At 38.7% G+C, this 144179-nt stretch overlaps 5 protein-coding genes across 6 annotated transcripts; 2 read left to right on the forward strand and 3 right to left on the reverse strand.

The window, feature by feature from the left end:
- The first annotated feature begins 62569 nt into the window (after window positions 1-62569).
- On the forward strand, window positions 62570-64572 carry LOC134624647 (tripartite motif-containing protein 16-like). The gene has a single exon (XM_063469671.1). The coding sequence runs from the start codon at window positions 62821-62823 to the stop codon at window positions 64492-64494; it is 1674 nt and encodes a 557-aa protein (XP_063325741.1). The 5' UTR covers window positions 62570-62820; the 3' UTR covers window positions 64495-64572.
- A 3429-nt stretch (window positions 64573-68001) lies between these two features.
- On the forward strand, window positions 68002-96455 carry LOC134624648 (RING finger protein 150-like). The gene is made up of 6 exons (XM_063469672.2): window positions 68002-68961; window positions 84155-84405; window positions 84741-84895; window positions 87016-87112; window positions 89681-89936; window positions 90885-96455. The coding sequence occupies exons 1-6, from the start codon at window positions 68505-68507 to the stop codon at window positions 91001-91003; spliced, it is 1335 nt and encodes a 444-aa protein (XP_063325742.1). The 5' UTR covers window positions 68002-68504; the 3' UTR covers window positions 91004-96455.
- Window positions 96456-97432: 977 nt separating this feature from the next.
- Window positions 97433-115228, reverse strand: LOC134623750 (toll-like receptor 13). Of its 2 annotated transcripts, none has more exons than XM_063468774.2 (3): window positions 102827-105315; window positions 102357-102474; window positions 97433-102267 (listed from the first exon to the last, which is right to left on the reverse strand). In XM_063468774.2, exons 1-3 carry the CDS (start codon window positions 105294-105296, stop codon window positions 102021-102023), a joined length of 2835 nt encoding a protein of 944 aa, XP_063324844.2. In that variant the 5' UTR covers window positions 105297-105315; the 3' UTR covers window positions 97433-102020. The 2 variants fall into 2 exon arrangements, with proteins under 2 accessions (XP_063324844.2, XP_065326392.1); XM_065470320.1 differs by lacking the exon at window positions 102827-105315 and adding an exon at window positions 115072-115228 and having other exon boundaries at window positions 97440-102267.
- Window positions 115229-118963: 3735 nt separating this feature from the next.
- Window positions 118964-122728, reverse strand: LOC135932655 (toll-like receptor 13). The gene is made up of 3 exons (XM_065470190.1): window positions 120262-122728; window positions 119292-119409; window positions 118964-119210 (listed from the first exon to the last, which is right to left on the reverse strand). Exons 1-3 carry the CDS (start codon window positions 122726-122728, stop codon window positions 118964-118966), a joined length of 2832 nt encoding a protein of 943 aa, XP_065326262.1.
- Window positions 122729-132641: 9913 nt separating this feature from the next.
- LOC134623751 (toll-like receptor 13) lies at window positions 132642-140534 on the reverse strand. The gene is made up of 5 exons (XM_063468775.1): window positions 140419-140534; window positions 134119-136658; window positions 133168-133285; window positions 132828-133086; window positions 132642-132708 (listed from the first exon to the last, which is right to left on the reverse strand). Exons 1-4 carry the CDS (start codon window positions 140532-140534, stop codon window positions 132840-132842), a joined length of 3021 nt encoding a protein of 1006 aa, XP_063324845.1. The 3' UTR covers window positions 132642-132708; window positions 132828-132839.
- Window positions 140535-144179: the final 3645 nt, after the last annotated feature.

Here is a 144179-nt window from a genome sequence, read left to right on the forward strand (position 1 = left end):
AAAAATACCATGATTTGGCACAAATACGATGATATGGCAGAAATACTATGATTAGGTACAAATACTATGATTTGGCACAAGTACTATGACTTAGCAGAAATACTATGTTTTAACATAAATAATATATTTTGACAGAAATTTCTGCTAAAAGGTACTATTTCTGCTTTTTAGCAGAAATACTGCAATTTTGCATAAATATTATGATTTGGGATAAATACTATGATTTGGCAGATACACTATATTCAGCGCATATACTATAACATAACAGAAATACCTCCACCTAGTAGTAATACTATAACATATCAGAAATGTCATGATTTGACACAAAAACCATGATTTGGCACAAATACCATGATTTGGCAAAAATACTATGATTTCCCAGAATTAATATGATTGAGCAGAAGTACTAAGATGTAGTAGAAGTACTTTGATTTAGCACAAATACTATTATGGAGGGGTAATACTTTAACATGGGAGAAATATTGATACACACACATATACACAGAGAGTAAAGGGAGCAGTGGCTGTTAAGAGTCTGGGCTTGGTATATCTAGGTCAGCTAAATTGGCTGCACCTGCTGTAATCAGCCCTTACACACACAGACACAGAGAGAAGTATGAGTCTTCTTCAGTGTATTTCTCACATTCAGGACTCCCCTCGAACAAATGGCCATAATTTCCTAACCGTAGGGGCTAGAATACTCATTCTGACACCGTTTTGTTCAGAAGAGATGGGGGAATCTGCAGGTCTTCATAATTCAGAGATAAAATATAAATTATTGAAGATATATGACTTGTAATACACTGTAACTGAGTAGAGGCAAAGCAAAACTGCCTTGACTTGCCCTCAAACAACGTTTTGTAACTCTAAATTTATATGGAGCATCAAAATCATTCTTTCACTGTAAGAAACAGCAGGCTTTGGTGAACAGTCATGGAAATTTTCAGGTCTCTGTGGAAATCCATCAAAAAGATATGACGAGAGAAAAAAGTGCCTCATTTCCAGAGTTTTAAATCTGAAGAAATCTGAGCGAATGACAAATTTCCTACCCTCAAACAAGTGTAACTCATCTCAGAACGGTAATAGGTGAGAAAAAACTTCTTGAATTGTGAGCATCAGGAGTGTCTGAAGATATATTGGCACAAGCCTCATGTCTCCACTTTGTTTTGTTAAGGAGATATAACAATTTGAAAATGCCTCTCATTAGAGAAATCCAGCGCTGATTTTGACCAAACTCTCCATTGACTTTCTATGGAGAGTTTTCAAACTTTGTGTTGCTCTGAAGAGATTTGCAAAGAATCTGTAAATTCCACAAGAATGATACTGACATTTTCTGAAAGCCAACAAAAATACCTACGTTTTGATGTATAATTTTTGGGAGTTGAGTGGAAATTTAGCGAGTAGCAAGAAGTTGTTCAGACATGAAGAGAAAATTCAGAAAGGACAAGTGCACACTCTGAGTTAATTGCATAGCAACCATAGAAACGCATGAATTTTCTGAAAAATCACAATTTTGCAACTGAAAACTTAAAGAGGTATAAAATTAAAACGGTGGAAGATCTGGAAAAGCTGAATCACACAGGAATAGCCCAATAATCTGAGAACATTTTAAAGTTTGAATGGAGTTTCTAGGTGAAAGTATGAGGAAGCAGTTAAGTTTCAAAACCAAGCAAGTTTTAGCAGAATTGTGGAAGTTTTCCATTCATTTCAATGGGACAAATTAAAGGAAAAAAGTGTAATATTTTAAAAAGTATAATAGTAATAAACACCAAAAGTCATAGCAGGAATTAGCAGAAAGAGCAGAACAGTTTAGAGTTTGAACTGAGAAAATCGGCTGAAAACTGAGGGAGTAGTTAAGTGCCAAAAAAACTGGAAGCAACCAGAATAAAGTAAAGATAAAGAATAAAGAGAAACAGGAACTCAATAGTGTGGATGCTTCCAGCATCCACACAACTAGAAAAATTTGCATTTCCTGCGAAAATGCTGTGTGGATGCCTTAACGCTGAAGCTGTCTGCTTAAAATGACTGAAAAAGATGAAAAGCTGCGAAAATTGTATGGCAGTAAAGAAACTGAAAAATTCTGCTGAAAACAGGTGAAGAAGCCGAATCTTTTGCTGAAAAGAGGTGAAAAAGCAAAGATTCTGCTTCAAAGGGGTAAAGAAGTTCAAATTTGTACTGAAAAGAGGTGAAAAAGTTTCTTCTGAAATGAGCAGAAGATACTGAGATTTGTACTGATAAGAGGTGAAAGGCTGAAAATTCTGCTTAAAATAGGTGAATCAGCAGAATTTCTACTGAAAAGAGCTAAAGAAGTAGAACGTTGCACTGAAAACAGGTGAATCAGCAGAATTTCTGCTAAAAAAGAGATTTCTGTTGAAAACACTTTAAAAAGCTGGGATTTGTGCTGAAAAGGGGTGAAAAAACTCACAATTCTGCTGAAACGGTGAAGAAAGTTGTTGGGCTGTTGAGAAGAGTTAAATAAGTTGAACTAATATGTTTGGGTACAAATACTATGATTTGGCAATAATACTGCGTTTTAGCACAACTCCTGAGATTTGATTGAAATACTATGATTTAGAAGACATACTACGACTTTGTACAAATACAATGTTTTGGCACAAGTACTATGATTTGGTTCAGATGCTATGATTTGAAACAAATACTATGATTAGGCAGAAATACTATTATTTAGTAGTAATACTATAATTAACCAGAAATACTATGTTTCTGCAAAAATACTATGATTTTGCAGAAATACTATGCCATAGCAGTAATACTATAACATAACAGATGTATGATGATTTTGCAGACATTCTGGTTTTACACAAATACTATAATGTGGCAGAAATACTATGTTTTAGCACAAATACTATGATTTGCTTTAAATACTATGATTTGGCACATATACTATGTTCAGCAGATATACTATATTAAAATAGAAAGTCTATGACTTAGTAGTAATACTATAACAAAATAGATATACTATGATTTTGCAGACAGTCTATGTTTTTGCAGAACTATGCACAATATGGCAAAATACCATGATTTGGCATAAGCACTATGATTTAGTACAAATACTATGATTGGGCAGAAATACTATGTTTCAGTACAAATACTATGATTTGGCAATAATACTGCGTTTTAGCACAACTACTGAGATTTTATTGAAATACTATGATTTAGAAGACATACTATGACTGCGTACAAATACTATGTTTTGGTTCGAATACTATGATTTGCAAAAAATACTATGATTTGGCACAAGTACCACGATTTAGTACAAATACTACGAATTGGCAGAAATACTGTGACTTAGTAGTAATACTTTAACATAACAGATATACTGTCATTTTGCAGACATAGTATGTTTTTGCACAAATACTACGATTTCACTCAAATACTATGAAATTGCAGTAATACTACGATTTTGAAGGAATACTGTGATTTGGTAGAAATACCATGCCTTAGTAGTAATACTATAACATAACAGATATACTGTGATTTTGCAGACATAGTATGTTTTTGCATGAATACTACGATTTCACTCAAATACTATGAAATTGCAGTAATAATATGATTTTGAAGGAATACTTTGATTTGGTAGAAATACTATGCCTTAGTAGTAATTCTATAACATAACAGATATACTGTGATTTTGCAGACATAGTATGTTTTTGCATGAATACTACGATTTCGCTCAAATACTATGAAATTGCAGTAATACTATGATTTTGAAGGAATACTATGATTTGGTAGAAATACTATGCCTTAGTAGTAATACTATAACATAACAGATATACTGTGATTTTGCAGACATGGTATGTTTTAACACAAATACTACGATTTCGTTCAAATACTATGAAATTGCAGTAATACTATGTTTTTGAAGGAATACTATGATGTGGTAGACATACTATGCCTTAATAGTAATACTATAACATAACGGAAATTTTAATTTGGCACAAATACCATAACTTGGCACAAATACCATGATTTGGCAGAAATACTTTGATTGAGCAGGAGTACTAAGATGTAGTAGAAGTACTTTGATTTAACAGAAATACTATTATGGAGGAGTAATACTTTCTGCAGAAAAGACGGAGAGAAGCAATTACAGTAGCTGCTCATCTCACTGAGCCAAAGCAGTTCTTGTTCCAACAAGAGATATGATGAGAGAAAAAATATGCAGGGGGCCGAAGAAGCTGAATTGTTGTAAAAAGAGGGGAAGAAGCAGAACTGTATGCTCGAAACAGGTGAAAATGCTGAAATAGTGTTGAAAAGAGGTGGAAAAGCTGAAATTCTTCTGAAAGAGCAGAACAGGCTGAAAATTTTCAGATACTCATTGAGCCAAACTGGAAAAGAGGTGAATCAGCAGAATTTCTGCAGAAAAGAGGCATAGAAGCAGAAACTTGCGCTGAAAAGAGATGAATCAGCAGAGTTTCTGCTGAAAAGAGTTTTTTTTTTCTGAAAACAGCCAAAAAAGCTGGAATTTGTGCTGAAAAGGGGTGAAAAAAATTAAAATTTTGCTGAAAAGGGGTGAAGAAGCTAAAGTATACCAAATCAAAGTATTTGTGCCAAAACATAGTATTTCTGCCATATTGTGGTAATTGTGCCACAAAGGTAACTACATTACAACATGAATACGGATTAAAGATGAAAGAAACTGGCAACAAATTCCTCCACTACAAACCAGTCTGATACCACTTATTTGCAGTGTTGACGTTTACTAAGGCACTACCCAAAAGGCGCCACAAGAGGGCACTCCAACACAAGAGATGACCTATGAACACTGATGCACTTAGTAACAGTCAGCCTCCGGCAGAAATACTATGATTTAGTAGTAATACTATAACATAACAGATATACTGTGATGTTGCAGACATAGTATGTTTTTGCACTACTCATTTACAGTGAAAAAAAATAGCAATATAAATTACAGGTCTGTGATAGTGTATAAATTTGTAGTGAAAAAGAAATGTTGACTAAGGTGGGATTGAACCCACGACCTTTGAGCTGCAGAGCCGAGTCATTACTGATTGCGCCACCTGGGAGGGGGGCAAGTGGCTGAAAAACTAAGAGATCAGGAATCAGAAATAGATCGCGGTGAGAGGCGAAAAGCGCCGTTTTTTGGAGTTACAAAACGTCGTGTAACTCATAAACTAGGAGGGATAGAAGCATAATTCTTCTACTGGGTGAATCAGCGGACTTTGGTGTACTTTGACTGCGATTTTCATAGCTCTTTGTACCTCCGTCGCGGAGATATGACGAGAGAAGAAACGGCTTCATTTTCAGAGTTTGAAGACTGAGAGAAGGACAGATTTCCATTAGGAAAGCTGCTAAAATCATCAAAGTTTGCAGAATTGTAATAAATAAACAAAATATGAATTACTTGTCTGTGATAGTGCATTAGTTTGTAGGGGGGGAAAAAACGATGACCAAGGTGGAGTTGAACCGGCGATCTTCGGTCTGCCGACCGGTGTCATTACCAACTGCGCCACTGGGAAGCATAGCAGTGGCTTAGAAAACGGGGACATGAACTGTCAGAATTAGATCGCGGTGAGGCGTAAAACGCCGATTTTTGGAGTTACAAAACGTCGTGTAACTCAAAAACTAGGAGGGCTAGCAGCATAATTCTTCTACTGGGTGAATCAGCGGACTTTGGTGTACTTTGACTGCGATTTTCATTGCTCTTTGTACCTCCGTCGCGGAGATATGGCGAGGGAAGGAACGGCTTCATTTTCAGAGTTTGAAAAGTGAAAGGGAGGACAGATTTCCACCCTTCAAACAAACATAATTTATGGCTCAACAGTAAGATGACTGTAAAAACTTCTCCACTTTGATTCAACAGAAATACTATTATGGAGGAGTAATACTTTAACATGGGAGAAGTATTGATACAGACACACAAACATACATAAACACAGAGCCTAAAGGGAGCAGTGGCTGTTAAGAGTCTGGGCTTGGTATATCTAGGTCAGCTAAATTGGCTGCACCTGCTGTAATCAGCCCTTACAGACACAGACACACAGAGAGGTATAAGTTTTCTGCAGTGTATTTCTCACATTCAGGATTCCCCTCGAACAAATGGCCATAATTTCCTAACCGTAGGGGCTACAATGCTCATTGTGACACCGTTTTGTTCAGAAGAGATGGGGGAATCTGCAGGTCTTCTTAATTCAGAGATAGAATATACATTTTTGAAGATATATGACTTGTAATACACTGTAACTGAGTAGAGGCAAAGCAAAACTGCCTTGACTTGCCCTCAAACAACGTTTTGTAACTCTAAATCTATATGGAGCATCAAAATGATTCTTTCACCGTAAGAAACAGCAGGCTTTGGTGAACAGTCATGGGAATTTTCAGGTCTCTGTGGAAATCCATCAAAAAGATCTGACGAGAGAAAAAAGTTGCTCATTTCCAGAGTTTGAAATCTGAAGAGATCTGAGCAAGGCACGAATTTCCTACCCTCAAACAAATGTAATTCATGGCCAAACGGTAATAGGTGAGAAAAAAATTCTTGAATTGTGAGCATCAGGGGTGTCTGAAGATATATTGGCACAAGCGTCATGTGTCAACTTTGTTTCATTAAGGAGATATGACGATTTGAAAATGCCTGTCATTAGAGAAATCCAGCGCTGATTTTGAACAAACTCTCCATTGACTCTCTAAGGAGACTTTACAGACTTTGTGTTGCTCTGAGGAGATGTGCCAAAATTCTGTAAGTCCCACAACAATGATAGTGACAATTTCTGAAAGCCAGCAAAAATACCTACGTTTTGATGTATACTTTGTGGGAGTTGAGTGGTAATTGAGCGAGTTGCAAGAAGTTGTTCAGACAAGAAGAGAAAATTCAGAAATTTCCACTGTCCACTCTGAGTTAATTGCATAGCAACCATAACAACGCATGTATTTTCTGAAAAATCACAATTTTGCAACTGAAAACTTAAAGAGGTATAAAATTAAAATGGTAGAAGATCTGAAAAAGCTGAATCATACAGGAATAGCCCAATAATCTGAGAACATTTTAAAGTTTGAATGGAGTTTCTGGGTGAAAGTATGAGGAAGTAGTTAAGTTTCAAAAACAAGCAAGTTTTAGCAGAATTTCTGAAGATTTCCATTCATTTCAATGGGACAAATTAAAGGAAAAAAGTGTAATATTTTAAAAAGTATAAAAGTAATAAACACCAAAAATCATTGCCGGAAAGAGCAGAAAGAGCAGAACAGTATAGAGTTTGAACTGAGAAAATCGGCTGAAAACTGAGGAAGTAGTTAAGTGCCAAAAAGTGTACGGAAGCAACTAGAAGAATAACTAGAAAATTTGCATTTCCTGCGAAAATGCTGTGTGGATGCCTTAACGCTGAAGCTGTCTGCTGAAAAGCTGAAAAAGATGAAAAGTTGCAAAAAGTTTATGGTGGTGTGAAAAAAAAATGCCTCCCTGAGGAGGATTTGAACCTGGCCCTCCTGGGCTCAAGGTAGAGACTCATCTCACTGTGCCAAACTCACTCTCACAAGGAAAGAGATGGAAAGACTGACAGTTATGGTGGAATGAGCAAAAGCGGCTGAGAATTGTGCTGATAAGAGGTGAAAAGCCTGAAAATTTTGCAGAAAAGAGGTGAATCAGCAGAATTTCTGCATAAAAGAGGCAAAGAAGCAGAAACTTGCGCTGAAAAGAGATGAATCAGCAGAGTTTCTGCTGAAAAGAGTTTTTTTTTTTCTGAAAACAGCCAAAAAAGCTGGAATTTGTGCTAAAAAAGGGGTGAAGAAGCTAAAGTATACCAAATCAAAGTATTTGTGCCAAAACATAGTGTTTCTACCATATTGTGGTACTACTACATTACAACATGAATACGGATTAAAGATGAAAGAAACTGGCAACAAATTCCTCCACTACAAACCAGTCTGATACCACTTCTTTGCAGTGTTCACATTTTCACATTTAGTAAGGCACTACCCAAAAGGCGCCACAAGAGGGCACTCCAACACAAGAGATGACCTATGTACACTGATGCACTTAGCCTCCTACTTTGCCACTACGTAATACAGCGGAAATACAGTAGCAGAAATACAATGTTTTTGCAGAAACACTGTAATTTCACTCAAATACTGTGAAATAGCAGTAATACTATGATTTGGCAGAAATACAATGTTTCAGTACAAATACTATGACAAAGCAGAAATACTATGACTTAGAAGTAATACTATAACAAAAGGGATTCCTCAAAATACTATGAAATTGCAGTAATTCTATGATTTGGCAGAAATACTGTACTCCGTACAAATACAATGCTTTGGTAAAAATACTATATTTTGATTTGAACTCTATGATTTGAAAAAGATGAAAGCATTGAAAAAGGTGAAAAGGCTGAAATGAGCAGAAAAGAGATGAATCAGCAGAATTTCTGCAGAAAAGAGGCAAAGAAGCAGAACGTTGCGCTGAAAAGAGGTGAATGAGCAGAATTTCTGCTGAAAAGAGGCAAAGAAGCAGAACGTTGCGCTGAAAAGAGGTGAATGAGCAGAATTTCTGCTGAAAAGAGGCAGAATTTGTGCTGAAAAGAGGCAGAAGGTTCTGTATGTAGAAAAAGAAACACGATGAACCATGTGTGAAATAAATAAAGAAATGAAATGAAAGAACAACCTGATTCTGCTCAAATTCACCAATCAGAGCTACTGCCTCTGTTTGCTTCATTAGGCTGGGTACTTGTATGTATTTCGGTCCATATTAGAAAAGCTGCTAAAATGATAAAACTTTGCAGAATTGTAATAAATGATCAATATAAATGACAGATCTGTGATAGTGTTTAAATTTGTAATGAAAAAAAAATGTTGAAGCAAGGTGGGATTGAACCCAGGACCTTTGAGGTGCAGAGCCGTGTCATTACTGATTGCGCCACCTGGGAAGGGGGCGGGCGGCTGAAAAACAAATAGATCAGCAATCAGAAATAGATCGCGGTGAGAGGCGAAAAGCGCCGTTTTTTGGAGTTACAAAACGTCGTGTAACTCAAAAACTAGGAGGGCTAGCAGCACAATCTTTGTACTGGGTGAATCAACGGACTTTGCTGTATTTTGACTGCTATTTTCATAGCTCTTTGTACCTCCGTTGCGGAGATATGACGAGAGAAGAAACGGCTTCATTTTCAGAGTGTGAGAACTGAGAGGAGGACAGATTTCCACCCCTCAAACAAACGTAATTTATGGCTCAACGGTAAGATGAATGTAAAAACTGCTTCCACTGTGAGTGTCAGCAGTGTCTGAAGATATATTGGCACAAGCCTCATGTCCTAACTTTGCTTTGTTAAGGAGATATGGCGATTTGAAAATGCCTCCCGTTACAGAATTTCAGCTCTGAATTTCAAAACTTCCCTATAGACTTTGAATGGGAAGTAACCAGACTATGTGTCACTTCGAGGCAAATTGCGAAAAAACGGTAAATCTCACGATAAAGAGAGTAACATTGTCTGAAAGCCAGCAAAAATACCTACGTTTTGATGTATAATTTGTGGGGGTTGAGTGGAAATTGAGCGAGTAGCAAGAAGTTGTTCGGACATGAAGAGAAACTTCAGAACAGACCAGCACACACTCTGAGTTAATTGCATAGCAACCATAGCAACGCATGTATTTTCTGAAAAATCACAATTTTGGAACTGAAAACTTAAAGAGAGATAAAATTAAAACGGTAGAAGATCTGAAAAAGCTGAATCACACAGGAATAGCCCAATAATCTGAGAACATTTTAAAGTTTGAATGGAGTTTCTAGGTGAAAGTATGAGGAAGAAGTTAAGTTTCAAAACCAAGCAAGTTTTAGCAGAATTGTGGAAGTTTTCCATTCATTTCAATGGGACAAATTAAAGGAAAAAAGTGTAATATTTTAGAAAGTATAATAGTAATAAACACCAAAAGTCATAGCCGGAATTAGCAGAAAGAGCAGAACAGTTTAGAGTTTGAACTGAGAAAATCGGCTGAAAACTGAGGGAGTAGTTAAGTGCCGAAAAACGTACGGAAGCAACTAGATTATGGTGGAATAAAGAATAAAGAGAAACAGGAACTCAATAGTGTGGATGCTTCCAGCATCCACACAATAATAAAGAATAAAGAGAAACAGGAACTCAATAGTGTGGAAGCCCTTTTAGGGCATCCACACAACTAGAAAAATTTGCATTTCCTGCGAAAATGCTGTGTGGATGCCTTAACGCTGAAGCTGTCTGCTGAAAATGAGTGAAAAAGATGAAAAGCTGCAAAAACTGTATGGCATTAAAGAAACTGAAAAATTATGCTGAAAACAAGTGAAAAAACAGAACCTTTTGCTGAAAAGAGTTGAAAAGGCAAAGATTCTGCTTCAAAGGGGTACAGAAGTTCAAATTTGTACTGAAAAGAGGAGAGGTGAAAAGGTTTCTTCTGAAATGAGCAGAAGATACTGAGATTTGTATTGATAAGAGGTGAAAGGCTGAAAATTCTGCTTAAAATAGGTGAATCAGCAGAATTTCTACTGAAAAGAGGTAAAGAAGTAGAACGTTGCACTGAAAACAGGTGAATCAGCAGAATGTCTGCTAAAAAAGAGATTTCTGTTGAAAACATCTGAAAAAAATGGGATTTGTGCTGAAAAGGGGTGAAAAAACTCAATTCTGCTGAAACGGGGTGAAGAAGAGGTGTTGGACTGTTGAGAAGAGTTAAATAAGTTGAACAGATATGTTTGGGTACAAATACTATGATTTGGTAATAATACTGTGTTTTAGCACAACTCCTGAGATTTGATTGAAATAACATGATTTAGAAGAAATATTATGACTTTGTACAAATACAATATTTTGGCACAAATACTATGATTTGGCAGAAATACTATTATTTAGTAGAAATACTATGATTTACCAGAAGTACAATGTTTCTGCAAAAATACTATGATGTGGCAGAAATACTATGCCTTAGTAGTAATACTATAACATAACAGATATATGATGATTTTGCAGACATTCTGGTTTTACACAAATACTATAATGTGGCAGTATACTATGTTTTAGCAGAAATACTATGATTTGCTATAAATACTATGATTTGGCACATATACTATATTCAGCACATATACTATAACAAAACAGAAAGTCTATGACTTAGTAGTAATACTATAACATAATAAATATACTATGATTTTGCAGACAGTCTATGTTTATGCACAACTAGCACAATATGGCAGAAATACTATGATTTGGCACAAGTACTATGATTTAGTACAAATACTCTTATTGGCAGAAATACTATGCCTTAGTAGTAATACTATAACATAACAGATATACTGTGATTTTGCAGACATAGTATGTTTTTGCACATATACTACAATTTCGCTCAAATACTGTGAAATTGCAGTAATACTATGATTTTGCAGACATAGTATGTTTTTGCACAAATACTACGATTTTGCTCAAATACTATGAAATTGCAGTAATACTATGATTTTGAAGGAATACTATGATTAGGTAGAAATACTGTGCCTTAGTAGTAATACTATAACATAACAGACATATTGTGATTTGCAGACATAGTATGTTTTTGCACAAATACTACGATTTTGCTCAAATACTGTAAAGTTGCAGTAATACTATGATTTTGAAGGAATACCATGATTAGGTAGAAATACTATGCCTTAGTAGTAATACTATGACATAACAGATATACTGTAATTTAACAGACAATATGTTTTTGCACCAATACTACGATTTCGCTCAAATACTATGAAATTGCAGTAATACTATGATTTTGAAGGAATACTATGATTTGGTAGAAATACTAAGCCTTAGTAGTAATACTATAACATAACAGATATACTGTGATTTAGCAGACATAGTATGTTTTTGCACAAATACTACGATTTTGCTCAAATACTATGAAATTGCAGTAATACTATGATTTTGAAGGAATACTATTGGTAGAAATACTATGCCTTAGTAGTAATACTGGAACATAACAGATAAGCTGTGAGTTTCCAGACATAGTATGTTTTTGCACTAATACTACGAGTTCGCTTAAATACTATGAAATTGCAGTAATACTATGATTTTGAAGGAATACTATGATTTGGTAGAAATGCTTTGCCTTGGTAATACTATAACACAACAGATATACTATGAAACATAGTATGTTTTTGTACTAGTCATTTGTAGTGAAAAAAATTAGCAACATAAATTAGAGGTCTGTGATAGTGTATAAATTTGTAGAGAAAAAAAAAGTTGACCAAGGTGGGATTGAACCCACGACCTTTGAGCTGCAGAGCCGTGTCATTACTGATTGCGCCACCTGGAAAGGGGGCAGGCGGCTGAAAAACAAAGACATCAGCAATCAGAAATAAAAGAGATTTCTGTTGAAAACACCTGAAAAAGCTGGAATTTGTGCTGAAAAGGGGTGAAAAAAATGAAAATTTTGCTGAAAAGGGGTGAAGAAGCTAAAGTATACCAAATCAAAGTATTTGTGCCAAAACATAGTGTTTCTGCCATATTGTGGTACTACTACATTACAACATGAATACGGATTAAAGATGAAAGAAACTGGCAACAAATTCCTCCACTACAAACCAGTCTGATACCACGTCTTTGCAGTGTTCACGTTTACTAAGGCACTACCCAAAAGGTGCCACAAGAGGGCACTCCAACACAAGAGATGACCTATGTACACTGATGCACTTAGTAACAGCCAGCCTCCTTGAATTGGCAGAAATACTGTGTCTTAAATATTATGGTTCTGCTCCAAAACCATGATTTGGCACAAATACCATGATTTTTCAAAAATACCATGATTTAGCAGAAATACTATGATTGAGCAGAAGTACTAAGATGTAGTAGAAGTACATTGATTTAGCAGAAATACTATTATGGAGGAGTAATACTTTAACATGGGAGAAATATTGATATACACACACACATACACAGAGAGCAAAGTGTACAGGGCTGTTAAGAGTCTGGGCTTGGTATATCTAGGTCAGCTAAATTGGCTGCACCTGCTGTAATCAGCACTTACACACAATTTAGCACAACTACTGAGATTTGGGTGAAATACTATGATTTAGAAGAAATACTATGACTTCGTCCAAATACAGTGTTTTGGTTCAAATAATATGATTTGCAAAAAATACTATGATTTGGCACAAGTACCATGATTTAGTACAAATACTACGATTTCGCTCAAATACTATGAAATTGCAGTAATGCTATGATTTTGAAGGAATACTATGATTTGGCAGAAATACTATGCCTTAGTAGTAATACTATAACATAGCAGATATAATGTGATTTTGCAGACATAGTATGTTTTTGCACAAATACTACGATGTCGCTCAAATACTATGAAATTGCAGTAATACTATGATTTTGAAGGAATACTATGATTTGGTAGAAATACTATGCCTTAGTAGTAATACTACAACATAACAGATATACTGTGATTTTGCAGACATAGTATGTTTTTGCACAAATACTAAGATTTCACTCAAATACTATGAAATTGCAGTAATACTATGATTTTGAGGGAATACTATGGTTTGGTAGAAACACTATGCCTTAGTAGTAATACTATAACATAACAGATATACTGTGATTTTGCAGACATAGTATGTTTTTGCACAAATACCACGATTTCACTCAAATACTATGAAATTGCAATAATAGTATGATTTTGAAGGAAAACTTTGATTTGGTAGAAATACTATGCCTTAGTACTAATACTATAACATAACAGATATACTATGATTTTGCACACATTCTATGTTTTTGCACAAATACTACAATTTGGCAGAAATACTATGTTTTAGCACAAATACTATGGTTTGCTATAAATACTATGATTTGGCACATATACTGTATTCAGCAGATATACTTTAACAAAATACAGAGTCTACGACTTAGTAGTAAAACTATAACATAATAGATATACTATGATTTTGCAGAGAGTCTATGTTTTTGCACAACTAGCACAATGTGGCAGAAATAATATGATTTGGCACAAGTACTATGATTTAGTAGAAATACTCTTAATGGCAGAAATACTATGTTTCAGTACAAATACTATGACTTGGCAATAATACTGCATTTCAGCACAACTATTGAGATTTGATTGAAATACTATGATTTAGAAGAAATACTATGACTTCGTAAAAATACTATGTTTTGGTTCGAATACTATGAATTGCAAAAAATACTATGATTTGGCACAAGTACCATGATTTAGTACAAATACTACGAATTGGCAGAAATACTGTGACTTAGTACTAATACTTTAACATAACAGATATACTGTGATTTTGCAGACATAGTATGTTTTTGCACAAATACTATGATTTCACTCAAATACTATGAAATTGCAGTAATACTATGATTTTGAAGGAATACTATGATTTGGTAGAAATACTATGCCTTAGTAGTAATACTATAACATAACAGATATACTGTGATTTTGCAGACATAGTATGTTTTTGCACAAATACTACGATGTCGCTCAAATACTGTAAAATTGCAGTAATACTATGATTTTGAAGGAATACTATGATTTGGTAGAAATACTATGCCTTACTAGTAATACTATAACATAACAGATATACTGTGATTTTGCAGACATAGTATGTTTTTGCACAAATACTATGATTTCACTCAAATACTATGAAATTGCAGTAATACTATGATTTTGAAGGAATACTATGATTTGGTAGAAATACTATGCCTTACTAGTAATACTATAACATAACAGATATACTGTGATTTTGCAGACATAGTATGTTTTTGCACAAATACTATGATTTCACTCAAATACTATGAAATTGCAGTAATACTATGATTTTGAAGGAATACTATGATTTGGTAGAAATACTATGCCTTAGTAGTAATACTATAGCATAACAGAAATTTTAATTGGGCACAAATAACATGATTTAGCAAAAAAAATACTATGATATGGCAGAAATACTATGATTGGGTACAAATACTATGATTTGGCACAAGTATTATGATTTAGCAGAAATACTGTGTTTTAACATAAATAATATCTTTTGACAGAAATTTCTGCTAAAATGTACTATTTCTACTTTTTAGCAGAAATACTGTAATTTTGCATAAATTCTATGATTTGGGATAAATACTATGATTTGGCAGATATACTCTATTCAGCAAATATACTATAACATAACAGACATTCCTCCACTTAGTAGTAATACTATAACATGAAATAAATATTATGGTTTTGCCCAAAACCATGATTTGGCACAAATACTACATTTCAGTACAAATACTATGATTAGAAGTAATACTACAACAAAAGGGATTCCTCAAAATACTATGAAATTGCAGTAATTCTATGATTTGGCAGAAATACTGTACTTTGTACAAATACAATGCTTTGGTACAAATACAATGCTTTGGTACAAATACTATATTTTGATTTGAATACTATGACTTGCAACAAATACTATGATTTGGCACGAGTAGTATGATTTAGTACAAATACTACGAATTGGCAAAAATACTGTGACTTAGTAGTAATACTATAACATAACAGATATAGTGTGATGTTGCAGACATAGTATGTTTTTGCACATATGCTACGATTTCGCTCAAATACTATGAAATTGCAGTAATACTATGGTTTTAAAGGAATACTATGATTTGGTAGAAATACTATGCCTTACTAGTAATACTATAACATACATAACACACATATACTGTGATTTAACAGACAGTATGTTTTTGCACGAATAATACGATTTCGCTCAAATACTATGAAATTGCAGTAATACTATGATTTTGAAGGAATACTATGATTTGGCACAAGTACTATGATTTAGTACAAATACTCTTATTGGCAGAAATACTATGCCTTTGTAGTAATACTATAACATAACAGATATACTGTGATTTTGCAGACATAGTATGTTTTTTTCACAAATACTACGATTTTGCTCAAATACTATGAAATTGCAGTAATACTATGATTTTGAAGGAATACTATGATTTGGTAGAAATACTATGCCTTAGTAGTAATACTATAACATAACAGATATACTGTGATTTTGCAGACATAGTATATTTTTGCACATATATTAGGATTTTGCTCAAATACTTTGAAATTGCAGTAATACTATGATTTTGAAGGATTTCTATGATTTGGTAGAAATACTATGCCTTAGTAGTAATACAATAACATAACAGATATGCTGTGATTTAGCAGACATAGTATGTTTTTGCACATATACTACGATTTTGCTCAAATACTACAAAATTGCAGTAATACTATGATTTTGAAGGAATACTATGATTAGGTAGAAATACTATGCCTTAGTAGTAATACTATAACAGAACAGAAATTTTAATTGGGCACAAATAACATGATTTGGCACAAATACCATGATTTGGCAAAAAAATACCATAATTTGGCACAAATACGATGATATGGCAGAAATACTATGATTGGGTACAAATACTATGATTTGGCACAAGTACTATGACTTAGTACAAATACTATGATTTGGCACAAATAGTATGATTTAGCAGAAATACTATGTTTTAATATAAATGATATCTTTTGACAGAAATTTCTGCTAAAAGGTACTATTTCTGATTTTTAGCAGAAATACAGTAATTTTGCATAAATACTATGATTTGGGATAAATACTATGATTTGGCAGATATACTATATTCAGCACATATACTATAACATAACAGACATTCCTCCACTTAGTAGTAATCTCATCACATGAAATAAATATTATTGGTTTGGCCCCAAAACCATGATTTGGCACAAATACCATGATTTTTCAAAAATACTATGATTTAGCAGAAATAATGTGATTGAGCAGAAGTACTAAGATGTAGTAGAAGTACTTTGATTTAGCACAAATAATATTATGGAGGAGTAATACTTTAACATGGGAGAAATATTGATACTCACACACACATACACAGAGTCTAAAGGGAGCAGTGGCTGTTAAGAGTCTGGGCTTGGTATATCTAGGTCAGTTAAATTGGCTGCACCTGCTGTAATCAGCACTTACACACACAGACACAGAGAGAGCTATGGGTTTTCTGCAGTGTATTTCTCACATTCAGGATTCCCCTCGAACAAATGGCCATAATTTCCTAACCGTAGGGGATAGAATGCTCATTCTAACACTGTTCTGTTCAGAAGAGATGGGGGAATCAGCAGGTCTTCATAATTCAGAGATAAATTATAAATTATTGAAGTTATATGACTTGTAATACACTGTAACTGAGTAGAGGCGAAGCAAAACTGCCTTGACTTGCCCTCAAACAACGTTTTGTAACTCTAAATCTATATGGAGCATCAAAACCCTTCTTTCACCGTAAGAAAAAGCAGGCTTTGGTGAACAGTCATGGAAAATTTCAGGTCTCTGTGGAAATCCATCAAAAAGATATGACGAGAGAAAAAAGTGCCTCATTTCCAGAGTTTGAAATCTGAAGAAATCTGAGCGAGGGACAAATTTCCTACCCTCAAACAAGTGTAATTCATCTCAGAACGGTAATAGGTGAGGAACAAATTCTTGAATTGTGAGCATCAGGGATGCCTGAAGATATATTGGCACAAGCGTCATGTCTCAACTTTGTTTTGTTAAGGAGATATGACGATTTGAAAATGCCTCTCATTAGAGAAATCCAGCGGTGATTTTGAAGAAACTCTCCATTGAGTTTCTATGGAGAGTTTTCAAACTTCATGTTACTCTGAGGAGATTTGCAAAAAATGTATAAGTCCCACAACAATGATAGTGACATTTTCTGAAAGCCAGCAAAAATACCTACATTTTGATGTATAATTTGTGGGGGTTGAGTGGAAATTGAGCGAGTAGCAAGAAGTTGTTCAGACATGAAGAGAAAATTCAGAAAGGACAAGTGCACACTCTGAGTTAATTGCATAGCAACCATAACAACGCATGTATTTTCTGAAAAATCACAATTTTGCAACTGAAAACTTAAAGAGGTATAAGATTAAAACGGTAGAAGATCTGAAAAAGCTGAATCATACAGAAATAGCCCAATAATCTGAGAACATTTTAAAGTTTGAATGGAGTTTCTAGGTGAAAGTATGAGGAAGTAGTTAAGTTTCAAAAACAAGCAAGTTTTAGCAGAATTGTGGAAGTTTTCCATTCATTTCAATAGGACAAATTAAAGGAAAAAAGTGTAATATTTTAAAAAGTATAATAGTAATAAATACCAAAAGTCATAGCTGGAATTAGCAGAAAGAGTAAAACAGTTTAGAGTTTGAACGGTGAAAATCGGCTGAAAACTGAGGGAGTAGTTAAGTGCCGAAAAACGTACGGAAGCAACTTGCAGATGAAGAATAATAAAGATAAAGAATAAAGAGAAACAGGAACTCAATAGTGTGGAAGCCCTTGAGGGCATCCACACAACTAGAAAAAGTTTGCATTTCCTGCGAAAATGCTGTGTGGATGCCGGAATGCTGAAGCTGTCTGCTGAAAATGACTGAAAAAGATGAAAAGCTGCAAAAATTGTATGGCATTAAAGAAACTGAAAAATTATGCTGAAAACAAGTGAAAAAACAGAAACTTTTGCTGAAAAGAGGTGAAAAGGCAAAGATTCTGCTTCAAAGGGGTACAGAAGTTCAAATTTGTACTGAAAAGAGGTGAAAGCGTTTCCTCTGAAATGAGCAGAAGATACTGAGATTTGTATTGATAAGAGGTGAAAGGCTGAAAATTCTGCTTAAAATAGGTGAATCAGCAGAATTTCTACTGAAAAGAGGTAAAGAAGTAGTTGCGATGAAAACAGGTGAAAAAGCAGAATGTCTGTAAAAAAGAGATTTCTGTTGAAAACACCTGAAAAATCTGGGATTTGTGCTGAAAAGGGGTGAAAAAATTCACAATTCTGCTGAAACGGGGTGAAGAAGAGGTGTTGAGCTGTTGAGAAGAGTTAAATAAGTTGAACTGACAAATGCGATGATTTGAAACAAATACTATGATTTGGCAGAAATACTATTATTTAGTAGAAATACTATGATTTACCAGAGGTACAATGTTTCTGCAAAAATACTATGATTTTGCAGAAATACTATGCCGGGGTATTATTTCTATAACATAACAGATACATGATGATTTTGCAGACATGTTTTAGCACAAATACTATGATTTGCTATAAATACTATGATTTGGCACATATACTGTATTCAGCAGATATACTATAACAAAATAGAGAGTCTACGACTTACTAATAATACTATAACGTAATAGATATACTATGATTTTGCAGAGAGTCTATGTTTTTGCACAACTAGCACAATGTGGCAGGAATACTATGATTTGGCACAAGTACTATGATTTAGTAGAAATACTCTTTGGGCACAAATACTATGTTTCGGTATAAATACTATGATTTGGCAATAATACTGCGTTTCAGCACAACTACTGAGATTCGATTGAAATACTATGATTTAGAAGAAATACTATGACTTCGTAGAAATACTATGTTTTGGTTCGAATATTATGATTTGCAAAAAATACTATGATTTGGCACAAGTACCATGATTTAGTACAAATACTATGAATTGGCAGAAATACTGTGACTTAGTAGTAATACTATAACATAACAGATACTATGTCTGCAAAATGACAGCATATGTTTTAGTACAATACTACAATGTCGGTCAAATACTATGAAACTGCAGTAATACTAAGATTTTGAAGGAATACTATGGTTTGGTAGAAACACTATGCCTTAGTAGTAATACTATAACATAACAGATATACTGTGATTTTGCAGACATAGTATGTTTTTGCACAAATACCACGATTTCACTCAAATACAATGAAATTGCAATAATACTATGATTTTGAAGGAAAACTTTGATTTGGTAGAAATACTATGCCTTAGTAGTAATACTATAACATAACAGATATACTATGATTTTGCACACATTCTATGTTTTTGCACAAATACTACAATTGGGCAGAAATACTATGTTTTAGCACAAATACTATGGTTTGCTATAAATACTATGATTTGGCACATATACTGTATTCAGCAGATATACTTTAACAAAATACAGAGTCTACGACTTAGTAGTAATACTATAACATAATAGATATACTGTGATTTTGCAGACATAGTATGTTTTTGCACGAATAATACGATTTCGCTCAAATACTATGAAATTGCAGTAATACTATGATTTTGAAGGAATACTATGATTTGGCACAAGTACTATGATTTAGTACAAATAGTCTTATTGGCAGAAATACTATGCCTTTGTAGTAATACTATAACATAACAGATATACTGTGATTTTGCAGACATAGTATGTTTTTTTCACAAATACTACGATTTTGCTCAAATACTATGAAATTGCAGTAATACTATGATTTTGAAGGAATACTATGATTAGGTAGAAATACTATGCCTTAGTAATACTATAACATAACAGAAATTTTAATTGGGCACAAATAACATGATTTGGCACAAATACCATGATTTGGCAAAAAAATACCATAATTTGGCACAAATACGATGATATGGCAGAAATACTATGATTGGGTACAAATACTATGATTTGGCACAAGTACTATGACTTAGTACAAATACTATGATTTGGCACAAATAGTATGATTTAGCAGAAATACTATGTTTTAATATAAATAATATCTTTTGACAGAAATTTCTGCTAAAAGGTACTATTTCTGATTTTTAGCAGAAATACAGTAATTTTGCATAAATACTATGATTTGGGATAAATACTATGATTTGGCAGATATACTATATTCACCACATATACTATAACATAACAGACATTCCTCCACTTAGTAGTAATCTCATAACATGAAATAAATATTATTGGTTTTGCCCCAAAACCATGATTTGGTACAAATACCATGATTTTTCAAAAATACTATGATTTAGCAGAAATACTGTGATTAAGCAGAAGTACTAAGATGTAGTAGAAGTACTTTGATTTAGCACAAATACTATTATGGAGGAGTAATACTTTAACATGGGAGAAATATTGATACTCACATACACATACACAGAGCCTAAAGGGAGCAGTGGCTGTTGAGAGTCTGGGCTTGGCATATCTAGGTCAGCTAAATTGGCTGCACCTGCTGTAATCAGCCCTTACACACACAGACACAGAGAGAGCTATGGGTTTTCTTCAGTGTATTTCTCACATTCAGAATTCCCCTCGAATAAATGGCCATAATTTCCTAACCGTAGGGGATAGAATGCTCATTCTAACACCGTTCTGTTCAGAAGAGATGGGGGAATCAGCAGGTCTTCATAATTCAGCGATAGAATATAAATTATTGAAGATATATGACTTGTAATACACTGTAACTGAGTAGAGGCAAAGCAAAACTGCTTTGACTTGCCCTCAAACAACGTTTTGTAACTGTAAATCTATATGGAGCATCTAAATCATTCTTTCACCGTAAGAAACAGCAGGCTTTGGTGAATAGTCATAGGAATTTTCAGGTATCTGTGGAAATCCATCAAAAAGATATGACGAGAGAAAAAAGTGCCTCATTTCCAGAGTTTGAAATCTGAAGAAATCTGAGCGAGGGACAAATTTCCTATCCTCAAACAAGTGTAATTCATGGCCAAACGGTAATAGGTGAGCAAAAAATTATTGAATTGTGAGCATCAGGGATGTCTGAAGATATATTGGCACAAGCCTCATGCCTCAACTTTGTTTCGTTAAGGAGATATGACGATTTGAAAATGCCTGTCATTAGAGAAATCCAGCGCTGATTTTGAACAAACTCTCCATTGAGTTTCTATGGAGAGTTTTCAAACTTTGTGTTGGTCTGAGGAGATTTGCCAAAATTCTATAAATCCCACAACAATGATAGTGACATATTCTGAAAGCCAGCAAAAATATCTACGTTTTGATGTATATTTTGTGGGGGTTCAGTGGAAATTGAGCGAGTAGCAAGAAGTTGTTCAGACATGAAGAGAAAATTCAGAAAGGACAAGTGCACACTCTTGAGTTAATTGCATAGCAACCATAACAACGCATGTATTTTCTGAAAAATCACAATTTTGCAACTGAAAACTTAAAGAGGTATAAGATTAAAATGGTAGAAGATCTGAAAAAGCTGAATCATACAGGAATAGCTTAATAATCTGAGAACATTTTAAAGTTTGAATGGAGTTTCTAGGTGAAAGTATGAGGAAGTAGTTAAGTTTCAAAAACAAGCAAGTTTTAGCAGAATTTCTGAAGATTTCCATTCATTTCAATGGGACAAATTAAAGGAAAAAAGTGTAATATTTTAAAAAGTATAATAGTAATAAACACCAAAAGTCATAGCCGGAAAGAGCAGAAAGAGCAGAACAGTATAGAGTTTGAACTGAGAAAATCGGCTGAAAACTGAGGAAGTAGTTAAGTGCCGAAAAACGTACGGAAGCAACTAGTAAATAGTGGAATAAAGAATAAAGAGAAACAGGAACTCAATAGTGTGGAAGCCCTTTTAGGGCATCCACACAACTAGAAAAATTTGCATTTCCTGCGAAAATGCAGTGTGGATGCTGTAACGCTGAAGCTGTCTGCTAAAAATAGCTGAAAAAGCTGAAAAGTAGCAAAAAATTGTAATAACTTTGCAGAAGCATAAGAACTTAGCAAAAATGTTAATTACTTGGCAGAAATACAATAACATAGCAGAACTTAGCAGAAATATTGTAACTTAGCAGAAACATGATAACTTCTCACAAATACAGGAATTTAGCAAACATGGTACAAGATTACAGATACTTTTTTTTAAACAAAAATACCTAAACATTGCAGAAATACTGTGATTTAGGACAAATATTACAACATAGCAGAAATGCTGTGATTCAGCAAATATATTATGCTATGGCACAAATAGAATGAAAATGCTCAAATACTATGATTTTGCTCAAATACCATGATCATGCAATAATACTAATATTTGGCAGGAATACTATGCTTTGACAGTAATACTATGATTTGGTAGAAATACTGTAATTACGCAGAAATACTATATTTACCTCAAATCCTATAAAATAGTAGAAATAGTATGATTTAGCAGAAATACTATATTTAGCACAAATACCGAAAAGTAGCAGAAATACTATAATTTAGCATAATAGTAATAACTTACACAATTACAAATATGGACACATATGGAAACACACATGCACAGAGACACACAGCAGCAGCAGCAGCAGCAGCAGCAAGTGAACAAACAGGGGCTGTACATACAGTGTTTCCTGTATGTTTCTAGGTGGGTCAAAAAGCCTGGAGCTGCTAAATTTGAATCCACAAAATCAGAGAGGCTGTGTACTTTTTCCCGCCAAAGCAGGTGCACTACATGCAGGAACACAGAGGGAGACTGGATTTTTGCAGTCTACTTCTCATAGTGAGGACTTCCCTCAAACAAATGACCATAATTTCCTAACCGTAGGGGCTAGAGCGGTCATTCTTACAACGTTTTGTTCAGAAGAGATGGGGGAATCTTCAAGTGTTATCTATTTAAAATAAAAATATGAATTTTTAGAGATATATGACATAGACGGAAAGGTTGGCTTACAAGCCATGTAGGCCCCAATATGCAAATTTGAATGCCTCAGCCCTCACACATGATTGGCTGGCTGGGAAACTGAGCAGGCCCTGATTTGTAAATTTGAATGTCTCAGACCTCAGATATGATTGGCTGGCTTAGAAGCCATAAAGGCCTCAAGTATGCAAATTTGTATGTCTCAGCCCTCAGATGTGATTGGCTGGCTGGGAAGCCATGCAGGCCCTGATATGTAAATTTAAATGTCTCAGTCCTCACAGAGGATTGGCTGCCTGGGGACCTGGCAGAAATATATAGAAATACTATGATTAAGCACAAATACGACATTTAGTAGAAATAATATATTTAGCACAAATCTTATAAAAGAGCAGAAATAGTATGATTTAGCAGAAATGCTGTATATAGCACAAATCTTATAAAATAGCAGAAATAGTATGATTTAGCAGAAATGCTGTATTTAGCACAAATCTTATAAAATAGCAGAAATAGTATGATTTAGCAGAAATGCTGTATTTAGCACAAATCTCATAAAATAGAAGAAATAGTATGATTTAGCAGAAATGCTGTATTTAGCACAAATCTCATAAAAAAGCAGAAATAGTATGATTTAACAGAAATGCTGTATTTAGCACAAATCTTATAAAATAGCAGAAATAGTATGATTTAGCAGAAATGCAGTATTTAGCACAAATCTCATAAAATAGAAGAAATAGTATGATTTAGCAGAAATGCTGTATTTAGCACAAATCTCATAAAAAAGCAGAAATAGTATGATTTAGTAGAAATGCTGTATTTAGCACAAATCTTATAAAATAGCAGAAATAGTATGATTTAGCAGAAATGCAGTATTTAGCACAAATCTCATAAAATAGAAGAAATAGTATGATTTAGCAGAAATGCTGAAAAGCAGCAGAAATTCTATGACTTAGCACAATAGTAATAACAAAATGAACAGCTGAAAAAATCCTGAATATGATAAGGGTCCCTCAAATGTAATTGTTCAATGAAAAAAATCAGCAAAAAAAGTATAACAGTCACACAATCACAAATATGTACACATATGGAAACACACATGCACAGACAGACACACACAGGATTAAATTCAGTCAACCAGTTTAAATATATTGAATTTAAATCATACATTAAGATGCTCCCATAAAAACTCTCTCTCGCCCTCTCTTTCTCTCTCTCTCTTACACACACACACACACACACACACACACACAGACACACACACACACACACACAATCACAAATATGTACACATACGGAAACACATATGCACAGAGAGACACACACAGGACCAAATTCAGAGAGAAATCAAGTTTCAAGGTCAGTCAAGCAGCCTGGGAGCTGCTAAATTTGAATCTACCAATCAGAGAGGTGTGTACTTTTTCCCGCCAAAACAGGTGCAGCCGTTTTTACACACGCTGCACAGAGAGGCATGATTTTTGAAGTGTATTTCTCATAGTGAGGATTCCCCTCAAACAAATGGCCATAATTTCCTAACCGTAGGGGCTAGAACGGTCATTCTTACACCGTTTTGTTCAGAAGAGATGGGGGAATCTTAATGTGTTGACAATTTATCATTAAAATATGAATTATTAAAGATATTTGACTTCTAATGCACCATAACTGAGTAGAGGCAAAGCGAAAACTGCCTTGACTTGCCCTCAAACAACGCTTTCTAACTCAAAATCTATTTGGAGTATCGATATCATTCTTTCACCGTAAGAGACAGCAGGCTTTGGTGAACAATCCTGGAAATTTTCAGGTCTCTGTGTAAATCCAAAAAAAAGATATGACGAGAGAAAAAAGTGCCTCATTTCCAGAGTTTGAAATCTGAAGAAATCTGAGCGAGGGACAAATTTCCTACCCTCAAACAAACCCAATTCATGGCCAAATGGTAATAGATGAGAAAAAAATTCTTGAATTGTGAGCGTCAGGAGTGTCTGAAGATATACTGGGACAAGCCTCATGTTTTAACTTCGCTTCGTTAAGGAGATATGACGATTCGAATATGCCTCTCATTACAGAAATCAAGCGGTGATTTTTAACAAACTCTCCATTGACTTTGTATGGAGACTTTTCCGACCTTGTGTTGCTCTGAGGAGATTTGGCAAAATTCTATAAATCCCACAACAATGATAGTGCCATTTTCTGAAAGCCAGCAAAAATACCTACGTTTTGATGTATAATTTGTGTGGGTTGAGTGAAAATTGAGCGAGTAGCAAGAAGTTGTTCGGACATGAAGAGAAGACTGCGAAACCTACAGTGGCTCACTGAAAGCCAAGTGCATAGCAACCATAACAACGCATGTATTTTGTGAAAAATCACAAAAATGAAACTCAAAACTTAAAGAGGGATAAGATGAAAATGGTAACAGATATGAAAAAGCTGAATCATACAAGAATAGCAGAAAAATTTGTGAACATTTTAAAGTTTGAATGGTTGTTCTAGGCAAAAGTATGAGGAAGTAGTTAAGTTTCAAAAACAAGCAAGTTTTAGCAGAATTGTGGAAGTTTCCCATTCATTTCAATGGGACAAATTAAAGGAAAAAAGCTTAATATTTTAAAAAGTATAATAGCAAAAAATACCAAAAGTCATAGCCGGAAAGAGCAAAAATAGCAGAATAGTTTAAAATTTGAACGGTGAAAATAGCACAAAAATTGTGGAAGTAGTTAAACAGCAAAAAACGTACGGAAGCAACTTGAAGAATAACTAGAAAAATTTGCATTTCCTGCGAAAATGCAGTGTGGATGCTGTAACGCTGAAGCTGTCTGCTAAAAATAGCTGAAAAAGCTGAAAAGTATCAAAAAATTGTAATAACTTTGCAGAAGCATAAGAACTTAGCAAAAATGTTAATTACTTGGCAGAAATACAATAACATAGCAGAACTTAGCAGAAATATTGTAACTTAGCAGAAACATGATAACTTCTCACAAATACAGGAATTTAGCAAACATGGTACAAGATTACAGATACTTTTTTTTAAACAAAAATACCTAAACATTGCAGAAATACTGTGATTTAGGACAAATATTACAACATAGCAGAAATGCTGTGATTCAGCAAATATATTATGCTATGGCACAAATAGAATGAAAATGCTCAAATACTATGATTTTGCTCAAATACCATGATCATGCAATAATACTAATATTTGGCAGGAATACTATGCTTTGACAGTAATACTATGATTTGGTAGAAATACTGTAATTACCCAGAAATACTATATTTACCTCAAATCCTATAAAATAGTAGAAATAGTATGATTTAGCAGAAATACTATATTTAGCACAAATACCGAAAAGTAGCAGAAATACTATAATTTAGCATAATAGTAATAACTTACACAATTACAAATATGGACACATATGGAAACACACATGCACAGAGACACACAGCAGCAGCAGCAGCAGCAGCAAGTGAACAAACAGGGGCTGTACATACAGTGTTTCCTGTATGTTTCTAGGTGGGTCAAAAAGCCTGGAGCTGCTAAATTTGAATCCACAAAATCAGAGAGGCTGTGTACTTTTTCCCGCCAAAGCAGGTGCACTACATGCAGGAACACAGAGGGAGACTGGATTTTTCCAGTCTACTTCTCATAGTGAGGACTTCCCTCAAACAAATGACCATAATTTCCTAACCGTAGGGGCTAGAGCGGTCATTCTTACAACGTTTTGTTCAGAAGAGATGGGGGAATCTTCAAGTGTTATCTATTTAAAATAAAAATATGAATTTTTAGAGATATATGACATAGACGGAAAGGTTGGCTTACAAGCCATGTAGGCCCCAATATGCAAATTTGAATGCCTCAGCCCTCACACATGATTGGCTGGCTGGGAAACTGAGCAGGCCCTGATTTGTAAATTTGAATGTCTCAGACCTCAGATATGATTGGCTGGCTTAGAAGCCATAAAGGCCTCAAGTATGCAAATTTGTATGTCTCAGCCCTCAGATGTGATTGGCTGGCTGGGAAGCCATGCAGGCCCTGATATGTAAATTTAAATGTCTCAGTCCTCACAGAGGATTGGCTGCCTGGGGACCTGGCAGAAATATATAGAAATACTATGATTAAGCACAAATACGACATTTAGTAGAAATAATATATTTAGCACAAATCTTATAAAAGAGCAGAAATAGTATGATTTAGCAGAAATGCTGTATATAGCACAAATCTTATAAAATAGCAGAAATAGTATGATTTAGCAGAAATGCTGTATTTAGCACAAATCTTATAAAATAGCAGAAATAGTATGATTTAGCAGAAATGCTGTATTTAGCACAAATCTCATAAAATAGAAGAAATAGTATGATTTAGCAGAAATGCTGTATTTAGCACAAATCTCATAAAAAAGCAGAAATAGTATGATTTAGCAGAAATGCTGTATTTAGCACAAATCTTATAAAATAGCAGAAATAGTATGATTTAGCAGAAATGCAGTATTTAGCACAAATCTCATAAAATAGAAGAAATAGTATGATTTAGCAGAAATGCTGTATTTAGCACAAATCTCATAAAAAAGCAGAAATAGTATGATTTAGCAGAAATGCAGTATTTAGCACAAATCTCATAAAATAGAAGAAATAGTATGATTTAGCAGAAATGCTGAAAAGCAGCAGAAATTCTATGACTTAGCACAATAGTAATAACAAAATGAACAGCTGAAAAAATCCTGAATATGATAAGGGTCCCTCAAATGTAATTGTTCAATGAAAAAAATCAGCAAAAAAAGTATAACAGTCACACAATCACAAATATGTACACATATGGAAACACACATGCACAGACAGACACACACAGGATTAAATTCAGTCAACCAGTTTAAATATATTGAATTTAAATCATACATTAAGATGCTCCCATAAAAACTCTCTCTCGCCCTCTCTTTCTCTCTCTCTCTTACACACACACACACACACACACACACAGACACACACACACACACACACACACAATCACAAATATGTACACATACGGAAACACATATGCACAGAGAGACACACACAGGACCAAATTCAGAGAGAAATCAAGTTTCAAGGTCAGTCAAGCAGCCTGGGAGCTGCTAAATTTGAATCTACCAATCAGAGAGGCTGTGTACTTTTTCCCGCCAAAACAGGTGCAGCCGTTTTTACACACGCTGCACAGAGAGGCATGATTTTTGCAGTGTATTTCTCATAGTGAGGATTCCCCTCAAACAAATGGCCATAATTTCCTAACCGTAGGGGCTAGAACGGTCATTCTTACACCGTTTTGTTCAGAAGAGATGGGGGAATCTTAATGTGTTGACAATTTATCATTAAAATATGAATTAGTAAAGATATTTGACTTCTAATGCACCATAACTGAGTAGAGGCAAAGCGAAAACTGCCTTGACTTGCCCTCAAACAACGCTTTCTAACTCAAAATCTATTTGGAGTATCGATATCATTCTTTCACCGTAAGAGACAGCAGGCTTTGGTGAACAATCCTGGAAATTTTCAGGTCTCTGTGTAAATCCAAAAAAAAGATATGACGAGAGAAAAAAGTGCCTCATTTCCAGAGTTTGAAATCTGAAGAAATCTGAGCGAGGGACAAATTTCCTACCCTCAAACAAACCCAATTCATGGCCAAATGGTAATAGATGAGAAAAAAATTCTTGAATTGTGAGCGTCAGGAGTGTCTGAAGATATACTGGGACAAGCCTCATGTTTTAACTTCGCTTCGTTAAGGAGATATGACGATTCGAATATGCCTCTCATTACAGAAATCAAGCGGTGATTTTTAACAAACTCTCCATTGACTTTGTATGGAGACTTTTCCGACCTTGTGTTGGTCTGAGGAGATTTGGCAAAATTCTATAAATCCCACAACAATGATAGTGCCATTTTCTGAAAGCCAGCAAAAATACCTACGTTTTGATGTATAATTTGTGTGGGTTGAGTGAAAATTGAGCGAGTAGCAAGAAGTTGTTCGGACATGAAGAGAAGACTGCGAAACCTACAGTGGCTCACTGAAAGCCAAGTGCATAGCAACCATAACAACGCATGTATTTTGTGAAAAATCACAAAAATGAAACTCAAAACTTAAAGAGGGATAAGATGAAAATGGTAACAGATATGAAAAAGCTGAATCATACAAGAATAGCAGAAAAATTTGTGAACATTTTAAAGTTTGAATGGTTGTTCTAGGCAAAAGTATGAGGAAGTAGTTAAGTTTCAAAAACAAGCAAGTTTTAGCAGAATTGTGGAAGTTTCCCATTCATTTCAATGGGACAAATTAAAGGAAAAAAGCTTAATATTTTAAAAAGTATAATAGCAAAAAATACCAAAAGTCATAGCCGGAAAGAGCAAAAATAGCAGAATAGTTTAAAATTTGAACGGTGAAAATAGCACAAAAATTGTGGAAGTAGTTAAACAGCAAAAAACGTACGGAAGCAACTTGAAGAATAATAATAACTAGAAAAAATTGCATTTCCTGCGGAAATGCTGTGTGGATGCCTTAACGCTGAAGCTGTCTGCTGAAAAGCTGAAAAAGATGAAAAGTAGCAAAAGTTGTATGGTTGTGAAAAAAAAAATGTTGTCCTAAGCAGGATTTGTACCTGGCCCTGCTGGGTTCAAGGCAGCAACTCATCTCACTGTGCCAAACCCACTCTGACAAAGGAAGAGATGGAGAGACTGACAATTATGGTGGAATGAGCAGAAGCTGCTGAGAATTGTCAATCGTAAAAGGGTTGAAAATTTTGCAGAAAAGAGGTAAATCAGCAGAATTTCTGCAGAAAAGATGCAAAGAAGCAGAACATTGCGCTGAAAAGAGGTGAATCAGCACAATTTCTGCTGAAAAGAGGCAGAACAACCTGGTTCTGCTCAAATTCACCAATCAGAGGTACTGCTTCTGTCTGCTTCATCAGGCTGTGTACTTGTATATATTTCTGCAAGTTTTTTGTGCTGATAAGAGGTGAAAAGGCTGAAAATTTTGCAGAAAAGAGGTGAATCAGCAGAGTTTCTGCTGAAAAGAGGTTTTTTTTCTGAAAACAGCCAAAAAAGCTGTAATTTGTGCTGAAAAGGTGAAAAAAAATGAAAATTTTGCTGAAAAGGGGTGAAGAAGCTAAAGTATACCAAATCAAAATATTTGTGCCAAAACATAGTGTTTCTGCCATATTGTGGTAGTACTACATTACAACATGAATACGGATTAAAGATGAAAGAAACTGGCAACAAATTCCTCCACTACAAACCAGTCTGATACTACTACTTTGCAGTGTCCATGTTTACTAAGGCACTACCCAAAAGGTGCCACAAGAGGGCACTCCAACACAAGAGATGACGTATGTACACTGATGCACTTAGTAACAGTCAGCCTCCTACTTTGCCACTACGTAATACAGCGGAAATACAGTAGCAGAAATACAATGTTTTTGCAGAAACACTGTAATTTCACTCAAATACTATGAAATAGCAGTAATACTATGATTTGGCAGAAATACTATGTTTCAGTACAAATACTATGACAAAGCAGAAATACTATGACTTAGAAGTAATACTATGAAAAAAAGGGATTCCTCAAAATACTATGAAATTGCAGTAATTCTATGATTTGGCAGAAATACTGTACTTCGTACAAATACAATGCTTTGGTAAAAATACTATATTTTGATTTTAACTCTATGATTTGAAAAAGATGAAAGCATTGAAAAAGGTGAAAAGGTTGAAAATTTTGCAGAAAAAGATGAATGAGCAGAATTTCTGCAGAAAAGAGGCAAAGAAGCAGAACGTTGCGCTGAAAAGAGGTGAATGAGCAGAATTTCTGCTGAAAAGAGGCAGAATTTCTGCTGAAAAGAGGCAGAAGGTTCTGTATGTAGAAAAAGAAACACGATGAACCATGTGTGAAATAAATAAAGAAATGAAATGAAAGAACAACCTGATTCTGCTCAAATTCACCAATCAGAGCTACTGCCTCTGTCTGCTTCATTAGGCTGGGTACTTGTATGTATTTCGGTCCATATTAGAAAAGCTGCTAAAATGATAAAACTTTGCAGAGTTGTAATAAATGATCAATATAAATTACAGGTCTGTGATAGTGTATTAATTTGTAGTGAAAAAACAAATGTTGAAGCAAGGTGGGATTGAACCCACGACCTTTGAGGTGCAGAGCCGTGTCATTACTGATTGCGCCACCTGGCAAGGGGGCGGGCGGCTGAAAGACAGACATTTGGGCAGTCAGAAAATAGATCGCGGTGAGCGGCGAAAAGCGCCGTTTTTTGGAGTTACAAAACGTCGTGTAACTCAAAAACTAGGAGCGCTAGCAGCATAATTCTTGTACTGGGTGAATCAGCGGACTTCGGTGTATTTTGACTGCGATTTTCATAGCTCTTTGTACCTCCGTCGCGGAGATATGACGAGAGAAGAAACGGCTTCATTTTCAGAGTGTGAGAACTGAGAGAAGGACAGATTTCCACCCCTCAAACAAACGTAATTTATGGCTCAACGGTAAGATGAATGTAAAAACTGCTTCCACTGTGAGTGTCAGGAGTGTCTGAAGATATATTGGCACAAGCCTCATGTCCTAACTTTGCTTTGTTAAGGAGATATGGCGATCTAAAAATGCCTGCCGTTACAGAATTTCAGCTCTGAATTTCAAAACCTCCACATAGACTTTGAATGGGAAGCAACCAGACTATGTGTCACTTCGAGACAAATTGCGAAAAAACGGTAAATCTCACAATAAAGATAGTAACATTGTCTGAAAGCCAGCAAAAATACCTACGTTTTGATGTATAATTTATGGAGGTTGAGTGGAAATTGAGCGAGTAGCAAGAAGTTGTTCAGACATGAAGAGAAAATTCAGAACAGACCAGCACACACTCTGAGTTAATTGCATAGCAACCATAGCAACGCATGTATTTTCTGAAAAATCACAATTTTGCAACTGAAAACTTAAAGAGGTATAAAATGAAAACCGTAGAAGATCTGAAAAAGCTGAATCACACAGGAATAGCCCAATAATCTGAGAACATTTTAAAATTTGAATGGAGTTTCTAGGTGAAAGTATGAGGAAGCAGTTAAGTTTCAAAACCAAGCAAGTTTTAGAAGAATTGTGGAGGTTTTCCATTCATTTCAATGGGACAAATTAAAGGAAAAAAGTGTAATATTTTAAAAAGTATAATAGTAATAAACACCAAAAGTCATAGCAGTCGTTAGCAGAAAGAGCAGAACAGTTTAGAGTTTGAACTGAGAAAATCGGCTGAAAACTGAGGGAGTAGTTAAGTGCCGAAAAACGTACGGAAGCAACTTTAAGAATACTAGAAAAATTTGCATTTCCTGCGAAAATGCTGTGTGGATGCCTGAACGCTGAAGCTGTCTGCTGAAAATGACTGAAAAAGATGAAAAGCTGCAAAAATTGTATGGCAGTAAAGAAACTGAAAAATTTTGCTGAAAACAGGTGAAAAAACAGAAACTTTTGCTGAAAAGAGGTGAAAAGGCAAAGATTCTGCTTAAAAGAGGTAAAGAAGTCCACATTTGTACTGAAAAGAGGTGAAGAGGTTTCTTCTGAAATGAGCAGAAGATACTGCGATTTGTACTGATAAGAGGTGAAAGGCTGAAAATTCTGCTTAAAATAGGTGAATCAGCAGAATTTCTACTGAAAAGAGGTAAAGAAGTAGAACGTTGCACTGAAAACAGGTGAATCAGCAGAATGTCTGCTAAAAAAGAGATTTCTGTTGAAAACACCTGAAAAAGCTGGGATTTGTGCTGAAAAGGAGTGAAAAAACTCACAATTCTGTTGAAACGGGGTGAAGAAGAGGTGTTGGGCTGTTGAGAAGAGTTAAATAAGTTGAACTGACAAATGCGATGATATGGCACAAATACTATGATTGGGTACAAATACTATAATTTGGCAGAAATACTATGATTTGGCAATAATACTGCGTTTTAGCACAACTACTGAGATTTGATTGAAATACTATGATTTAGAAAAGATATTATGACTTTGTACAAATACAATGTTTTGGCACAAATACTATGATTTGGTTCAGATGCCATGATTTGAAACAAATACTATGATTTGGCAGAAATACTGTTATTTAGTTGAAATACTATGATTTTCCAGAAATATTATGCCTTAGTAGTAATACTATAACATAACAGATATATGATGATTTTGCAGACATTCTGGTTTTACACAAATACTATAATGTGGCAGAAATACTATGTTTTAGCACAAATACTATGATTTGCTATAAATACTATGATTTGGCACATACACTGTATTCAGCAGATATACTATAACAAAATAGAGAGTCTACGACTTAGTAATAATACTATAACATAATAGATATACTATGATTTTGCAGACAGTCTATGTTTTTGCACAACTAGCACAATGTGGCAGAAATACTGTGATTTGGCACAAGTACCATGATTTAGTAGAAATACTACTAATTGGCAGAAATACTGTGACTTAGTAGTAATACTTTAACATAACAGATATACTGTGATTTTGCAGAAATAGTATGTTTTTGCACATATACTACGGTTTTGCTCAAATACTATGAAATTGCAGTAATACTATGATTTTGAAGGAATACTATGATTAGGTAGAAATGCTATGCCTTATTAGTAATACTATAACATAACACATATACTGTGATTTAACAGACAATATGTTTTTCCACAAATACTACAATTTTGCTCAAATACTATGAAATTGCAGTAATACTATGATTTTGAAGGAATACTACAATTTGGCAGAAATACTATGTTTGGGCACAAATACTATGATTTGCTATAAATACTATGATTTGGCACATATACTATAATCAGGAGATATACTATAACATAACAGAAATTCTACGACTTAGTAGTAATACTATAACATAACAGAAATTTTAATTGGGCACAAATAACATGATCTGGCACAAATACCATGATTTGGCAAAAAAACTACCATGACTTGGCACAAATATGATGATATGGCAGAAATTCTATGATTGGGTACAAATACTATGATATGGCACAAGTACTATGACTTAGTACAAATACTATGATTTGGCAGAAATACTATGATTTAGCAGAAATACTATGTTTTAACATAAATAATATCTTTTAACAAAAATTTCTGCTAAAACGTACTATTTCTGCTTTTTAGCAGAAATACTGCAATTTTGCATAAATACTATGATTTGGGATAAATACTATGATTTGGCAGATATACTGTATTCAGCAAATATGCAATAACATAACAGACATTCCTCCACTTAGTAGTAATACTATAACATAAAATAAATATTATGGTTTTGCCCCAAAACCATGATTTGGCACAAACACCATGAATTTTCAAAAATACTATGATTTAGCAGAAGTACTGAGATGTAGTAGAAGTACTTTGATTTAGCAGAAATACTATTATGGAGGAGTAATACTTTAACATTGGAGAAATATTGATACACACACACATACACAGAGAGCAAAGTGTACAGGGGCTGTTGAGAGTCTGGGCTTGGTATATCTAGGACAGCTAAATTGGCTGCACCTGCTGTAATCAGCACTTACACACACAGACACAGAGAGAGCTATGGGTTTTCTTCAGTGTATTTCTGACATTCAGGATTCCCCTCGAACAAATGGCCATAATTTCCTAACCGTAGGGGCTACAATGCTCATTCTGACACCGTTTTGTTCAGAAGAGATGGGGGAATCTGCAGGTCTTCATAATTCAGAGATAAAATATAAATTATTAAAGATATATGACTTGTAATACACTGTAACTGAGTAGAGGCGAAGCAAAACTGCCTTGACTTGCCCCCAAACAACGTTTTGTAACTCTAAATCTATATGGAGCATCAAAATCATTCTTTCACCGTAAGAAACAGCAGGCTTTGGTGAACAGTCATGGGAATTTTCAGGTCTCTGTTGAAATCCATCAAAAAGATATGACGAGAGAAAAAAGTGCCGCATTTCCAGATTTTGAAACCTGAAGAAATCTGAGCGAGGGACAAAATTCCTACACTCAAACAAGTGTAATTCATGGCCAAACGGTAATAGGTGAGGAAAAAATTCTTGAATTGTGAGCATCAGGGATGTCTGAAGATATATTGGCACAAGCCTCATGTCTCAACTTTGTTTCATTAAGGAGATATAACGATTTGAAAATGCCTCTCATTAGAGAAATCCAGTGCTGATTTTGAACAAACTCTCCTATGACTTTCTATAGAGAGTTTTGAGACTTTATGTTACTCTGAGGAGATTTGCAAAGAATCTATAAGTCCCACAACAATGATAGTGACATTGTCTGAAAGCCAGCAAAAATACCTACGTTTTAATGTAAAATTTGTGGGGGTTGAGTGGAAATTGAGCGAGTAGCAAGAAGTTGTTCAGACATGAAGAGAAAATTCAGAAAGGACAAGTGCACACTCTGAGTTAATTGCATAGCAACCATAACAACGCATGTATTTTCTGAAAAATCACAATTTTGCAACTGAAAACTTAAAGAGGTATAAAATTAAAATGGTAGAAGATCTGAAAAAGCTGAATCATACAGGAATAGCCCAATAATCTGAGAACATTTTAAAGTTTGAATGGAGTTTCTGGGTGAAAGTATGAGGAAGTAGTTAAGTTTCAAAAACAAGCAAGTTTTAGCAGAATTTCTGAAGATTTCCATTCATTTCAATGGGACAAATTAAAGGAAAAAAGTGTAATATTTTAAAAAGTATAAAAGTAATAAACACCAAAAATCATTGCCGGAAAGAGCAGAAAGAGCAGAACAGTATAGAGTTTGAACTGAGAAAATCGGCTGAAAACTGAGGAAGTAGTTAAGTGCCAAAAAGTGTACGGAAGCAACTAGAAGAATAATAATAAAGAACTAGAAAATTTGCATTTCCTGCGAAAATGCTGTGTGGATGCCTTAACGCTGAAGCTGTCTGCTGAAAAGCTGAAAAAGATCAAAACTTGCAAAAAGTTGTATGGTTGTGAAAAATAAACATTGCCCTGAGCAGGATTCGAACCTGGCCCTCCTGGTCTCAAGGGAGCCATCCATCTCACTGAGCCAAACTCACTCTGATAAAGAATAGATGGTGGGACTGACAATTTTGCTGAAATTAGCAGAAGCTGCTGAGAATTGTGCTGATAAGAGGTGAAAAGGCTGAAAATTTTGCAGAAAAGAGGTGAATCAGCAGAGTTTCTGCTGAAAAGAGGTTTTTTTTCTGAAAACAGCCAAAAAAGCTGGAATTTGTGTTGAAAAGGGGTGAAAAAATGAAAATTTTGCTGAAAAGGGGTAAAGAAGCTAAAGTATACCAAATGAAAGTATTTGTGCCAAAACATAGTATTTCTGCCATATTGTGGTATTTGTGCCACAAAAGTTACTACATTACAACATGAATACGGATTAAAGATGAAAGAAACTGGCAACAAATTCCTCCACTACAAACCAGTCTGATACCACTTCTTTGCAGTGTTCACGTTTACTAAGGCACTACCCAAAAGGCGCCACAAGAGGGCACTCCAACACAAGAGATGACCTATGTACACTGATGCACTTAGTAACAGTCAGCCTCCTTGAATTGGCAGAAATACTGTGATTTAGTAGAAATACTATAACATAACAGATATACTGTGATGTTGCAGACATAGTATGTTTTTGTACTACTCGTTTGTAGTGAAAAAAATTAGCACTATAAATTACAGGTCTGTGATAGTGTATAAATTTGTAGTGAAAAAGAAATGTCGACCAAGGTGGTCGTCATATCTCGTCATATCTCCGCGACCTCCGTCGCGGAGATATGACGAGAGAAGAAACGGCTTCATTTTCAGAGTTTGAAGACTGAGAGAAGGACAGATTTGCATTAGAAAAGCTGCTAAAATCATAAACTTTGCAGAATTGTAATAAATGATCAATGTGAATTAGTGGTCCATGATGGTGTATTAATTTGTAGGGGAAAAAAAACATGCTGACCAAGGTGGAATTGAACCCGCGATGTTTGGGCTGCTGACCGGCGTCATTACCAACTGCGCCACTGGGAAAGAACATGGCAGCAGCTTGGAAAACAGGCAGATGACCTGTCAGATTTAGATCGCAGTGAGATGCAAAAGACGCCGTTTTTTGGAGTTACAAAACGTCGTGTAACTCAAACACTAGGTGGAATAGAAGCATCATTCTTCAACTGGGTGAATCAGCGGACTTTGGTGTACTTTGACTGCTATTTTCATTGCTCTTTGTACCTCCGTCGCGGAGATATGACGAGAGAAGAAACGGCTTCATTTTCAGAGTTTGTAAAGTGAGAGGAGGACAGATTTCCACCCCCAAACAAACGTAATTTATGGCTCAACAGTAAGATGACTGTAAAAACTTCTCCACTTTGATTCAACAGAAATACTATTATGGAGGAGTAATACTTTAACATGGGAGAAATATTGATACAGACACACAAACATACACATACACAGAGCCTAAAGGGAGCAGTGGCTGTTGAGAGTCTCGGCTTGGTATATCTAGGTCAGCTAAATTGGCTGCACCTGCTGTAATCAGCCCTTACACACACAGACACAGAGAGAGGTATAAGTTTTCTTCAGTGTATTTCTCACATTCAGGATTCCCCTCGAACAAATGGCCATAATTTCCTAACCGTAGGGGCTACAACGCTCATTCTGACATCGTTCTGTTCAGAAGAGATGGGGGAATCTGCAGGTCTTCTTAATTCAGAGATAGAATATAGATTTTTGAAGATATATGACTTGTAATACACTGTAACTGAGTAGAGGTAAAGCAAAACTGCATTGACTTGCCCTAAAACAACATTTTGTAACTCTAAATCTGTATGGAGCATCAAAATCATTCTTTCACCGTAAGAAACAGCAGGCTTTGGTGAACAGTCATGGAAATTTTCAGGTCTCTGTGGAAATCCATCAAAAAGATATGACGAGAGAAAAAAGTGCCGCATTTCCAGAGTTTGAAATCTGAAGAGATCTGAGCAAGGCACAAATTTCCTACCCTCAAACAAATGTAATTCATGGCCAAACGGTAATAGGTGAGAAAAAAATTCTTGAATTGTGAGCATCAGGGGTGTCTGAAGATATATTGGCACAAGCGTCATGTCTCAACTTTGTTTCATTAAGGAGATATGACGATTTGAAAATGCCTCTCATTAGAGAAATCCAGCCCTGATTTTGAACAAACTCTCCTTTGACTTTCGATAGAGAGTTTTGAGACTTTGTGTTGCTCTGAGGAGATTTGCAAAATATGTGTAAATCCCACAAGAATGATAGTGACATTTTCTGAAAGCCAGCAAAAATACCTACGTTTTGATGTATAATTTGTGGGGGTTGAGTGGAAATTGAGCGAGTTGCAAGAAGTTGTTCAGACATGAAGAGAAAATTCAGAATGGATGAGTGTACACTGTAAGTTAATTGCATAGCAACCATAACAACGCATGTATTTTCTGAAAAATTAAAATTTTGCAACTGAAAACTTAAAGAGGTATAAAATTAAAACGGTAGAAGATCTGAAAAAGCTGAATCATACAGGAATAGCCCAATAATCTGAGAACATTTCAAAGTTTGAATGGAGTTTCTAGGTGAAAGTATGAGGAAGCAGTTAAGTTTCAAAAACAAGCAAGTTTTAGCAGAATTGTGGAAGTTTTCCATTCATTTCAATGGGACAAATTAAAGGAAAAAAGTGTAATATTTTAAAAAGTATAAAAGTAATAAACACCAAAAATCATTGCCGGAAAGAGCAGAAAGAGCAGAACAGTATAGAGTTTGAACTGAGAAAATCGGCTGAAAACTGAGGAAGTAGTTAAGTGCCAAAAAGTGTACGGAAGCAACTAGAAGAATAATAATAAAGAATAAAGAGAAACAGGAACTCAATAGTGTGGAAGCCCTTTTAGGGCATCCACACAACTAGAAAAATTTGCATTTCCTGCGAAAATGCTGTGTGGATGCCTTAACGCCGAAGCTGTCTGCTTAAAATGACTGAAAAAGATGAAAAGCTGCGAAAATTGTATGGCAGTAAAGAAACTGAAAAATTCTGCTGAAAACAGGTGAAGATGCAGAATCTTTTGCTGAAAAGAGGTGAAAAAGCAAAGATTCTGCTTCAAAGGGGTAAAGAAGTTCAAATTTGTACTGAAAAGAGGTGAAAAAGTTTCTTCTGAAATGAGCAGAAGATACTGAGATTTGTACTGATAAGAGGTGAAAGGCTGAAAATTCTGCTTAAAATAGGTGAATCAGCAGAATCTCTACTGAAAAGAGCTAAAGAAGTAGAATGTTGCACTGAAAACAGGTGAATCAGCAGAATTTCTGCTAAAAAAGAGATTTCTGTTGAAAACACTTTAAAAAGCTGGGATTTGTGCTGAAAAGGGGTGAAAAAACTCAATTCTGCTGAAACGGTGAAGAAGAGGTGTTGGGCTGTTGAGAAGAGTTAAATAAGTTGAACTAATATGTTTGGGTACAAATACTATGATTTGGCAATAATACTGCGTTTTAGCACAACTCCTGAGATTTGATTGAAATACTATGATTTAGAAGACATACTACGACTTTGTACAAATACAATGTTTTGGCACAAGTACTATGATTTGGTTCAGATGCTATGATTTGAAACAAATACTATGATTAGGCAGAAATACTATTATTTAGTAGTAATACTATAATTAACCAGAAATACTATGTTTCTGCAAAAATACTATGATTTTGCAGAAATACTATGCCTTAGCAGTAATACTATAACATAACAGATGTATGATGATTTTGCAGACATTCTGGTTTTACACAAATACTATAATGTGGCAGAAATACTATGTTTTAGCACAAATACTATGATTTGCTTTAAATACTATGATTTGGCACATATACTATGTTCAGCAGATATACTATATTAAAATAGAAAGTCTACGACTTAGTAGTAATACTATAACAAAATAGATATACTATGATTTTGCAGACAGTCTATGTTTTTGCAGAACTATGCACAATATGGCAAAATACCATGATTTGGCATAAGTACTATGATTTAGTACAAATACTATGATTGGGCAGAAATACTATGTTTCAGTACAAATACTATGATTTGGCAATAATACTGCGTTTTAGCACAACTACTGAGATTTTATTGAAATACTATGATTTAGAAGACATACTATGACTGCGTACAAATACTATGTTTTGGTTCGAATACTATGATTTGCAAAAAATACTATGATTTGGCACAAGTACCATGATTTAGTACAAATACTACGAATTGGCAGAAATACTGTGACTTAGTAGTAATACTTTAACATAACAGATATACTGTCATTTTGCAGACATAGTATGTTTTTGCACAAATACTACGATTTCGCTCAAATACTATGAAATTGCAGTAATACTACGATTTTGAAGGAATACTGTGATTTGGTAGAAATACCATGCCTTAGTAGTAATACTATAACATAACAGATATACTGTGATTTTGCAGACATAGTATGTTTTTGCACAAATACTACGATTTTGCTCAAATACTATGAAATTGCAGTAATACTATGATTTTGAAGGAATACTATGATTTGGTAGAAATACCATGCCTTAGTAGTAATACTATAACATAACAGATATACTGTGATTTTGCAGACATAGTATGTTTTTGCACAAATACTACGATTTCACTCAAATACTATGAAATTGCAGTAATAATATGATTTTGAAGGAATACTTTGATTTGGTAGAAATACTATGCCTTAGTAGTAATTCTATAACATAACAGATATACTGTGATTTTGCAGACATAGTATGTTTTTGCATGAACACTACGATTTCGCTCAAATACTATGAAATTGCAGTAATACTATGATTTTGAAGGAATACTATGATTTGGTAGAAATACTATGCCTTAGTAGTAATACTATAACATAACAGATATACTGTGATTTTGCAGACATAGTATGTTTTTGCATGAACACTACGATTTCGCTCAAATACTATGAAATTGCAGTAATACTATGATTTTGAAGGAATACTATGATTTGGTAGAAATACTATGCCTTAATAGTAATACTATAACATAACGGAAATTTTAATTTGGCACAAATACCATAACTTGGCACAAATACCATGATTTGGCAGAAATACTTTGATTGAGCAGGAGTACTAAGATGTAGTAGAAGTACTTTGATTTAACAGAAATACTATTATGGAGGAGTAATACTTTCTGCAGAAAAGACGGAGAGAAGCAATCACAGTAGCTGCTCATCTCACTGAGCCAAAGCAGTTCTTGTTCCAACAAGAGATATGATGAGAGAAAAAATATGCAGGGGGGCCGAAGAAGCTGAATTGTTGTGAAAAGAGGGGAAGAAGCAGAACTGTATGCTCGAAACAGGTGAAAATGCTGAAATAGTGTTGAAAAGAGGTGGAAAAGCTGAAATTCTTCTGAAAGAGCAGAACAGGCTGAAAATTTTCAGATACTCATTGAGCCAAACTGGAAAAGAGGTGAATCAGCAGAATTTCTGCAGAAAAGAGGCAAAGAAGCAGAAACTTGCGCTGAAAAGAGATGAATCAGCAGAGTTTCTGCTGAAAGGAGTTTTTTTTTTCTGAAAACAGCCAAAAAAGCTGGAATTTGTGATGAAAAGGGGTGAAAAAAAAATGAAAATTTTGCTGAAAAGGGGTGAAGAAGCTAAAGTATACCAAATCAAAGTATTTGTGCCAAAACATAGTGTTTCTGCCATATTGTGGTACTACTACATTACAACATGAATACAGATTAAAGATGAAAGAAACTGGCAACAAATTCCTCCACTACAAAACCAGTCTGATACCACTTCTTTGCAGTGTTCACGTTTACTAAGGCACTACCCAAAAGGCACCACAAGAGGGCACTCCAACACAAGAGATGACCTATGTACACTGATGCACTTAGTAACAGTCAGCCTCCGGCAGAAATACTGTGATTTAGTAGTAATACTATAACATAACAGATATACTGTGATGTTGCAGACATAGTATGTTTTTGCACTACTCATTTATAGTGAAAAAAAATAGCAATATAAATTACAGGTCTGTGATAGTGTATAAATTTGTAGTGAAAAAGAAATGTTGACTAAGGTGGGATTGAACCCACGACCTTTGAGCTGCAGAGCCGAGTCATTACTGATTGCGCCACCTGAGAGGGGTGCAAGCGGCTGAAAAACTAAGAGATCAGGAATCAGAAATAGATCGCGGTGAGAGGCGAAAAGCGCCGTTTTTTGGAGTTACAAAACGTCGTGTAACTCATAAACTAGGAGGGATAGAAGCATAATTCTTGTACTGGGTCAATCAGCGGACTTTGGCGTACTTTGACTGCGATTTTCAAAGCTCTTTGTACCTCCGTCGCGGAGATATGACGAGAGAAGAAACGGCTTCATTTTCAGAGTTTGAAGACTGAGAGAAGGACAGATTTCCATTAGGAAAGCTGCTAAAATCATAAAAGTTTGCAGAATTGTAATAAATAAACAAAATATGAATTACTTGTCTGTGATAGTGCATTAATTTGTAGGGGGGAAAAAAACGATGACCAAGGTGGTGTTGAACCGGCGATCTTCGGCCTGCAGACCGGTGTCATTACCAACTGCGCCACTGGGAAGCATAGCAGTGGCTTAGAAAAGGGGAAGATGAACTGTCAGAATTAGATCGCGGTGAGGCGTAAAACGCCGATTTTTGGAGTTACAAAACGTCGTGTAACTCAAAAACTAGGAGGGCTAGCAGCATAATTCTTCTACTGGGTGAATCAGCGGACTTTGGTGTACTTTGACTGCGATTTTCATTGCTCTTTGTACCTCCGTCGCGGAGATATGACGAGGGAAGGAACGGCTTCATTTTCAGAGTTTGAAAAGTGAAAGGGAGGACAGATTTCCACCCTTCAAACAAACATAATATATGGCTCAACAGTAAGATGACTGTAAAAACTTCTCCACTTTGATTTAACAGAAATACTATTATGGAGGAGTAATACTTTAACATGGGAGAAATATTGATACAGACACACAAACATACATATACACAGAGCCTAAAGGGAGCAGTGGCTGTTAAGACTCTGGGCTTGGTATATCTAGGTCAGCTAAATTGGCTGCACCTGCTGTAATCAGCCCTTACACACACAGACACACAGAGAGGTATAAGTTTTCTGCAGTGTATTTCTCACATTCAGGATTCCCCTCGAACAAATGGCCATAATTTCCTAACCGTAGGGGCTACAATGCTCATTGTGACACCGTTTTGTTCAGAAGAGATGGGGGAATCTGCAGGTCTTCTTAATTCAGAGATAGAATATACTTTTTTGAAGATATATGACTTGTAATACATTGTAACTGAGTAGAGGCAAAGCAAAACTGCCTTGACTTGCCCTCAAACAACGTTTTGTAACTCTAAATCTATATGGACCATCAAAATCATTCTTTCACAGTAAGAAACAGCAGGCTTTGGTGAACAGTCATGGGAATTTTCAGGTCTCTGTGGAAATCCATCAAAAAGATCTGACGAGAGAAAAAAGTTGCTCATTTCCAGAGTTTGAAATCTGAAGAGATCTGAGCAAGGCACGAATTTCCTACCCTCAAACAAATGTAATTCATGGCCAAACGGTAATAGGTGAGAAAACAATTCTTGAATTGTGAGCATCAGGGGTGTCTGAAGATATATTGGCACAAGCGTCATGTGTCAACTTTGTTTCATTAAGGAGATATGACGATTTGAAAATGCCTGTCATTAGAGAAATCCAGCGCTGATTTTGAACAAACTCTCCATTGACTCTCTAAGGAGACTTTACAGACTTTGTGTTGCTCTGAGGAGATGTGCCAAAATTCTGTAAGTCCCACAACAATGATAGTGACAATTTCTGAAAGCCAGCAAAAATACCTACGTTTTGATGTATACTTTGTGGGGGTTGAGTGTAAATTGTGCGAGTTGCAAGAAGTTGTTCAGACAAGAAGAGAAAATTCAGAAATTTCCACTGTCCACTCTGAGTTAATTGCATAGCAACCATAACAACGCATGTATTTTCTGAAAAATCACAATTTTGCAACTGAAAACTTAAAGAGGTATAAAATTAAAATGGTAGAAGATCTGAAAAAGCTGAATCATACAGGAATAGCCCAATAATCTGAGAACATTTTAAAGTTTGAATGGAGTTTCTGGGTGAAAGTATGAGGAAGTAGTTAAGTTTCAAAAACAAGCAAGTTTTAGCAGAATTTCTGAAGATTTCCATTCATTTCAATGGGACAAATTAAAGGAAAAAAGTGTAATATTTTAAAAAGTATAAAAGTAATAAACACCAAAAATCATTGCCGGAAAGAGCAGAAAGAGCAGAACAGTATACAGTTTGAACTGAGAAAATCGGCTGAAAACTGAGGAAGTAGTTAAGTGCCAAAAAGTGTACGGAAGCAACTAGAAGAATAATAATAAAGAACTAGAAAAAATTGCATTTCCTGCGAAAATGCTGTGTGGATGCCTTAACGCTGAAGCTGTCTGCTGAAAAGCTGAAAAAGCTGAAAAGTTGTAAAAAGTTGTATGTTGGTGAAAAAAAAAAATGTCACCCTGAGCAGGATTCGAACCTGGCCCTGTCAGACTCAAAGCAGGTACTCATCTCACTGACCCAAACTCATTTACACAAAGAAGAGGTGGACAGACGGACAATTCTGCTGAAATGAGCAGAAGCTGCTGAGAATTGTGCTGATAAGAGGTGAAAAGGCTGAAAATTTTGCAGAAAAGAGATGAATCAGCAGAATTTCTGCAGAAAAGAGGCAAAGAAGCAGAAACTTGCGCTGAAAAGAGATGAATCAGCAGAGTTTCTGCTGAAAATAGTTTTTTTTTTTCTGAAAACAGCCAAAAAAGCTGGAACTTGTGCTGAAAAGGGTTGAAAAAAATGAAAATTTTGCTGAAAAGGGGTGAAGAAGCTAAAGTATACCAAATCAAAGTATTTGTGCCAAAACATAGTATTTCTGCCATATTGTGGTACTACTACATTACAACATGAATACGGATTAAAGATGAAAGAAACTGTCAAAAAAATTCCTCCACTACAAACCAGTCTGATACCACTTCTTTGCAGTGTTCACATTTACTAAGGCACTACCCAAAAGGCGCCACAAGAGGGCACTCCAACACAAGAGATGACCTATGTACACTGATGCACTTAGTAACAGTCAGCCTCCTACTTAGCCACTACGTAATACAACGATATTACAGTGTACAAATTCACATAAATTTGCAGGGGGAACAAACAAAGCAGGAACAAGCCCAAAACAATAAAATAACTGGGCTGCCATAGCTATCACTAACTAGCACATACGCTAAAGGTAACTAAAACCAGTACACACAAGGAGCAGGGTAAACATCTTAAGCATGGAACATTAACTCACGTTTATGTGATACACTCCATCCCCAACAAATACAGGATGGGCTATTTGCTCCCCTTCCCAGCAGCTCTCTCCTCAATCGTTAGCCCAGGAACGAAGGAAGACCATCTATGAATCCCATGAATTCCCTCACTGCTCAGAGGCTGCTGGGTAATGTAGCTCACAATAACACAGGTTTTTCTACAAGCACAAATACTATAACATAGCAGAAATACTGTGATTTTGTTGAAATACTATGCTTTAGGACAAATACTATGATTTGGCAGTAATACTATGTTTTAGGACATATACTATGATTTGGCTCAAATACTATGATATAGCAGCAATACTATGTTTTGGTACAAATGCTGCGCTTAGGCACAAATATTATGATTTGGCAGACACTATGATTTAGCAGACATAATATGATTTGGCAGAAATACTAAACTTTGGCACAAATACTATAATTGAGTACTTTAAGATGAGAGAAATACTATGATTTAGCAGAAATACAATGTTTTTGCAGAAACACTGTAATTTCACTCAAATACTATGAAATAGTATTTCTGCCAAATGATAGTATTACTGCTATGTTTCAGTACAAATACTATGACTTAGAAGTGATACTATAACAAAAGGGATTCCTCAAAATACTATGAAATTGCAGTAATTCTATGATTTTGAAGGAATATTATGATTTGGCACAAGTACTATGATTTAGTACAAATACTCTTATTGGCAGAAATACTATGCCTTTGTAGTAATACTATAACATAACAGATGTACTGTGATTTTGCAGACATAGTATGTTTTTTTTCACAAATACTACAATTTTGCTCAAATACTATGAAATTGCAGTAATACTATGATTTTGAATGATTTCTATGATTTGGTAGAAATACTATGCCTTAGTAGTAATACTATAATGTAACAGAAATTTTAATTGGGCACAAATAACATGATTTGGCACAAATACCACGATTTGGCAAAAAAATACCATGATTTGGCACAAATATGATGATATGGCAGAAATACTATGACTTAGTACAAATACTATGATTTGGCACAAATGGTATGATTTAGCAGAGATACTATGTTTTAATATAAATAATATCTTTTGACAGAAATTTCTGCTAAAAGGTACTCTTTCTGCTTTTTAGCAGAAGTACTGTAATTTTGCATAAATACTATGATTTGGGATAAATACTATGATTTGGCAGATATACTATATTCAGCACATATACTGTAACATAACAGACATTCCTCCACTTAGTAGTAACCTCATAACATGAAATAAATATTATTGGTTTGGCCCCAAAACCATGATTTTTCACAAATACCATGATTTTTCAAAAATACTATGATTTAGCAGAAATACTGTGATTGAGCAGAAGTACTAAGATGTAGTAGAAGTACTTTGATTTAGCACAAATACTATTATGGAGGAGTAATACTTTAACATGGGAGAAATATTGATACACACACACACATACACAGAGCCTACAGGGAACAGTGGCTGTTAAGACTCTGGGCTTGGTATATCTAGGTCAGCTAAAATGGCTGCACCTGCTGTAATCAGCACTTACACACACAGACAAAGAGAGAGCTATGGGTTTTCTTCAGTGTATTTCTCACATTCAGGATTCCCCTGAATGTGCAGTACGCAGTATTATTGATTTGGCAATAATACTGCGTTTTAGCACAACTACTGAGATTTGATTGAAATACTATGATTTGCAAAAAATACTATGATTTGGCACAAGTACCATGATTTAGTACAAATACTACGAATTGGCAGAAATACTGTGACTTACTAGTAATACTTTAACATAACAGATATACTGTGATTTAGCAGACATAGTATGTTTTTGCACATATACTAAGATTTTGCTCAAATACTATGAAATTGTAGTAATACTATGATTTTGAAGGAATACCATGATTAGGTAGAAATACTATGCCTTAGTAGTAATACTATGACATAACAGATATACTGTGATTCAACAGACAATATGTTTTTGCACGAATACTACGATTTCGCTCAAATACTATGAAATTGCAGTAATACTATGATTTTGAAGGAATACTATGATTTGGTAGAAATACTATGCCTTAGTACTAATACTATAACATAACAGATATACTGTGATTTTGCAGAGATAGTATGTTTTTGCAAAAATACTACAATTTGGCAAGAAATACTATGTTTGGGCACAAATACTATGATTTGCTATAAATACTATGATTTGGCACATATACTATAATCAGCAGATATACTATAACATAACAAAAATTCTACGACTTAGTAGTAATACTATAACATAACAGAAATTTCAATTGGGCACAAATATCATGATCTGGCACAAATACCATGATTTGGCACAAATACAATGATATGGCAGAAATACTAAGATTGGGTACAAATACTGTGATTTGGCACAAGTACTATGACTTAGTACAAATACTATGATTTGGCACAAATACTATGATTTAGCAGAAATAATATCTTTTGACAGAAATTTCTGCTAATAGGTACTATTTCTGCTTTTTAGCAGAAATACTGCAATTTTGCATAAACACTATGATTTGGCAGATATACTATATTCAGCACATATACTATAACATAACAGAAATACCTCCACCTACTAGTAATACTATACCATATCAGAAATGTCATGATTTGACCCCAAAACCATGATTTGGCACAAATACCATGATTTGGCAAAAATACTATGATTACCCAGAATTACTATGATTGAGCAGAAGTACTAAGATGTAGTAGAAGTACTTTGATTTAGTAGAAATACTATTATGGAGGAGTAATACTTTAACATGGGAGAAATATTGATACACACATACATAGCGCCTAAAGGGAGCACTGGCTGTTAAGAGTCTGGGCTTGGTATATCTAGGTCAGTTAAATTGGCTGCACCTGCTGTAATCAGCCCTTACACACACAGACACAGAGAGAGCTATGGGTTTTCTTCAGTGTATTTCTCACATTCAGGATTCCCCTCGAACAAATGGCCATAATTTCCTAACCGTAGGGGCTAGAACGCTCATTCTGACACCGTTTTGTTCAGAAGAGATTGGGGAATCTGCAGGTCTTCATAATTCAGTGATAAAATATAAATTATTGAAGATATATGACTTGTAATACACTGTAACTGAGTAGAGGCAAAGCAAAACTGCCTTGACTTGCCCTCAAACAACGTTTTGTAACTCTAAATCTATATGGAGCATCAAAATGATTCTTTCACCATAAGGAACAGCAGGCTTTGGTGAACAGTCATGGAAATTTTCAGGTCTCTGTGGAAATCCATCAAAAAGATATGACGAGAGAAAAAAGTGCCACATTTCCAAAGTTGGAAATCTGAACAGATCTGAGCGAATGACGAATTTCCTACCTTCAAACAAATGTAATTCATGGCCAAACGGTAATAGGTGAGAAAGAAATTCTTGAATTGTGAGCATCAGGAGTGTCTGAAGATATATTGGCACAAGCGTCATGTCTCAACTTTGTTTCATTAAGGAGATATGACGATTTGAAAATGCCTGTCATTAGAGAAATCCAGCGCTGATTTGAAACAAACTCTCCATTGACTCTCTAAGGAGACTTTACAGACTTTGTGTTGCTCTGAGGAGATTTGCCAAAATTCTGTAACTCCCACAACAATGATAGTGACAATTTCTGAAAGCCAGCAAAAATACCTACGTTTTGATGTATAATTTGTGGGGGTTGAGTGGAAATTGAGCGAGTTGCAAGAAGTTGTTCAGACATGAAGAGAAAATTCAGAAATTTCCACTGTCCACTCTGAGTTAATTGCATAGCAACCATAACAACGCATGTATTTTCTGAAAAATCACAATTTTGCAACTGAAAACTTAAAGAGGTATAAAATTAAAATGGTAGAAGATCTGAAAAAGCTGAATCATACAGGAATAGCCCAATAATCTGAGAACATTTTAAAGTTTGAATGGAGTTTCTGGGTGAAAGTATGAGGAAGTAGTTAAGTTTCAAAAACAAGCAAGTTTTAGCAGAATTTCTTAAGATTTCCATTCATTTCAATGGGACAAATTAAAGGAAAAAAGTGTAATATTTTAAAAAGTATAATAGTAATAAACACCAAAAGTCATAGCCGGCATTAGCAGAAATAGCAGAACAGTTTAGAGTTTGAACTGAGAAAATCGGCTGAAAACTGAGGGAGTAGTTAAGTGCCAAAAAGTGTACGGAAGCAACTAGTAAATAGTGGAATAAAGAATAAAGAGAAACAGGAACTCAATAGTGTGGAAGCCCTTTAGGGCATCCACACAATAAAGAGAAACAGGAACTCAATAGTGTGGAAGCCCTTTTAGGGCATCCACACAATAAAGAATAAAGAGAAACAGGAACTCAATAGTGTGGATGCCTAAAGCATCCACACAACTAGAAAAATTTGCATTTCCTGCGAAAATGCAGTGTGGATGCTGGAACGCTGAAGCTGTCTGCTGAAACTAGCTGAAAAAGCTGAAAATAAACAGATATTGTAAAAACTTTGCAGAAGCAAAGGAACTTTCCTAAAATGTAGTAACTTAGAAGAACTGTAATATCTTAGAGGAAACATAATTGATTATGATTTAGCAGAAATGCTGTATTTAGCATAAATCTCATAAAATAGCAGAAAACGTATGATTTAGCAGAAATGCTGTATTTAGCACAAATCACATAAAATAGAAGAAAAAGTATGATTTAGCAGAAATGCTGTATCTAGCACAAATCTCATAAAATAGCAGAAAAAGTATAATGTAGCAGAAATGCAGTATTTAGCACAAATCTCATAAAATAGCAGAAAAAGTACGATTTAGCAGAAATGCTGTATTTAGCACAAATCTCATATTATAGCAGAAAAAGTATAATTTAGCAGAAATGCTGTGTTTAGCACAAATCTCATAAAATAGCAGAAAAAGTATATTTTAGCAGAAATGCTGTATTTAGCACAAATCTCATAAAATAGCAGAAAAAGTATGATTTAGCAGAAATGCTGTATTTAGCACAAATCTCATGAAATAGCAGAAAAAGTATGATTTAGCAGAAATGCTGTATTTAGCACAAATCTCATAAAAAAGCAGAAAAAGTATGATTTAGCAGAAATGCTGTATTTAGCACAAATACTGTAAATCAGCAGAAATGCTATGACTTAGCACAATAGTAATAAGTTAAATACAAAAATTGGAAAAGCAAAATGGACAGCTGAAAAAATCCTGAACATGCTAAGGGTCCCTCAAATGTAATTGTTAAATGAAAAAAAATCAGCAAAAAAAAAAAGTAACAGTCACACAATCACAAATATGTACACATATGGAGACACACATGCACAGAGAGACACACAGGATCAAATTCAGTCAACAAGTCTAAATATATTAAATTAAAATCATACAATAAGATGCTTCAATAGAAATTCTCTCTCGCCCACTCTATCGCTCTGTCTTTGTCACACACACACACACACACACACACACACACACACACACGCACGCACACAGGGAGAGAACAGCAAGTTTGTAGGTCATTCAAGCAGCCTGGGAGCTGCTAAATTTGAATCCACCAATCAGAGAGGCTGTTTACTTTTTCCCGCCAAAACAGGTGCAACTGCTTACACATACGCAGCATAGAGAGAGCCAAACACACAGGGTCTATGTCAGTCAACCAGTCTGAATATATTACATTTCTATCCACCAATGAGATGCTGCCCTAAAAAAGGTCTTTGTGTGTGTCTTTCTTTCTCTCTCTCTCTCTCTCTCTGTCTCTCTCTCTCTCTCTCTCTCTCTCACACACACACACACACACACACACACACACAGCAGCAGCAAGTGAACAGTGTGTTTCTAGGTCAGTCAAACAGCTGTGAGCTTCTCAATTTGAATCCACCAATCAGAGAGGCTGTGTGCTTTTTCCCGCCAAAACTGGTGCACCAAGTGCAGGATTTTACACATGCAGCACAGAGAGAGACAGGATTTTTGCAGTGTATTTCTCATAGTGAGGACTCCCCTCAAACAAACAGCCATAAATTCCTAACCGTAGGGGCTAAAACAGTCATTCTTAGACCGTTTTGCTCAGAAGACATGGGGGAATCTTGAAATGTTGACCATTTAAAATACAAATATGAAATATTAAAGATATATGACATAGATGATTGGTTGGCTTAGAAGCCATGAATGCTCCAATATGCAAATTTGAATGTGCCAGGGCTCAGATATGATTGGTTGTCTTAGAAGCCATGAAGGCCCCAATATGCAAATTTGAATGTGCCAGGGCTCAGATATGATTGGCTGGCTGGGAAGCCGTCCAGGTCCTGATAGGTAAGTTTGAATATTACAGTCCTTACAGAGGACTGACTCCCTGGGGACCTGGCAGAAACATGTAGAAATACAATGATTACCCAGAAATACTGCATTTAGTAGAAATACTATGTTTTAGCACAAATACTATAAAATGGCAGAAATACTATAATTAAGCAGAAATATTATATTAAGTACAAATCCTATAAAATAGCAGAAATAGTATGATTTTGCAGAAATGCTGTATTTAGCACAAATACTGTAAATCAGCAGAAATGCTATGACTTAGCACAATAGTAATAAGTTAAATAGAAAAATTGGAAAAGCAAAATGGACAGCTGAAAAAATCCTGAACATACTAAGGGTCCCTCAAATGTAATTGTTAAATGAAAAAAGAATCAGCAAAAAAAAGTATAACAGTCACACAATCACAAATATGAACACATATGGAAACACACAAGCACAGAGAGACACACAGGATCAAATTCAGTCAACCAGTCTAAATATATTGAATTTGAATCATACAATAAGATGCTGCCATAAAAAGTCTCTCTCTCTCTCTCTCTCTCTCTCTCTCTCTCTCTCTGTGCGTGTCACACACACACACACACACACACACACACACACACACAGGGAGAGAAAATCAAGTTTCTAGGTCAGTCAAGCAGCCTGGGAGCTGCTAAATTTGAATCCACCAATCAGAGAGGCTGTGCACTTTTTCCCGCCAAAACAGGTGCACCTGTTTTTACACACACGCAGCACAGAGACAGGATTTCTGCAGTCTATTTCTCATAGTCAGGATTCCCCTCAAACAAATGGCCATAATTTCCTAACCGTAGGGGCTAGAACAGTCATTCTTACACCGTTTTGTTCAGAAGACATGGGGGAATCTTGAAATGTTGACCATTTAAAATACAAATATGACATATTAAAGATATATGACATAGATGATTGGTTGGCTTAGAAGCCATGAATGACCCAATATGCAAATTTGAATGTGCCAGGGCTCAGATATGATTGGTTGTCTTAGTAGCCATGAAGGCCCCAATATGCAAATTTGAATGTGCCAGGGCTCAGATATGATTGGCTGGCTGGGAAGCCGTCCAGGTCCTGATAGGTAAGTTTGAATATTACAGTCCTTACAGAGGACTGACTCCCTGGGGACCTGGCAGAAACATGTAGAAATACAATGATTACCCAGAAATACTGCATTTAGTAGAAATACTATGTTTTAGCACAAATACTATAAAATGGCAGAAATACTATAATTAAGCAGAAATATTATATTAAGTACAAATCCTATAAAATAGCAGAAATAGTATGATTTAGCACAAATGCTGTATTTAGCACAAATACTGTAAATCAGCAGAAATGCTATGACTTAGCACAATAGTAATAAGTTAAATAGAAAAATTGGAAAAGCAAAATGGACAGCTGAAAAAATCCTGAACATACTAAGGGTCCCTCAAATGTAATTGTTAAATGAAAAAAGAATCAGCAAAAAAAAGTATAACAGTCACACAATCACAAATATGAACACATATGGAAACACACAAGCACAGAGAGACACACAGGATCAAATTCAGTCAACCAGTCTAAATATATTGAATTTGAATCATACAATAAGATGCTGCCATAAAAAGTCTCTCTCTCTCTCTCTCTCTCTCTCTCTCTCTCTCTCTCTCTCTCTCTCTGTGTGTCACACACACACACACACACACACACACTCAGGGAGAGAAAATCAAGTTTTTAGGTCAGTCAAGCAGCCTGGGAGCTGCTAAATTTGAATCCACCAATCAGAGAGGCTGTGTGCTTTTTCCCGCCAAAACAGGTGCACCTGTTTTTACACACACGCAGCACAGTGACAGGATTTGTGCTGTCTATTTCTCATAGTCAGGACTCCCCTCAAACAAATGGCTTTAATTTCCAAACCGTAGGGGCTAGAACAGTCATTCTTACACCGTTTTGTTCAGAAGAGATGCGGGAATCTTAAGGTGTTGACGATTTATCATTAAAATATGAATTATTAAAGATATTTGACTTCTAATGCACCATAACTGAGTAGAGGCGAAGCAAAAACTGCCTTGACCTTCCCTCAAACAACGCTTCCTAACTCTAAATCTATTTGGAGTATCGATATCATTCTTTCACCGTAAGAGACAGCAGGCTTTGGTGAACAGTCATGGAAATTTTCAGGTCTCTGTGGAAATCCCAAAAAAAGATATGACGAGAGAAGAGAGTGGTTCAATGTGTCAAACCTCAGATATGATTGGCTGGTTGGGAAGTCGTGCAGGCTCTGATATGTGAATTTGAATATTACAGTCCTCACAGAGGATTAACTCCCTGGGGAGTTGGCAGAAATATATAGAAATACTATGATTACCCAGAAATACTGCATTTAGCAGAAATACTATGTTTTAGCACAAATACTATAAAATGGCAGAAATACTATATATAAGCAGAAATACTACATGAAGTAAAAATCCTATAAAAAAAACAGAAATACTGTACTATGATTTGGTAGAAAAACTATAATTAATCAAAAATAGTATATTATTTAGCAGAAATACTAATTTCTGCACAAATCTCATAAAATAGCAGAAAAAGTATGATTTAGCAGAAATGCTGTATTTAGCACAAATCTCATAAAATAGCAGAAATAGTATGATTTAGCAGAAATGCTGTATTTATCACAAATGCTGAAAAGCAGCAGAAATGCTATGACTTAGCACAATATTAATAAGTTAAATAGAAAAATTGGAAAAGCAAAATGGACAGCTGAAAAAATCCTGAACATGCTAAGGGTCCCTCAAATGTAATTGTTAAATGAAAAAAGAATCAGCAAAAAAAAGTATAACAGTCACACAATCACAAATATGGACACATATGGAAACACACATGTACAGAGAGACACACACAGGACCAAATTCAGTCAACCAGTCTAAATATATTGAATTTAAATCATACAATAAGATGCTCCCAGAGATAGAGGCTCACTCTCTCTCTCTCTGTGTCACAGACACACACACACACACACACACACACACACACACACACACACACACACACACACACACACACACACACACACACTCAGGGAGAGAAAATCAAGTTTCTAGGTCAGTCAAGCAGCCTGGGAGCTGCTAAATTTGAATCCACCAATCAGAGAGGCTCTGTGCTTTTTCCCGCCAAAACAGGTGCACCTGTTTTTACACACACGCAGCACAGAGACAGGATTTGTGCTGTCTATTTCTCATAGTCAGGACTCCCCTCAAACAAATGGCCATAATTTCCTAACCGTAGGGGCTAGAACGGTCATTCTCACAGTGTTTTGTTCAGAAGACATGGGGGAATCTTCAAGTGTTGACAATTTATCATTAAAATATGAATTATTAAAGATATTTGACTCCTAATGCACCATAACTGAGTAGAGGCAAAGAGAAAACTGCCCTGACTTGCCCTCGAACAAAGCTTTGTAACTCTAAATCTATTTGGAGTATCGATATCATTCTTTCACCGTAAGAGACAGCAGGCTTTGGTGAACAGTCATGGAAAGTTTCAGGTCTCTGTGGAAATCCAACAAAAAGTTATGACGAGAGAAATAAGTGGTTCATTTCCAGAGTTTGAAATCTGAAGAAATCTGAGCGAGGGACAAATTTCCTACCCTCAAACAAACCCAATTCATGGCCAAATGGTAATATTTGAGAAAACAATTCTTGAATTGTGAGCGTCAGGAGTGTCTGAAGATATACTGGGACAAGCCTCATGTTTTAACTTCGCTTCGTTAGGGAGATATGACGATTCGAATATGACTCTCATGACAGAAATCAAGCTGTGATTTTGAACAAACTCTCCATTGACTTTGTATGGAGACTTTTCCGACCTTGTGTTGGTCTGAGGAGATTTGGCAACATTCTATAAATCCCACAACAATGACAGTGACATTTTCTGAAAGCCAGCAAAAATACCTACGTTTTGATGTATAATTTGTGTGAGTTAAGTGAAAATTGAGCGAGTAGCAAGAAGTTGTTCGGACATGAAGAGAAGACTGCAAAACCTTCAGTGGCACACTGGAAGCCAAGACCATAGCAACCATAACAACGCGTGTATTTTGTGAAAAATCACAAAAATGAAACTCAAAACTTTAAGAGGCATAAAAGTAAAACGGTAAAAGATTTGAAAAAGCTGACTTATACCTGAATAGCCCAATAATTTGTGAACATTTTAAAGTTTGAATGGTTATTCTAGGCTAAAGTATGAGAAAGTAGTTAAGTCTCAAAAACAAGAAAGTTTTAGCAGAATTGCAGAAGTTTCCCATTCATTTCCAATGGGACAAATTAAAGGAAAAAGCTTAATATTTTAAAAAGTATAATAGCATAAAATACCAAAAGATATAGCCGGAAAGGGAAAAATTAGCAGAATAGTTTAAAATTTGAACGGTGAAAATCGGCTGAAAATTGTGGAAGTAGATCCACGGCGAAAAACGTACGGAAACACCAAGAATAATAAAGAATAAAGAGAAACAGGAACTCAATAGTGTGGATGCATAAAGCATCCACACAATAATAATAAAGAATAAAGAGAAACAGGAACTCAATAGTGTGGATGCCTAAAGCATCCACACAATAAAGAGAAACAGGAACTCAATAGTGTGGATGCTTAATCAGCATCCACACAATTAATAGCAACAGAAACAATGTTAAAACAACAGTGTACTTGATTTTGAAACCTTATGAGATCTCATTTTATTTAGAAACAAGAAATAACTATTTTGTTTGTTGCTCTGTAGTGTATGTGCAGACTGGTTTTTCTGGGATCCTGGATCTGATCCCGAAGATGGTTCTGGATACTGATGGCAAGCCAGACCCTGTGAAAAATCCAAAAGCAGTGTGGCCAGCTGTTCTGGATGCAGGAGTAGATCTACACATTGAATTACTTCAAATCGCAGGATTTCAGATAAGCAAGAGCAAAACCACTTACTCCATACTTACTTTACATCATATCCTGTTCCTCAGAAGTCAGGTTTAAAGAGACTACTCATTTTATTTTATTGTATTTTATTTTGTTGTTTATTTTCAAAAGAGCGCTCTTCTCTGTTAATTTTCTGTGCTGTTTACATTGGGTTATTGCACCATTGTAAAGTTGTAATAAACCTGCCGGCTGTTCAACATTCACTTTTCTCCAATTTTATTGTATTCCTCTCGAATCTAGTCTATAAGCCTAGCCTAAATATACTAAGCAGGTGTTACATCTCTCAAGAAAATGAACAAGGTCTCAGAATAAATCTATACTGTGATTGTGATCTTCATCCTCAAATGGATCAAAAGTGTGCTGAAGTTTCCTTTAACATCTGTTGTGTCCAGAATATCCTGCAGTTTCTGCATCTCACTATCTGAAATACACAACATAAACATCACTTTAATACTTTTTTAATACAATGGGCACCTCTGCAGTAGACTCTGAATGGAAGCACTCACCACCACTCACAGAAACAACTGAAAGGACAGAGAGGAAAGAGAAAAATGTGTATTTATTACAGAAATAACACAGAATGGCCTCCTCATGATTTAAGGCCATGCTACATTCCTGCGACAGATGTTTTTAAATTGTCTTTTGGTATAAAAGTTATTACATGAACAGAAAATGATTTTTGAAAGAATCACCATGTCTAACAAGTCTCAATCAAAGCAGTGAGAATAAGACGAGACTTTGTTAAGTGGAGTTTTTGTAAAGCAGGTTTAATGGACAAAGAAGATTTTGAGCGTAAAGTTCAATCACTTTAAAAATAATGACGGGAACTTTGCTGCTTCACTCTCAGTTTCTACTTGATATCTTTTGATTGTCGGAGCACTAAAGTTGCTGAGATTCAAGTGAACATCTCATGATGTGTTTTCAGTGCTCTAGTCTGAGAGTAAAAGTATATTTCAAACACATGAAGTCAATCACTTATGTAACAGATTCATCCACCAGTCCTAACAGCATCATTTAAAACATTTCAATAGAAAATGTTTTAAAAACAGAGAATGTTATTTTCAACACAGAGCAGAATACAGGAGGGATATGCACTATAAGCCCAACCCAGTGTGAGGGTCCATGTTTCCACAGTGAGTAAATAAATACAGTACTATATGCTGCTCAGCTAATAGAAACTGAATTTAGTTTAAAATACACTTATTGACAAAAGATACTTGACTGTTGATTTGGTTTAGCATTAATAATCTTGGAAGTTAGACGACCTCTGGAAGATGGACTAGCTTTAGATGAAAACCGTTTTCGTGTCTCTCTGCTTCTTTTTAACAGCGGACGTCCTTCAGGATCTCTCTCCAGCCAACCAACACGGAGTCTACTGCCTTTAGCAGATGCTGCTCTGCATTTAGTTTCCTTTGCCTTTCATGATAAAAAGTGAGCGCTGCATGAGAACCATGAAATACTCTTTAGACTATTACACAAATTTCACTCTGGAATTCACAATGTTTAGTTTCATAAGTATTATATGTCTAAATTATATAACACAGATATTCACTTTTTCTTGAGCCACAAGCAAGTCTGCAAGAAAAATGTCATCTTCTGCTCTCGCTTTATCTCACTGAGCAGCCATTTCAACTCTACTACATTAGGAACATAAACAAAAACACCAAACAATAGATCTAGAGCGGGCAAAGGCACTTCCATGCTCACAAACAATTAGAGTATTTTTGACAGTGAGAGACAGTAAAGTGAAGATAATAATTACCTGAAATCGGCAAGACTTGGCAAAGAGAGGTTGAGAGAGAAAGTGTGTGTTTGTTTGTTAGTGTATATGTTTTGAGTTATTAACTTTTTGCAGGAATATATGTAATTATACAGGGCTCTAGACTAACTTTTTGCCACAGTTGCACTGGTGCGCCTAACCACTAGCCAATTTTGGGGTCCTTATACACACACAATATGAGATTATTATGTTGAAGCACAGTACGTATTACTCTGCGAGGCTTCTGACTACGGTAGCTGTAATGCTCCAACAATCCATCAAGCGGTGCAGCTTCTTAGCTTACCAAAGTCGTACTAAAACATTTTGACAGACTTTTGAGCGCCGTGTACCACATAAAATCAGTTCGCTGTCAGTAAGCACAACCAGAATTCATACATAAGGCGCACTTTTGAGAAAATTAAAGGATTTGAAGTGTGCCTTATAGCCCGAAAAATGCGGTACTGAAAAAGTTCTTGTGCATAAAGTGCTGCACTGAGCGGAAATTTAAACTTAAAATATCTCAAGATATATCAAATAAAAAGAAAGTCAAAATGAAAAATGCCTCAAAGGCTTCAAACTGAACATCTCAATATCTGAACATCTTACTTTGGGCATGGGCATCTGAGAGTCTCTGTCCTTGACTCTGATTCTCTCATTGGTTTAGACCACAATATGGGCATAATGTGTGTCTGTTGTTGACCACATGGAGACTTTCAGAGTTGCGGAGACTTTTTTTTTTCACTCGAACAGCTGATCGCACCGGTGCAACCTAGGATTTTATTGGCGGAACATTGGTGCATTAGCGGAATGTGCAGGTGACGCCGTGCGTCCACAATATTGGATTATTGTGGGAATTCCCTACTTCATTTCCCCTTTCTGCACATCTGTGTAGAGATTCGCGCGTGACACACAAATCAATTGAATGGCAGCAGTGCGGAGTCAGTGCTGCAGCTCTTCAGCGGCGCGTTCAGCTACTCTAAGCAGCACCTTCGTGATTGGTTTAGGCCACGATATGGGCATAATGTTGTCTGTTTTTGACCACACTGAAACTTTCAGAGTTGTTGAGATTTTCTTTTTCTAACTCGAATGGCTTGTCGCACCGGTGCTACCTTGGATTTTTTTTTTGTCGCACCATTGAGAAATGAGGTCACATTCTACAGCCCTGTTATATGTGCAGACTGCTGATATTAGGCTGTTCAAAGCAATGCAGTGGCATTTACCTAGCTCTCATCTTGTTACAGCAACATTTCTTAGGCTACATTACAAATCAAATCCGACTTTTTTGACCCTATGTGACCCATATCCGATCATGGTATGACAGTTTGAACAGCACAAATCCGATATTTTCAAATCCGACGTATGTAGTACTGAGTCCGATACATATCTGATGTTTTAGAAAGTGACTGCTGTTTGAATGGTCATGTCGTATTAAATCCGTCTTTTACGTCACTGACACAAGACAGACGCCAATTATCAGAGCCGGAGAAGACAAACGAGAAAGCATGGTGGCGGAAACTGGAGACGGAGCGAGTCAATTGACAGTGTCAATACCCGATCGGTACCGGAAACCCGATCGGTACCACGCATGCGCAAATCTTACGTCACTTCCTCTCTTTGCCAACATTGCGACAGTTAATGTATTTGAGTGACACGGTTAGCTCATAGCATTTCTCAACAGCTCTGCCTCCTTTTCGACTGCCCGGGACATTTAAACAATGGATAATCTGTATACAAACAAATTCACGCTTTTCTCCTCAACAGAGTGCGTCCCCCGACTGAACAACAGCGGCGTAAAATAAGAAGAATTGCACCTAATTACAGACTTAATAATACTGACTTAGTAATGTGTCACGTGAAGATTCATCAGCCAGATTAAGTGTTTACTGACAATTGGCAGTGATAGCGGACATCATCATTACTATTCCAACAATCCTCTCCACACAGAGGAGTATAAACACACTCGACTATCACTAAATCAAATTTAACACGCGTTTGTAATGATGCTAGTTCATTTTACAATAGGGCTCATTCGCTCAGTCAGCAGGTGGCGGTATCCTTGTACACTGGGGAGTAAACTTCCATTAAACGAAACAGAAGAAGAAGAATACATCTGCACATGCAAATCAAATCACTTTTATTGTCACATCATCATATGTACAATATAAGAGTGTATGCATATTACTGAATGTGTCTACTAAATATGTGTGTATATATGTGTGTGTGTGTGTGTGTGTGTGTGTGTACGGGTTCGTACTATCCTGGTGGGGACCAAAATCTGACTTTTACTATCCTGGTGGGGACTTTCTGCACCGTGGGGACCAAAATCCAGGTCCCCTCGGGGTTGAAAGCAATTTTCACACTCAAAATGCGGTTTTACTGTCAGGGTTACAATTAGGTTATGGTTAGGTTTATGGTAAGGGTTAGGGTTAGGCATTCATTTTTAATGGTTAGGGTTAGGGTAAGGGGCTAGGGAAAGCATTATGTCAATGGGATGTCCCCACGAGGATAGCAAACCAGACATGTGTGTGTGTGTGTGTGTGTATACATATTTTACAAATTAAATAGAGTAAACAATAAAATAAAATATATAAAATATACAGAGGTTGGTAGTTGGATATATTGCAAAAATATTGTGCGCTGTACGGATCAGGTGGACCCAATTTGTGTGGTTCGACTTTGCACATGCGCAGTAAGGATCGGGGAGTCCTGATCTGTAACTATTGTTATATTTTTCGTTTTTGTCTACATTATATTGAAATGTTTCATTACTGCAAACAATTTAAGCGATACTTATTATTCTTAACATCTTAACAGATACTCTGACCCGTAACTATCGTAAAATGCTTCAGCCGGAAGTAGACACCTTTCGCACATGCGTGAAACCGATTGGGTTTCCGATACGGATCGGGTAGTGACAGACAGAAACTGAGGTTTTGGACTTGATTAGCATATGGGGAGACAATTCTATTCAAGCTAAACTTGAAGGGTCGTATCTTAACCTGTGTTCGAGTGCATTGCCAAAGAAATGGTTGAACGACGGCTCAAGCGAACGTGGCTACAGTGTCAGAGAAAAACTGAAGAGCCTCAGAGCCAAGTTTAAAGAAGCTAAAGATATAAACAAATGAAGCTGACGTGGTCGAGTCACCTGCCCGTTTTATGATGAGCTCGACTGTGTTTTGGGCGACAAATCCAGCTGCCAGCCAGCTGTGACGTCTTCTTTTGCGCATGCGAGCCGCTTTGAGGGCCGTGAACCGCTCACACTAGAGCGTGTTTGCTGTCACATTTTATTTGTAGTGTGAACAACCAGACAAAAAAAATTGGATTTGATCAAAAAATCGGAATTGAGCATTAAGACCTGCAGTGTGAACGTAGCCTTACTGACTATTAAAGGAAAAAAGAAAGTTTGGACAACCAGCAATAAAACAGGGTTATATTAGCCAGCATATGTCTGCTAACATAACCCTACTGAATATATGCTTTAATTAATGCAGCAGCCTCTGCTGTTCTGACAGTTACAGGTTTATAATCTGGTCATGTGACTATAACCATGAGACATTTATGTCCAGAGTTCACTAATGTTGGACTTTTCATTTATTTATATAGAAGAAAGGGTTAACAAGTTTAAACATTGAGGTGAGCAGTAAATAAAAGTGTTAAATACACAGTATTGCTCTCAAACTGCTCCTCTTCCTGGAGTGAAGCACAGCCTGATGACCCTCCCTCTTCTTCCTGCTCTTAAACACAGCACCTCCTCTCTGTCCACATGTTTCCTCGTTCCCTCCCCTTCAGATCTGCACTTTGAAGATGGGTGTAACCAACATGTGGTGACATGTAAGAGCTGACAGGCTCCATTCACTGCAGAAACACATGTTGTTGAGATCAGAGCTCAGACTAGTTTCAGTTATAAGGAAGAGGAACTCACACAGTCACTGACACTGAGAGGAGAAATGGCACAGAAAGGAGCTCAGCTGGACCGAGAAACCTTCTCTTGTTCCATCTGTTTGGATCTACTGAAGGATCCGGTGACTACAACCTGTGGACACAGCTACTGCAGGAACTGTATTAAAACCCACTTTGATGAAGAGGACAGGAAGGGAATCCACAGCTGCCCTCAGTGCAGGAAGACTTTCACACCGAGGACTGTCCTGGAGAAAAACGTCATGTTTGCAGCTTTAGTGGAGCAGCTGAAGAAGACTGGACTCCAAGCTGCTCCAGCTGATCACTGCTATGCTGGACCTGAAGATGTGGCCTGTGATGTCTGCACTGGGAGGAAGCTGAAAGCCATCAAGTCCTGTTTATTCTGTCCAGCCTCTTACTGTGAGAAACACCTCCAACCTCACTATGATGCAGCTCCATTAAAGAAACACAAGCTGGTGGCCCCCTCCAAGAAGCTCCAGGAGAACATCTGCTCTCGTCATGATGAGGTGATGAAGATTTTCTGTCGTACTGATCAGCAGAGTATCTGTCATCTCTGCTTGATGGATGAACATAAAGGCCATGAAATAGTCCCAGCTGCAGCAGAAAGGACTGAGAAGCAGAAGGAGCTCGAGGTGAGACGACTAAACATCCAGCAGAGAATCCAGGAGCGAGAGAAAGATGTGAAGCTGCTTCAACAGGAGGTGGAGGCCATCAATGGCTCTGCTGATAAAGCAGTGGAGGACAGTGAGAAGATGTTCACTGAGCTGATCCGTCTCATCCAGAAAAGAAGCTCTGATGTGAAGCAGCAGGTCAGATCCCAGCAGGAAACTGAAGTGAGTCGAGTCAAAAAGCTTCAGGAGAAGCTGGAGCAGGAGATCGCTGAGCTGAAGAGGAAAGACAGCGAGCTGGAGCAGCTCTCACACACAGAGGATCACAACCAGTTTCTACACAACTACCCCTCACTGTCAGCACTCAGTGAGTCTACACACTCATCCAGCATCAATATTCGTCCTCTGAGCTACTTTGAGGACGTGACAGCAGCTGTGTCAGAGACCAGAGATAAACTACAGGACATTCTGAGAGAGGAATGGACAAACATCTCACTGACAGTCACTGAAGAGGATGTTTTACTGTCACCACCAGAGCCAAAGACCAGAGCTGGATTCTTAAAATATTCACAGGAAATCACACTGGATCCAAACACAGCAAACAAATATCTGTTATTATCTGAAGGGAACAGAAAAGTAACATTTATGAAACAACAACAGTCTTATTCTGATCATCCAGACAGATTCACTGGATGGTTTCAGGTCCTGAGTAGAGAGAGTCTGACTGGACGTTGTTACTGGGAGGTGGAGTGGAGAGGGGGAGAAGTTTATGTAGCAGTCGCATACAAGAATATCAGCAGAGCAGGGAGCCTCAATAAATGTTTATTTGGAAACAATGACAAATCTTGGTCATTATATTGCTGCACTTCCAATTTTCAATTTCTGCACAACAATGTCCACACTGTCCTCTCAGGTCCTCGGTCCTCCAGAGTAGGAGTGTACCTGGATCACAGAGCAGGTATTCTGTCTTTCTACAGCGTCTCTGAAACCATGACTCTCCTCCACAGAGTCCAGACCACATTCACTCAGCCGCTCTATGCTGGACTTTATCTTTATGGACATGGAGTCACTGCAGAATTGATTAAGATCAAATAGACAGAGAAGATAGGTTCATGTTGATCCCTGACCATTATATGTGCTTGCAGGAACAACAATTAAGCCTGCAGTGTGAGAGCGATGTGTACTACTTTAACCCTGGAGAACCCATGGGGTCAAATTTGACCGCATGGTTTCCCTAGAAAACCAATGGGGTCGGATCTGACCCCATGGGTTCTCCAGGGTTAAGGTCATAAAAATAACATGGGGCCTGATTTTGTAAGACTTTGTACGTGAGGAGCATGAGTCTGAATTCAATTCTGGATTCAACAGCTGATCAAGCTTAAACGTGAATGGAAGCCAATATAGAAGCCATATATATACTGAGCTCTGAGAGGCATTGTCACTTAAGGATTTGCACATTTCACGAAGGGTGGGAGCAGCTTGAGCACCTGAGACCTCCTCATCAGACTCATTAGATGTACCTGTGTCCTCCAATTGATGCTCTATACCATTGTCCTTCTCAGAAACTGGATCATCCTCTGCCTCATTAGGAAAGTTATGGTCGAGAACTTGGCTCATTGTGTCTTCATTTTCTCATGCTGAAATCTGGAGTGTGTCCTCTGTAAGTCACCATCTAAACTGAGTTGGCCTGTACATGCCTTACATGTCTGCATATTTCTATCTGGGTGATCTTTTCAGTCTTTGGAAGCAGAATATGAGTGACCAGGGCTGGACTGGGACAAAAAATTGGCCCGGGCATTTTGACTAGAGACCGGCCCACCAAGTATTATAGGAAAAACCATAAAGCCTTTGAATGAAAACAAACGCTGTTGTCACAGTGATGTACAGTGTCTTGTTGGTAAATATGTATCAGTCTAATAAACTTAAACCTACAACATCCTCCCTATTCTGGTATTCTAAACAGCACCCGAAAGTAGACTGCTTGGTCGAGTTAACCTCCTGAACTACAACACATGGTGAAAACCTGAAATTAAGACAAAGACTAGAGGTGAGACATGATCATTACTGATTACTGATGACAGATTTAGATATATTTTCATAAACAATTAATTTGCCACATCAATAAACAACATGACAGGGCAAAATATTTTTTCTAACATGGCAACCTTTAAAAAGTGAAAGGAGATAGAAAGACGGGTGAGAAAGAAAAACTTAATTGACTTTTTGATGGCATTTTACACACAGTACTGGTACAGAATCTAGAAAATGTGGGAAAAATAGTGGCATCATATACAGTACTTAGCTACTTCTAAAGAAATTATGATGGGACCCTAAAAAAATTACTATGTACAATAATGGATTTCTATACATTTTACATCAGATGAAAACGTTTTTTGTAAGATTCAGTTAATTATTTATTAAAAGCTAGACATTTTAAATAAGAATAAGAAAGAAAAGTATTTCTTTGTGTCCCCCTTTCCCTGTTAATGCCTTGCCTGGGCCGCTGGCAAAACTTTGCTAGACCCGCCCCTGCAGTTACCAGCTGTCAGCTACTTAGAAAAAGATCCTGGTGTTATTTGTCTCTCAGAAACAGTTCATAACTTCCCTTCAACTCATTCATGTCACCTAAAAGGTAAACCTGTTTCTCCATCACCTGCTCAGCTCTGATGATTCAGTAAGGACATCTCCTGGTTTCATCTTCATGTTTCCCTCTCACCAGATAACCAAACCGATATCATGACCAGCAGCTTTACAGCTGTGGCTCCAGCAAACATCAGCTGATACTAGAAATTAATATTAAATACATTCTAACAACAGCTGATCAAGCTTAAATGTGCTGCTGTTGTTTAGCGCGACATCTGCTGGTTTCTTCTTTCTGGCGCAAAGTGGGCGATAAACAAACAAGAGAGAAAAGCCGATCAGCTGATCATTGATCAGTTTCATGATTGAAGTAGAAACAGGAGAGGGAGGGGAGAGAATGAGAGAAGAAGAGGCAGCTGTGCAGCAAAGACAGAATAACTCCAGCTTTGCGTCTTTTTCATTGTAGCTGAAGTCCGGGACAAACTGTGTTCCTTTTCACCTCAATACGAAATGGCAATATTTTCTCTGAATATGAGACCATTCTGTTTTTTACGGGACGGTTGGCAAGTCTAATAACTAACCTTATAAATAAAATAAGATAAAACAAGTTCAACATCAATAATATCACAGCACCCGCCCAGCAGTATATGAACTCCGTCATGCTAGCTAGTACGCAGTACGAATTATTGTAACTGACTGTAAAAAGTCAGCATAACGAAAAAAACTACACCTATACTTGGTTTATATCTGACCCAGATAGACTGCAGGTCATAACTTCTTACCTGAAGTTCAGTTCACCCTCTCGGGTCTCTCTGCTCCTCCTGCCTTTCTGTCATCCACCTGCCAGCTTGTTGCATCTGCTGGCCTCCACCACTTGCTAATGTTACTGAATCTGTGGAAGCTCCGCAATAGCCACCACCAAACAATTGAGTTATTTTTACACATCTCCCAGCATCTGGCCAATCCACCACCTTTCAGTGTTTATACCTTTACGGAAAATAAACGAAAAAAAAAAAACCAAAACATCGGCCCATAAAAACTAAAAATTACCATCGGTCCACCGGGCAAATGCCCGATGGCCAGTCCAGCTATGTGAGTGACTATCAATATATAAACAGGTAAAGAGAGAAGGTCCTAAATAAATTCTCTCTCTCTGTGTTAGTGAGCTTACAGTGTGTTTATGATTTCAATTTGGGCAGTACTTGTTGTTTTATAGTAACAACAAAGATCATTATTTTTGTCAGAGTATTTTATTATGTTGTAAAATGTATTTATTTTTCATTTTGTTTTCCTTAAATAGAAGTTCCGCTCTAGAGCCATTTCCCAGTGCTCATATGTAAAACCATTAAAATACTAAATTTTTCACCAGACCTGGCATGTGTGGAAAATTTCATGAGTTTTTGAGCATGTTAAAGCCCTCAAAAAGGCAATTCATTTCGGTAAAAAAAATAAAAAATAAAAAATAAAATAATAATAATAATAATAATAAACAGAGCAGATACAATAGGGCCTTCGCACTCTCGGTGCTCGGGCCCTAATTAAATTTAGCTTTATATAATGACAAACATGAACAAGTTATTTGGTGAATTTGGTGCAAAAGACAAAAAGTTAAAAACAAAACAAAACAAAACAAAAAAAACCCATAAAAATAGTGTACAGTTAATTTGCTATTAATGTGCCCTCTTCAGAAATAATAATAAAGTCATTAAAACTACGACCCAGATTTGTAACTATAATGACATTGTAGATTTTGCTCGTGTCGCTTGGTGGCGCTGTTTAGAATTAATTTCTTCAAATCCATCCGAGCGCTTTAAGTCCTTCAGATAAACAACGTCTGGTGACCTTCAAAATAAAATACCTTAGATTTTCTTTTGTAAATGTTGACTGTCAGAACACCTGATGGACATTGTTTCATAAAAATATAGAAATTGTTTTGTAATCTGACGAACAATTAAAGCTTTATTCGAGCATCATAGACTCATAATCAAAGAAAAAGAAATGCTTTTATTTTGCAGACTAATAACCGGAGCTAGCAGTCCACATTTCCGTGACTTTACCAGCGGACCGTGGCCCAGTCAAAACAATGCAGCCGCGCTGGCCTGGTGCTGCAGCTGCACTTAGCTTTAAATCTCCAACAAATTGTTAACGTCTGTGCGCACTCAGCCCTCCGCCTGGTGCTTCACCTCGGCGGGGTCACGTCGCGTCACTGCTGCGGTGATTTCTCCTTTAGTTGTGCGCATTTAGGAGTTTTTTCGTGGGTGTTTCTCATCGAGTTAACGGCGACGGCTGGAAATGGAAACTGCTAACAGGCGTCTGCTGCTAGGTAGCCTGAGAGTAGTGGAGGGGAGCGGCTAAAAACAGCCTTTTTTTTCTTTCTTGTGAAAAAAGGGGAGTATAAGCGAGTTAAACACGCTCCTGGTGGTTTTGCCTTTTAGCATGGTGGAGTAGGAGGCTCCAGCGTTGAAGCTACCGGGCTCATCCGACCTACCGACTCACAGCTCGCTCTCACCCCGGGGAGGCTCGTGATGGCCCCGGGCTCGCTGGTGGCGGCCTGCCGCAGCCTGGCCCTCTCTACGTGGCTGCTCTCCTTCTGCTTCGTCCACCTGCTGTGCCTGGACTTCACCGTGGCCGAGCGGGAGGAGTGGTACACCGCCTTCGTCAACATCACCTACGTGGACCCGGCCACCTCGGAGCTGCGCACCGATAAGACGGAGTGCGGGCGATATGGCGAGCACTCTCCGAAGCGGGACGCCAAGGGGGTGTTGGTCCTACCCGCAGCACCGCTCGACCGCCAGGCCTGCGACCCCAACACCCGCTTTGCGGTGCCCGCTCAGGCCGGGGCCTGGGTGGCGCTGATAGCCCGGGGCAACTGCACCTACAAGGACAAGATCCGCCACGCTGCAGCCCACAACGCCTCTGCGGTGGTCATCTTTAATGTGGGCTCCACCAATACTAACGACACCATCACCATGCCTCACCTAGGTAGGATGATGTTCTGCTTTATTCACTCCAATAAATGTGCATTTAACTCGATTTCCTCCCTCTGTGAAGTGGCTTTGTTTAGCTTTTCTGAGTTGGGTAGTTTGCTGCCGGGGTGAACTATGGGGATTAAAGGTGACGTCTACAATGTTTATCTTAATTTCTTAATACAAATGTCATGGAAAGAGTCCAACTCACGAAGTATTTCTGTTATACGGGATGTGTTGGATCTTTCAGAGTAATTTAGTTTTATGTCAAGTCCAAGGAGGTGTGCACTCACTGGGGACTGCTTTACTATGGACACTGAGAAATAGTTGAGTGTAAAATGTAGATGTATGTACAGGTTAAGTTAGTGTCAGGTATAGATTAAACGTAGAACTTAGCCACAATGACACCACCCATTGGTTTGACTCATTTTTATATGTTGTGGTTGGTGTTTTGGTCTCACCTGTTGGTGTGTTGGGGCAAGAAATTGCCTCATTTAGATTAGACCAGGCCTCTGGCCAACTCCAGGCCTCAAGGGCCAGTGTCCTGCATGTTTTAGATAACACCCTGGGTCAACACACCTGAATCAAATGATTAGTTCATTCCCAGGCCTCTGGAGAACTCCAAGACATGTTGAGGAGGTAATTTAGCCGTTTAAATTAGCTGTGTTGGATCAAGGACACATCTAAAACCTGCAGGACACCGGCCCTCGTGGACTGAGATTGCCCATCCCTGGGCTAGAACACTTAACAAGTTAAGTGTGAAGTAAACACACTCATGAAATATCACGGTTGCACCCAACAAACCACCCGTCCGTCCATTTTCTGCTGCTTTTCTAGGCAGCGGCAGCCTGAGTAGAGAAGCCCTTCTTCTCCTCAGCCACCTCCTCTAGCTCTCTCAGCTTTCTCAGGCCAGTTGAGAGACATAATCTCTCTGTCATGTCAGGACATGACATGAGCCTACCCAGGGCCTCCTCTTGTGAGGGCATACCCGAAACACCTCACCCAGGAGGCATCTTAATCAAATGGCTGAACCACCTCAGCTGGCTCCTTTTATTGTGGAGGGATAGCCGACCCTGAAGCAGGAAACTTGTCAGTTCACCCATAAAAGCTGTTCTTAAAAAGAAAGTACTCTTTCAGTCTCTTGAAAACTTCGAGTCATGCTATCCTTTCCTGGTGACAAGGAATAACATAGACTCTGAGTTTCTCAGACTCAAGACTCCACAGCATTGAACTGAAGCTTGCAGTTCTTGTTCTGCTCCTCGGCCTTTGTGAGCTCAGCCTGCTGACACATGAACCAGTTCTCCACCTGCTGCACGTTCTGGTTAGAGTGTGTCTCTTGCTCACAGAGGTCTTCACATCTGAACAAGGTCCAGCATCTTCAAGGCGGTGGAGTTGGAGAATTACACAGTCTGATCAGCGTACTGGCAGGAAGCACAGGCGCTAAATGATTATCGGTGTTTGACCTTTTAAAATAGTCCCGCGAGGATTTTTTGGGTCGTAAATTGGAAAAAATAAATAAATAAATCACAAAATACACACCATATAAACCAAAGTATGGGACCTTTCCTCTTAATATTTGAGTTCAGTCTTATTGCCACAGACGTATGAAATCAGGCACCTGGCCATGCAGTCTGCTTTACAGAGTGGCTCTTTTTAAAGACCTCGCTGAATTATGAGCGTGGTGCTGTAATCGGATGCCACCACTGCAAGAAGTCTGCTCAGTAAAAGTTTGAGTTGGCTACACGGGTAGCAACACCCCAGTTCAGGACAGAGTGTAGTTATTTGAGTTCATTTATATCATGGTTGTGACTCTCTATATATTCATATTGTATATCTATGAATATTAACATTTTCCTCATGAACTGATGTGGGCGGGCATGCATTTGAATATCTAAAAAGTGAGTTGCACAGCAGATTCAGGCAGGAAATCCAAGATTTTCTAGCAGAAAATGCAGGTTTGTTATAAAGAAATCCATCATGTCTAAAAACATTAGTGGATTTTAATGTTCCTCAGCACCCGTTTTATTTCTGTTCAGTGCGTGACTCTACCCGTGCTGAATCGGATTCAATTTGGCGAACTATGCTCTTTGTCTGATAACTTCATTAAAATGCTCCACACTCACTTACCGTGTCTTTCAGCTCGAGTCATAAAGAGTTTTGGGCAATAAACTCTTATCTTGTGGAAGTTAAGCTGAACAAATGTCTGTAGATGACCTGTATGTAGAAGGATCATTAATGTTGCAGTCATCTTTGTCTCCAGGTCTTTGATGCTCAGATTTGTACCATAAACACACCAGGATACATCTGCCTTACATCTCCTTTGACATATGAGGTGCTCATTCTGTTAGTGCTGTACAGACTCCACCCCCTCATTTCTTTATATTTTGCTAGGAAAATGGGAAATACCTGCCTTACATACTGTATTTCCATGTATTGAAATACAGTATGTAACAGGTTGTACAAATTAACTGAAAATGAAAGTCAGTTTTTGATATGATGACCTTAGTTCAGGTTGTGTTGACGAATTATCTTAGGCAACTTTCTTGTAATTTCTTTAAGTCGTCTTCAGGAATGGTTCTCCAGGCTTCGTGTTTTGGTCCTTTTAGTTCTGTTCTTTATCCCGTTGATCCCAAACGACAATGCTGAGGTCTGGGCTCTGGGGCAGTCCATGACCAATAGTTGTCATCTGTGTGTGTGGTGTTTTTTTTTTTGTTTTGTTTTTTGTTGTTTTTTTTTTTCCTCCCCCTCCCTATTTTTCTATCTGTGTATGCTTTTACTGGCTGTGTGTTAGGTAAAATTGGCATGCTGAAAAATGAAGCTGTCATCAATCAAATGCGTTCCTGGCAGTACTGCATGGTGGCTTATAATCTGACAGCACTTCTCTGTGCTCATAATTCCATCAGTTTTGAGAAGATGCCCAACACCACTGGTTGAAATGTAGCGCCAAACTGTGGCAAAGCCTCCAACCTGAGATCAACTAAAGGGTCAGATGCATCTCGGTTTTTGCTGCTTATTTTATTTTGTTTTGATGCCGGCTACTTCATCTTTTGTCCGCCACTTGTATAGTTTCCAAAAAATGTTTTAGGACTGAGAGATGCTGATTTTTCAGCTAATAACTCTTTAGGAATCACCTCGTTGGTGCAAAAATTATTTAACGTCTGTCAGACTGTACTTTTCAAACGAAGGAATTGGGAACAAATTATGTACTTTTGTAACAGGCTACTAGTAACAAAGTGCCTAAATACAGAATTTAAGATAGGTTCTTTGATAAGTTGTGTTATTTATTGACACAACACTGGTCCCTTGAGTTAGGTGGGTGTTTTATGCTTAAATGATTCATAGGTCAGTGTTAACAAACAACAAAACATTCCTGTGAAAAATGGTCTGTTACAAGGACTGATCTGAAAATGGGTGAAAAGGCAGCCAAAGTCATAAGAAAAATGTTGAAAGACCTTCAGAGAGCCTGCAGAGCTGTTGCTCAAGACCAGTGTAAACAAATAAAAGGGAAGTCTGACTCAAAATGTAAAGAAATGAGGGCAGGCTTGGGACTTTTGCACAGTGCTGTATGTGTAGCACAGTTGTACTTACAGGCATAGTCGCCCATCGAACAGACCATTTTGAGTCAGAAGATCCCCTCTATGTAGTAGCAGTCACAAATGCAGACTCGTTACAGGTTGAATGGGCTCATTGCTGCAGACTCAACCACCAAGGGCCCTTTCTGTGAAGCTGTATTTTGTAAAGTTTTGTCAAGTTTTTGTAGTTTTAATTTTTCTTTTGTTTGAGATTTGAGTTTCAGGATATGGCTCATGTAAAAAAGAACAATTTGGAGACTTCTTAACAAGAAAGTAGTAATTTTTGGACCTTTCATTTGCATCCACTGGGTTGGAAGAGATAGCACTCTGAGACAGTCTCTGATTTTTGACTGAAGGTCTGCGATGCTTCTTTATCAATTTATTTCCATTTGTTAAACGATGCTGTCAGTGGCCGTCATCCACACACTGCCTCTCTGACAGAAACAGTTGTGCAGATCAGGGATTCCCAGCTCTGCTGCATCCACAGTGACTGATTATGGAAAGCAGGCTCCTCTCATTCGATTATGTCCAGAGAAACTCCATGTGACGTTTGATGTTGGTCACGATTTAGCGCTGAGTTACATAACAGGGCTGACTGCTCTGTACCACCGTAAGTGGTGTTCTTTTGAGTCGCTCTGCTGCTGAGTGAAGTAACAGCTGTTTCTCTGACAGCTGGAAACTCCTTCAGGGATCCCTGGCAGGCCTACGCACCCAAATTTAGATGCCATGAATTCAGGAAGGAAAAAAAAGCCCTGGGTGGTTGGTTTGCTTTAAATCCAGTTTCTCATGATGTTTTTCTGTGTCCGGGTTATTTTCTGCAAATCAGTCTTTGCACAGTTGAGCGCCGGTTAAATAATTTTTCCAGAAGTTCAACAGCTGGCCGGTCATCCACAAGTTCAACGACGCTGTGTGTTGTTTGGACATGTAATCATTTGGCTTCTTATTAAATGCTGACTCATGTACTTAGTGAGGGCCATCACATAGCTTTTTCTTTAGTTTTTGCCAGAAAGTCAGATTCAGTTAGAGCATTGCTGCTGAGACTTCACAGGGTGCCGGTTTATCTCGCAGGTTGAGCAGGCGACCATATGCCACAAAGGCTAAATGCAGCAACCTGGTTTTGACTCTGACCTGAGGCCCTGCTTGGCTTCCTCCACTCGTTCTCTCCTCCTGCTTTCCTGCCTCTTCACCACATTATATAACGACACAGTAACATTTTTGACTGGAAACTGACTTCACTGATCAGCAGAAAGCTGCAGATTAAATACTCGCAGTAGGTGAGGATGAATCATGATTAATCTGCTGATTAGGTTTATCATGAATCATTTGCAGAAGGCAGGCAACTGTGCAAAATGTTTTTGTTTAGAGTGTGGTCTTGAACCTTTGTCCCTTTATCAAACAGTCTGTCCTAAACCAAAAGATGCTGTTTACTGTCCAATCAGCTGCGACCAACAATTATTTGCAGGGTTTTTGCTGCACAATAAGGAAAAATTAACTTTCTCCAAAGGAAAATCATGAGAATTGCAGTTGAACTGATTTCAACTAAACTTTTCTAAGGGGCATTTCTTTGGATAATTGAGCAAAAAACTTTGGTTCTGTTTTGTGTTTTATTAAATGGATTGAAACAAGCAGGAAAACGATTTGCTTGCTGTTAATAATTCCAGTATAGTGCTGACATATTTTAACTGATTCCTGCACACTATTAGAGCAGCACTGCATCGATGTGCAGCCTGGACAGCACCAGCAGCTCTCTACCTCTCCAGGCTTCTGCTGCTGTTTCAGGAAGTCTAGCAAACACAAACAGGCCTCAAAAATGTGAAGTTGAAGGTATGCAAACACGGGCAGCCAACTAAAAATATGAGTGTAAATAAGCTGAAGAGGATCCTGTTCAGCATGCTGAAATGACAAACAGTGAAGTTAATGTTAGAAACATGAGTCCTGAGGCTCTGCAGAGAGGTAATGCAAACATTAGTAAAGTGAAGCAGCGGTCCAAAGACAAGTTTAACTGACTGGCTCATAATGTGTGGATGGCTCAAACTTACAGTGGTCAAGTTTGTTTATAAGCACATTTAAAAATAACAAGTGTTAACCAAATAAAAGAGTAGCACAATAGGAGCCATAAAGAAACATAATACAGAAAACAGACTGATCAGGCCATCAGGTTTAAATACGAAGGAGTAAAAATGAATTTTCAGACAGATTTTGAAGATGTTGTAAGTTGAAGGGCCAGACTGTAAAGGCTGTAAACTGCTTCATGGTACAACCAGAAGCATCTGGTCAGCTGACCTTAGTGATCTTTTAGAAGATCAGAAAGGTATGAAGGCGCTAACACAATTTAATGACTTAAAAACAAAGTCTTCAGATCGTTTCTAAAATGCAGTGTTAAGAAGCCAAAACGGGAAGTGTGGTCTAATTTGCGGGCGCCTGTCAGGCGTCGAGCCATCGTATTTTGAATAAAACAACTGTAGACGAGAAATGAGTGTGATTTGTGAAATACTCCGTAATGAGGTGCTGATGTGACAGAAGAGGCAAGAGAAAAGGGAAGAATTTGCTCCAGTTTTGAAATGTGATTTTGAAACTCTACTGTAAGCAGTAACTGTTTTAATTAATTTTTAAATAGTTCAACCAGCAGAAGGACGGATGGCTTCATGCCTCTGTCCAGAATGGTACACAGTGATCACGTAACAGGTCCTCTCCTACATTTTGCCCAAAGCAGAGCTCACATTTGTCCTTTTCCAGGCAATTTTTTTAAAGGCATGTTTACTACTGAGCCTGTAGTCATAATACTCCTCAGTACAAACACTTTGTTTTTGGTGATTCGATTAATTTGTCCTGGATGTGGTTGCTTGTAGCCATTCTTGGCTTCTCAGTGGGTTTTTGTTTTTTATTAGTTCGTGCAGCACAGCCAACCAGTAAGAACAAAACTTTCTATCTGTACATCACCCATTACTATAACCTGTGAACTGTGTCATGAGCCACTGTGTCCCTGACATTCTGTTTCTCGCCTAAATAATGAAGTTCCTCTTATAAACATGAGGAAATCCCAGTCACAAGGCCTTACTGTTTTCTCCTGCTTTCTGTCTCTTCTTTTCTGTCACACCACAACCGGCAACCAACCTCTTTGAGCCTGGTTCTTTGAGGTCTCTTCTTGGTAACAGGGTAAAAGGGTTTCTTCCTGCCCACGGTCGCCAAGTTCTGATCACAGGGGATAGTCTGATCATTGGGGTTTTCCTGTAATATTGTTGGGTCTTTACAATTTAATGTATTTAGAAATTAAATTGAATTGATTGATGTGGACTAATCAACATTAGTTTAACTCTTTACCTCTTGAAAGCCTACAAGGAGAACCCTGTTGAGAGGTTTCTGTCATATTTCTGACCTGCTGATAGAAGAAAACGAGGTGTGGGTGGTCTTTGCCTGTGCAGCCACCCTTGGAAAAACCCAGAAACTATTCCAGTAGTCATGATTGGATGGATGAATACTTTATTGGTCCATAAGGCAAATTGTTGTTGCAGCAGCATGATAAAGAGTAAAAATAACACAGCCTACAAAAAACGACAAATAACGCAGTTGAAATAAAAGTGACTCTAGCACTCTGGAAAACTGAGACTTTATTTAGCTTTTTGGTCAGTTTATGGCAAAATAAGTTGATGTGACAGGGCTTTAAAAATCTCTGATATCAGATGGAAATCAGTACTGTCAGAGTGAAAAATCAAGTTGGTGAATTCCCCGGTTGGTTAGGAATTCACTCTGTGAAGCACTAATGCTAATCCACCTGGAAAAAAAGGACTATGTGGAATCAGCTGTTTTATCGTCCCACCGTTTATCCGGCAGATTAGTTCGGAGCTGCTGATGACTGCGAGCTGAATCAGTCTCATTGCGTTCTAAAGTTAGAAAAATGACATAACACCTGAAATACAGAAACATTTGCGGAGGAGCTTGAAGCCTCACAGATCTGAAGCTTGTCTGCTATTGGCTCCACGCAGAGATTTACTTGAGTTTTTAAAACAAACAAAAAAAAACCTTACTAAAGAGACTGACCAAATTGCAGTTATTTATCATGTAGTTTGTAGGTTTAACTGGAAAATAAAAAGCTCATCATAACATAACTGAAGCCTTGAAGTTTGCAGCATGGAGGACAAGCGTGATTGAGCCACTTTTTTCTTCGTGCAACATTTTAGTTAGTTGTCAATAGTTATAATTTATAAGCAGAAAGAAACAAATCTAAAAACTTTTTTTGGGTCCAATCCAATAAAAACTTCATTTGAAATTCTGTTTTTGTGTTAAAGGGTTGGGATTGTGTAACTTCCGAGAGAGATCTCACAACAAGTATAGAAATACAAATTTGTGTGGGGGAGAGAGGCACATCGATCCCAGGGGATTATTTTTAGGGCAAGACTAATCAATTTTTGTGTTCGTGTGTTGGTTGGGGTCATGTGAGTTCAGTGCAGGCCTCAGGGGAATTTTTCCTAAACTGTGGTCAGCTAGACTGTGCTTACTGAGCAAATATACTGATCTTTGAGTAAACAGTAAAGTTCAGCCTCAGCTTCCTTAAGATTATAATCTGAAGTATCTGCCATCTGTGTTTATCCAGGTCAAAGTCGATGGACGTTGGTCTTTGACGTTGGAAGATTCCACATTAACGTAAACAGTTTCTCCATCATTTAATCTATAATAAAAACCCTAAAACCTTCAAGTTACACAATAAAATAAACAAAAATTAAATTGAACAGATATTCCTGTTTTAATGAACCAGGAGGCAAAATGCTTGAAATGCATTTATAAAATGGTCGCAGTCTGAAGTAATTGATCCCTTCATCTTTAGTAATTATGCTGCTACTTTACAGTTTTTAACAAGTTAAAAATCCTTTTTTTTTTCTTTTTTTTTTTAAGCAATGTGTAAACAGATCTGATCAGAACCATCAGTTCTTACAATATCTCCAACAACACTGTCTGCAGTATAGCCCCAAACCATGACAGTTTTTACAGATGGTTACAGACCTCTCTCCTCACCTCCTCTGTACATACTGAAAATGATTTTTAAAGGAGAAATTTAAATTTGTATTCATCACTCCATCAGACCTGTTACTGCTGATTTTTCAGTCCCGTTGTGTAATTTGGCTTCTTGAGAGCCACTTTTTCACTGACAGCAGCTGGATCAGCTGAAGGGTCTGATGCATGTCTCAGCTCCAGTGTCAGATCTTTGTTGGATTTTTTTTCTCCCCCTTTTTCCCCCCATGACTTTCAGGTGCCCCTCTCCCCATATCTGACCAATCTCATATCTGAGAATGTGGGTAGCTGTCTGTTCGTAGTAGGGCTGTTCGATATAACGATATGTATCGGATGACGATATAAAAACGTCTATCGTTTCATTTTACGCTATCGTTTGTTTCGTGGTGTTGCAAAATAAACTGTTTACGGCAATATTTTTTTCATCGTTTTGATGGTCACTGTAGTGGCTATATTAATTTCTTAAAGTTCTCTCTTTCTCTTGTATTTAATATAACCACACTACGGACGGACAAGCGCCTGTTTTTATGCATTATCGTTAGCAACAACGACGGTAAAACCATCCTGTGTCCGCTTGTTTATTTTCCACATAAACCTTTCAGAATAAAGCTCAAGATCCTGTTGAGACTTTTCAAAATAAACAACTTATGTCTACAAATGTATCGTTTCATGCATCGGTTAAAATATGCGACTCCAGGTACACGACACCCAGCTGGAAACACTTCATGCAAGTCGAGCTGCCCGAGATTCACAGAATTTTCAGAAAATGTAAAATTTTTGTGATTTATATCGTCATTGGGATGATAGCTGTCTTATGTCGGGATATGAGATTTTGGTCATATCGCACAGCCCTAGTTCGTAGTGTGCTAATTTTAATGCTAGCAAACTCATACTGGAGTTGCTGATGTGATTTGTGTTGCAAAAGTCAAACAAGCTTTTACCAGTCGGTAAGTCCTGTAATGGCACAGAGCAAAAATGTTTAAGTAAACATGTTTTTGTTCTCTACAGTAAAAACCGATTGGTCTCCTGTTAGGAGTTCTGAGGTTCTAGATTCAAATCGTAAATATATCTGTATAAATCAGCCTTATGCTTCTGATGGTTTTGATCTGCGTGTAAATGAAGAAGAGTGTGGACTAAGCCTTGAGGAACTCCTTAAGCACACTTTAAAATAAAATAAAAAAACGTGCCTTTATGATGGCCACACAGGAATTTCTTGAAGAGAAGTTAGGAGAAATATAACACTGTAGCGGATTTACTGCAACTTGCATATCCATTTGCATGTCATGAGGAAGAGAAAATATTTCTGTTGCCATGCTCAGGATGGTTTGTTTCCATTATTTTTGAATAAGGTTACTGTACAAACTCTGACACCAGCCTTTGTTCCCAGTTTCTCCTGCAGTTAATCCCCAGCTTGTTGTGAAACGTTTGCCTAAATGTGCCAATCTCTGGCCATAAACTTGTAGTGAGACATTCTTGTGCCACCTGTGAAAGAGTTTTTCCTTTGAGTGCATTTTTGTAGTTAAACACTTCAACATTGCAGATGAACTTGTTTTTACTTGTCAAATCTTTATTGTGAAATTGAACTTTTTCTTCAAAGCTGCAGATAAGTCTTAATCTGGTAACAAACCTTCCTCTGGGATATTTTTCTGTGCGTTCAGGGTGACGCAAGGGTGCGTTTGTACTGAGTCAGGCCTCAGTCACAAGGATGGCCTCAACTCTAAATCAAAACAGCCAAAATGACAGGCAAACACAAATTAAATTTTCTCCTCAGTTGTGCAGAACTGAACTTGCTGTGTTCGTGAGTCTTTGTGCATTTGTGTATTTTCAGCTTCAGAATAAGCAGCTGTTGAAGCTCGGTGTTGTGGTTTGGCTCGGAGGTGCAGCTCACAATCCAGCGCCATGAGCATCCTTTAGCAACACACCGAATCATTACCAGCTGCACACCCTGACCTGACCTCGGATTTCAAAAATGTAACTTTTTTTTTTTTTTTTTTTTTTTTTTTTAAGTCTCCTTCGAGCCCACAAAAGTGCCAAAGATTTGTCCTAGATCAACACTTCAGGTTGTAGGTTTAACAAAGTTGGACAGTAGTGCAGATCATTGGATATTTGTGATCCACTAACATTATAAAATGTTTTGGCCTGATGTTTGTTTCTGTTGTTTTGCCAGTTGTGTGGTCTGCCTTCTCGAGAAGTCAGCTAAATTGGAAATGGAAACATTATGTAAAGAGGAGACATGGTGCTCAAATGAAGACAATTAACAAAGAGTGCATGTGCATAATAGTTTCACAACATTTCAGCCTTGTGGTGGCAAGTATGCCTGCTGGGCGTGGAAGTAAAATGTCAGATATTTGTTTTCTTCCCATTCGTTAAGATAGAGGCTTCGAAAGAATGTTGGAAGCATTTCAAAGGAAGCTGCTAAGGGCATGACTTCTGGAAGAACTTTGGCGTGAACCAATGAAAGCTAGAGTCTGATTGGTTATCCTGCACCATGCATTTAGATATTAACACCTTCTAATGTGAGTGGTAAATGGACAGGTTTTTGTTTTTCTTCTTGAGCACTCAAATGCATTAGACCACTTGTTTTTCCTACGCCAAAACGCTTTCTAACATTCACACGTGATGAACAGATCAGAGAGCAACTCAGGGTTTAGTGTCTTGCACAAAGTATGCAGTCAGGGATCAAACTACCAACCTTCTGATTAGAAGTTGACCCTGCTCTATGTCCTGAGCTATAGCCATCCCATTCCTTTGCTTAATCAACCAAACCTTCCCTTTTCCTTTTAAAGAGGTTTTCCCTACTGAAAAGTCAGTTTAGTTAAGCTCAAGCCAACAAGAATCTTTGATCAACAAGTTTGATCTAGAACTACTTTTAGGAGTTGAATGTTTCTACCTCCAAACATCTGACAAGGTCACTTACAGCTGTCTGTAGCTGCCTACACCCACAGATATCTCCACGGCTGTCCTTTCATGAGATGGTCTTTTTGGTGAGAAACGCCCCACCTTCCGGGCTTAACTTCCTATCAACAACCCTGGGTGTCCAACCATTTCCACTTTTTATTTCTTTTTTTTAAATCTATTTCAAGAAAAACCTCTGTAACCACACACTTAAAAAATTCTATTAAATGCATGATGATTAAGTTGAATAATCACGTAAAATAAATTTTGATCAGATATATCTAACTATACCGTTTGATATCAGTATCACAGTAATCTGGTCCTCTGGACACATTTGAGTACACTGGAAACAGGAGCTTTCTAAACCTGCACCTTTCACAGACCCGAACAGGGTCACAGAGGTCTGTGCTCTTCTGTTCTCTTTACCTTCACTCCCCCAGTCATTGCTGATTGATGCCCTCCCTGAGCCAGTTTCAAATGGAGCGCTCTTCATCTTAAAAAGGAGCGTGTCCCACCCATAGCTTCCGGGTTCTTGCTTATCAGGAATCATCTGTTTTATTTGTGGTTCTCTCTCTGTACGGTCTTTACCCTGCAGTATAAACAGCCTCCAGATGACTTTTGTTATGAACTGGTGCTAAAATAAAAACTGATAACAGGCTCAACCAGCTTTCCTGCTTTTCACTGCATTTTATTGGGGACCAAGTACACTCCTGTTACTGTGAACATTTCTGTCAAACTCGCAACCATTGGTTATCAAACACTTTGGTTTGACACTGAGAGACTTTGTAATTGTACGAAATCTTCTCTGTGTGTACTTCGAAGCCGCCATTTTGAACAACCAAAATCTGTGTTGGTGTGCTGTGGTTTAAAAAAAACTAACAAAAAATAAAAAAATCTCTGATAAGAGAAGCTGACTGTGATTAAGAGGTTTCAGATCTGCCGTAGGATTATAGAAATCCTGCAATAATCCTATAGTAGTCGCAGAGTCACTTATATAATCTTGTGTTCATCCCAATGCTGAATATGCAGTGCATCACAGATCGCGTATTCGGAGTATTTTTAGAGAGGCAGTCCCTTGTGCGTGGGAGAGGAGCTGGTCTCCATAGTGATGGGGGAATTTGTTGAGCAGAAGCTGTTATTGGATCAATAAACAGGCTACTAGTGCGGGTGTGTTTGTGTCGAGTACAAACTCTGAGGTTACCTCCACAACAAGGAGGTCGAGTGAACACGGTCAGTTTTCTGGACACTGAAAAGGTAAATAAATAAAAAGCAGATCAACACTTCTATATCCATAAACTGTGTTAAATAAATATTAAAGTCTGGCTGAACTCATTACATAACATGCAAGTAAGGTCATTTAAACACTGATATTCGATTAGTTGATTGGAAGTTATTATTTCTGCACAGAAAAACTGAATGGTCTGCAGCTTAGCCTTAAATGTGTTGTAAATGACTGGAAAGAATATATTTGAGTTTTAGATGCTGTTCTGGTAAAACGATTGCTTTTGAAGGACTTTTCTGACAAAAACTAAAGTTTTAGCTCTTAGCTCAGGTTTAGCTTTGAGTGGAATTAAGCCACTTATTTTTAATGACGCATAAAATCCAAACTTGAAATCAATGTGAGAAACACTGAGCTAAAGTCGGCACATCATCTTTGGCTTCTGTTCATTATTTCAACGGTCCCCAACCTTTTTTGCACCACGGACCGGTTTATGTCTGACAATATTTTCACAGACCGGCTTTAAGGTGTCATGGATAAATACAACAAAATAAAACCAGTACCAAAAAAAGACATTTTATTCATAGCACACGGGAAAAGACCCAGAGAAACAGAGTTGAGGATAAAAATGATTTAAAAACAAAAAAAATAACACTAAAAGCCAATTTAAAAACCCTGAAAACCATAAATTCCACACACCGGTACCGGGGTGGGGGCCACTGCATTATTTAGTCTGTTCAACATTTAATGCCTGTTAAATTAATTTAACCAGTTTTGTTCTGATTAGCTGCCCCTCATAAACTGAGAGTTTGAACAGCAGGTGGGCGGAGCTTCTATTTTTATAGCCATGTCATGCCAGGAGTAGGGGGGAAAAAACTTTATCAAACTGAGCGTTTAGAGCAGTCTAAAGCTTTGTGCTGATAACTGAGCTCATTATTTGAGCGGGTACTTAAGATTCCCAGTTTAAATGTTTGTTAGACCTGAAAAGGAAACGCTTAATTTTTTGGGGGAAGTTTTCTCACAGGGAGTGGAAGTAAAGTTGGCCTGATGCTAATGAAAACTCTTCCTTCCTTCATTTATACTAAGGCACAGTTAAAACAAACGATAGTACGACATTGTCTGATGCATAAATAGGATAAAACTAATTGGAGGAAGTGGCAACTGTGAGTAACAGATAAAGTAGGACTTGCTGGTCTCAGGTTTATCCTACAGCGAGCTGAAGGTTTAGGAGAAAATGGTCAAACCATGTTAGTGAAGAGTGAAACCCCTTTTGGTTTGGGATGAGTTAGAAGTTTTAGAGCAAACGAAAAAGTGTAGCACATTTGTGTTAGGTTGTGCAACCCTGTTGGGACAAAGTTTCCAAGCAATGTTTTATTTGTTTTTTGAGAAGAATGCTTGGAGTTACAAACTCTTGGCTCCTGAGCAGCAGGAGTCAAGAGTTTGTAACTTTTATAAGACTTAAAAATGCACTTGTTCATAAGAAGGATCTGCATAAGAAGTTAGTGAGGGTGATCTCTGCCTTGGAAAAATCAAACATATATTCTAATGGTCATCAAAACCACGTCTTTATTGATTATATGTACTAAGGGGTAGGGCAGGGCAATGTGGCCAAAAATATTTCTCACGATGTACATTTGAAAATTTGTGATAACGATATAACTGACAATATAATTGACGCGAGACAAAATGCTTTACAACTCCACAACTTTATTAGTGCAAAAAAAACCCACATCAATGTATTTTCACTTAAACAAGCAGCTGTTTTTTATGTGCATTAAAGATATAAAATTTTAACAGTGCAAATGCAAATTCCTTGCTGACAGTTTAACCAAAAGGCATTTCCAGTGGAAATGGGCTGACATATTATGACCATAACCATGTATAATATCCACAAAACTTAGAGGTTATACACACACAATGCAGCACAGTACGTATCACTCCGCGAGGCTCCTGACTACGGTAGCCGTAATGCTCCAACAATCCATCAAGCAGTGCGTCTTCGTAGCTTAGCAAAGTCTTACTAAAACATTTTTGACAGATTTTTAAGTGCCGTGTACCACATAAAATTGGTTTGGTAATAACAGTAATAACGACCCGCCTGCATGCTCTACCAAATAATGTGCTTTGGTGTGTATCTGACGGACGAAAGCCAAACCAGTTCCACACCACTGAAGTTGCACCATTTTTACAAACCAGTTCTGGTTTATCCGTTTCATTCAACAATCCACTTTCGCCCTTCTCATTTTCCGTTGCTGCCATACTTTTTCTGCCATGTGCATATGAAAATAAAGGCACTGCGCATGTGCGTTTTACCCGTACTCTATCGCGTTATTTCCTTTTATCGTTGCCTAACATTATACCAGCATTACTGTGATCGGTATGATATGGCCCAGCTCTACTAAGGGGCGTTAAAGTTTCATTGCAGGTTCATCGACCGAAGGAGTAAAATTTAAATACTTGAATGCCTTTATATTTGTCACTGACTTAAAGTGCTTCTCACCTGTCCTCATCTTCAGGTGCGAGCGAGGTCGTCGCCATCATGATCCCGGAGCCAAAAGGCCGCGAGATCGTATCGCTGTTGGAACGAAATGTGACGGTCACCATGACGATCACCATCGGGACAAGGAACCTGCAGAAGTACGTGAGCAGGACGTCGGTGGTGTTCGTATCGATCTCCTTCATCGTGCTGATGATCATCTCCCTCGCCTGGCTCGTCTTCTACTACATCCAGAGGTTCAGATACGCCAACGCGCGGGACCGGAACCAGGTGTGAACACGGGTCTGCGTCTCCTGCTGTTCTGCTTAGTTTATGAAGACAGAAGGAACAGCATCATATAACTAGAACCTATGTTAATGAGGTGGTTCAGAAGAAGAGGTTTATCCTTTACAGTATAAGCTTAAGAGTAAATACCTAAATTTTTAGCACTTTGTCAGTTGAAGCAACATTTTTTTTTTAAACTTATGTTTGAAAATGTGTCGTCAGTAATGTAGTTAATCTCTGCTGAATAATAAGCCCATTATTGGAAAGTGTTCTGTTTTCAGCTTGTAAAACATGAATCACATTTTACAAGCTCAAAGTAAAGACTCACTGTGTCTCTCCAGCGGCGTCTTGGTGACGCAGCGAAGAAGGCCATCAGTAAGCTGCAGCTTCGCACCATCAGGAAGGGCGACCAGGAGACTGAGCCCGATTTTGACAACTGTGCCGTCTGCATCGAGGGCTATAAGGCCAACGACGTGGTCCGCATCCTGCCCTGCAGGTAACCACAGCCTCAGAAACACCTCACCCAAATGTGGAAGTTAGGACTGAAAGATGGGGATCGTATTATGTTTGAGGACTGAGTTTGAATGAAGACTATCAGTGCCAATTATTCTTTTTTTCTTTTTGGTGGGGGCTCTTTAGCTAATTTAGTATTTTCGTGGTGTTTTTGAGTCAGTTGGTGTTCGTCAGGCCTGCAGGAGCATTGCTGCCACAGAAGAAACAGTCATCAAGACTGAAAAAGACCTCGGAGAGTCTCCTGACGTCTTCACGCTGTAGCTGTCGCAGGTTATGAGCTCAAAGTGTTAGAGTCTGTGCAGGGAAATGACTCAGAGCTGGCACGACTGTTAGACAGGGATAGTGTGTTTGGGTTACTGAAAACAGCTGATTTTTAATGCTTTATTTGCTGGTGGGTTGCGCTGTCTATAAGAATATACCATGTTTTAATTAGCAGTGATGTGAATAATCTATATCAGTGAAATAATAAGTAATTACTTAGTGCTTTGAAATAAATGTAGTGCTGCAGGTGTCAGTGCTAGAAAGAGGAGGACAAAGATTAGAAGACGTTTAATAGTAATGGAAACTAAATAAGACAGCTGTGGTTTTAACTTGTTCTCATTTCAGTTGGGCTGTTTCTGCAACACATAGTGGGCTTGGCTTCATGTTTAAGCTTGCTGATCGGTGGTTTGATAATTTACTGGTTTGTGCTGCTGCTGTCGACTACAGGAAAAACATGTTGGCTCCACTGCGAGTCACTGACTCTGTTTTTTCTGCTTGTGTCACAGACTAGACAGGCTGCAGTCCCACCAGAAACTGTGACCGTATCCGTCTTTGTTGTGATGTTAACCTTTTTTCTTGACAACAGCTGAGCCTGCGGGGGCTACACTTTAGCCCTTAGGCTGGTCAGCAACCATCTGGCAACCTACGGTGACAAGAGGAAAGAGGGATTTCTGGTGATATTCAGATGAATTCAGTTGCACCAAAACTCTGCTTTTGAATGCTTTAATCACAAGCAGATTGCCACAGTCGTCTGTAGTGTCCTTGTCTACAAACACTCTGCATTTCACTATTTGAGCTGTAATGAAACTTGAAAAACTTGGACTTCAACGTAAAAGTTGTGCCTTACTGTTAAAACCAACACTTTTAAAAGGGTCAGCTTTTACTTTGAACGCCAATGGCATCTTATCCGTTTTTGCATTGCACTTCTGACTTTTTCACTATCACTCGATGAGTAGTTGCTGGATGTTTGCATCCAAATCAGCAATCTGCAACAGTCGGCGACATGTACTGCTAAATGCATTTTACAGTCCTTGTACAAAGAAGAATACCTGTTTTATGTTATGAGGGTCACTATGAACAGTCTGTTAACCTACAGTAGCCTCATGTGATTGATTCTAATGTGAAAATACTTTAAAAATATAAATAAAATAAATTATTGCGGGTTCAGCCTCTTTTAGTTGCTTCACAAGTAAAGCTGTTGTGGACTCTGATGGAAACCCCGTCACTGACCAAGGTGGACTTTAACTTGACCATCAGGCTGTCGTCTGTGCTGAACCCTGGCATGTAGAATTTTATATCTTTCTTTGTGAAAATGAGGGAAAACTGAGAGAAGAACGACAAGCATCATTTAAAAACAATGATGACCATCACTGGTAAACTCTGTTCAAATACCAGCCAGAAAACGCCCCGTTGAGTGTTTATTGTTCAGCCCTACTCGAAACTTGTTGAATGGAAGCCGTGATCGTTGCGGGCAGAGTCGACCTTTTTATTAAATTGTTGCCCGTCTTGTTTTCATGTGATCACAAAACCACTTTGTGCCGATGGAAGCTGCTGAGTTGAGCTCAGGGCAGATTGTTTTCTTGTGATCAGAGGAAATGTATTTTTGGTTGTGACTACAATGACTATTTGTTTTGACCTCACAACACTCTGGCTGTGCGGCGCACTGTTTGAGATTACGAACCAAGTTTCATGGGATAATAAAGCATGTTTGCGCAGATTCTTGTGTGCCGGCGCTAAGTGAAAGCAGCTGTTATGTTTGTCTTTCCTCACAGCATTTTTCTAATGTTTTCAGATCCACAGTAGAACGACTGATTTACCATATTTTATTGTTTTTCTTTGCAGACATTTGTTTCATAAGAGCTGCGTAGATCCGTGGCTGCTGGACCACCGCACATGTCCCATGTGCAAGATGAACATCCTGAAAGCTCTGGGCATCGCTGTGAGTGTGAAACTGGGTTTTATGTTTCCTAGAGTGAGTACAGAGCAGGATATGCAGCCCTGAAAGGAAGTGATTTTATAGTTTAGGACTGTACAATAAAATTATGACGTGTTTACGGCTGGTTAAATAACAGGTGATGATAATATCCTTCCTGGATCTTTTCATATATTTTCGCTGATCTATCGTAGCAGCCCCGAGTCATGCATCCTCTGATCCGTAATGGTAGCTGAAGATAAGACACGGGCGTCAAACATTGGGCTCGGGGGGCAGAATGAAGGCCGCAGTCCTACCCACTTCTCAGAGTGTGAAAATTGCAAAGAAGGAAATGAACTTTTTAGTGAGTTTTGTCCTTAAGAAGGGATCACGTCACAAAACTCCAAACTGTTAATTTAATCTAAGCCAGACGTCTGAATCATTCTCAGTTTTTACAGCTGTCTTACCGACAGAGACGTAACCCACTGTCTGTCTGCGCAAGTGATACATAAACACACCAGAATGTGAGGTGTTTTCCATGAAAGTGTTCATCATCAGTTTTGGAAATGCATAATTCATTAAATTAATGTTTTCTGAGTCTGTTTAAACGTTCTCACTTCTAAAGAAAGACCAACGACTTGCAATTCTTTGAGACACTCATCAGATAATATCCACTTTAGACCAGAAGTTGGGAAACTCCTCAAGCTGCAAGAAACAGTTGCAAAACAGAAAGTGTTCCTTTGTTCAAAAACTGAAGGGAGAAAACATACAATCCTGTATTCGATGACTGCGATTGAAATGATCCTTTACGAGCTTTACTAGAATTATTTCTTTTAAGATTGTGTAAATGTTTTGAAGCTCTTCTCTGAACCGAGTGGTTTCTGCCATGTTTCAGGTCTGCTTAGAAACAAAATGACTAGGTTTGCATCAGGGGTTAGTGAGGGTGGTCTCTGCCTATGAAGCTACCCCTGGAGAAACCCAGAGCCTTTTCTAATGGTCATCAAACCATTAGACCATGTCTTTATTGAGATATTGTCAGTTGTCAAAAGTCGACTTTAAGGGTAAAAGCAAGGTCATCATCAAAGAGAGGAAAATACTTGATGCAAATGACAGGCTCTTTCTTTCTTCTCCTTTTTTAAAAAAATATACTGGAGTAGCTTTGAATGATTCACTCCAAATAATCCTCGTTAGGGATGGGTACCGGTATCCGGTGCCATGATGGCACCGGTTCTAACATAAACGGTAGTAACCAGACCGAAAAGCAGCGCACATTTCGGTGCTTTTTTTTTTTCTGAGATGTGATACACTTTAGATTCTAGCCAATCATTTTACGCTTCCGACGATAGTAGGCGGGCCCAGGTACGTACGTTCTTTTAGAGCAGAGCTACAGATTAAAAATGCCCAAGGCGAAGCGGTCAAAAGTCTGGCTGTACTTCACAGCAAAAGATGCAAACTCAGCAGCCTGCAACAAGTGCTTTAAGGTGATACTGTGATACTGTCAAAGGAGGTAACACCTTGAATCTGATGAAACCTGGCGACACATAGCGTTTTTTTAAAAGCCGAGAAATGCGCCGTATTTGATAGCTTGCTGCGAGACCGAGCACGTCTACTGCGGGTTGGTTTCCTGTTATCAGACCTGGAGTTAGCAACATCCCCCAAAAACTCGAAGAGGAGAGTCCTGGCCGCTAGCCCTGCCAGTGTAGCAGAAATGATGAGGATGATGATGGCAGCAGCAGCCGTTCTTCTCTGCGTGAGTAGCTTAATGTTGTTCGTGTGTAATTTACGTTGAGTAGGCTAACCACGTTATTAAATTAATGCATGTAAGGTGAACTAACAAACACCGTCGTAGTTACATGCGGCTGTCTTCTTGTTTGATGGCAGATGCTCTCTTCACCCTGGCCAAAAAGGCTAAAATGACCAAAGAAAAAGTGGAAAACAGCTAAACATGAGAGGTTTTTGGGCAAAGTTTGTGTTGTTTCCATTGTTTAAGCACTGCTTCCAGCCAAGAGTGATACCATATATGTCCTATAGCTGCAGAAAAGGCTAACATTGTTATCTTTTTACAAAAAAAAACAGCTGAACATGAGAGGTTTTAGGACCAATTGTGTGTTCTCCATTCTTTAAGCACCAGTTTCAGCACCGTTTAAGCACCGGCACCGTTTCAAAAGTACCGGTTTGGTACTGGTATCGGATAAAACCTAAACGATACCCATCCCTAATCCTCGTTTATCTTATACTGGGCTCTGGGCAGCTCCTCGGTCTCAAAGATCCACTTAGCTCAGCACCCTTCATGGACACGTCCCCCTCTTAGTTTTAATGACTGATTGCCGATCCCATTACCCAACCTATGAGTGAGGGCCACAAAAAAATTGATGCCGTTTATCATATTTCCCTTCAGACTGGTGTTTTTTACTATTATTTGTGTACTGGTTTTTTGTATTTTCTAACTATTATTGAGGCGTATTTCTCAAAATGAAGAAGCTTTAGCTTTAGCTTTAGACCCTCACTGTATCTTAGGTAGAGTGATATGATGTCAGTCGGCTCTTGGAGCTGGACAATCACACTGTGGCGTTCTTTCATGTCGCTCTGCTACAGCTGAACGCAGACTGTCTGGACGACCTGCCTCTGGACTACGACCTGGACCTGGGCCGTGTAAGTGGGGTGGGCGGCGTTGGGGTTCTGGCCCTAGAGGCTGTGGTGTCCGGGGCATCCAGCGACGGCACGCTGAGCGAGGGTGGCTCCTCTGTGGTGCTGGACCCCGGCGTGCGGCGGGTCGGGCTCCCACAGGACTACCAGGACCCTGACACCCTGAGGGACAGCCCTGTGACCGCCACCACGGACACCCACACAGGTGACTCTCACACTCCATCTGATAAGTTCTCGTACACTGACACCCAGTGGTGTCTGTGCCCCATAACTCGCTTCAGTCATAGTTACTGCAGTCACACTGACAGAGCTATGTGATGCATCTTTACCCTGATCACATTAAACTTTCTCTTTATTTCATAATCAGCACTCTATTTGAGTGACTGCAAAAGAGGAAGCAGAAATACAATTTTAGCTTAATTTTATTGAATGAAAGGGTCCCATACCAACCATACTACAAACTATTATAGAAACATAAAGCTAATGTGACACTTTTGGCAGGTGCTTGGGGATGTTTTCATTTCTCTGTAGAACAACGTTCTCTTGTCTTGTCCTGGCAGTATTACTACCATGTCTGTGTCATGCTTTAATGTCATCCTTTCTAACATTCTTTCGACTGGTTCTTATATAGCACTATTCTGCTCTACTTGAGCACTCAAAGCAGTCTATACACAACATATCCCATTCACCTACTCACACATACAGTTATGTAAGCAGTTTTTTCTACTTCTAAGTGCTTTCTAACATTCATACTCCAATGAACACATCAGGGGCAACTTGGTTTTCAGTGTCTTGCCCAAGGATACTTTAGCATCCAGACTGGAGCAGGGCTCAAACCACCAACCTGCCAATTAGATGACCTGCCTGAAGTCCTGAGCCACAGACATTAACACAGTCTTAATTCTAGGTTCTGTTTAGCAAAACCGAGATTAGATTGCTCTCAAATGTCTTTGCATTGTTATTGTAGACCAGAACAGCTGGCTTTACCTGGCCAAGTTTGAATTGAACTTATCATTATTTTTGGAAGGAGTTTCACACAAGACTTTCAGACGACCGTGAAACTGAAAAGAGCGAACCCTCTCTGTAATCTGAATTAAAAACAAAAGTTAAGTCTCCAGAAACTCAGGAATAGCCCTCTGTTTCTCTCTTTCAGGTGAGCTTCAGCCAATGGCGAGCAGCGCCTCAGTGGCATCATTTGTCATCGCTGTGGAAACGGGTCTGTCAGACGAGGAAGTGTCCTTGGAGCAACCTCAGTTGGTGGACAAGTCCTGAGAGCAGCACAGCACAACCTAACCAGAACCGGCCCAAACCAGGCTCTAATCAGGTTCAGATTAGATAAATAACAGACCTGACTGTTATATTAAAAAAAACAAAATGATGAAAAAGAAAAAAATGTATCTGAACCAAACCTGACTGCATTCGACTGAGCAAAACCTGAGCTAGGCCTAGGATCTGGTTCTGGTTTTCTCTGGTTCCAAGTGGATGATAAAACCCAGATCCAGCACCAGGGTTCTTCTTGGCTCTTCTACATGGATACGTGATACAAGATTTTGCCAAACCAACTTGTCTGGACCAGACATATTGAAACTAAGTTAAGTGGGTCTTTTCCAGTGTGTTCACCTCAGTCCTTTCCTTGGTTCTTGAGTTAACCAGGTTTTTTTCTCCAGTGCAACTCAGTCTGCAGATGTCTTGGTTAAATCCAGTTCTGCCTCACTTTCTAAAAACAGTCAGACTCGCATCTTGATATCCTTACGAACCTTTCGTTGACGCTGACAAGCTTCCGCAGTATAGATCGAGTCCTTCATTTCAAGACTTTTTTTTGTCTCCTAACTTTGAGGACTTTCAAGCAGCAGTAGGCTGTATTTCTGTATGCAGTCCGTGAATATAGATTAAGGTTTTGTTCGGTAACGTTTCTCTGGATCTCCTGGAATATTCTCTTTTACCTGGTTTTCCCGAATAGGGAAGCACAACAGCAAAAACCAATCATGATGGACTGCTCGCTTCCTCTCCAGGTCCGCATTATTGGAAAACTCTGTTAAATAAGCTTATTTTAATTTGCCTGCCAAAAGGCCAGGCAGGGCCTGTTTCTTGATGTGCGTGTGTGTGTGTGAGTATCTGCGGTGGATGATTTAAATTTTGCAAAGGTGGACATTTATTTTGAAAGGACACAAGCTACTTTGAGCGGTGGCTTTCTTCAGTCTGTAGTTTATGTAAAGAGGTAGCTTTGTCCTGAAATAATTACTACCACAGTTTGACTGCAGTATTGAGAAGGAATTACACGCAGTATTGTTTTATTTTAATCCCCCCCCTCTTTTTCCCTGCCTGTGTTATTCTAGGCTTTGTTATCTTAACAATACTCTGACAGTATTTAGTTTGGATACTTTCTGTCCACAGTTGGGTTTCCAAACAGGGTTCCTATGTTTGTCTGCAAGAGCAATGACATTTAAACCACTTTTTTTCCCGTTTTTTTTGTTTGTAGATTACAGGGCTCCACAGAAAATTAGAGGATTGATATGGTCTGGCGTTTCTGTACAAGAAGTGCATATGGAGGCAATAAATCCTGCACCTTGGGTAATCGGGTCAATAGACATCCCGTATCAATCATCTTTCGAAATATTTAAGACGCTTCCAATGCTGAGCAGAAACATTTCTGTCAATCCTTTATGTTGTGTTAACCCGAGATAACCGTTTAAACCATCTGCATGGCCTACACGTGCAACTTTTATTCTCAGCAAAACAATCAATGTGTGCACATGTCAGCTCTGGTCTGTTCTGATAAAGTGGACAGAAAGAATGAAGAGGAGTCAGTTTAGTTCAGGCTGTATTTTTGTCCACATGTCAAATTCCATTTTCTTGATACGAGTTATGCAGATAATTGCAATAAATTAATTAAGAGGGATCCAGTCAGACCTTAGAAGCTGAAAACAATTTCAGAAAATGGGATGAAAATGTGACATTTTTGAGATTCAAACCCATAATCACAAAATAAAAGTGCAATAAAGATAGCTGTCGAGTCCATACTTCGGCCAGTGCCAGGTCAGATAATGTTTTTTTTTTTTTTCTTTTCGCATAAGCCATTTGGAAAATTTCTATCACCAAAGTGCACGAGAAGGGAATAAGTTTAAAAACTCCAACGCTTGCAGTTGCTGTGCTATGTTACTTTAACATCGGATGTTCGAGTTGGGATCCAAGTTTAGAGTTGACCGCGCTGTAGTAGTCTGAATGACAGGCTTATTTTGTTCCCTAGCAAGGTAGAGTCATTTGGCCATAAACAGTGAATTTGCAATCTCCGACTTCCCTGAGGTGGTCTAACTGAGGTGTGAACTTGAGATTTTCATTTTCAGCTTCAGGTGGAACACAGCACGGGGCCGGTTTGTTGTGGTTTGTGGCCTCTGACGAACTCGTTGGTCTAAAACGGTTGTTGGAGATTCCTACTTTTTGGATCAACTCGAGCTAAGAGAAGTATTTTGTTGCAATTTTTGCACTGATCATTTGTGCAATTAATGTAGAACTGATTTTAATTAGGAACACGATATCAAAGTCTGCCCACCCTTTAAGGTACACAGTGGACACACTTCCCTTGTCATTCTTCCGTCACGTTAACCTTAGCTAAGCAAACTTTCTGTGGCAGTCATACATCCAAATGCCACGTAGGAACCCTGTCTATAGCGTTGCCTTGTTTTGTTGTTTGACTGTCCAGCCGTCTGTCTGTCTGCCTGACCACACGCGTCTGTTACCATGGCCTCATGCTGCCTTTTTTTTTTTTTTTTAAAGACACATTTACCTTTAAACCCTGACAATCAAGGATTGGGTCCTTTGCTTGCTAGTCAGGGATCCTCTCTCTGAACCTTAGGAAACCTAAGAAGCGCTTTCAAATCTGCAGTCAGCACACCACACGGTAGAGGTTAGATACTATTACTACTTCCACAGATCAAGAAATCCTCACCACCTCCTGTGAATTAAAGTACCTGGGATAGAGAAATCCTTTTAGAGCTTTAGAGACAGATTTGTGGAAACGCGTTTCATCAGGATGTGTTCGTCAGCTCGAAGCCGAACATGTAAATAAATAAAGTGTATAACACAAGTCCACTTTGCCACGTGGCATCACTGTCAGTTTGTCAAATTGGTACGCAGACTGTGTAGGGCTGCGGTCGCATTGTGGTGTCGGTGGCACCACAAGGTTCCCGAAAATGAGAAAGATGAAAGATTGTCGTCTATTTTGATACCAGAGGAGACATTTATTTTTGTAAAAAAGACTGATTTCCTTCCCACTCTCCCGAGTCTACCTGTTGCCTGGATGATTCTCAATGTGATTGAGCATTGACCAATTATTAATGATTATTTGTATAATTGTACATACACACAGTTTGCAAAGGACCGTGATGCTATGAGCCTAAACTGTTGTTGTTATGCTTCTCTGTAAAAGGTTTTGGATCTTGGGTTTTGTTTTTTGTTTTTTTCTTTCCTCTCTCCTCTTTGCTGTAACCTGATGAAAAATGAGAGAAATGAGACCAAAGGGCAGACTGGAAAACCAGCGCTATACTGGTCCACCAGGCAAACTGGATCTTATGAGAACTTCCAATGCTCAAATAAGAAGACATAATAAATATAAATGTTGTGCAATGAAAAAATAAAATAAAATATTCTCCTAACAAGGCTAAATTTAAGTGTTGTGTTTACTGTTTACTTGTACTTTAAAACTAATTAAAAGAAAATGTAATTTGGAGTTTTCTGATGAACAGACTGATATTTGGACATTCGAGCTGGTACAAATTTGCAGGAATCAAAGACACAATGGTTGTGTTGCTGTCTTCAGTCCTCCCAGTGGCTTCTTTTTCTCTCAGATTCTCAACGAAACCGAATTTATGTTGTGAAATTCTCCGACTTTGCTTCCAAAACTTCACCTTTCCTGTGTCTTCATGGTTCAGCTTCAAACCTGAGAATTAGTCCACACTAAGATCCACCAGTCACCAAGTATCCTGTTAACATTAGCTGACTGAATCTAGAACGGTCGAGGGCTGATAACACATGAAGACGATTGATTTGTATGCCTTGTCCTCCTGGCCTGTTTTCAGTGAGTAATGTTTTAATTAAAGTTGCTTTGTGTTATAAGCTTGAACTGCGCATCGACATTTGCACTTTGATCCTCTTCCTGTGTGACTGCTGCCATACAGTGGAAGTGAACTGAACTCGAGCCTACTTTGAATCAGCTTCTCTTCTTTTCTTCTTCTAGTAGAGACTGATGCTGCTGTGGCGTGATGTTCGCCCACAGAACATATAATGGAGGATAGACCTCAGGTTTCATAAGGGGCTGTGGGGAAGGACTCAAGATGGTCCAGAATGAACGTGGTCCAATGGAGCTACAACAAAAAAAATTACATTTTCTAGAAAAAAAAAGCTCTTTTTATTTTCAATAGATACAGCATAGGTTGGGTTTTTTTTTTTTTTTTAATATCTTTTATGGGTGTCAGTTGTAATGAAATAACTTTAAAGCACCATGAGCTGTTTTAAAACTTCCAAAATTGAGATTTTTAGGGATGGAAGAGCAGCAGCAGAATTTCTGGCAGCACCATATTAATAGCCTCTTAAAGGCCCTGTCGTCATGTACCCAAATGTTTAGAGAAATATCTATTCATTTTATGTAAATGACATTTTAGGTCAGAAAACTGAAACTTTTATTAACTGAACTTTTATTAAATAAATAAATAAATAAAAGCAGGATTTCTGCTTTTAGGTGTTGAGAAGAAAAACTGAGACTTTGTCTTTTGGCATCATCATGTACTTCTGATTTCCTGTTTCGACGTCAGATCGGCCAACCTTTTTATAAAATTCGGGTAATATCACCACAGGTTACTTTGGCATGCTCTCGACAGCAGCTCGGCCTTTTCATAGGAAGGAAAGTATTTTTTTTAGATTAATAGATTAAAAAAATAAATAACTGTGTATGCAGACCCTTACATTTTGTTTTTTCTTTTGCATTATCACTGGAGTCAAAGTATTTTAAATGATACCCACCTTTCATTTCCCATTAATACATTATTTCAAATTAAGAAATATTTGGGAAAGTTAAGATTTCTTGCTCACATTAAATTTAATATGAATGCTTTAATAAAGATTATTTCCTCATTAAAAATGATGAATTGATTCATCAACAGACAGGGAACAAAACCCACAAACATCTGGAGCTTTGACCTTTCCTGCTGTTGAAGACATGGACAGAAAATTGCAACCCTCGTTTTGGACCTACGTTTTTAATAATAATAAATAAATTTTGTAATCAGCTTCATGTAATTGAAATGAGAATACAAAAGAAACAATGTAATCTCAATAAACTTGCTTTTTGTGATCACAAAGGTTTAATTTAGAGGTAATCATCTAAACATGGAAATGTTGAACATTAATGTGAAATGGTGAAGACTACAAACCATAAATGAGATTAGGAGGCTGTGATTCCACGATACAAACCTTGTGATTGGCAGTAATTATACGTATGACACGGGGAAGATGAGGTCCTTTAGAAGACTGAGGGGGGAAAAGGAGTTTTTCAAAAATTCAAAGGGGGGACTGTTGTGTCACTGCCAGTAATGACGTCTGATTGGCTCTTTTGTTTAGGTATTTTTCTTGTACGCTGTGATTTGATTGGTTGCCCAGTTTGTTTGTTTTTTTCCCCCCTTCTCGCCTTGCATTTGTTTGGCTTCTTTACAGAAGTCTACTCCTTCTTCAACTTCACCTCACTTCTGTTTTGTGTCTTTCCATGTTTCCTGCTTCTGTTTTTGCCTTTTTTGTTATCTGCTCTTTTAGATTTTGTGACTTTTTGTTCCAAGTCCCTAACCTTCTTTTTATTTTTTTGTCTTGAAGCAGATGAGCCCTGAGCCATGTTTATAGATTGTATTTAAAGTAACCTAAAATCAGCATTTCTGTTTTTGTTCTTACAGTTTAGAGAGAGGAGGAAATCCAACCTTTCACAAAGCTGAGGTATTTCATGTGCTTTGTAGCCGCGGTGACGGTTGCGATGAGATCATTTGTGCGTTTCTTCAATATTGACATGGATTTTTGTTTTCCAGAGAGAGAGTGTCTGTGTGTGTGTGTGTGTCCCATGCACGCAAACATAAAACAAATGCACATACACACACGTGTAAATACAAGGCGGCATGACGCCATGTTGTTTCTGTGTTTCGGTTGTTGCACGTGTCCTGACTCAGGACAGAATTTAAATAAAGTTTTACCCCAAGTTTTTGTTTCAGATATATATAAATATATACACTCCTTGTTGTATACTGAACGAAACCCAAACCAAACCATGCGTTCGCCAAACAGACTAAATCCCTCACCTTCTAATGTTGACCTGTGCATCCAGATGTTATAGTTAGTTTAATGCATGCAATAAGGTGTCATTATTTAGATGGCCCTTTGGTGGTTTTCAAGTCTGAACAAGGACAATAGCCAACATTAGTATGTCTAATGGTACAAAGAGTTAGTACCAAGTAATTTTTCTTTTCCTTCATTTTACTGGTTTGGTTTGTTTCCTGCTTTTCAAGCGAATAGTATTGTTTACAAAATACATAAAGTCTCAATGTAAAAAAAAAAAAAAAAAAAATCAAATTTACTATTTTTATTATTATTTGTAATTATTGTTGTTATATAGATTTTTTTTCTTTTTTTGCATTAAGCATTACTTTTTTGCATTATCTACTATAATTTTGTTTCAGATGAAAATAAATGGAAGCTCATTTTTATGCTTTTCAAACAAAGTTAATGAACAAGAACCATAGACTTTATTTGGTTTCTGTTGTACATTGAAACTTCAAGGTGGTGGTTTGACTTGTTTTTGGTAGTTCAATTTTAAGACTGGAAGTAGAACAGAAACCGTACAGAACTACAAAGAAACTCTAGTCATAGCTTTCCTCAAGATTCAGCATGGCAGCTGGTTGGTTTCCACTGGTCTTCAGGTAATACAGAATCAGGCATTCCTTATTGCTGCTCTGTAAGGAAACCTCTGCAAGAAGAAAATAATTTAAATCTATTCAAGGTAAACATTAAGAATTTTGGATGTCATTGGATAGCATTTTACTATAACTTGTGTTCACCTTTACTAATTCACTACTTGATGTTAAGTGTCTTACCCAGTATGAAAAGATGCAAACAGGAAACAAAACTTTTTTCTCATCTTAAATAAGTTAAAATGGCAAAAAAAGCACCAATGATTGTATGACATCAAGGCAGCACAACTGACAACTGTCCTGGAATTAAGTCTTTAACTAGGAAAAAGCCAGCACTCCTTTTATTATTTGCTTCATGTTAGCCAGTAGATGGTGTTATACTTTCAGTTTTTACCTCCTCATTTCTCTTCTGGCTTCAGCAAATTCATCTCCGCACGAATGTGGTCATGGTGTCCGCCACCTACACACACAAGTGAAATACGTATATATATATGTGTGTATGTGTGTATATATATATATATATATATATATATATATAATTTTTTTTTGTTGTCATTTAGTTTATATCAATTTGAGCTTTAGTCCACCTGTGCCCCATTAAGCATCACATTGTGCGAGTAAAAAAAGGTACTGATGACATTTTACCTGCTAATAAAGAAGGCGACAAATGACATGCATATATTGCCAGGTAAATGACTTAAAGCTCAGTGAATCTTTCAGAACTTTAGAAGTTTGAAGATTTGGGTTTTTTTTACAATTACGTTTACAATCGATTAATTTACCACTAGTTTATACACCATTAGAGGTGGGAAAATAATTTTCCCATGAGAAACTGGGATTGTTTGGGAGTGCTGGACTAATAAGCTTATAAAGAGGAAAAAAAAGAAAGAAGTCCAGAGGATGGAAGCATTAACTTCCATTTTCTTGCAATAGGTCTGGCTCAAAATGTGAACTTCCTAAAAGGACAAACCCTTTTGCTACAGCTGCTGAAACTTCTTCATTCTCCACAACATATGTGAATTTTTAAGATCCATGGTTATTACTGAGCGGTAATGATACAAAAGGAAGTGAAATGAACAGTTCTCCTCACTTTTTCTTGCTTGTCTTCGTGCACTGTGTGATTTCATGGGACCAGCACCTGCATCTTGAATTTACCTGCAAACAAACGTCAAGGCACACCTAACATCTATGTCTCTCACTCACTGACACACACAAACACTTACATACACACTTGTGTGCCGTCACTTCAAGTATGGCTGTTGACTGACACAACCAGCCGTCTCTGGAGAGGAACTGGTGCCTTGAGGTGTGTCTGTGTATGTCTGAGTGAAGCTTTGCCCCTGGAGATGTGTCTGCAGTAGAGACACGGTGTGATGACAGCTTTTCTGAGAAGTCAGTATTTCTCCTCATTTTCTTTGTGGAGAACTACCATGCTGGTAGTTATGTTTTTATCAAATATGATGTCACTGCTGCCAAATCTTTTGTGCAGTTGCCCTCTTGAGTATGAGGTAGTGCACACGTCCTCCAGGAAAAAGTCATCTGCTTCAATTTCTAAAGTCAGTCACTGCCAAAGGCTCTCTTATGCTCAGGACTGTAAGCTGTCGTCTGTGAGGCATAAGCGCTGTTTTGTTTTTAACATAGTTCATGGTGGAGAATAGCTGCTCATATAGTATGTGGATCCAAAGATCAAGATGACTCCGAATGCATATTTCTTCATGTTTATGTGTCGGGGATGGCATTCAATGTTTCAAACACGTTTGTCTGGTCTTGGAAGGTTCTCAATACCACTCCATTTGTGATTCTGAATGAGACCGGCCTTCTGTTATGAAGTATGACGCTTATTTTGAGCGACAAAAAATAATAATAAAATTTTATTTTATTTTAATATTTCAAGATCACAATAATCTTCCAATTTAGATCTACAATTTTTTTAAAAAAAAGAACTAACACAAATAAAATATACTTCAATTAAATACTTCTAATTTATTTTCCCAAGCCACACGGAGCCGCAGTATAAGGATGAAAGAGCCGCGGGTTGCCAACCCCTGTCCCAGTGGTAATCGGACCACTAGGTGCAGTGACTCCCAAGCTAGGCGAGTGGTTCCAGTAGATCCCAGGAACAACATCCAAGATCTCTGTCTAGAAGAGCCCAGTCTTAGGAACAGCTAAGATACTGCACACCGGAGGGCTGCACCAATAACTTACAAAGAGATTAATGCTTCCATCCTCTTGAGCAGTTTTTTTTTTTTTTTTAATTTCCATTTTCTTGCAATATTTAACACAATAGCAAGCGAAACCATTAAAAATAGACATTTCCAGCCAGTTTCCTCTTTCTTTTGTGTCATAAAATGAACATATTTCCAAATCCTTCCTGTTTCTGGGAACTAATTTTTCTCCAGTCATGTCAGAGCCAAGGTTGCATCTTTACAACTACAGCTTAAGAAAACAGATTTCCAGAATCCTTGAAGCCCAATATGAGTAGAGAGTAACAGGTGAGGGGAGCAAGTAATCTTCTCTGGCTTTGTTTCCAAGTTGCAGTGCACAAACAACGACCATGTCCATTACTTTTAATTCCATAGTTAAAAGTTTCTATTAATGGATGTATTGGACCAACAATTCACCCTTCTCCTGTACAATGGTCAAATCTCTATCCAGCCAGTCAATTCCTGGAAACAGAAATGACAAGTCAGGATGAGTTAGTCTGAAAGTTAGTAATCTGGATTCTGACTTCTCTGAGGCATTTAGACAATTACGATGTGTTCCAATATTGTATGTGCAGTGTTTTGGAAGAATATGAGCAGAGTTAGTGGCTGAAAACACAATTTTATCACACATTAAAGAATATGCATCACGAGCTCAGCCTTGTTTTTCTGTGCGACTACGGCTTCAGTCTGAAGTAAAGTTGGCTGTTCCTTTCCTTTTTATGAGTATATGAATTGCACAGTTGCACTTAAAAGTATCTGTTTGAAATAATAAACTAATACTTTTTTTATTCACACAATCAGACCCTTTGTGATTCTGTTTCCGGACTTACAAACCAAAAACTCAGACTTTTTTATTTTTTCATTTTCTTCTGTTAAATTCAGTGTTGGCAAATGAGTGTCTGGAAAGTATGAATATATACTTAATTATAAATGTTGTGTTAATTATAAAAAATAAAAATTCCAAGGCTTCAGCACATCATCTGAGAACCACTGATGTAGCTGGAGACTGCTGTCAGCAGGCCCCACACAAAAAGCTGTTTTGTTAGTATTTAATTTTTAGGTGACTAACACACACGCGAATATGCAGGATCTGTACGCAAAGACAATCCTTTCGGTAGCCTTTTTGTTTGAGTTGTACTGGCCTATCAAGTTTGAGAACACAGGTAAGACTTCTTTGTGGAGAATTAAAGAGGGAACAGATTTTCTCGAGTTGTTTCAAAACCATTGGCTATTGTCTGATAAAACGTTAGCTTTTTTATTATCTTTTTAAAATATTTATCTGTAAACAGTGACAGAAGTGACATACTTTGACCTGAAAGCGTGGCTATCATCCCCAACACCTACTAATTGTCAAAGGTGGGTGAAGAGTCCCAGATTTGAAAGTAACTTGAATTAGAATAAAATTGACCTTAAATATGGTCGCTACTGGGCAGTTAGGTTTAAGCACAGTACGAGATCCAAATGTCCTAGCCTATCACAATAATTTATAGGGGGGGGGGGGAAAGAACAACACCATTATGACATTTATGGTTATGTTTTTTTTTTGTTTTTTTTTTAAAAACACTTTTGGTGCTGTTAATGGAAACACTGTAAATGATGTAATAAATGAAACATGCAACTACTGTCATGTAAAACCATTGTTTTGCCTTTATTACAGCTTTACCATGTGACTATGTTATAACACATATTATCATAGCATTTTTTTCAAGCATCTCAACGATAAAAAAGTTTTTTTAACACTTTAATGGCAAGAATAAAATGGTAAATAGCAGATGGCACTCCAGGAAATTCCACCAGACACTATGATTGAAGCGATGGGAAGCGTTTGTGAGTACTCAGTCTGTGTTTATTGAACACAACATGGATAAGATCTTGGAGAAGCTCACGGTTCTTCAACGGGATTGATAAACCTGGTGACCAGTGATGGATATTAGATCAACTGTGAAATTGGAATGCAGTTTGTTTGCAATAATGTGATGTTTGTGCTATGTACGTATGGTCAGAAGGGGTCCAATTTCACTGCAGGTAACTGTACGTGTAACACGCAAAATGTATGCCTAACTTTGCATGTGACAAATAAAGGATCAATCGATCGATTGACTGATTGATATATACAATCTGTGATTTTTCCACCTGGGTTAAATTTCACTGGATGACTCTCTGGTGTCCAGTGAGGAGGCGCCTGTGCTCAGCAGGGGTTTCTTCTCTCTTGAGAGCTTGTTGTATTTTCTGCCAGAAGACTCCAGTGTGCTGAACAGCCTGTGGCCAACTCAGGTAGCTGCGCTTCTTCACCAGACTCCTAATTTGGTAGTACGGAGACAGCTGCTTGGCTGGTATCTCCTCCAGAAACACCATGATCAACACATCCTTGTGTTCATCAAACAGACGGTAGCTAAAGACACCACACACAGAACAGACAGTTGAATAAGCATAGGAGCATAGAGACATCATTGGGTGCAAGGACAGAGATGTTGACAATACCTGGCCATCTGGATCTCTCTGGAGCACCACTCACTCTGCAGGTAGTGCTGGCTGATCACACAGATAGTCTTCCTGCTGTTATAGATGGCATCTGTGATGTTTTCTACAATGGGCTTACCTGTTAAAAAAAAATGCACAATAGAAATGGCAGGTGAATTCTTTGTGAAATTAAAAGAATAATTCTTGGTCCTTATTAAATTGTGTCTGCTGGTTTTGAAACATCTGCACTGGCTGTCGGGCTGATTTTACATTAGTTGGTATAAAAACTTAACACTTAACAAATATAGAAATGAAAAACAGAAATGGGTCCAAACCGAGTCTGGAAAAAAAGAAGTTTAAATTGCTGACAAAGATGTTAAGAGGAAGTGAGTGATGCAGAAGAGAGAGCATGACTTTGACTCAAATGGTCAGAATCAATATTTCGGCTTCTCATTTCCAAAATTTCATAGTCATCAGAAAAGCATCAATACCTGGTTCAAAGTCTCTGTGGTGCAGACAGAGTCTCCAGCCCTGTTGACCCTCCAGCTCTGGAAGCAACTCTCCGTAAACCCAAGCTTCATCATGAACATTGTAGGAGACAAAGGCATCGTAGCTGTGAGGAATACCTTTCTTCCTCCTCTTATTATCATAGAGAAAGGCCAGGAAGAGGTAGTAGGCATAGGTGAGGTGTGACCTCAGGAAGTGGTAAATGAAGGATATAAGAAGAGTAAGCACAACTAGAAAAAAGCTAGAAATGAAGCAGAGAAAATTAGCATCCATCCGACAGGAGTCGATATCAAAGTCCAGGAATTTTTTCCCCTGTTGGCTAACAGGAAATGCACAAGTATACTGATGAGCATTAACGACCTGTGTCTGGTTGATGCTTTGAATCCACTCGTTAAATTCAATGCTAGAGCATTCACACGTTAGACGGTTGGAAGCTAGATCCAGATAGGTTAAAGCAGGGAGGGAGTTGATCACATTCTGACTGACTAGTGTCAATGTATTGTCGCTGAGTTTCAGCCAGGTGAGTGCCAGCAGTTTGGCGTCAGCCAGGAAATCCAAAGATCTGAGTTTGTTGTTAGAGAGATCGAGCATTGTCAGGTTTGGGACAGGCCAGAACACTTCAGATGTTAAATTTGAAATCTCACTATTAGATATCTTCAGAGACGTTAGCTGGGGGGTGTATTTAAATGTTTCGGGGTGCAATGACCCCATAAAAAATTTCTCCATCCGTAAGTACTCTAAAGATGTCAGACCATTAAGTACGTCTGACGGAATATCCTCGTGAGTTTCCCTTTTATCAAAGATAATAAGTTTCTTCAGTTTGGTTAAATATGAGAAAGGATGTGCATGATGTTGTATGTTCTGATTTTTGGTAATATGGAAGACCAGAGTATTTAAGTTTGTTAGTCCCCTAAAATACTCTTTTACGTAACCCCTACATGACACTTTAAGAGTTTGGAGACTTTTAAGTTCTTCAAATATTCCCGAATGATCAATGCAACTGTCGTCTGATTGTAATTCCAAGTGATCGAGGGAATGGAGTTTTTTGAAGTCTCCTTGCTGGAAATCTGTCAAACTGTTGTTGTTCAAATACAAATCTTTTAGTCTTTCTAAATTTCCTTTGAAGCTCTGCTTAAAAGAAAAAATTCCATTTGTTTCTATTTTCAGGACTTTCAAATGAGGCAGATTTTGAAAAATATGCGGTGTGATTCGGGAAATACGATTGTGGTTTAGATTGAGGTGTGTGAGTGCCCTCAGATTATTAAAGTCAGAGCTGGTGAGTTCGCTGATGACATTGAAGCTCAGGTCCAGAACTTCCAATGTGGAGAGTCCTCTGAGAGCAACCGGCACTTTGGATAGAACGTTCTTTTGGAGGTCCAGGTGTTTGAGCCGTGTCATTGATTGGAGTGCATGATCAGACATTGTTTCCATCTTATTAAAAGGTAACCTAAGGTGAGTAAGTTGGGAGCAAGACCGCAGCAGGTTATCATTTGCGTGGCTAATTTTGCTATTCCCTATATCGAGAATGTGTAGAGAAGGAATCTGGCAGGCGATGTCTATAAGACCAAGTTTTATTGGAATTTGCATGAAGTACAGTTTAAGATGTTTAAGTGAGTCAGCAGTCTTTAGCATCTCGCTGTATGCCTCAAAAGTAACATTATTCCCATCCAAGTAGAGTGAAGTTAGGCTCCTCAAGAATGTTTTATTTGTTACATTCCATTCAATCTTACTATTACATCTCCTGAAGTCCAGTAACTGCAGATGAGGAAACATGTCTTTTGTAATACTGAACTTTCTGAGTTTACACCAAATTATATCAAGTTCCCTAAGGTTTGATCTATTTAAAGGCAGCTCAGAGGACTGGAAAGAAGTAAAATCATTTCCTCCAATGTACAAATTTTGTAAATGTGGAAGTGTTAATACTGGAGCAATAATTGCAATTTCAGACAGAGAATTGTAGCTGAGATCTACTGAGGTTATGCTGACCAGGGACTGAAAGGCCGCCTGCGAGATGGATGAGATCAGGTTGTTATTCAGAGATAATTCTTTTAATTGTGAAAGACCCCGAAACATATTTTCTGTCACCTTTGAGAGGTTATTTCTAGCCAAGACTAAAACCGTTAACTCTGCCAAGTCTGCAAAAGCTCCATCATCAATGTGTACAATCACATTACTTTCAGCGTATAAAAGTTTGAGCTTAGATAAACCTCTTAAATCTTTGCAGGTGATGTTTGAAATCTTATTTGAAGAGAGATTCAGTGATGTTACATTTCTGGGAATGTCATCTGGAATAGCAGTGAGGTCACGGTCTGTGCATACAATGGATGTGTTATTTTCCTCTTGAGGATAGGGAATTATGCAGTTTTTCAGTGAAAAAGCGTGTGAGGGGTTATAGAAACAGAAGCAGAACAGAAATGAGATGAGTAGCAGAGACAAACTTCCTGTAGCTAGCATGTTGAAATGTTTACTTCAGTTTTCTGACAAACTTGGAAGGGGCAATAAATAGTTGTTCATAACATCTGAAAATGACAGGAGAAGAAATTACTCTTTACCATTCAGCATTCACACCACAGAGGCAACAACATGACGTCTGATATTCAAAGATGCTTTGTATAGTTTGTATATTGTTTATTTTATGTAATATTCAATAATGATCTGTACATTTAGTCTTTTTCAAGGAAGCAATTTTTATTCAGTGTTTTCATAAAAGCCTTTATATACATTTACTACTACTAGGGAGAACAAATGAGATTTAAGACCTGGACAAGTTTGAAACCTTTTGTCCTTCACAATGGAAAATGACTGAAAATAAAAATAGCCAGCTCCTAATTTGATAAATTCTGCACCCAGCTTTGAAGTCTCCAATGTCATTGAATTGCAGCCAGATGATGCTCACTTTACGTTTTTTCTCATTTCTTCACTTTTCCCCAACACGCATGCATTCCCCTTCTCTCTGTCTACCTGGCCTGTACCACTACACTCGGTGTCTTCAGAATGTCTACCCCCCTTCCTTATTTCACATATTGGCATGACCCCAGTCTGTCTTTGCATGCGATTGGCTGCATGGTGTGCCCATAAAAAAAATTCCCTCCCTGTCTGCATGGATTTTTAGCAAGGCTGAAGTTTCAGCTCTCTCATACCAACGGGCCATTAATGACACATGAGACATGAATTTATCTCAAAGGCCAGATATAATTGTGCCATGGGCTGTATATGAGACACCCACAGTCATCCATTTGAAGCTTCACTGTTCACATTTAAAAATGATGCTTAGCCAGTGTATTTACATGTCATGGCAAAGGGTTAGATTTACAGATATCCATAGGTGATGGCATGGACTTAATAAAAAATGTACATACCTACATTAGTGTCACTTTAATATGCAGTTAGTTTCTTTTTTTCTTTTTTTTTTTAAATATTTTGATTAATAGAACCCCCAAAAACTCTTTTCTTGACATTAGTGAACTAGGCCAAGCAGATGGCACCATTTTAGGGAACAAATATGAAGCAGCAGAGATGAGGTGCTACATAAAGGTTACCTTGTATGTAACACTTTTTGACTCTGGTCATAAACAAACATGGCTTGCTTGGTTGGTAACCTAGAGCAGTTGCTGATTAAGTTCAAATTAAAATAACTTGCCTGCTTTAATACTGCTTAACCTCTACTTTCTAGCCTAAAGTTATTTCATGCTATGGATTCTCAGAAAAAATGTCGTGTAAAGTACATGGAAGTAGATACCCAAACTCTGAAAAATACAGAATTGCAACTACCATACCCACAAACCATAGATAACACAATACAAACCTGCACACTGCTTAACCTATACTTACTTACTATTCTTTGTGTCATGTGACGTGTAAATGTACCAACACAGTCCAACAGTTTACACTTAAATTAACTCCACCTGAGGATAATTTTGAATTTTCTTACATATTATGATTAGAATTGCAGCAATTCAGTAATAAAATATGAGCATAACTATTTTAGACTTAAAGTAGATCTTACTATGGGTAATTTGTTTTTAATATACCATTTGTAGAGTTAAGTTGTTCCATCTCTAATAAAAAAAAAAAGTCCAATTGAAATTGTTTTGCAAAGTAAATGTTATTTGCATTAAATCTGACCATATATATATATACATATATATGTGGTCAGTGGTTTTTCATTAAACGAGATAAAAGAAACTTACCTATTCCAAAGATTGTTGTTTCTGTCACCAGCTTGATTACAGAACAAAAGAAGAAAAAAAAACCAAGCTGTAACCATTGAGGTCAATCCGGCAAATTATAATGGAGTAAATTCAGAGTGAATCACTTGTACAAGGAAGAGGAAGTTGGATGGTTCACTCCCACAGATGCTGCTACTTCTGCAGTCTGTCTACTCAAACTCAAGTTTGACCGGTCAATGAAGTAAAACACTACAATGAAAAAAAAAAAAACTACTTTCTGCAGCTTGCATGCATGTCTTCTTTTTTCCTTTTGTTTTTTCATAGTTTTAGATTTTAGATCAGCCTCCACCGTTGTCCAATTTTATTTATTGAAAGGGATTTTTCAAAGAATTTTTTTTTAAATTGATTTAAACATTTTAGCGTTTTTGAAGTCCAGAAAAGTTTTGCTCTGCAGCCATCCTTCCTGCCCTCACATTTTAAGTGAATATCTTAAGGCTTGTGTGCACAAGTGGGTTGCTTGCTTCCTGTTTCTACTTTGTGGTCTTTAAGAACACTCACTAATAATACTTCGTGTTTCTGTATATCCTGTGTGAAATGTCATGTACATCACTGCACAAAAGTTTCCTCACCCAGGGGTGTCCAAGACAATGGTCTGTATCTATCCCCATTTGACGAGGATGATGCCATTATTTAGCATTTTTAGCCACAGAAAATGGCTAGAAAAGAAAACGTTGGGTTGCTTAACGTAATCCCTGGTTCTTTGATAACAGAGTGAGGTGTTTCACTATAGGAATCGCCTCGGCGTGACCAACTACGGAAGCTCCAATGACACCACGTCTGTCTATGACAGACCTGTCGAGCCGTGCTCAGGGCTCCGCCCCCTCCTTCTAACACGGCCGACCAGCTCCTCCTAACTCATTCCAAGCAGATTTCTTTCCGTGCCTAAGCAAGGAGGGAAGTGTTGGTGAAACACCTCACTCTGTTATCAAAGAACCACGGATTACGTTAAGTAACCGAACGTTCTTTTTCCAACTTCGCTCGGTGTTTCACTATGGGAGATATGGCCCACTCCCGGATTGCGCCAGCTCCCGAAGCTACTCTCCAGTACTACTCCAGGATCTCAGGTCGAACCTGAGGCACCAGAATCCAGCACTGCCTGAGCCAGGGATGACTGTGCAACATCCAGCCGATAAAATCGGACAAACGTGTGCGGCGTAGCCCAGCTTGCTGCCGCACAAATATCCTGGACTGATACACCCCTGAACAAAGCCCAGGATGTGGCCACACCCCTAGTGGAGTGAGCTCGGAGTCCCGGGGGGGCCTGCGAGCCCTTACAGCTATAAGCCAGAGCTATGGCCTCTACAATCCAATGAGCTAGCCTCTGGCGTGATACGGGCCTGCCCTTGTGAGGGGAGGCCCAGGAAACAAACAGCTGATCCGACTTCCTGAATCCAGCTGTTCTGTCAACATAAGTCCCCAAGGCCCGCACAGGGCACAAAGTGTTCAGCCTCTGCTCCATCTCTGAAGAGAATGGAGGGGGGTGAAAAGCCAGGAGCTCTACTGTAGAGCACCTGTATGATGTTTCCAACACTTTAGGGACAAAGGCTGGGTTAGGCCTCAGGCGTGCTTTAGTGAGTCCCGGGGCCAGCTGTAGACAAGAGGGGTGAATAGACAGAGCCTGTAATTCACTAACTCGCTTGGCTGTGGTTAGAGCCAAAGGCAGAGTGGTTTTAAGCGAGAGAAACTTCAACCCCACTGCCCCAATAGGCTCAAAGGGGTGGTGGGAGAGGGCGTCTAAAACGACTGACAGATCCTATAAAGGGACCAGTGGTCTAGAAACTGGGAGCGTTCGACGCGCCCCTCTCATGAAGCGACATACAAGGGGGTGCTGAACGGCAGGTTTATCACCAAACCCCACGTGGCAGGCTGAAATAGCTGCTAAATAGACCTTTATGGTGGAAAAAGCTCTCCTTTTGTCCAGCAAATCTTGAAGAAAACATAACAGCTCCACCACTGAACACTGAAAAGGGATAATTTGCTTTTCATGGCACCACTCTTCAAAAACACGCCATTTACTGCTGTAAATGGAACGAGTGGAGGAGGCTCTGGCATTGTGAATGGTTTCAATAACCTTCGGAGGCATGCCTGCTGCCTTCAAATTCCGCCTTTCACGGGCCAGGCCCAGAGAGCAACCTGGTCCGGATGGGGATGGTATATCTCCCCACGCGCCTGAGACAGAAGGTCCCTGCGGACGGGGAGTGGCCATGGCTCGTCCACCAGAAGCTGGATGATTTCTGCTATCCAGTGTTTGGATGGCCACCGTGGAGCTATTAAAATCAGTGACAGCCCCTGATCCCTCACTCTGATCAGTGTAGGGGAGATCAGGCTGAGGGGAGGGAAAGCATACAGCAGAGTTTTTGGCCATGGATGGGCCAGCGCATCCACGCCCAGTGGCGCATCAGCGTCTGACAGGGAGAAAAACAGAGGGCACTGTGTGTTTTCTCGCGAGGCGAAGAGATCTACGGCAGCCCGGCCGTATCTCTGCCAAATCTGCCCCACCACCTGTGGGTGAAGCCTCCATTCTCCGAACAGTGGATTTCCTCTGGACAGGAGGTCCGCCCCCCTGTTCAGAATTCCTGGCACGTGAGTTGCCCGAAGGGAGAGGAGCCGAGTGCTGCTCCACACAATTATTTCCCTGGCTAACATGTGTAGCTGCCGGGAACGGGTGCCGCCCTGGCGGTTGATATAAGCAACTACAGTGGAGTTGTCTGTTTTCACTAAAACATGTTGTCCCCGGAGATACGGCAGAAAATGCCTTAAGGCTAGGAGCACCGCGCGGAGCTCCAGCACATTTATGTGATTCAGAGCGAGTCTCTGTGACCAAACGCCATTCACTGCTCTGCCCATCATAGTTGCACCCCAGCCTGACAGGGATGCATCTGTGGTCAGCGTCACCCTGGATGATACTGCCCCGAGAGGTACCCCCGCAGCGAGAGCTGTCGGGCTCCTCCAAGGCCGGAGAGCCGCGATACACGGCTGCGTTATTTTTACACCACAACTGAGATGTCGGCGGGGGCACAGCTGCAGAGAAGCGACCCACCGCTGAAAATCTCTCATCATAAGCAGCCCCAAATGTCCCACCAATATCACCGAGGCCATGAGGCCAAGGAGGCGGAGACAGAGTCGGAGTCGCACAACTTTCCCCAGCTGAAAACGGGAAAGACAGTGAGTGAAGGATGCGATCCTCCGCTCTGAAAGTGCAATACGATAGAGACATTCAGAGCAACAGAATGTTGCAGGTGTGCTAGGCTGACCGCTTCTTTTTCCCCTCTCCGGGGTGTGACGGCTTGTTCCTTGCAGCGGCTGCTGCAAAGGAATGCTTGCCGCAAGGTCTTTGGTTCTCTACCTTGGCCTGGTGGGCACCCTGCTGGCCACCTGCTCCTCAGCATTCTGACCCCACTCTGTCTCCCTCTCACAGCTGCTGCTGTAGCGGCAAAGCCAGCTCTTGGCACCTGCTGGGGCTGAGAGTTAGGTTTTCTGGGTAAGCAGAGGTTGAATGCTTCTCCCTCCTGCTTTCTGCGGGTGCTTGTTTCTCTCATTCTCTCCAGGGCTGGGCCAAAGAGACCCTTGGTTGGGTCATAGGCTACATCCATGACCTCAGCCTTCTGAGCATCACCTAGGCCTGACAGGTTTAGCCACAAGGCTCTCTCACCCGAGACTGCAAGGCCCATAACACGGCCACACCCTTGGACTGCTCCCCTGGAGGAGTAAAGAATGAGATCATTAACCACGCAGATTTCATCCCAGAGGGCTGGGTTCGGGGAACCCGAGTCAAGCTGACAGCCCATGTCTTCCAGAATTTCTGCCTGATATGCTGATAGCAGTGTGACTGCATTAAGCGAGCATACTGACTGTGCAGCATATTTGTAAATCCTTTGATAAATAGATGCTGTGAGGCGATCTATCTTGTTGGGCAAAGAAATGCTAGAAGAAGCTGAGATTGCCCTGCGGTTAGGGTGAAGGTGATACGCCACTGAAGGCTCCACTGCTGGGGGTTCGGTCAGCCCCAGTTCACCTATCCCCTGGATCTCAAGCTTAGAGCAGCCCTTGGTCGGAAGCTTGCTTTTAAAAGGGCTTGACCAATAGCGACTCATTTCTTTCATGCAGGCCGGGACTGCTGGCAGAAGCTGCTTCGATGGCGACAAGGCTGGCGGGAGCCTCTTGCCGTCATACAGGTCGCGTTCTGCCCCTTCGGCATCCTGGGCGGCTGGCCATGGGATGCCTAGCTTGGCAGCAGCCCGTTTGCAGACCTCGTACAAATTGCTGTCCACCGGGGGTGCAACTTCAGCCCCACTCGGTGGCCTGGACTGCTGGGGAGGAAAGGTAGAGTCATCCTCCTGTTCCTCATCCATGTCCTCCAGGTCGAGGAGGTCGGAGTCGGCATCGCCCTCCGCGTCCTCGCCACCCGGCTCGCCCACGTTTTGATCGAGGAGGTCCTCGAACGATGGGGGCATGAGCGGGGACTCTTCTTCCATCATGTCCGCCCAGCTTGTGGAGGCTCACAGATGACGGATATCACTCGTAGCAATAGCGGCCGACAGGCAGGGGTCCTGACTGTTCGTTACTGCTACTCTCAGCCTCCTTTCCAGGACTTTCTCTGGCATCAAAGCACAGTGTGGGCATCCCTGAGGGTCCGCCAGTGAAGCCTGAGCATGCTTGGCACCCATACAGACGATGCACATTGGATGAGGGTCCCTGCCCGAAATGGTGGCACCGCATGATGCGGGGCACGGGCGGGATGCAGCCTCTTTGGCCTTCGGCTCCGACCTTTTGGCGGGAGTAGGAGCCGTAGATATGGTTAGCGGAAAGGGGTGAGACTAGGCTACACCAGGCTTGTCTCGACACGTTAGCCCGTAAGTAGCTAGGACTAGCAGCGGGTGTTAAATCCGAGCTAGTCGCCGCGGGAGTCAGCTCGTCGTGACACGTTAGCTGCACTCCGCTAGCCAATATCGTTAGCAATTTAATGCTAACCGAACCCTAGGTCGACTAACAAGCTAATGCTAGTGAGACGCTAATGTGGTTCGTGGCCTGCTAACAAGTTAATGCTAGCCGGACACTGAACAAACAGCTCGCCGTAACGCGTTAGCCCGAGTTACACAACGTCGGCTACCTCGCTAACTAAAACCAGGAACCGCTGGGACAGCTCGCCTGACGCGGTTGCTGTTCCACAGTGCAACTCTAAGTACACTTCTTTCGAAGGACTTACTCAGCACGATCCAAACTGGAACCGGAAAAACTGCGTTCGGCGATGTACTCCTACACGGGACGCCTGAGAACTGTTAAGCAGCTAATCAAGTTAGCCTGGATGCGCTGAGGGAGCTCAAAGTAGTTTCTCACGGGAAGAAAGCGAGAATGAGTTAGGAGGAGCTGGTCGGCCGTGTTAGAAGGAGGGGGCGGAGCCCTGAGCACTGCTCGACAGGTCTGTCATAGACAGACATGGTGTCATTGGAGCTTCCGTAGTTGGTCACGCCGAGGCAATTCCCATAGTAAAACACCGAGCGAAGTTAGAAAAAGAACTGACAAAGGTCTCAAAACTGACAAAGGTCAGTCTCAAAACTGAAAAAACAGAACCACTCACTTGCCTTTATTTTATTACCATTCTCATATGAAACTAGGCCAAAAGACCAGTGTCACACTTTTAACATAACACATCTTCTTACACATCGCAGCATATATAACACCTCAAATACACTCCACGCCTTTTGTCTAACAAAGGATTTTCTGACACCTGCCCAGGAAACAGCTAAAACACCACTGCTCCCCAAGATCAACAAAACAGATCTTGGCCTCTGCTGCTTATTTCACTTCTGTTTTTATTTCATTGTAAGAAAGCAAGTGAAAGGTTACTTCATGGCTTTTTCCATTTAACAAGTGCACATTTCTCTTTACTGAAAATTCTAAAGATATGCCAGTTATATGTGCAGCGAAGACCTCACTGCTATTTCAGTGACATTCCCAAAACTAAACCTCACGTTAAATTGAATTTTTAATGATTATGATTTAATTGCACATATTGCTCCAATACTAAATCTACAATATTTGTCTGTCATATAGTAACAGAAAGCTTAGGGCATTTTTTTTTCTCATTTTTTGCGTCTACAGTATTCATGGTGAAGCTTGGGTCAGAGAATTGCTTGAAGAGGTGGAGGGTTAGCGGTGTTGGAGACTCTGTCTGCACCACAGAAACTAATGATACAAATGCTTCAGGGTTTTTTTTATATAGATCAAAAGTTCACAAAGCAACAGGACTCCTGTCTCTTACTTCATCTAAATGCTATTGTTGGAAAGCTAAACTTCCTCTTTTCACTAATCCTGAAAGTTTTTCCACACCATTATATTTTTTCTTTCTATGACTGCTCTTCTGTCTATGAATAGCTGCTATGGTGTCGAAACAAGAGTAGCGATCACATTTTACCCCGAAAATGCATTTGGAATGCCAGATCTAGATATTTGAAGACTGACCACTTGGTCAAAAGCTACTCACTGGTTTTAAAAGAGTAGAGTTGAGCTCTGCAGAAATCTCTGCTAGTTAACTGTCATGGCATCCTGGATCAGAACATATGGAAGGTTAACGGAACAAAATTCTGTTGTAGATGCAAATTTTGGTGACGGATAAGTTACAACATAACTTGGCAACATTGGCAACATATGTTGAATGTCAATGTTAATTATAGTTAGGTCCGTATATATTTGGACACTGACACAAGTTTGTTTTACCTGATTACTGAAACATATTCCAATTATAGTCATATAAGTATAGTAAGGCTAGATATTAACTTTCTAATTTTGCATTTGCTTTCTTTTCATCATAATGCTCACATACCAAATGAAGACTTGAGACTTTAATTCAGTTCAATTCATTATTATTTATAGTCTCAACTCACAACAACATTCACCTCAATGTGCTTTATATTGTATAACAGACCTTACAATAATAGAGAGAAACACCAACAATCAGATGAACACCCCTTTGAGCGAGTACTTGGTGACCATGGAAAGGAAAAACTCCATTTTAATAGAAATAAGCCTCCAGCAGAACCAGGCTGAGGGAGGAACAGTCATCTGCTGTGAACAGCTGGGGCTTTGAACACCCCATTATGAACATTGTATCATTTGTCTTATACTAAAGTCAAGTAATGGAGGGAAGACAGATCCCTGAATGCCTGAACCCTTTTAAAAGCTTCGAGACACCATTCTGTCAAAAACTCCAAGTTTTATAAATTTAAGGTTTTACCAACAAATAAAATGAGATTCTGTTTTCAGAACTATCAAATTGTTCAGATTTTGAAAATGTAACTGCTTTTCAGTGTGTTAGTTCACTGAAAATGTTGAAGCTCAGATCTAAGAGTTCAGGTCAAAGAGTCCTCGGAGAGCAACTGGGACCAGGTAACTGAGCTCAGTGAGATTAGACCAAGACTTTAGCAGGATGTCATTTAGAGAGCCAGTTTTCCTAAATATTACATCAAAAACTATTAGAGGAGGAATTTGGGAGATGATGTCTGTGAAATCTTTACCTATCCACCTTTTTATGACGCATAGCTAAAGATCTTGACTTGAGTGAGCTGTTTGCACTATTGTTTCATAACTTTGACCCAAGTACAGTGATGTTTTAAATGTCTTAGACATTCCACTCAGCGTCAGTGATATAGTTGCTTAAGTCCATCTGTCAGGATCTGACGGTGCCCTGACCGGTCGACCTGCCAGTGTATATATTTGTGTGCGTGTGTATGTGTGTCTCTCCTATCGTCCTGTCTTCCCCCCCGACTCCGCTGTCATGTGTTTGGAGGTAACCTAGCAACAGGCTACCTCCGACCCGGAAGTGCCGTCGCCCGGAGCTGCCGCACCTGCAATCAATCCACCTGCTGCTGCCAATCAACTACCATCTTCAGCAGGGCTACTTAATGGTGTGGCTGAGCGACAGACAGCGCTGGAGTATTGCACTAAGCTTGGTAGTGTTTTCGAGCCGCTAGCGTGATTGAAGTACTGTCTGAGCTACTTACTCATTATGCTGTCGTGTGTGTGTTCACCCAGGGATTGACGGAGGATTCACGGACACAAAGGAAGCACTTGGAGGAGAGACGGGCACTCACTACCACGCACGGGCGTACACGGAAGGAAGGACGCACTATCACCATTGTTGCACATTTGAACTGTTGCCACCTTGCTGCACTGTAAATAAACGCACTATCTTTATTTTTGAGCTCCGTGCCTGAGTCCACTCTTTAAACAACCGTGACACCATCAGCTGCAAATGAGGAAATATGGTGAACAGAGTTAACACCAAATTAGATTTGCTTCCTTTGAGCTATTTAACAGCAAGTCCTAATGCCCTAAGCTTTCTGTTATTACATGGCAGTAGTATGGGAGCGATATATACAATTCAATCGGGATGTAACTAGAACATAATTTGAATTTTCAGTATAGAGAACTGTGCAGTTGTTCAGTGAAAAAGCAAGTGAAGTAACCCTTCACTTGCTTTTTAGCAAGTGAAGTAACCCTTCAATTGCTTTTTACAACAAAATAAAAACAGAAGTGAAATGAGTAGTAGAGGCCAGCTTTCGTTATCTATCATGCTGATCTCGGGGTGCAGCAGTGTTTTGTTTTCTTTGTTGAGGAACCTGTTGCTAAGGTTGTATTGCTATTCAACTTATCTGAGAAGGACGGCAGAAGAAAGGAAACCATCAAGTGTTCGTTTGATCACATTATAGTGTCCAGCATTTTTTTCATGATAACTGTCTGATTCTGATTCTCTGACCCTAAGACATTCTTCAAATTCTCCACCTATTCACTCACAGTGTTTTGTATATAATACCCTATGTATGAATGACCGCAGACAGCTGTTGAAAAATGTCAAATATTATAAGATGCTGATGTCTAAAACATCTGGATTAAGATCATGGGCACCTCAACGTTTATATTTCTTGGATGAGTAAATGTTACAGTTGATATATACACATTAAAGTTTTGTGCACATAAACGCATTTATAACATTCTGTGGCTGAACTGTATCCCCTTACAAAAGAGAGTTTGAACTGCACCTGTAACTGTGATATAATATAATTATGTCTTGATGCATGCTCAATCATGCAGGTAAGTATTTCCCTGGAGGTCAGTTTCTTGATAATTTCTTGATTATGCAAATTGTCATAACCATTGATCAACAACCACTGATCAAAGACCATTGATCAAAGACCATAAGTACCATTCAGAGAGAGCTGGGAAATGGCTGCAAAACCTCACAGCCCATTGTTCATTCAGTGGGCTAGGTTCAGTTATTATGCAAATGTAAGATTGATGAAACCTGCTGAGACTGAAGAAGTCACATGGATGAGTGATGAAATGTTTCTCCCACTGAACCTGCTACGTCCAAATAAACAGAATCAACCTTTTGGGATTATATAATTATCATTTTCCTAAAAAGTTGATTCTATTTTGCATTTTTTTTATGTGGAAAACTTCTTCCTAACCAACCGGTCTTAATTCCTCCCCCCATCAGTCAACACTGGATCCTTGCAGGGCTGCGTTCTCAGTCCCCTACTGTACATACTGCACACCTATGACTGTACATCATCCCACCAAACCATCATCATCATCAAGGGCTCATTTCTGATGGAGATGAGACAGAGGTAGAGAACTTGTCCCGCTGGTGCTCAGAAACGACCTGATGCCAAACGTCCTTAAAACAAAAGAACTCATGGACTCCTGAATCATGGACTTCAGGAAGCACAGACAGGTCTACTCCCCTCTAATTATAAATGAAAAATAGGCGGAATCTGTTTCCACCTTTAGGTTTCTGGGCATCCACGTTTTTGCTGATCTCACCTGGACCCACAACAACGTCACCCTGCTAAAAAAGGCCCAGCAGCAGCTACACTTCCTCCATGTCTGGATCAGAAGGGGCTGCTGTCCTTCTAGTGCTCCTCAGTGGAGGGCTTGTGTCAGAGTAAATTGTTAAATGTTGTCATTGTTGTACTTAAATTTTCACCTATGCTTGCATATGGTGAACCATTAAAGTTAAGATAACTAGGAAATGTGGTTAAACAGTTGTAAGCATATGTTGTGTGGCAGGAAGTCATGTACACACACACACACATACACACATTCTCGCACATGCATACACACACATACAGGGCCCGGCACACCACAGGGGTTGTTACAATGGGTGGTGCCTGTGTAAACTGTAACTGTATTCAATAAAAAGGCTGCATGGAAGGCTGCTTATTTGAAGTTGGCTAGGAAACAGGTGAGGAGCGTTCAGCTCCAAGAGCTTGGGTTCCGACCGGCCTTCCCTTGCCAGCAAGTAAAAAACTGTATATTAAAATGGTGGACATTTTAATATACAGTTTTCCATTTTCAGAGGTTCACAATTGATGAGAATTGACTGACAAGCTGTTCGATGGCAAATGTGAGGCCTGTGACCTTATTACCATTATTAAGTTTCACTTTTTCAAATTCATTTGAGTCACTTCAGATCAATGTTTAATGAAGCACTTCATGAGGAAGCTGTACAGTTTACACCCAAGACTTCTGCATTCACACAGTGCACTGCGGTCAGTATCATAAACTGATACCCTCCCACCACACAGGCAGGAGGCTCTAAAATATCAAGGCCGTAACACTGATCAACTCCATTGCTCACTGATAACTCATTTGTTCTGATGCGCTGCACTGTTTTTGTTTGGTTTTATTTTATTTACTATGCTTCTACTATGCTACTATGCTTTGTATTTAAGCACACTGATCTGTTTTTTGTGTGTTTTTTAAAATGCTGTCACTGTGCTGCTATAATTTTAAAATGCTGCTCCAGTTTAAATGTTTTAATATGCTGCACTATAGTTGTTTTATGTTGGTGACAGGCAGTTTATTTTATTGTTTATTATTTATCTTAATTTTCATGAGGATAATGGAACCTTGAACCTATTTCAAAACTCTGAAACTTCTGTAAAGAGACAAACCACTGAATTACCTTTATTTTAAATACACTTTCCACATGCCAGTAAAATTATATAGTACAAAAACTCATACCATTCCACATCATCAGAGCATCAATAAAAAACAACAAAAAAGCATTAGCTACCCCAGTACTGCTGCTACTGACTGTCACTCCAGCCCTCAGGTAGTGTGATAGTCAGGTGACGTATCAAGGAAACCAGCACTTGTGCTGGCTAAGCATTAGGACAGCAAGGATACATCTGTGTGACCGTGTGACAGTTTAGTACAAGTAACAAGAAACCATACATGTTATATTTTTTGTAACACACAATTAATCATATCTGTAAATACAAATAATATAAGATGATTAAGTAGAAAATGCATTCAGTCTTCTGGCAGAAGACTCCAGTGTGTTGAACAGCCTGTAGCCAGTTCAAGTAAGTGCTCCTCTTCATCAGTCTCATTATTATTTTGTTATATTATATTATAATAGCATTTCATTTCTAAGCACATCACCTATGAAAAAAGTTCATTCACACTTTTATGGCAAGAAATGTCATTTAGTATATTTACTCCTGACAGGATGAGCACAACAAACATGCTAATATGTTACAATTCTGTACATGCATTAATAAAAATGCACATATAATTCTTGTTACATTGAGTTCTACATTTATAAAACAGACAACATGAAATAAGACTTGACACGTTTGACTGAGTCCATAAACTCCAGGAAAGTCCACTAGACAACAAAGTGTTGCTGAGGTCACAGGTCAAGGCACTATAGGGCTGTTTACCCATAGACTTCGACAAGCAACCTTATTGAAGCCACACTTCTAATGCCCAGCAGGGGCATTAGAAGTAATGCATGTTTAGCCACTCCTGCATTAGCGTGACCCCTCTGTTTATATATACAATATATATATATACAATCTGTGATTTTTCCACCTGCGTTAAATCTCACTGGATGACTCTCTGGCGTCCAGTGAGGAGGCACCTGTGCTCAGCAGGGGTTTCTTCTCTCTTGAGAGCTTGTTGTATTTTCTGCCAGAAGACTCCAGTGTGCTGAACAGCCTGTGGCCAACTCAGGTAGCTGCGCTTCTTCACCAGACCCCTAATTTGGTAGTATGGAGACAGCTGCTTGGCTGGTATGTCCTCCAGAAACACCATGATCAACACATCCTTGTGTTCATTGAAGAGACGGAAGCTAAAGACATCACACACAGATTAATCAATGTAGAAACTGGTGACATCATTACATGTAAGAACAAAGAGTTGGTAACCATACCTGGCCATCTGGATTTCTTTGGAGCACCACTCACTCTGCAGGTAATGCTGGCTGATCACACAGATAGTCTTTCTGCTACAATAGATGGCCTCTGTAATATTTTCTATGATGGGCTTACCTGTAAAAACAAAAATCTGACACATCAAACATGTCAGCATTGTGTTCTAAAATGACACAGGTAAGTTGCATAAAATTTAGCTAAAACTGATGCTGAATCAAATTCCAGCTAATGAGAATCTATAATTTTCTTTTGTGAAATTCTTAAGTCTATACTTTGTTAATTGGGCAGCTACACATATTTGTATTGGATTGGAACAGTTGACAAGCTCAACGGAGAACAGTGGAGATGGATGATTGTCTCTGGCTAAACATTTTTAAAGTCTGTCTAAAAGTGCCCAATTTACTAATGGCAGCTGCTAAAAGATTCTACAGTATTCAACTTTTATGTTTGCCGAAATCTAATTTAGTGAAGATTTTCTTAGAGGCCTGTAAGTGCGTAATGCATCTTTGGTGCTTTTCTCTTTTCAATGCAGTAAAAAAACAATGAAAGTATTTTCATGTTTAAAGATTATAAATATGGAAGAAACTTAGATGTTTCAATTTAGTTAAAGCTTTGGGTACACATGGCCTTCTAGTGGCTTGTTCATGGTTTCAGCAAAAAAAAAAAAAAAAAAAAAAATCTTAACTGTAGTTCTTCCAGAGTAAACGTTTCATTTACCAATGACATTTCACATGTCATTGGTATTTTTGTTTTGACACTATAGATGCTGTTTATATTTTTGCAGTGCTGTCAAAGAGAAAAAAAAAAGATACTGTGGTGTCAAAACTTGATCTTTTTCGGTACCACTGAAAAGCAGAACAAAAAGCAACAATTGTATTTATAGGAAAGAAGACAAAGAGTTTGTGTGCTAGCCTCATTAAATATTGATCTAAAAATAGAAAAAAAGAGGCTAATGATAATCATCTATACCTGGTTCAAAGTCTCTGTGGTGCAGACAGAGTCTCCATCCCTGTTGACCCTCCAGCTCTGGAAGCAACTCTCCGTAGACCCAAGCTTCATCATGAACATTGTAGGAGACAAAGGCATCATAGCTGTGAGGAATACCTTTCCTCCTCCTCTTATTATCATAGAGAAAGGCCAGGAAGAGGTAGTAGGTATAGGTGAGGTGTGACCTCAGGAAGTGGTAGATGAAGGATGCAAGGAGAGTAAGCGCAACTAGACTAGAGCTAAAAAGGAAGCAGAGCAAGGCAGCATCTATCCAACAGGAGTCAAAACCAAAGTCCAGGAATTTGTTTCCCCGTTGGCTAACAGGAAACGCACAAGTGTACTGATGTGCATCAACAACCTGCGTCTGTTTGCTGCTTTGAATCCACTGGATAAGACCGTAATTAGAACATTCACATGTTAAAAGGTTAGCAGACAGATCCAGATATTTCATGGTTAAAAGGGATTGGATAACTGTTTCACTAATTACGAACAATTCATTGTTACTGACATCGAGCCACCTGAGTGCCGACAGTTTGGCCTCTGCTAGAAAATCCAAAGACCGCAGTTTATTGTTGGAGAGGTCGAGTTTCATCAGGTTTGGAATTGGCAAGAACACGTCAGATGTTAAAACTGAAAGCTCGCTGTAAGTAATCGTAAGACGTTTCAGTTGTGGTGTGTGTTTAAATGTGTCTGGGTGCAAAGATCCCATGAAGTATGCCTCTGTTATTAAGTACTCTAAAGAAGTCAGACCACTGAGAACATCTTTTGAAATATCGTAATAACCTCTATGAACCTTGATATGAAGCTTCTTCAGTTTGGGTAAATTTGAGAAAGGGTTATCGCTTTGTTTGGAGCTGTTATGTGGCAGGCTAGAGACAACATTTAGGATCAGAGTGCTTAAGTTTGGCAGTCCACTGAAATGCTCATAAAAATAAATATCACCTTGCATAAGAAGGAATTGGAGGTTATAGAGTCCCTTTAACCCTCCTTCCTCAACATTGTTACACATGCGTACATCTAAATTCAAATAACGAAGGGAAGACAGATTACTGAAGACTCCTTGAAAGAGATTTATAAGCTCATTGTTTTTCAAATACAAAAAGTCCAGTGTCTGTAATTTAAATTTAAAAGAATAATCGAATGATGAAATCTTATTGTTTTCAAGATTTAAGATTTTCAAATTGTTTAAATTTTCAAAAACACACTCAGAGATATAGGATATATGATTGTGGCTCAGATCAAGTATTGTTAGCCTTGTTAAATTCCAGAAGTAAGGACAGTAAAGTTCACTGATGTCATTGATGCTAAGGTCATAGACTTCCAGTGTGGTGAGTCCTTGGATGGCAAGTGGCAGTTCGGACAGTTCATTATTTTGTAATATCAGGCTTCTGAGCTGTGTCATTGACTGGAGTGCATTATCAGCCATGCTGTTTATAAGGTTAAATGATAAATTGAGGTTAGTTAGGTGAGAACAAGACTGCAGCATGTTCTCCTTTAAGGTGTGAATCTCACTACTGCTTACATTCAGAGATCTAAGAGAAGGAATTTGGCAGGCAACATCAATGAGACCATCATCTATCCACTTTTTCATGTTATCCATCTGAAACTCTTGAAGAGAGTAAGCAGTCTGCAGAATCGCTCTGTACACCTCAAAGCTAAGAGAAGTTCCACTCATGTGCAGTCTCGTTAGACTCTTTAAAAAAGTCTTGTTTGACACTTCCCACTCGATGTCCCCGGTCCAGGCTCGCAGGTCCAGAGACTGCAGATGAGGAAAAATGTCTCTTGTAATGCTGAACTTCTTCACTGAATCCAAACATAGAGTGAGTAGGTTTGAGGTATTTACATGGAGGTCATCGGACTGAAACGAAGAAAAGTTGTTGTAACATACAAACAAATGTTGTGAGGTTGGGAGTTTAATAATGTGATCAATATCTGAAATTTGATGCAGCAGGTTATAGCTCAAATCTACTGAGCGTACGGTGACCAGGGGCTGAAAGGCCACAGGGGAGATAAATGAGATCTGGTTCCAGTCCAGAGACAGTGTCTCTAACTTGGAAAGACCCTGAAACATGTTTTCTGTCAGTTTTGCGAGCCTATTTATACTCAAGATGAGAACCTTTAACTCTACCAAGTCTGCAAAAGCTTCATCATCAATTTGTGAAATCCAATTTTTTTCCAAATTTAGAACTTCAAGCTTGAATAAACCTTCCAAATTCATCCTGGTAATATTTGAAATGTAATTTGACTTGAGATTTAGCAATACTGTATTTTTGGGAATGTCATCTGGAATAGCAGTGAGGTAACGCTCTGTGCAAGTGACTGACACATTAGATTTTTCTGTATAGATAATTGTGCAGTTTTTCAGTGAAAAAGCAAGTAAATGTTCACAATGAAAGAAACACAAAAGAATTGAGAAAAGCAGCAGAGGCCAAACTCTTGTAGCTAGCATGTTGATGTTGGGAAGCAGTGCTGTTTTCACTTAGAGATGGGGGTATTCTGTTGTTCAATACACCTGAGTCGGGCAGGATAAGAAATAAAATTGAAGGTATTAGTCTGATTACATTACTGTGTCATCATTTTAGCACAGAATAAAACAACGTGAGATTTGCTGCAACTAGTGATGAAAAATTAGTGATGAACAATTAGTGATTTTGATTTGTTGTTCCAGTAAACCTCTGAGACTCACCTCTGATCGGTATGTCTCAGAGGTTTACTGGAACAACAAATCAGAATAGTGAACTCCTGGAATCCTACTATACATTTAACTTCAGTGAAAGCTTCATCTAATCCAGAAAGTTACATGAAGAGGATACAAATTGAAACCCACCGAGACTAACAAGACTAACATCAAAACAACTAGTAGCTCAGTGATACGCAAGTAACTGCTATCACAGCTAGAGAAGGATGAAGTAGAACACAAATGCTGTGGCAAGGTGGAGCCAGGATTTAAAGTCAGGAGTGAGATATAATTATCTCCACCCTCCAAGATCAGGTGGCAAGCCCCATAAACAACTGGTATGTTGAATGTGAGAGCAGTTGACCTGAAAGAGAAGATCATGGCTAAGTTGGCTAAACCTGGACCCTCTGTGCTTATTACCAAGATTACGTGAATTACCCTGTAAATGTCTACTAGCACATGTGAATGCAGCATTACCGTTAGTGAAACCAACTAGCTGGTCTATGACACAGCTACAGTGATCCCTGAGATGCTTGACTAATAACAGCCACAAAGAACAGCAAGACCAACATCAAGGCAGCACAGAGGGAAGTTAGACAGATTTCAGAATTGCAGAAAGGTCAATCCATCCATCCTTCCACCCAGTCTCCTCTGGTTGTCTTTATCAGCATCACAGGGGGTGCTGGATCTTGTCCTAGCTATCATAGGGTAAAATGTGGGGTATACCCTGAACAGGTTGTCACGGCCTTTTATGTTCCAAACACCAAAAAAGTCCAAGAAAAGGCCGTAGGTGGCAACGGAAGGTTTGTTTTAGAACGCACTTCTGACTTCACTGTTTAAAATTATATGGCGTTTATTTCGTGGAAAATTATAAACAAAAATCAACCAAATAATTTCTTACAACTTAAAATTAAATGAAAGTTAACTTAATTTGCTTTCACAACTTCAAAAAGTGGTCAAAAAATCATTTTTTAAACCCTCCCGTCATCCCATCTGACATTTGGCAAACAAAAAACATCTTTACCACACCCCTTCAGGGTGCTCTTAATCCCTTGATTAACGGGAGGGTCCATAAACTAATAAGCCAAACACTTTCCAAAAACTGTTCCAAAAATTAATTACAAATTTACATAACAAAACTAGGTCAGCATATTCCTACAACTTTAAAGAAAAAAGAAAAATTAATAAAAATTGCGATTTATAAGCATTCAACAAAAATGGCCACAACACAGGTTACCGGTCTATTATAGCACTAAGGCCATCTCTCAATACTCAAGTACGCAAGTCCATACTTCGTAAGTCCGAACTTCCCGAGAATGCAGCGCTATCATTCTACAATTGGAATGGGAGTGTACTTGATGACATCACAGCTCCCCAGTTTTTACTGGCATCCCGCCTTAATTACACTGGGATTAATATTTTCACCTCCTTGGTGAGGTGCTCCACAGGAGAAGGCCACAGGGCAGACCCAGGATAACATGAGAGATTATATTTCTTGGTTGACCTGGAAACGCCTAGTTGTTTCCCCAGATATGCTGGAGGAAGTGGCCGGGGAGAGGGAGGTCTGGGCTTCGCTGGTTATGCTGATGCCCCCGCAACCTAGCACCGGATAAGTGGAAGAAGATGAATGGATGGATGGATGGGTGGATGGATCGATGAATCTCTGGCTCTTCCAGAGCATGTCTTTTATCATGTCTCCCTCTACTCACTCCCAACCAGTTGTGGCAGATGGACATCCCTCCCTCAGCCTGGTTTTACCAGAGGTTTCTTCCTGTTAAAAGGGAGTTTTTTTCCCCTTCCGACTGTCACCAAAGTGCTTGCTCTTCAGGGCTTGTCTGAAAGTTGGGGTTGTATTGTGTATTATTGTCTTGGTCTTTAATTTACAATATAAAGCACCTTGGGGCAACCATTGTTGTAATTTGACGCCATATAAATAAAACTGAATCGAATCAAATTCAAAGGGTAGATCTCTGAGATGATTCACTGTGGGAGAATCGGTATGTTTGATTTGGCACAGATTTTGCATCACATGTTCTTCCTGATACAACACTGTCATTTATCTGGGCCTAAGAACATCATTATGAGTCAACCACATTATAACTTGACTTGAAAGGGAAATGAGTTAACCATTACACCATGGAGCTACTGGCTTTGGTGACAGTATGGGCTGGATTATCTAATGGACACAGGCTCAGCCAGCTTGAGGGTTTCATCTAAGTAGCACAAATTTCTTTCCCTTGAATTGTACAAATTTTGATTTGTTTTTTCAAAACCAATAATCTGTAGCTTTCTTATAAAAAAGCATTTTCTTGGCCATTGACATCAATATTACTCTCAAAAAAACCAAAGCGCAAACAACATATAAATGCAACATAGATAATAAAAATAAATATAAGACAGTTCAGTGTGCTAGGTTTCCATCATTACAAAATCCAGTTCTGAGAAAAACCTTGATACTGCTTAACTGATATTGATTTTAATCACTGAGATTTTTTTAAGTGTGTGTTTTAATGTCAGCTACATCTCAACAGCTCTAAAACAAAATAACAGATTTTTTGATTTAATGTGACCACATTTGTGTCATATTTTTTTTCCAGTAAACGCGAATGATATTGTTAGGGTTTATAAACAGAGTCTTACCTCTTTCATAAGTCTTTCCTTGAGACATGAAACTGGCCTGAACTCAGAGTGGATGCGCTGCAAGTGCTATTAATCTGAGGAAGACAACAGTGGAAATTGGCTTTTTTTCCGTCTGACTAATGGGGAAGTTAGACTGTTAAATCAGAAAGGGTTTTAGCTCTCACTGCTGTATCGTATCATTTCCTTTTTCTATTATGATGCTGATGTTTTATGTAGCCTGTTTAATTAAAAACCTTTTTGATAAAGAGTTATTTCATTGTGTAATCTTCACTGTTTTTGTCCAAAACACAATCTCTGTTGCATCACCTGACTCTTGCTTGCAACAAAAAGGAGTTTACACAATTAAGATATGAACGATATAAAGATATGATTATTTATTAAAGTTTATTTACAAAAGGTGAAACAGAAATGTCAGTAAGTCAGGGTGAAATGAGGACAATTGACAGTGCTACCCATGAGTCACATGAAGTTAAAATGTGCTTATCAGTGCACCAGTGAAAACTCAGTTCCCATTTACACCAACTGTACTACTCACCAACATCCCTAGCAATAATTTGGTAGTTATGAAGCATATTTAAGAGGATAGAAGATGGAAACACCAGAAATTGTTTAAACTAAAAAAAGACATACTATGATGAACATTAAGTTCTAGACAGAGTGTCAGCCATCACATTTTCCGAAGCCTTCAGGTGTCAGATGTGCATATGGTAAGGCTGTAAAAGTATGTGCCATGTCATCAAGTGCTGAGTTGGATTCTTATGCCATGAGAGGACTCTACCACTACCCAAATATACTTCAAAATGTTTCAAAGCCAGAATTGAAGCAAGAGTTTCCTTTTCCAAAACTGGCAGGAATAAAACTTGTGGGAGAAGTAGCTCAATACCTGCTGCATCCTGATGCAACAATACTGCCCCAGCATCCACTTTGCTAGCGTCTACCTTCAGTTGGAAAGAATCTCTGAGATGGGGTCTCTCAAGCCCTGGAGCAGAGGCAAGGATAGCCTTGACATCCTCAAAGGTTGTCTGATTGTGATATGACCATTGGAACATAACCTTGGGACTTAAGGAGTCAGTTAGAGGAGCAACCACTGCAGAGAAATTCTCACAAAACCCACAATAATAACCCACCATTCCAAGAAATTGTGGAAGTTCTTTCTCAGTAGTGGGAGAATCGAAGTGATCAGTAGCTTCCACTTTAGCTCTTACTGGATGTACCTGGCCCTGTCCAGCCACCTTACCCAAGTAAGTCAAAGTGGCCTTAGCAAACTCACACTTGGCAAGGTTCACTGTAAGATTGTCCGAAGTTATGGAATCAAGGAAAGCCCAGATGCCCCTAAGATGATCTTGCCAGGTGTTGCTATATACCACTATATTATCTAAAACACAGCACACCCTTCCACACCAGAAACCACAAAACTCATTAGGCACCTGAATGAGAGAAGACACATAGCATTCAGCAGGGGTCTCAAACTCGCGGCCTGCGGGCCATTTGCAGCCCACATCACCTCTACTTGCGGCCCACATATTGATGTGAAGAAATATTTTTTTAAAAATTATTATACAAAAAATGATTTAATACGACAGCAGAGTGTTACAGGCATGGGCCTTTAAGACTGTGGCCTCATGGGCGGTGTAGTCCTTGCTGCAAGGAGAATGTGTGGGACCGCCCCTCCCGCTGTGTGTGTCTGAGTGTGAGGGAGGGAGAAAAAGGAAAGTGAAGAGTATGAGGTGCTACCGAGCAGAAACGGGAGATGGAAGCATGTAAATATAAAAATAACCACTGCAGCCAAAAAGAGTGCCTGACGAGCCCAGTAAGCTATTAAGACTCGACTGTACACTGTATTCGTGTTTTCCTCCGAAACAATAAAGTTCTGCTGGAGCAGCCTTTCAATGCCTCTTTCTGTCTCTCGCTAGCAAAGTTGACCCAGACAGTAAAGCTAGTTCCCGGCTACGAGCCCGACATGGAACCCAAAGTATTAGCCAGAGGTCTCCTTACCACGGTTCGGAGCTGCGGACCTGGCCGAGGTAACAAGAGAGTGAAAACATGTTGAGGGCTGTGTTAGTTCAGTGAGAGATTTATTTGGAAAGAAAACAATTTTCACTTGCAGTCGAAAACTAATGTGTACGCTTATGCCTGCATTTTTATTTTGTTAAATACAAACAAAATTGTAGCAAAAGTGCTGCCACGTGTCTGGCCAGAAAGAGCTGTTTATTTGGTAGTTCAATGTTCTTCTGCTCGTCAAATACATTTCATTGCAATGTTGACCCTGCGCTAACTTGCGTATGACAAATGAAACTGAAACTGAAAGGCTTCAGATAGTTAAGATTGAGAAAAAAATTGCGTTCATGTTCGCAATTTTGTCTTGTTACACAATATTTGGAATTAAATAAAACAAACAAAACACTACACTTTAGGAAATATTAGTGGGTGTTTTTTACGTTTGTTTTTTTGTACTACTTGGACACTAAAGTGGCCCTCCAATGAGATGACGGTGCCAGAAGTGGCCCGCGGCTCATTTGAGTTTGAGACCCCTGGCATACAGGCTTAACCCTTAACCAACACAACAGGCCTATGCTAAGTGTGTATCTTCTTCACTCACAATTTGTTTATACACCACATTGCATTTACCCACATAGCAAAATTGGTATGGCCCGGATCTGGCCCACACAATGTGCTTACATGTGGCCAACATACCGCAAACAATGACGGCCCAGATCTGGTTTGCCAGAGGTGGCCCACACATATATATCATGTACATCAGTCATATCATTTTTGATTGGTCGACATGCATTTTCCACCAACACGAAAGGGCAGTTTTTTGTTTTGCAGCAAAAAACCAGCAGGCGCAGAGTCCTCTGGCTGACAGGAAGAAGAACCAGCAGGCGTGGAGTCCTCTGGCCAACAAGAAGAAGTTAATGATGGAGGCTGAATACGCGACTGAGCTAATGACTGAACTGAAGGTTGAGCTGCAACCTGACCAGGTAACAGAACTGCAGGCTGCGCTAAAGGCCGAGTAGAAACACAGATCGACAGAGGAGCAGGCTCAATGAAAACAGTCTTTGTGAAATTAGCTCTCTGCTCTGAGTGAACAGATGCAGATCAACAGAAGTCCTTAACATTCTCAGTTTTTAAATTAACAGTCCTGGTGATTTTAACTCCAGGCTCGGAAGAAGCAGAGTGACTACAGTTTTTCACACTCAATGTAGGCTCAGAAAAGGCAAACACAGAACAAGTGTCCCTTTCACTCACAACAGCCGGCTGCTGTGCTTGCAGCACAGCTGCCGCTTCCTCCTTGGAGACGGCTCCGAAAGGTCCGAGCAACACCACATTCAGCGGGCCGGGCCGCAACTTCTCTGGTGAACCGGGCAGAACATTCTCTGCCGGGCTGGGGAGGGAACCGGAAGCAGCTGGGGGGTGAAGATGGAGTGTGTTGAGGAGGAAATCCTGTGCGAGTGGGTGAAGTGAACCAAGTAGCCAGGGGAGGCCAGAAACCAGTTACTGTAGCCGGCTTGCTACAGCACCACGAAACTCCCCCTCTGGAAGATCTAGCCACAGGTTGATCAGTCTTGCCACAGAATCAATGGTGTCTTTCCAGAGCTCCTCTGATGTGATGAGTGTCGCTGGGTCCATTTTGACTGGTCCGTACTGTCATGGCTAGCGAGGCAAGCTGTGTGGCGTGAGAGAGGACCCAAAATGTAGGCACGGCTGTGATGCGAGTTAGCTTTATTAGTGAGGTAAGGATATAAACAGAGACGAAGTAAGCATGGACGGACACTAAGGATAACTTACACAGGGAAAACCAATAAACAGGGAACCATCACTAACAAACCTAAAGCGCGAGGGGATTTAGAGCAGGGGTACACAGGGAACATCAACTAGGGAGAAACACAGACAGACCAGTAACGCACATAAGAGGAGACATGCTATAAATGCACACAGAGGGAAACAAGGAAACTGCACACAGGAGGAAGACACAGCTGAACCTAATGAATCTGACGAAACAGGGAGGCCGCAAACTCAACACACATGCAAAGACAGACTAAGAAACACGGGCTTTACACAGAGGGAACACACAGGCAGGGAATTACAAGATACAGGACAGAACCCATACCGAAAGAACTAAAAAGACACATCATGAAATTACAGATAAATAATACAAAACAGAAAAACACTGGGTCACCAACCCAGGACAATGACACTAATTAGTCTCTGCTGACTGCAGACTTAAGTTACTGTGTTGTGTTGTGTTGTGCGTAGTGCCGACCTGGGGACAGTTTCCACTTTCGTTGTACTAGGTAAGACTGTGCAATGACAATAAAGAGTTATCTCTTATCACGCTATCTCTCTCTCTAGATTTGCTTTTTATTAGTGACAGGCTTAATAATTATATTGTTTATTTATTATTGAGTTTTGTTTTCATGAGGAAACATGCAAATGATAACAACTTGAACCTTTTTCAAAACTGTGAAACTGCAAAGAAAAAAGCCATTTTCACTGAGCAACAGACCACTCTCACATTTACAGTTTTTACAGTAAAATTATATAGTACATAGCATACCATTTAACATTAACAACCATATAAAACTGTTAGTTACTCCTATTCTTTTGCTGTTGTGAAAAATAAGAAAAAAATGAATTGAAATGACTGATGCGTCTAAGATGAAAGTACTGTCTCTCACTCAAGCCCTCAGTTAGTGGTGACAGGCAGGTAAAGCACTAGGGAAACTTGCTGTGGGCTGTTGTGAAGATTAAACCAAAGATTAAATGTAATTAAGGACATTAAGTCCTGTAAGCATTAGGATACCAAAGACATATTTGTGTCACAGTTGTTAGTATGAATGTTAGTAACAGGAAAACATACTAGTTATTATTTTGTAACAGTTGTTAAATTAATCATATGTGTAAATACAAACAATGTAAACTGAGAAAAAAGAACAATACATTTAGCATTTGAAATATAAGTATAATTTTAATTCCTAACAAGTAAAATTTTAAATGTTTCTTTTTTCCCCTATTTTCTTATTATCACGAAATGTACAACATGCAGAGTAGAGGAGGATAGATTAGGGAACTTACAGAAAAATACGAGTGTGAGTGCATTAATTTCTATTCAGTCCAGGATTAATGCAGTTGAGGAGAGAATTATTACAATAATCAGAATAATACTTAAGGCAAAATTAACTCAGTTTTTTCACCATCATCACCAATAATCATAATAAGGACAATGATAGCAATAACACAATTATAACAAGAATATGGGAAATAACTATAACTCATAGTCACGCAAACAGAAATTTCCAGCTGATTTTGTCAAATGCTTTTTCTGCATCGACTGATAAGATTAGTCTGGTCAGGATGGATAAGGGCTGGAATTACATTTTCTAAATGGGATGCAAGAACTTTGCTTATAATTTTAATGTCTGTATTTAACAGAGAAAGTGGCCTAAAACCATTTGGCTGATTGGGATCTTTCTCTGGTTTTAACAACAGGTTACTGCAACATCATTGCAGTATTCATGATAGGAGGAATTCTAGACATAATCATAAATTCTTTAACCATTCTAATAAATAGCGAGGACAGGGTTGGCCAGAAATGTTTGTAGAACTCAGCAGGGACGCCATCTGGGCTAGATGCCTTGTTACTGAGTATTTGATTAAGAATAGTTCTTCTAGAGCTATAGGTTTATCCAACATCGTACCTTGATCTTATGTTAAAATAGACAGATCTATAGCACTCACAAATTTGTGAATGTCTTCCATATTTGGGTCATGGTCAGAAGTGTATAGATGCATCTAAAATGTCCTAAAAACATTATTTATATCTGGAAGATAATGAAAAGGTTTCCCTGCTGAGTCTTTGATAACTGTACTTGATTTTTGTTTTGTTTTTTTTTGCTTAAGTAGGTTTGCCACATATTTATCTGATTTATTTATTATTGTATTCAGATTTCTCATGTGTCAACCGCTGTATAAGAAACTGTGATTTTGTGTTTAACAAAACATTTAAATCAAGTCCGTGTTTTCTTAAATCACACACCAGCTTTTCAGAAGGGTTGGCTGTGCAATTTCTTTTCAACAATTTAATTTTTTCTTCCAAATTGTTTTCTAATTCTGTCTTTGTCCTTTTTATAGGATGAGTATGAGATAATCCTGCCCCCTGAAAACAGCTATAGCTGAAGTTGAGAGGTGTTCGGAGAATCATTTATTTCCAAGAAGGATGTCCATTCTCTTTAAAATATTATTAAGTCCTAGTCTTTTAGCAAAGATGTGTTCAAGAGCCATCAGGTGGTCGATTTTTGTTGCCATTTTTTATTGAGTTTGAAAGAGACAGGTGCATGATCGCTTGTTGCCCTTGAGTGGAATTGTGTTTCTGATGTATCTGGATGAAGGGAATTACTGGCTGGGGGGAAAATCTATTCTCGATGATGAATGATGGACTTGGGAAAAGTAAGTGAATTCTTGATCATCAGGGTGGTTTAAATTCCAACTGTCACAAAGGCCATAATCTTCCATGTATGGTTTTAAAATTACAGCGGATTGATATGTTCTATTATCAGGACTTTTGATTAGTAGTTAAATATAACGATATGAAACATATGTACAACCCTAACCGCATTTTTATATTTATATTTGCACCTTTGGCTCTAAACACAACTATGCTTGTTCTTTACATAAACTGTATATGAAAGATGGATGGAGCCACCACAGCATTATCCACCAGCTGGAGAAGCCCCATTATGAAGCCTCAAGTTGAGCATGTGTGCAATCTTCATTTTGGTATTTTGAACATAAGGGGGTGAATCTGACATCGATACCAAAGGATATCCTGGGCCATCTGACCTCAGGAAATCACATGATAGGGTGGGGCTAGGTTTCACAATGAGCTCACCCAAAACCTTGGCTGATTGTGACCTACACTCGTCTTCACACCTTGGCTCGTGTGATTAGGTAGAGGATCATTAGAGGGTCCATTGTCCCTCTCGGAGGGACACTCCCACAGGGCTTAAATCTGGGACTCTCCACCATTTGACCCTAGAACTTAAGAAGCTTCTCAGATGAGAGGTGAAACATCTTCAAGCAACTTGAAGTCCAGACGCTTTCTTTCCAAGCTCCTTAGAATACCAAAGGATAAGGAGAGCAACTTGTCAGTCTCACTGTAAAGCATACCCTGATTTATTCTCATTTGCAATAATTATATCTGCTTTTTACAGACAAACAATGATTTTTCCACCTCAGGCAAACTTCAGTGGATGACTCTCTGGTGTCCAGTGCGGAGGCACGTGTGCTCAGCAGGGTTTTCTTCTCTCGAGAGAGCTTGTCGTATTTTCTGCCAGAAGACTCCAGTGTGTTGACCAGCCTGTGGCCAGCTCAAGTAAGAGCTCCTCTTCACCAGACTCCTTATTTGGTAGTAAGGAGACAGCTGCTTGGCTGGTATGTCCTCCAGAAACACCATGATCAGCACATCCTTGTGCTCATCGAACAGACGGAAGCTAAAGACATCACACACAGATTAATCAGTGTAGAAACTGGCGACATCATTACATGTAAGAACAAAGAGTTGGTAACCATACCTGGCCATCTGGATTTCTTTGGAGCACCACTCACTCTGCAGGTAATGCTGGCTGATCACACAGATAGTCTTCCTGCTGCTATAGATGGCCTCTGTGATGTTTTCGACGATGGGCATACCTGTAAAAACAAAAATCTGAGACGTTAAACAAAAATCTGAGACGTTAAACAAAAATCTGAGACATCCACCATGTCAGCATTTTTCTAGTTTTAACATTTACTACTTAAAACAGCACTGGTAAATAACATAAAATGTAACCTTTTCTATAAGTTAAAAAATTCTCACTTTTTGAGAATAGCAGGATCTACAGTAGTGTCTAAATTCCAGTCACAGCCTTTGGTGGGACTTTTTGAGTAACGGACAAGCAATGTACAATTCAATAAGCTTCTGGGGTAATAACTGGTGCTGACTCAGACTTTAATTTTTATATTTTCTGGAATTCAGATGTTTTTGTACTTCTGTATTCTTTTATGTGAAACACAACTTCATGATTTCAGCAAAAAACTCGACCAATCTTAAGTGTACGTTTTCTGTAACTGTATCTTTCATTTTCCTACATGTAGGATGCTTTGAAAGTTGAGCAGCACATCTAAAGTCTACTTTTAGAGGTTTAAAGATCAGTTTGCAGCTTTTGTCCAGATAGTCAGTCTTAAAATATCTAGATCTAGCATTCAAATTTTGTTTTGTGGGTCATGTGTGATTGGTATTCTTGTTTGACATCATATCAGCCATTTGTTTTTGTTTTAAAGGTATTGTAGTAAAAATTTGAACAAAACAAAACAAAAAGCAGTGGTGTGAAACCCTGATCTTTGTCAGTACAAGTTTAGAGTGGCAACAATAGTGTTTAAAGGAAAGATGAGACAGAGTTTGTGTGGTAGCTCCATTAAATATTGATCTAAAAATAGAAAAATAGAAAAATAGAAAAAAAGAGGCTAATGATAATCATCTATACCTGGTTCAAAGTCTCTGTGGTGCAGACAGAGTCTCCATCCCTGTTGACCCTCCAGCTCTGGAAGCAACTCTCCGTAGACCCAAGCTTCATCATGAACATTGTAGGAGACAAAGGCATCATAGCTGTGAGGAATACCTTTCCTCCTCCTCTTATTATCATAGAGAAAGGCCAGGAAGAGGTAATAGGCATAGGTGAGGTGTGACCTCAGGAAGTGGTAGATGAAGGATGCAAGGAGAGTAAGCATAACTAGATTAGAGCTAAAAAGGAAGCAGAGCAAGGCAGCATCTATCCAACAGGAGTCAAAACCAAAGTCCAGGAATTTGTTTCCCCGTTGGCTAACAGGAAACGCACAAGTGTACTGATGTGCATTAACAACCTGTGTCTGTTTGCTGCCTTGAATCCACTGGATAAGACCGTAATTAGAACATTCACATGTTAAAAGGTTAGCAGACAGATCCAGATATGTCAAGCCTGGAAGGGATCGGATGACTGTTTCACTAATTATAAACAATTCATTGTCACTGATGTTTAGCCACCTGAGTACTGACAGTTTGGCCTCTGCTAGAAAATCCAAAGACCGCAGTTTATTGTTGGAGAGGTCGAGTTTCATCAGGTTTGGAATTGGCAAGAACACGTCAGATGTTAAAACTGAAAGCTCGCTGTAAGTAATCGTAAGACGTTTCAGTTGCGGTGTGTGTTTAAATGTGTCTGGGTGCAAAGATCCCATGAAGTATGCCTCTGTTATTAAGTACTCTAAAGAAGTCAAACCACTGAGAACATCTTTTGAAATATCGTAATATCCTCTATAAACCTTGATAACAAGTTCCTTCAATCTTTGTAAATTTGAGAAAGGCCTATCCCTTTGTTTAGAGCTGTTATGGGTCTGGCTTTGAACAACATTTAAGATCAGAGTGTTTAAGTTTGACAGTCCACTGAAATGGTCATAAAAATAATTATCACCTAACAGATAAAGAATCTGGAGGTTATCAAGTCCTTCGAACCCTCCTTCATCAACACTGTCACACTTGTCTAAGTCTATATACAAATATTGAAGGGAAGACAGACTATGAAAATCTCCTTGAATGAAATTCATGATATCAATATTTCTCAAATTCAAAAACTCCAATGTCTGTAATTTATCTTTGAATGTATCTATAAATGACACAATCTTGTTGTTTTCAAGATTTAAGATTTTCAAATTGTTTAAATTTTGAAAAACACAGTCAAAGATATAGGATATTTCATTGTGGCTCAGATCGAGTATTGTTAGGCTTGTTAAATTCCAGAAGTAAGGACAGTAAAGTTCACTGATGTCATTGGAACTAAGGTCATAGACTTCCAGTGTGGTGAGTCCTTGGACGGCAACTGGCAGTTTGGACAGTTCATTATTTTGTAATATCAGGCTTCTGAGCTGTGTCATTGACTGGAGTGCATTATCAGCCATGCTGTTTATAAGGTTAAATGATAAGTTGAGCTCAGTAAGGTTAGAGCAAGACTGCAGCATGTTCTCTTTTATGGTGCGAATTCCACTATTTCTCACATCAACAGTTCTTAGAGAAGGAATTTGGCAGGCAACATCAATGAGACCATCATCTATCCACTTTTTTATGTTATCCATCTGAAGCTCTTGAAGAGAGTAAGCAGTCTGCAGAATCGCTCTGTACACTTCAAAGCTAAGAGAAGTTTCACTCATGTGCAGTCTCGTTAGGCTCCTCAAAAAGGTCTTGTTTGACACTTCCCACTCGGTGTCCTTGGACCAGCCTCGCAAGTCCAGAGACTGCAGATGAGGAAAAATGTCTCTTGTAATGCTGAACTTCTTCACTGAATCCAAACTTAGAGTGAGTAGGTTTGAGGTATTTACATGGAGGTCATCTGACTGAAAAGAACTAAAGTTGTTGTGAGTAATAATCAAATGTTGTAAAGTTGGAAGTTTAATAATATAATCAATATCTGAAATTTGATGCAGGTAATTGTTGCTCAAATCTACTGCACGTATGATGACCAGGGGCTGAAAGGTCACAGGGGAGATAAATGAGATAATGTTGTTGTTCAGAGATAGGGTCTCTAATTTGGAAAGACCCTGAAACATGTTTTTTGTCAGTGCTGTGAGTGAATTTTCACCCAAGTCGAGAACTTTTAACTCTACCAAGTCTGCAAAAGTTCCATCATCAATTTGTAAAATCCAATTATATTTAACATATAGAGCTTCAAGCTTAGATAAACCTCCTAAATCCATCCTGGAAATATTTGAAATGCCATTTGAGCTGAGATTGAGCGATACTGCATTTCCAGGAATGTCATCTGGAATAGCAGTGAGATGACGCTCTGCACATGTAACTGACACATTGTTTGAATTTTCAGAATAGAGGATTGTGCAGTTTTTTAGAGAAAAAGCAAGTGAATGTTCACAATGAAACAAAGAAGACAGAAGTGAGACAAGCAGCAGAGACACGCTTTCTGTAGCTAGCATGTTGATCTCAGTGGTAGTTTTCACTTTCTTGAGGAAGATGGAGGTGGGGGCATACTGTTGATCAATACACCTGAAGAAGACCAGAGAAGAAAGAAAACATAAGGTAGGTCTGATCACATCACAGTGTCCACAACTTGGCACAGAATGAAATAATGTGACATTTGGTGCAGTCAGTGGTGAAAACTGGTGATAGTCTGAGATTTCATCTACCTATCCATGGGTCAGTGGCTCAATCCAGCACATGTATCAAAATTGGGACCTGCAGGCCAGAGCCCACTCTTTACATATTTCAAAGAGACATGCATATCGCTTAAGATTCTCCATATATTTTGTCTTGCACAGTTTTACTTGTGGTTAACAAGCTAGATAACACACAATGAAGTTTAAAGGAAAGGCAGGCAGCTGAACTACAGATAGGCAACTGAGTTGTCCTGTCCCAGCAAATCACTGTTTCTATGAAAAACCCATATAGGAACTCCAAAGGTCAAACCTGGTGTTGGGCACTTGTGGACACCCCCAAGTGGGATAAGTATGGGTTTGTTCTGCCCACAAAGCCCCACAGTTCACCCACACCTAGCCACAATAGGTAGCTGCTTCCCTATTATTTATAATAAAGAACCACCATACAAGGAAATGTGAGTAATGTGGAAAATACAAAACGTTTTTCGGTCTATTGCAGATATTTGAGGCTGGGGCTAATGATTCAAAACATCTGTAAATGGAAGTTAAAGTGTATCTTACTGCAAAACAACTCAAGTGTGGCTTCAAGTTTCTTTGTTTTTCATTGTTCTGTATTTTCTTTACCATGGGGATCATGTGAGCCACACAGTGTGAGACCTGGGTGGACAGCCCACTGTGGTTCCCGTTACTGGCATGAAATGTTTGGCACATGTGGACCACATGGTGCAGATGGGGCCCCAGTAGAGCACCCCACACCTACAGGTATGTCACACTTGAAAAACCAAACTTACCAAAGTATCCTAAAGGTTTAGCATTTGTAAGACTAGCAGGTAAAACATATAGTGAGCACAGAGTCTCTAAAACAGATAAAGCTCCTCAACACAAGGAGCTTCTAAAACTTTCTAACACAAATGGCTTTTTTTGGTCATCATCTTAATATTGATGTCAAAAAAAGAAAACTACTGAAATGTAGGCAAAACCTATGTAAAATAAGAAATATCACCATGTTACTTTTCCATCATCACAAAATCCATATTTCTGAGGAAAACCTTGATACTGCTTAACTGACAGTTTATTATTATTAGTTCTTTATTTATCCAGGTAAAAAATCTCATTGAGATTACAAAACTCATTTCCAAGAGAGACCTGGCATCATGGCAACAAAAGTCAAAATGCATGTACCATATAAGTATATATCATTTAAAACAAACACAATATCCCGTACAAACATGTTAAAAATATAAAATTACAGATCAAATTAAGAGTGACATTAAAAACAATCACACTGAGTAAAAGAGTTATTCTCTCGTTCCTTTCAGTTGGACTTAAACTCTCCCAAGGTAACCAATTCTGATAACTTCAGTTCCTTCTGCAGATTATTCCAGGAAGCAGGGGCAGCGTATTTAAAAGCATTTTTCCCCAATTCTGTTCTGATTTTTGGGACAATCAGTTGTATTATATTGTGAGAATGAAGGCTATATTGGTTGTGGTTTTTACACATATAAACACATAAATAAGATGGAACCAGCCCAAGGAGAGATTTATAGATAAAGATCAACCAATGGGAGAGTCTGCGAATATGCAAAGATGGACATTTAGCAGCATCATACAAATAACAATGATGTACACGATTTCCACAGCCAGTAATAAAATGTAAAGCAAAATGGTAGACAGTATCCAACGTCTTTAGGTAGTGGGTAGGTGCTTTAATAAAAAGCAGGTCACCATAATCCAATAAAGGTAAAAAAGTTGCATGAATCAAGTGTTTTCTCACTTGGAGAGAGAAACAGGATTGATTTCTAAAAAAGTAACCTAGTTTTAGTTTTAACTTCGACACAAGCCTTTGAATGTGAGTTTTAAATGACAAATTCTGATCTATAATGATCCCTAGATACTTGTAAGATGTGACCATTTCAATTTCAGTTCCTTGAATTGTTTTAATCTTAGGAGACGTAGCTAACAACTCTTTGCCATTTGAGAATAACATGAACTTGGATTTCTCTGGATTTAACACCAACTTAAGTTGAGTTAAATGGGACTGAACATGATCAAAGGCAGACTGCAGAAATTGCAGGGTTTGTGCTACTGAAGGGGATGAACAATAAATAATTGTATCATCTGCATAAAGATGAAATGCTGCATTTGACAAATTATCACAAAGGTTGTTTATGTAAAGAGAGAATAGCAATGGCCCCAATATGGAGCCCTGCGGAACTCCTTTGGATACTTGGAGAAAAGAGGAAGAAGACCCAGCAGCATGGACACACTGTTTTCTTGCTGACAAGTAATTTGAAAACCAGCTTACAGCATTTTACAGGTAGACCAATATTGTTTAGTCTATTTAATAAAATAGCATGCTCAACTGTATCAAAAGCCTTTGATAAGTCAAGAAAAAGAGCAGCACAGTATCTTTTGCAGTCCATTAAATCAATGATGTCATTAACCACTTTAATAGCAGCAGTTATTGTGCTGTGTTGTTTTCTGAATCCTGACTGATGTTGGGAAAGAACTGAATTTCTGTCCAAAAAGTCTTGCAGTTGTTCACTAATGAACTTTTCTAGAACTTATGCTAGAACACACAAATTAGATATGGGCCTGTAGTTATTAAGAGCTGAAGGATCACCTCCTTTCAGCAAAGGGAGAACATAGGCAAATTTTCATATTACAGGGATCTCACTGTTCTAGAGGCTAAGATTAAAAATATAAGTTAGTGGTTCTGCTATAAAATCTACAGCCAACTTAAGAAAATAGGGCTCAAGTTGACCTGGTCCAGCAGATTTATTTAGATCCAACAGATTTAAAGTCCTGTGGACCTCAAAAAACATTTAGTGAAGAAAAACTGAAGGGCTGAACCGCAGATTCAGTTTGAGTGGTTGCAGAGAGAGCCTCCTGTTGATTAAGCTGTTTTAAATCTGGATATAAAGATTCAAATAGAGATCCTGAAGAAACAAAATGCTCATTAAAGCAGTTTAGAATGTCACATTTCTCTGGTAAAGTGCAGGAGTTTTTTTTTTACAACAAAGGCTGGCATCTCATTTGTAGTTATGTCCCCATAAGAAGATTTTATTATTTTCCAGAATTTTTTAGGATCGTTCAGATGTTTAATGGTTTTTGAAAGATAGAATTCTGATTTGGCCTTTTTAATTAAGGAAGTTGAACGGTTTCTGAGCTGTCTAAAAATCAGCCAATCTGCTTCAGATTTTGTTTTTCTGGCCTGAGCCCAGGCAACATCCCTTTTTTTGAGTAGACTGGAGAGCTGGGGAGAAAACCAAGGGTTGTTTCTGCATTTTACTCAAAATTTGCGCATGAGGGCATGTTCATTTATAATTTTGATAAAAGTGTCATAAAAATCATTCCATGCCAGCTCAACATCAGTTATCAGGTAGATTCTATTCTTAGTCCCATAAATCATGAAAGAAAGCTTACTCACAGAAATGCTTAAAATCTTGTTTAAAAACTATTTGTGGCCTTGATTTTGGGAGCTTCAATTGTCTGACTACAGTCACACAGTGGTCACTGACAGCTGCCAGTTTCAAATCGGTCTGCTGATATTTTAAGTGTATATATTAACGTTGATTTTGTTTACTGTGACTGTAGCTGAAGTCATATTCTTTCCAGTACACATAAGAAGTATTGTTACGCAGCCTTACCTCTTGCCATGGTCTGACCAGCCCTGGCCGGGCGCCCTGCTCATTTGTGTCTGTTTACATTCTGACAGAGCCGCGCTTCCACGGAAGCTTGAGCGCCGACCCAGAAGTAGCTCCATTATGAGTTCCTCCACACCGGCGATTAATCAGCGCTCACTAGCTGCAGCGAATTATCCGCCTTTTGACACCTAAGTATTTAATGCTGTGACCAGACTTCAGTCAGCGCTGGATCATTAGACATTAGACTGAGCTCGTTAGTACTGTTGAGATTGTGTATTGTTTCTGATGCCCTCACGTCGCCATCCAGGACTATTGGGAACCGGGGGAATTCACCACGGGGAGTCACTGCCTGAACTGTTGTTATTTTTTTTGCACTGTAAATACATTTGCTGTCTCATCGCAAAGGAGATCTGCTTTCGAGTCCGTTCCATCCGCACTTCCAGCCACCTACGGACTCTGCAGATTCTGAATTCGTGAAACGTGAGTTATGTGTCAAAGCTGACCTTTTGGACCGCCATGACAAAATGTTGCATCACCTCGTGAAAGAACAGAACACTCAGAGATTAAAGGTATGTTGCAACCCACACCTGCAGCCGCAGCAAATACTCCACCTACCTTGCCTCTGCTAAGTGTGGCAGCTGCCTGCCCGCTTCCTCCCTCTCCTTCTCCACCAGCATGTGAACACACTCTTCCAATGCCTGAAATGTTTTCTGGGGAACTGGACAAATGTGGGGGCGGTTTGACTCAGTGTGCCCTGATTTCCAGGCATCCAACACAAGCTTATGCTACCGACTGTGCCAAGTTTGCTCTCATTGTTCAGTTATTGACGTGTAGGGCTTTGAAGTGGGCTCAAGCTGTCTTAAGCACCAATCCTAATGTTTCCTACCCAGATTATAAGTTTAGGTGTGTTTTTGACAAGGGCTCCAGCCCGGAGACGGCTGCCCATCGTATGTTCTCAGAGAGAACATACGATGGGCAGAAGGAGTATGGCTGATTTCTCCATGGAGTTCTGGACCCTGTTAGAGGAGACGGGCTGGAAAGAGAAGGTGCTTAGAGGAGCTTTCCTGAACAGCCTCAATGAAAGGATAACACGTGAGTTGGCAACTGGGTTAGTGTTTAGTAAGAGTCGAGCACAGTCACTCCCACCCCACTGCCCCTATGACTGCGGTATTGATCTTCTCCCTGGCGCATCTCTGCCCACCAGCCGTTTGTACAGTGTTTCTAAGCCTGAGCGCAAGGCCATAGAGCGTTACATCACAGATTCCCTTGCATCGAGCATTATTCGGCTGTCCACGTCACCCCTCAGGGCAGAATTCTTCTTTGTTGAACTATGATGTGGGGGATCGAGAGCTGCTTGCTATCAAACTTAACCTTAGAGGACTGGCATCACTAGTTGAAGGGGAGCGAGCACCCAGTTCTTGTTTGGACGGATTACAAGAACCTTGCCTATCTTCAAGCGGCTAAACGCCTCAATGCCAGACAAGTCAGGTGGGCTTTGTTTTTTACCTGTTTCAACCTTGTGATTACTTACAGGCCAGGCTCACGCAACACTGAACCCGACGCCCTCTCACGTCAATTCTCACTGGTGGAGGATGCAGAGGAAAAGGACAAACCCATTCTTCCCGCTTCCTGTATCATCGGGGCAGTCACCTGGGAGATCGAGAGGCTGATCATAAAAGCCCTGCAGCAGGATCCAGACCATGGGTCAGGCCAGGCTGGCAGACAGTATGTCCCTTTGGTTGTTCGGGGCAAGGTGATCCACTGGGTACATACGGCAAAGTTCTCCTGCCATCCGGGTTGGAATCGCACACTTAGATTCCTCCAGCGTCTATTTTGGTGGCCTTCCCTTGCCAAGGACATCCGGGAATATGTGACGGCCTTGGCCAATTTGTGCTCAAAACAAGGCACCAAGCTCCCCACTGTTGGGCCACCTGTGACCACACCCCATGGCCCATGGTTGCACATTGCCGTGGATTTCGTCACTGGACTGCTGCCGTCAGCAGGTAATACCACCATACTCACCATCATAGACCGGTTTTCACCCACAGTCTAACGGCCAACCTGAAAGGGCTAACCAGGAGCTGGAAGCCATGTTGCGGTGCGTTGCCTCTTCCAACCAGTCCTCCTAGAGCGAGCAGTTGGCCTGGGTGGAGTATGCCCACAATGCTAGCACCTCGACGGCCACAGGGGAGTCTCCCTTCGAGGCATCGATGGGATAACAAGCCCCACTCCTTTCCATCACAGAGGGTGAGTTTGCAGTCCCATCAGTGCAACATCACATGTGTCATTGCCGGCGAGCATGGTGGGCTACTAGGGCAGCATTACTCAGGACAGCGGAGTAGAACAAGAGACTGCCGGACCATCATCGCGTTCTGACTCCTGTTTACCAAGTTGGCCAACAGGTATGGCTCTCCTCTAAACACATACCACTGAGGATGGAGTCTAAGAAGCTGGCTCCTAGATTCATCAGTCCTTTTCCTGTGCAAGAGGTCCTCAATCCTGTGACTGTGCGTTTGACCCTCCCTCAAAATATGCGTATTCATAATGTGTTTCATGTGTCTCAGGTGAAACCAGTCCAGACCAGCCAGTACTGTTAGTACTGTTGAGATTGTGTATTGTTTCTGATGCCCTTTTGGATACCTTCTTACTCCTTTTTCATCTCATCTTTTGCACCAGGAGTTGGAGGTGGAGAGGAGAACACGGTAGCTGAATCACGAGCAGGGGATTAATGCATGGAGTGTCGCTCTTTTTTCACGTCGCTATCCAGCACTATCGGGAGCCAGGAGTATTCACCACGGGGGGCCACTACCTAAGGATTACGCACTGAACTGTTGTTTTTTTTTTGCACTGTAAATAAATTCATCGCAAAGGAGATCTGCGTTCAAGTCCGCTCCATCTGCACTCCTTGACACCTCTTCCATGTTTTTCCTTGTTTCATAAGCTTCACCAGACACAGTTTAAGCTCAGTCTGATGGTAGTGTCTGATAAAAGTGAATACATATATATATATATATATATATATATATATCATTTTGACTCATGATCAAATTGGACTGGAAGTGAAACTGTACTGCCTTGTCAAGAAAAATACACACACCTTCCACTTCATTAGGTACACTTTGCTAGTTCTGTCATAGTACGGCTGTGTGGCGAGCAGGTTTCAGACCCAAACGCATCACAAAGATGAGTCCTAAAACTTTATTGCTAAACTCCTCTCAAAACACAAAAAACATTGGTCAGTAGTAAGTAATGATGTTACGTCTGACACAGGAAGCCCCCAGGCCTGTGTCGAGCAATGGAGGCGTATCTGAATGAAGCCCCAGTTGATACCTGTATCGTTCTTCACAACCAAAGAGAAACAAGGCCTCATTTCTCTGAAACAACATCACTGTCTCATTGTGTGACTGGAGTTGCTGAAAAGATGCAGGAATTTGATTTATGCGTGAACTGTATCTGATTTGATTTTCCAGATCATCACAAGCTTGCAAGGAGAACATTATGGAGCTACCAAAAAGGTGAAATATATCAGCAGTTGGGGAGCATTTTGACATGATATCTCCCAATAATAATACATGTCTTCTCAAATGAATTAGAGAGGAGGGCCAGTTCGCCCCTCTGCAAATCACTACCTTATCATGGTGGACGAGTTTGTGTGTCCCAGGGATCCCAGGGGCTATGTTGTCCGGGGGCTTTTGCCCCCTGATAGGGTCTCCCATGGCAAATTGGTCCTGAGTGAGGGACCAGACAAAGAACGATTCAGAAGA

This window comes from Pelmatolapia mariae, linkage group LG3_W (genome assembly GCF_036321145.2).
Source record: "Pelmatolapia mariae isolate MD_Pm_ZW linkage group LG3_W, Pm_UMD_F_2, whole genome shotgun sequence".
Lineage (NCBI taxonomy): Eukaryota > Metazoa > Chordata > Actinopteri > Cichliformes > Cichlidae > Pelmatolapia > Pelmatolapia mariae.

Coding starts and splice junctions, on each gene's coding strand:
- LOC134624647 (XM_063469671.1), top strand. CDS start 62,821: ATGGCACAGAAAGGAGCTCAGCTGGACCGAGAAACCTTCTCTTGTTCC.
- LOC134624648 (XM_063469672.2), top strand. CDS start 68,505: ATGGCCCCGGGCTCGCTGGTGGCGGCCTGCCGCAGCCTGGCCCTCTCT. Junction 68,962..84,154: donor CATCACCATGCCTCACCTAG/GTAGGATGATGT, acceptor CCTCATCTTCAG/GTGCGAGCGAGGTCGTCGCC. Junction 84,406..84,740: donor ACGCGCGGGACCGGAACCAG/GTGTGAACACGG, acceptor GTGTCTCTCCAG/CGGCGTCTTGGTGACGCAGC.
- LOC134623750 (XM_063468774.2), bottom strand. CDS start 105,296: ATGCTAGCTACAGGAAGTTTGTCTCTGCTACTCATCTCATTTCTGTTC. Junction 102,475..102,826: donor CCACAGAGACTTTGAACCAG/GTATTGATGCTT, acceptor TTTTTTTAACAG/GTAAGCCCATTGTAGAAAAC. Junction 102,268..102,356: donor AGAGAGATCCAGATGGCCAG/GTATTGTCAACA, acceptor TGGTGTCTTTAG/CTACCGTCTGTTTGATGAAC.
- LOC135932655 (XM_065470190.1), bottom strand. CDS start 122,728: ATGCTAGCTACAAGAGTTTGGCCTCTGCTGCTTTTCTCAATTCTTTTG. Junction 119,410..120,261: donor CCACAGAGACTTTGAACCAG/GTATAGATGATT, acceptor TTGTTTTTACAG/GTAAGCCCATCATAGAAAAT. Junction 119,211..119,291: donor AAAGAAATCCAGATGGCCAG/GTATGGTTACCA, acceptor TGATGTCTTTAG/CTTCCGTCTCTTCAATGAAC.
- LOC134623751 (XM_063468775.1), bottom strand. CDS start 140,534: ATGGAGCTACTTCTGGGTCGGCGCTCAAGCTTCCGTGGAAGCGCGGCT. Junction 133,286..134,118: donor CCACAGAGACTTTGAACCAG/GTATAGATGATT, acceptor TTGTTTTTACAG/GTATGCCCATCGTCGAAAAC. Junction 133,087..133,167: donor AAAGAAATCCAGATGGCCAG/GTATGGTTACCA, acceptor TGATGTCTTTAG/CTTCCGTCTGTTCGATGAGC.